The 118,176-nt window shown below is 33.0% G+C and overlaps 12 protein-coding genes across 28 annotated transcripts; 5 read left to right on the top strand and 7 right to left on the bottom strand.

Moving 5' to 3' along the window:
- Positions 1-17,544: 17,544 nt before the first annotated feature.
- On the bottom strand, positions 17,545-27,614 carry LOC106672470 (probable ATP-dependent RNA helicase DHX34). The gene is made up of 19 exons (XM_014403930.2): positions 27,293-27,614; positions 22,863-23,091; positions 22,686-22,804; positions 22,449-22,615; positions 22,136-22,339; positions 21,931-22,060; positions 21,721-21,869; positions 21,447-21,651; positions 20,135-20,349; positions 19,880-20,074; positions 19,613-19,807; positions 19,285-19,521; positions 18,945-19,061; positions 18,704-18,879; positions 18,509-18,619; positions 18,313-18,437; positions 17,997-18,237; positions 17,808-17,935; positions 17,545-17,737 (listed from the first exon to the last, which is right to left on the bottom strand). The coding sequence occupies exons 1-19, from the start codon at positions 27,453-27,455 to the stop codon at positions 17,610-17,612; spliced, it is 3,234 nt and encodes a 1,077-aa protein (XP_014259416.1). The 5' UTR covers positions 27,456-27,614; the 3' UTR covers positions 17,545-17,609.
- A 953-nt stretch (positions 27,615-28,567) lies between these two features.
- On the bottom strand, positions 28,568-50,327 carry LOC106672436 (kinesin-like protein KIF21A). 5 transcript variants are annotated; one of them, XM_014403873.2, is made up of 25 exons: positions 49,874-50,327; positions 44,045-44,267; positions 43,759-43,986; positions 43,464-43,682; positions 43,150-43,408; positions 42,886-43,088; positions 42,635-42,821; positions 41,353-41,637; positions 41,056-41,286; positions 40,557-40,994; positions 40,366-40,489; positions 40,121-40,307; positions 39,894-40,049; positions 39,699-39,832; positions 39,430-39,636; positions 38,467-38,571; positions 36,205-36,355; positions 35,812-35,917; positions 35,343-35,520; positions 35,140-35,280; positions 34,949-35,069; positions 34,720-34,890; positions 34,460-34,659; positions 31,063-31,243; positions 28,568-29,088 (listed from the first exon to the last, which is right to left on the bottom strand). In XM_014403873.2, the coding sequence occupies exons 1-24, from the start codon at positions 49,909-49,911 to the stop codon at positions 31,126-31,128; spliced, it is 4,410 nt and encodes a 1,469-aa protein (XP_014259359.1). In that variant the 5' UTR covers positions 49,912-50,327; the 3' UTR covers positions 28,568-29,088; positions 31,063-31,125. The 5 variants fall into 5 exon arrangements, with proteins under 5 accessions (XP_014259359.1, XP_024084016.1, XP_014259361.1 ...); XM_024228248.1 differs by having other exon boundaries at positions 40,366-40,486; positions 49,874-50,326; XM_014403875.2 differs by lacking the exon at positions 38,467-38,571.
- LOC106672437 (polycystin-2-like) lies at positions 49,249-56,732 on the top strand. 6 transcript variants are annotated; one of them, XM_014403878.2, is made up of 20 exons: positions 49,249-49,377; positions 52,854-53,017; positions 53,102-53,224; positions 53,282-53,356; positions 53,432-53,470; positions 53,577-53,635; positions 53,697-53,807; positions 53,877-54,016; positions 54,090-54,224; positions 54,548-54,669; positions 54,726-54,944; positions 55,007-55,078; positions 55,130-55,286; positions 55,355-55,591; positions 55,651-55,740; positions 55,796-55,951; positions 56,022-56,125; positions 56,192-56,430; positions 56,507-56,552; positions 56,614-56,732. In XM_014403878.2, the coding sequence occupies exons 2-20, from the start codon at positions 52,929-52,931 to the stop codon at positions 56,717-56,719; spliced, it is 2,319 nt and encodes a 772-aa protein (XP_014259364.1). In that variant the 5' UTR covers positions 49,249-49,377; positions 52,854-52,928; the 3' UTR covers positions 56,720-56,732. The 6 variants fall into 6 exon arrangements, with proteins under 6 accessions (XP_014259364.1, XP_024084018.1, XP_014259363.1 ...); XM_024228250.1 differs by lacking the exon at positions 49,249-49,377 and adding an exon at positions 51,030-51,565 and having other exon boundaries at positions 52,857-53,017; XM_014403877.2 differs by lacking the exon at positions 49,249-49,377 and adding an exon at positions 51,030-51,565.
- Positions 56,733-57,609: 877 nt separating this feature from the next.
- On the bottom strand, positions 57,610-65,510 carry LOC106672454 (ubiquitin thioesterase otubain-like). 3 transcript variants are annotated; one of them, XM_014403907.2, is made up of 8 exons: positions 65,284-65,510; positions 65,057-65,207; positions 64,927-64,982; positions 59,739-59,953; positions 59,585-59,669; positions 59,320-59,517; positions 59,033-59,263; positions 57,610-57,972 (listed from the first exon to the last, which is right to left on the bottom strand). In XM_014403907.2, exons 2-7 carry the CDS (start codon positions 65,073-65,075, stop codon positions 59,042-59,044), a joined length of 795 nt encoding a protein of 264 aa, XP_014259393.1. In that variant the 5' UTR covers positions 65,076-65,207; positions 65,284-65,510; the 3' UTR covers positions 57,610-57,972; positions 59,033-59,041. The 3 variants fall into 3 exon arrangements, with proteins under 3 accessions (XP_014259393.1, XP_014259394.1, XP_014259392.1); XM_014403908.2 differs by having other exon boundaries at positions 65,266-65,366; XM_014403906.2 differs by lacking the exons at positions 64,927-64,982; positions 65,057-65,207; positions 65,284-65,510 and adding an exon at positions 60,059-60,274.
- On the top strand, positions 65,476-70,286 carry LOC106672455 (60S ribosomal protein L44). The gene is made up of 4 exons (XM_014403910.1): positions 65,476-65,792; positions 65,956-66,129; positions 68,598-68,714; positions 70,198-70,286. The coding sequence occupies exons 1-4, from the start codon at positions 65,790-65,792 to the stop codon at positions 70,216-70,218; spliced, it is 315 nt and encodes a 104-aa protein (XP_014259396.1). The 5' UTR covers positions 65,476-65,789; the 3' UTR covers positions 70,219-70,286.
- Positions 70,287-70,974: 688 nt separating this feature from the next.
- Positions 70,975-73,898, bottom strand: LOC112126098 (WASH complex subunit 3). 2 transcript variants are annotated; one of them, XM_014403904.2, is made up of 5 exons: positions 73,487-73,898; positions 73,320-73,401; positions 73,082-73,246; positions 72,920-73,018; positions 70,975-71,213 (listed from the first exon to the last, which is right to left on the bottom strand). In XM_014403904.2, coding segments are annotated over exons 1-5 (507 nt in total). In that variant the 5' UTR covers positions 73,489-73,898; the 3' UTR covers positions 70,975-71,054. The 2 variants fall into 2 exon arrangements, with proteins under 2 accessions (XP_014259390.1, XP_024084006.1); XM_024228238.1 differs by having other exon boundaries at positions 73,320-73,653.
- Positions 73,899-74,945: 1,047 nt separating this feature from the next.
- LOC106672451 (tubulin-specific chaperone C-like) lies at positions 74,946-81,316 on the bottom strand. 3 transcript variants are annotated; one of them, XM_014403902.2, is made up of 6 exons: positions 81,199-81,316; positions 80,883-81,042; positions 76,703-76,747; positions 76,548-76,632; positions 76,454-76,494; positions 74,946-76,348 (listed from the first exon to the last, which is right to left on the bottom strand). In XM_014403902.2, the coding sequence occupies exon 6, from the start codon at positions 76,233-76,235 to the stop codon at positions 75,303-75,305; it is 933 nt and encodes a 310-aa protein (XP_014259388.1). In that variant the 5' UTR covers positions 76,236-76,348; positions 76,454-76,494; positions 76,548-76,632; positions 76,703-76,747; positions 80,883-81,042; positions 81,199-81,316; the 3' UTR covers positions 74,946-75,302. The 3 variants fall into 3 exon arrangements, with proteins under 3 accessions (XP_014259388.1, XP_024084004.1, XP_024084005.1); XM_024228237.1 differs by having other exon boundaries at positions 76,236-76,348; positions 81,183-81,310; XM_024228236.1 differs by having other exon boundaries at positions 76,454-76,632; positions 81,183-81,301.
- A 29-nt stretch (positions 81,317-81,345) lies between these two features.
- Positions 81,346-84,295, top strand: LOC106672453 (ATP synthase subunit g, mitochondrial-like). Its single transcript, XM_014403905.1, has 3 exons — positions 81,346-81,672; positions 83,832-83,992; positions 84,055-84,295. The coding sequence occupies exons 1-3, from the start codon at positions 81,621-81,623 to the stop codon at positions 84,157-84,159; spliced, it is 318 nt and encodes a 105-aa protein (XP_014259391.1). The 5' UTR covers positions 81,346-81,620; the 3' UTR covers positions 84,160-84,295.
- A 1,556-nt stretch (positions 84,296-85,851) lies between these two features.
- On the top strand, positions 85,852-86,829 carry LOC106672445 (ATP-dependent Clp protease proteolytic subunit). The gene has a single exon (XM_014403884.2). It carries the CDS (start codon positions 85,955-85,957, stop codon positions 86,711-86,713), a length of 759 nt encoding a protein of 252 aa, XP_014259370.1. The 5' UTR covers positions 85,852-85,954; the 3' UTR covers positions 86,714-86,829.
- Positions 86,830-87,113: 284 nt separating this feature from the next.
- LOC106672444 (mitochondrial import receptor subunit TOM70) lies at positions 87,114-93,923 on the bottom strand. Its single transcript, XM_014403883.2, has 10 exons — positions 93,428-93,923; positions 91,679-91,852; positions 91,372-91,579; positions 91,165-91,309; positions 90,384-90,609; positions 90,189-90,323; positions 89,911-90,135; positions 89,332-89,428; positions 89,134-89,257; positions 87,114-87,320 (listed from the first exon to the last, which is right to left on the bottom strand). Exons 1-10 carry the CDS (start codon positions 93,635-93,637, stop codon positions 87,170-87,172), a joined length of 1,695 nt encoding a protein of 564 aa, XP_014259369.1. The 5' UTR covers positions 93,638-93,923; the 3' UTR covers positions 87,114-87,169.
- A 129-nt stretch (positions 93,924-94,052) lies between these two features.
- Positions 94,053-101,152, top strand: LOC106672443 (TBC1 domain family member 23). 2 transcript variants are annotated; one of them, XM_014403880.1, is made up of 12 exons: positions 94,053-94,136; positions 94,990-95,189; positions 95,262-95,578; positions 95,657-95,781; positions 97,276-97,426; positions 97,487-97,711; positions 97,772-97,985; positions 98,047-98,206; positions 98,279-98,448; positions 99,761-99,896; positions 99,955-100,146; positions 100,215-101,152. In XM_014403880.1, the coding sequence occupies exons 1-12, from the start codon at positions 94,111-94,113 to the stop codon at positions 100,315-100,317; spliced, it is 2,019 nt and encodes a 672-aa protein (XP_014259366.1). In that variant the 5' UTR covers positions 94,053-94,110; the 3' UTR covers positions 100,318-101,152. The 2 variants fall into 2 exon arrangements, with proteins under 2 accessions (XP_014259366.1, XP_014259368.1); XM_014403882.2 differs by lacking the exon at positions 94,053-94,136 and adding an exon at positions 94,348-94,927.
- Positions 101,153-102,521: 1,369 nt separating this feature from the next.
- On the bottom strand, positions 102,522-111,971 carry LOC106672468 (serine palmitoyltransferase 2). Of its 2 annotated transcripts, none has more exons than XM_014403928.2 (11): positions 111,745-111,967; positions 107,088-107,261; positions 106,870-107,024; positions 106,576-106,721; positions 106,297-106,515; positions 106,072-106,235; positions 105,852-106,013; positions 105,666-105,792; positions 105,466-105,601; positions 103,833-103,962; positions 102,522-103,772 (listed from the first exon to the last, which is right to left on the bottom strand). In XM_014403928.2, the coding sequence occupies exons 1-11, from the start codon at positions 111,859-111,861 to the stop codon at positions 103,656-103,658; spliced, it is 1,647 nt and encodes a 548-aa protein (XP_014259414.1). In that variant the 5' UTR covers positions 111,862-111,967; the 3' UTR covers positions 102,522-103,655. The 2 variants fall into 2 exon arrangements, with proteins under 2 accessions (XP_014259414.1, XP_014259415.1); XM_014403929.2 differs by having other exon boundaries at positions 103,701-103,791; positions 111,745-111,971.
- Between the last annotated feature and the right edge of the window lie 6,205 nt (positions 111,972-118,176).

The following is a 118,176-nucleotide window of genomic DNA, read 5'->3' as shown; positions in this document are numbered from 1 at the left end:
TTTGATGGCTTAATAAAAATTAACTATATTAAATTCTCCAGTTGGTTAAATGTTTTGCATCATTACATTTAGAAATATGGAAAATTAGTATTAATATTTTTAATTTTAATTTTGATGTAGATTCCTATATCATCTGCGTACATAAGAGAGAGAGAGAGAGAGAGAGAGAGAGAGAGAGAGAGAAAGAGAGGAGGGGCGAAGTAAAGATATGAGAAAGAAAGATAAGCAGAAAAATGAGAGGGAAGGACGGTGTGTGTGTGTGGGTGAATATAAAGGAGAGAGTGATATGACTTCACTCTTCTCTCCTCCATATTCTCTCTCTCTCTCTCTCTCTCTCTCTCTCTCTCTCTCTCTCTCTCTCTCTCTTCTCTTGTGAAAAGTGGTCAAAATTACTTCTAAGAACAAAAAATAGGTATGAGGTTGAGAGTATTTCTTAATTCATGTTAAACCAAACACAATTTCACGGCGTTACCATTAGGCTAAACCATCATGAACATCAGGTCTTGCAAAACTGTAGAACTGTTCGCTTTGATGTGATTATATTTATACCACCATATTACTATCCCTTTCTCCTTTATATTCACACACACCCTCCTTCCCTCTCTTTTTCTGCTTATCTTTCTTTCTCATCACTCTCCTTCGCCACACCGTCACTTTCCCTCAATTTCACGACGCTACCGTTATGCTGAACCGTCATGAACGGCAGGCAGCTCTAGAAATGTTCGCCGTGATATTATTATAGACAAGAGAAATTCAGCCGAGCCATCTATAAAAGACACCCTATATAATAAAACAAACCTGTCCCCCACCAAAAATCGTAACAGGGGACCCAAATACTCGTTGCCGTCCTTAAGCATAATTCTCAAATCGGGAGCATTCATTCAAGATCTCTATATGGAAAAGCCATGGAATTGCACCGTTCAAATATCTGGAACCTAGCAACCTTTCTCTAAATGCCGGACACATACGCGAGCTTTGGCCCAAAAATAAGTGTCCAGTGTCAACCTCGCATGGCTTATTCTTAATGATCCTTTTTCTACGACGGTTTTCCTACAGCTACCCATCGACATTGATATTGAGACGTGAGAGCTTCTCGGCCGACTCGGTCAAATGTCTTGCAATTGTATTTGTATAAAAAATATTCATTACTCTATATGAGAGCAATTCGAGTTTATTATTGAAGGTTAATTAATCACTTAAGTGAACTTTTTGTTTTAAACTATAAGCCGAATTAATTTTTTTCTCAATATCGATTAAACTTTTTACTTTTATTGCAGGATATGCAAATATTTTTCTATCTTTTTAAAAGAATTCATAATATTAGATTAATCGTTTGTTTTATTCGCAGGATTAGGTATGGTTGATAGCTTATATCGCTTAATGTTATTTATGAATTACAAAGTATCCTTGACACGAGGTAGTTATAATTTTTAAAAAACATTAACGCATAATCCTCATTAATGATAAAAACAGAATTCTAAGAAAAACAGACCAATTATCCCTAGTTTCCTTGTGTTGTGTAGGTTCCCCATTTTCTTCTAAGTCTTCGGCAATTCAGCCTAGCAACTATTTTTCACTAGTCGATTTCACAAATGGGTTCTTGAAAACGGTCGCCTATAATTTATACTGGATGAGTATTTGCGGACAGGCTGGGGCCGGAGGCCGGGCTCTAACGGTGATTAATGCTCTTGAACTCTATTCGGATTAAGACCCAAATGTCAGGACAGACTCGATTTTGAATTTGTTTGGGCCAATTGAAGAAATATAGGGTTTATTTTTATTTCCTATGGCAATTACAATAGGAAAGTGATTGGGAGATTTAATTAATTAGTTATTTCAAAAGACGCAACAAAGTTTACACAACGCATTTACACATCAAAATGTCATTTTCTGTTCGTTGTCTTTTATTAATATTTAAGCTGTTATGCTATTTCTTAATTTAGATAAAATATTAATATTTGTTTTATAATAAAAAATGTTTATTGTCCTATTAGGGGCTACGGACGTGATTTTAATTTTAATCAAACTTTCCCCGAGCTTTTTTGACAACGGCTCTAGGACCTGAGAAAAATTAAGTAATTTTATTATACAGGCCCAATTCTGCCCATATTCGCACAAAAACATACATGTGCAGAACCGAGCATTTCTTGTGACAAACCGCGAGAACCACTCAGTTTTGATGGTTCGGGGTCAGACCTTGAGCTTATCCGTACAACCGTCGGAACTTAGGCTCGGGGGCAATCGGCAACAAGGTTATTTCAGCTCCTTCAGCTTTTCAAAACGCAAGTAGTTTTAACCTAAACACATTCTTAAATACATTCTCCCTCTTACATATATTTCGCTTAAGTAAGGCGATAGAATTATAGATATTTCTCCATCATCACACATATAGCCAAGTATACTTACAAACCTAATCTGATTGCCAATGGGGTATTTGTCAGGGATTGACTCATTGTCTTACTAATCCCCTGATCATTGACACGGATTGTTCAAGGGAACAAAAATAAACATCTAGAGAGTAAGTTGGACATCCGCGTAGAAAAGATTAGCTCTCCGTATTTTTAAGGTTGCACATTATCTTTGCCTCCTTTTAAAAGAGTTCATTTATTTAAAAATGTATACCTAAAATAAAACAATAATTTTAATAAATGTTAAATTTTATTTAATAAATATTAATAGGTAATTGTGTTGTTCCTTCTTCAATTTCATTTGCATGATTAAAAAAATATTTTAATTACTATTTAACCTGGTTTCAAAGGGACCGTTTGTCATATTGGATATTCCCCCATAGACACTCTTGTAGTCTCTAGATATTCACGCATATAAATACTTTCTCATAAAAGAGTTTCAAAATCTATCACCAAATTTAATATGTAACAATTAACAGCAATAAACAAAATATTTATATATACAGAATTACCCCATTTCGTCGAGAAATTGCTCCCTATAAGGAGCCAAGGATAGACATCCTTTAATTATGTGGCACTCATTGATGGCACCAGATAGGTAATGAATAAATGAAATACATATGTTCGATCAACGTATATTCCAGCCCTAACATCCCTTAATTGTTTAAAAGTTCTTAAAATATTAATGTGTACATTTTTGGAAATATACAGTCAACAAATAGAAATGTCTGCACTGATGTTCGAGCATTTTTAAATTTTTAATTTTGATGGATATAAAGAAATATAATGTATAATAAAGTTAGTTTGGAGAAATGAGAGAAAAAGAGAGTTTGTGTGTGAGCGTTTTTGTTACTCAAAAATAAAATGATCACAAACATCATGAAGATTGATAGCTTGGCAATCAGGTTTACTAATTACAATTTAATTACCAGGTTAAATTGAGCTTTTTTAACATCAATCACGGCCTTTTCTTCCTTCTCCATTCATTGTTTCAATTGGTTTTTACCTGAAAATAAAAATGAATATTAGTGCTTCTCATCTTCACTGTGTTTCTTTAAATAATTGTTTAGTTATTTCCTCTGAAAGAAATTGGGGACACGCTCTCTAATGGAGCCAAGACATCGTGTAATTATGTGACACATTGAGCAACCTTTATATGGATGCGGGCTTGGCCCAAGAATAAATGTCCGTGTGTCAACCGAGTTTGGCCAATTCTAAGTCGGATTAGGATGATTTTTCTGTGGTTTAGATTTTCCGGAGGGCCACCTCTGCTTTTCCGGTGCTCTTGACGCGTAAGAGCTTCTAGGGTGACCCATTATACTGACGCTCCCACCTGTTTTTACCATATTTTTAATTGCTCGTTTAATGTCAACGGGTTGGATCGCGATAATTAGGTTTTCCAGCCCAGGTACTTTCAGGCATCAGACATATCCAGACATCTACTACCAATTCTCCAGGCGCTCTAACTCAGTACATCTTTCGAAAAAAGCACGACGAGAAGATCCACCGAGAATTACCCTACTCTTAAGACCCACAACGCCCCCAGGGAATCTGCACAGAAGGTAGGACATATTTCAACATTATTTTATACCAGTCTTTTTTTTACGCAGGATAAGAAAATGTATCCAGACTGTATTAGAGAGATTAGATATATAAAAAGTTTTTAAAAATGCTTCCTTACAGTAGGTTAGATTTTTTTTTAATTCAGTTTGGTTTTAAGCAACCCCTCAAATGCTAATTTTTGTTGCAATAAAAAATAAATTTTTGTCGAGCTCGATAGCTGAGGGGTACCTTTTTCTCAGATGTCCCGGAATTCTACTTAAAAATTCTTGACCCCCCCTGACTTTGATTAAAATTCATCGTTTTTGCAACCATTAAAAAGCATTATTTCTTTTCTTACAGCCTGTGTCAAGCTATGTATAGAACGTATGTTATTATAAGTGAAAAAAATAACGATAAAATCAACAAAAACTTCCCAAATGTTTTACTTTAAATCTCCGGAACGAATACACGGAAGTCAAGTTTATATCATTACGTGTAGTTTATAAGGGCCTAAACCCTTATAAAGTTTCCTGCCGTTTGGTGGAGTTGTTTCAATGTTACATATTATTGTGATTTTTAACAGAGTCGGAAGCATTTTGTAAATCAAAAAATTTGAAAAAAAATTATGACTAAAATTTGTATATTGTTAAAGTGTAAAAGTATAACATCAACATTGTTTCTTGTTCAAAATAATTTATATTTTATATATTGGTCACTATGTCAAATAGTTGTCAGCTAGGGTATCGTTGATATTCTTTAAAACATTTTAACATTAGTGATTTTATTATTATTCCCAATTGTCATCGAGATATTCTTTAACGTGTGAAAGGACCCTTGTTGGGGTAAACAAGGACGTGTATAATACTTCTTGTAAATAATAATTTATCTGTAGTCTGTACATATGGTAATAACATGGTTACAATACTGAGAATATAGCACAGCACTTTACCCGGAGAACACATATTAAAGAGAACCCAGCCAACGCTGGTATTGATGATATAAGGGCTTAAGTTGCGAGGAGGTCTTCTTTAAGGACTGGAATGAACCGGAAACTTAGTGTCGTACTACCGGAAGCGGGACAAAAGGAATGTTGAAGTCGCTTCGAATCCGTGTAGCAAGAAGCTTTGACAATTTGACGAGTTTTGTCCATGCTGGATATTGAAAGACGTGGCGGAACCCCACATTTCCACTCCATATTCCCAAGCGATCGCAGTAATTTCTTGTGTAGAGTTAGTTGACAGTTCAAGCATATTTCCGTTCTAACAGTCTTCAGAGTCGTCCTAGTTTTATGTTATCTCTTACTCACCACTTTAGGTAGTGGTAGGCAACGTATAAATCGGTAGCTACTTATTTTTGATAGTCAAATAGTCGACCTCTTATTGTTCTATTGTACATTATCTAGAGCTCTTGGTCTTTAAAATCCCTTTTACCAAATCTCAAAGTTGTGTTAAGGACTCCCGTGTGAATCCTTCATGACTTGACTTGACTTTACTTTTCCAGGAATACGAATCTCAGCCTCCATAGGATTTCGCACCACCAGAGTTGAGATTATTAATCCATTTAATGTGGATCCAAAAAAAGCGTCCAGCAAGAATCGTACGCTGGTTTCAAACAATATCTCAATTCAAGAAAATAAAGAGAAGGAGTTGAGAAAGAAACGAAATTGGCATGAACTCTTATAATTAAGAAAAAACAAATATAACTTTTTTAAACAAACACGAAAATACAATTAAAGAATACAAATTGATCCTACCTAATGACTCTCACTCGCTCGCAACAAAAAAAAAATTAATCCCGAGTAAAGAAATTTTTTCCGAAAAGAAATCGAGAGAGGTAAAACGAGACAACTACACTATTTTGAGCACACTCCAATTTTCAAGCGAGCCCGCCCCTGCTGAACTGTACCTTTCAAAATTCGAAGCCCAAAGGCTAATGTTATAAGCAGAGATCGGATTTTTATGCAGTAAATATTGCCATAATATACCATAAAATATGCAATTGAAAGCCCTGAAATGTGCAGTGTTAATACGTTAAAATATACAATGATATACAATAAACCATTTTTTTACTATCATACTTTACCATAACTTTAAACAGAAATATAGATAATATATAATAAAAAATTATGTATAAAATAAATATAGATATTAAAACTCTTTAGAACTAAAAATAATTAAAATTCACAAGTATTTGGAGCTTTTTCCTCAACTATGAGGTTATTTGAACTCTCGGGGTGCCGGTGTTTTTGTAAAAAAAAAACCATATTTACACATGTCGAATGCCGGCTGGATTCGAACCAGGGTCCATTACTTAACAGTGATGAGCGCCCTATCAACGCCTAAACCTTGCGGCCACCGACGCCCCCTAGAGTGTATTTAATAAAAATATTTTCTCACTTAATACACATAATATTTTATACTAATTGAGTATAATTAATGTTAAGTAACTAAAGTACTTCTTTAAATTGTCTTCCGTGAAATTGTGCCTACGGTCACTTAAAATTTGTGATTATATTGAATAATGAAATAAGACTAAGAAGAAGTTTTATATTCTTTTGTCGGTATTGCTAGAATCTTCTCTTCCTGTCGTTGCGGCCTCTTTCAGTTTTTTCTTTTTTTTTAATTAAGCCAACTTTTCGTTAACTTATTTTTTTCATGGTTCTTTTTATGCTCGAAAACCAATATTTTTAAATATTTTGCGCGATAAATGCGATTTTACGTAAAAATCCATCAAATTTGCGATATTGTTCAAATATGAACTTTTATGCGATATTCATCAAATATGATCAAAAATATGGTCTATAAATTTTAACCTACAGCTTCCTAGATTCATGATTCGGATAGATATTTGATTTCCTCGGAAGTATGTGGTGGCAAACAAAATATGCATCTGCATAAAAATCCGGTCTCTACTTATAAGATTAATGTTCCACTGTTTCTTCTTCTTCCAGGCAATATTTGCACGGGCTTGTTTCCGCTTCTACGGAGTCTATACATACGTCTTCAGATTCTGCAGTGTCCAGTCAACAGTGCAATTATCGTTCTAGTCCTAATGCGTCTTAGGTTTAGTAGTTTTGTCGCTGGTTCCATAGTATAAGTTGCAGCAGGGTTCAGGGCCGATAGCTCACCAAACTTTCCTTGAACAATTTATAATCCTCGTTGCCCTTCTGTGCTGCGCGTCCTGACACACAAGCAAGGGTTGAGCCTGAGCCTTGATGCAATCTCAAACTTTAAATGCCGTAAGGCTTTAATACCAGCGTTTTGATCTCTGTTTGTCTGTCTTTCTCAACAATAATGCCTAAGACTTATGAATTCTAGCCCTTGGTTTATTTCCATATAAACCAGCTCCTTACCATAGTCGGTCTTCGAGCCATATACCAAATATAAATGATATTAACTCTCCCTTTACCCTAGTCCGCTCTATTATTTTGAAATGAAATATTTTATTAAATTTGAATTTTGAGATCATGACATCAACTGGCATTCCTAGAACCATGGCTCCCTGAAGTTCATCCTGCAGCTTTAATTGCTTCTTTTTTATTCCAGTAAACTATTGGAGCATGTCCGTACATTAGCCTGTGAATTGATTCTAGTATCTCCCTGAATGAAGATATAGTTCAGGAGGACTTCCAGGGGGAGGGGATCGTTCTCATTGTCCCAGTAATACTCAGGCACGTTGGTCTCTGAGCAATAGTGAGGATTCTGGCCCCTGCTGTAATGTCTTTGTCCACCCATACACTACCATGTCTACCAATATAATACAGGATAATAATCAATATAATAATATGAAAGATGGGACCAAGAATGCTTCCTTGACCACCGACCTGTATTGGTTTGATTTTTAATTACTCGCCGTCGCATCTCAATATGAACTGCAGTCAGTTAAATAGAATTCAAGGATACATGGTGGTACATAGAACTCTTTGAATGAAAACTATATTGATACGTAGAACATGGAAATCCTAATAATTTAATAGATGAAATTAACGTATAAAGATAAATTAAAGTATTAATTGTTTAAAATGTTTTGATAATAGTTTTGGCAGTTTCTGGCAAAAAATCCAACATGGCAGAGAATTTTTTTTCTTGGCAGCAGACAGGAATGGCTTCTGAATCAATGACATACAACCTTTTTTATTATCATCAGTTTGACCCCTTTTTTAGTACATTAACACGTTTCCACAAGTCTGTGTCATGGAATGTGGACTGATACTAGATAAAACCTGGATCATCTTTCGAAATTTTTATCCTAGTAGCCTTTGTAATTGGAAAATTTACTTTTAATATTGAGTCACAAGCGTGTTTTAAGTCTGGAAAGTACGAATGTTCCATGTTAACTACGGAGAACAGTTCCCCTGTAACTTTACCTTATGCCAGAACATTTTGTAAATCTGTCGGAGTGGAAACCCTTTTCCTTTTTCAATAATGGCGAAGTCTCGATCACATGATAAAAAGCTAAGCCCGCTTATTAGAAATTTCTGAACAATCTCTTCACCGTGTCCAAGTTGTACCCAAAACGTCATTTAAAAAAAAATAAAGGTGGGGTTTTTATTTTGGCCTGCACAATTATCTGACCACATAACCAGTTTCTTTCTGCCGAAAATGTCATAAGAATTCACTAGACGTAAAATGCAGGATCCAACTTCTGAATCTCCAACTGGCTGATATGCCATGGCACATAGAACCTTTGGAAAAATCATCTATGACGAACGCAACAAACCACTTTTAAAGAGGTTTGGCTCTAAGAACATCATTAAGGTTGTTGGCGATGGCACATAGAACATATTAAGAAAAAAATCTCAGTTTTGAGGAAATGGGCACTTAGAACGTTTGGAATTTCCACTTTCGTATAACGATAGGGACAGAAGCCAAATTGGTGGGAAGAAATAATTTTATATGATTCTAAGATGGGTAGTAAACGTTTTAAAAGTATAATACTAACATTGAATTTTGTAATATTTATAAAATCCTAAATAAAATTCGTAAAGGATGCGTTGTAATCAGACCAACACGATTGTTATTAAAAAAGAAAGGACGAGAAAGAACACAGTTGACTTTAAGTACATATTATTATCTTCAAAAGTCGTAAAAATTTGGATTTCTCGCTCGTATAAACGCAATACGAATAATAAATTGCTTCAATCCTCTCGTTGACAGTTCGCCTGTTTCCCAGATTACTCCGATTTTACCGATATTTTGCGTAACAATGTCTTTTAGGAATGGCTTGGCTCAGATCGCATTTTTAACTTGTAAGACAAAACCATAAGACATTCGGTTTGGAAAGGTTCTTTTAACTATTTACTTTTGTGTGAAATGCTTTTTTCAGTTTTTGTAAATTTCAGATATTAGAACTGACTGATTGTAAACAAAAAAAGTTCGATTTTCTCAGCACAGTTTACAATAATCACGCAAAATTAAATATTTTATTGGTAACAATTGTTTATTGTATTAATGTAAAATGAAAGAAATAAATCGAAAATAGTATCCAAAACAACGATTGTTGTTTACTTTGATCTTCTACCTCGATTCGAAAACGTCTTAATGAAAGTCCAGCCAGAGTTTAATGAAACTGGCTTTTCTTCACTTGAAAAAGTATTTGGTTCGACGTCAATCTTTTCGGCCAGTTTAACCACAGAAGCGGCTAGAGAATATTCTAGGGGTCTGGTTTGACCGCCTGCCAGCTACAATAATAACAAAAATTCAAGAAAAAAAAAGTTTATGGGGCAAAACAGAGCAATTATCTGTTTTAAAGGGTGACAGTTTTCTCTTGCATACAGCCAAGCCTAATTGTGGTACGGTTAAATAACCATTTGATCGTTTATGACATTAAGTCAGTTTATTTTTGTTTTATTTTTTATTTTAAAACATTAAAAATTATGCAAAACTTTAACAACAAACTAATACTTCGCGACAAATTCCAATTAAAAGTTCAAAACTTGTAGAAGGTTGACACATGGTAGGTATATGTTCAAATTGAAGGAAATTTTAATTAAATCAAGATTCCCCTTACGGAGTAAAAAACGGCAATGTCATTAAGCTATAAGATATTGTAATATTATGTTATTTTATATGATGTATAATTCATGAAAAATAAAATATAATTTGAATAAGTAAATAAATAAATAAATATTGATATGTCAGCCAATTTCAGTTACTAAGTAGACTAGATTAAAGTCCAGAACATAATGTTCGATTTGCTTGTTCCCATTTAGCTGACGTGAAGTAAGCCCCAATGAACCTGCAAATCGGATTTGTGGAGATCTCCCATTCGCCTAAAAAAATTTTGGACCACGTACGTATTTCCTGCTTTATCCATTCCATGTGACGTCGATTCTGTACTACTCAATAAGCCAGGATTTATATTCGGATTAAGACACAATTCTGGCTTAAAATGCCACTGTAAGTAATTATTTGTCAGGATACTTTCATGGCGTTTGGCCTGTAATTGTCAACACAAATTTGCTCAAAATGAAAAATTCTATCCAAAGTGTAAAATGGCTCAACTCAAATAAATAAGCTTTGAAATTATTCCCATTTGTTCAAGATGACACCTCAGATTCTTAATTTCCAAATTACCTTTTAAAATCTTTAAAGTCAGTATACTCCCTTTTTTTTAAACGCGAGATAAAATGTCTCAATTTCTATTGCATTTGCATAGGAAAGATATGCATAAATGAAAAATTGGCATTTTGACACGCCCTACTTACATCGCTGTCTTTGTATTTCCGGGCTATGTTCTTATCTAATCAATGTCAATGTTTTTATCTAAATGAAGGAGTTGTAGAAGTAGTTCTGTCCCACCCTAGTTGTATCCCTGACATCTTGACATTTTAATAAGTTCTTTTCCATCCAAAATGATAAAAGATGAGAAGTTCTTTAAAAAGTAGTGGGTTTTCCAGGCAATGCGAATCAATAGAAGAAGTCAACATCGACCTGTTTGTTAATCTGGTATCGCATTAATTGACCGGGTTCTATTGAAGCATTTCACACAAACTTAGGCTTAAATTGAAGAAGTCAGCGTCTCGCCCTACTCATCCCTGGCGTCTGGTTATCTGATTGCGGTTTTATCCGGCCAATGTCAATTTTTTATCCAAAATTGTGCTTTTGAAGTTCTACTGTAAGTTTCTATATTTGAAAATTTGGTGAGAATAAATAGAAGTAGTCAGTCTACAGGTCTACAGGTCTTGCCTCACCCTATAACCCTGGCGTAGTGTTATCTTAGTAAGAACTTTTCACATCCTATCACCCAAATTATGAAAGATAAAAGTTAACAAGAAGTCGGTTTTCCAAGCAAGACAGATTGCTTTTCAATAGAAGGGGCTATTATCTCGCCTCAACCTGCTTATAACCTTGACGTCGTTATCTGGCTAGATTCTTTTCAAGCCTTTATATTAAAACTTGGAATTTCAAATTCCACCTTAAACCATCTTAGAAAACATTGCTTCCATAATACTCAGTCATTAATGTATTTACGAGATTCGTCGGAGATTTACTGGCTATTCTATTTTAAAACGTAAAAATTAGTTATTTTTTGAAAAATCCTATACAACAAGACGTCAGTTTTTCAAAGTTTTACGATCAAAATACCCTACTTTAATCAAGTTAAAACGCTTTGCATAACCTTTGCATTTGAAAAACTATGCTCTTAAATTAAAAGAGATAGCGCCTCGCCTCGACCCGCTTACATCTCTAACTTTGCGTTATCTGACAAGAATCATTTCAGGCCTTTTTACTCAAACTTGAGTTTTTGAATGCAACCTTAAACCATCTTTGAAATCACTGCTCCTAGAAAAATACTGCTCATTAATGAATTTTTAGATTTTGACCGACATCTACTGGCTAGTCTAACCATAAAAGATCCTATTTCAGACCCAGAGTTTTGAAAAAATACTTTAATTACGTGAAAACGCGTCTCACCTTACCCAGCTTATATTTCTGACGACCTGTTATCTGACTATGTTATAAAGGAACATCATCTTTTTTCAGAGATAGTCTTTTTTTATCTTTTGTAATAAAATCAAAAAGACAACGCTCTTGCACGCCTAAAGTATCACACCGGCAAAAAGCGCGTAAAAGAAAGCGATCAGTTTTGCCTCTCTGATGACAATTCGGACTTATTGTATTTTTCATAGTTCCTTAGTGCAGTTCAATGGGTTTTATCCTTATTTTAGGAAGAAAATTCTACAGCTTGTTTATTACCCAACATTACTTTGTACTCTCACTGCCTCTCCCTGCTTATAACCCTGACTTCTCTCAACAGAAGAAATAATTTTCAAGTCATATATAACTGTACCAATATACAATGGGGGATGCGATTTTTCTCAATACAAATGGTAGGAAGTACATTTTGTGAAATTCATGTTTTGTTTTTCGTCCTTTTTAAATTAATTTGATAGATGTCTTTTTGTGCACAAGAACTTATGTAAATTAATACTTAATAATTATATATATATTTCAAAACGCTTATATAACTTAAATATTATTTTAATTGCACGACATATTTCAGCAAAAAAGGTACTCAAGTCATCAGGGTTTTAAAGGAAGAATTAAAATGCCTGTTATTGATTTTGTCAGAATTTATCGGCAATTGAAAAATAAAGGGAGACAATGGAAGTGCGGTATTTGGGCAAATCGGGTCAACCACCCCTTTCCTTTCCACCTCGACATATCTCATCCGGCCTTCCCGGCATGGCTCCATTGTAGAAAAATCAAATTTTCTCCCTGATACTTCGTTAAATCGCTACCTCTTTGTCTCTTTCTCTATCTGAACTAATTGTTTCAGAACTGTTTTGTTTTAACTATATTTTATATCCTGCTATAGAATCAGTCTGGTTTATTCAAAAAGTCTTTGCAAAGGTTTATCAGGCTCATCCTTAATCAGGCGTACAAAGAAGGAAGCGTTTGATTAAGAAAGAGCGAGAATAGAGGATCAGTGATGAAATTCGTTCAAAACATGATTTTCCCTTATGCCAATGTTTTGTTATTTTCTAAATAAATAGTTTTGTCACAATTAACAAATTAAGCCGTCTCCGCGTTTTACGATTTTTGGCCGGAGGATGATTTTGGTCAATGCGGATACATTTCGAGGGGGCGGAGGGCAGATTTTGGCATTGTGACAAAGTCAGCAGCCCCCTCTTAGTTTCAGTAGTTGACCCGGTGATGATAACGTTTACAAAGGGGTTGATCCTTATCCCGACGTCAGAACCCGGCTTTCTAAATAAAAAGATTATCAACCCACGATTTTTCGACAATAAAAATAATAAGTCAGAAAAATATTTTTCCTTCTTACACGCATACAAACGTTTCAATAACAAAAATGAAAGGAAGGCAAAGGTTAGGGGTTGTCACGGAGCTCATCAAGGTATGGAAAAGGTTCCGGGTTCGAACCCGACATAAATACTTTGTTCGTTTGTTATACAAATGTTTGTTTTTTCATAAACACCGACTCCCCGAATGGTCGATATGACCTCTGCGGTTGCGAACCGTCGAAAAAATGTGGATACTTAACTTTAATAGGAACTTTATTCCTGAGAATGTAATAATGACTGGTAAATGTAATGTTTCGAAGAAGCGTCACGCTGGGTTATAAGCAGGACGAGGCATCACAACTCACTGTGCATGTCGCCTGTGGAAACGAGAACCAACTGTAGGAATTTCGCCAAATTGGAGTATTGAGCCTATAAAAGTTAAGAATTGAAATCTTGAAAAAAACTCTTAACTTACACGACGCTTTGATGACCTACTTGTTCTTGATGTTGCCTATACGTAAAGCTTGTAGCCTACAGAGTGTCAAATAACTTAGTTGAACCTTTACTCCTTAGGACTAAACATTTAGTGGTCTAAACCCTGCTGTCTGTAATGCAAAATGCAATACTTCTTTATTAAAATTTTATAGTTACCGTTTTGGTCTGCCCATCCTCCCTGGGCTGGTTGTCAGACGAGTTTCGGCATTTTGCCATCTTTAGTGGTCTCAGAAAAATGTCAGGCTCATTACTCCGCAGGCAATATGAGCAAATCTTACAACTTATTTTTTGGTAAATCTCTCCTTGAACAATTTGGTTTTATGGTTGAGCATCTCCAGCACAATTTTTAAAGTACTATCATACACACCCTTATTCTTATTTGGGTTCATTTGCTGTCTGTAGCGTCAACCTCTATGTGAGCTTTTTGTTCCTTAGAATTGAATGTGCAACTAATGGTCTGACCTAAGCGGTCTACAGCACTAAGTAGTTTAGCAATTCCTTCATGGTAAACCTTTAGATGTGACATTTGTTCCTTAGAATTTAATATGCAGCTAATGGTCTGATCCGTGCTGTCTGCAGCACAAAGTGCCAATCACTTTTAAGCAGATCCTTCTTGGTAAACCTCAAACTGTATTTTGATTATGCAGCTAAGGGTCTAATCCCTGTTATCTGCAGTATAAAGTGGCACACATTTTGAAACCCTCACTTTTTGGTAAGCATTTAATGGAACTCTTTGTTTACGATTGTACATATAATCTGTCCTTTTATCTCTTCAAGTCGAAGTGCTATTTTCAAACCCTTCCTTCTTCTTAAGCTTTTAATTGAGACATAGTTCCTGGGTTATGCAGCTAATGGTGATCTTTGCTGTCTGCAGCACAAAGTGTCAAACAATTTCCAGCACGTCCATCTTGGTAAACCGATAGTTGAGCGATTGGTTATTAGAATAGATTTTACCTCTACTTTCAGTATAACAAGTCAAAAGCACTTTAAAACCTTACTTCAAACAATTGTTCGACAGGTTGAATATGGCTAGTATAGTCACCTCTATCATCTGCAGATCAATTATCAAATCACGTTCGTCACATTATACTTTGTTTACCACCTGTTTTCGTTCATAAAATTTTTCATAAATATTAACTTTTCATCACTTCTTTTCCTCCTAAATCGCTCAAATGTATTAACAGTTTGGAGCAAATTAGTGCAGGCTTCCATACGACGTTTGCCTTGGTAATCCAAACTCGGCCGGATATTCCACACACGTTTGCCAAGAAATAAGGCGACACGCGAAGCCACAATTGTGGCCAATAATCCGCATAGGAATCCTGGATTACACTCTGGAGTAATTAACATACCGACATCTACTTATGCGGTTAAAGATAATTGTTCATTAATGAGGAACCAACTAAACCGACACTCCTTTCTATTGTATTAAACTGTAAATCCAAACATGAATAATTTAAAGGTATATTTTTAAAAAATCTGTCGTGTTCTATGATATCATAAGAAGAATAGAAGCTAGATCAAAATTCTGTTTTTTTGTATTGACGGATTGTTATTCACGTCGTACTGCACTTCTGTGTTTATTTTTGAATAAAAGAAAAATAAATTAAAGTATATATAAAAAAATCTATTTTAATAATTCAAATATTTTGTAAAATTTCATCTTCTGAAATTGTTGATCTAATCAAATCCGAATATTGGGGCAACATTTTGAATTTCTGCTCGAACTCTTCATCTGCAAGCAGATTGATTGTTAGGAATAAATTAATGTGGTCAAATATGACCGCTAAACAATAGATTATAATAGCAGCAATAAACTTTCTTTTATCAGTTTAATTGGATAGTTAAGAAGGCTTTTTTATATTTTAAGTCAATGTATTGTGACGGTCGTATTTCGTTCTTTTATGTCTCAACAGATGTCTAATAGATAGATCGTAAAACCAGCTAAGAAATAAGACAAATAATGTTAAATGCTATGATTGAAGTCTATGTAAAATCTAAATGTACACCTAACCAAACAAATTATTACATTGAGGCATAATATAATAATCAGAACTATGTGACAAATATTCTTTTTTTACAAGGGTATTTCAACTATATGAACCCCCTTTAAAAAAAACCATTTGTAAGTATGCCGGGTTCAAATGAAGAACCGCTGGATTCGAGCACGGGACCTATACCTTACAGTGATGAGCACCGCGTCAACGCCTAAATTGTTGCGGCCACCAGCGCCCCGAAAAAAAAATTTTAAATAAAAACAAAGCAATAATGTATTAAACTAAAAGGGTTCACCGAAATAAATCCAGGAGGGAAACTTTGTAAGAGGATAAAGAGAATCTACTGACACTAATCCGATTTGGTGTAGAAAATGTCTTAGAAATTTTCCAACTTACCTATTTATCTCAGTTATTTATTCTTAGCCTACGTACATTCAAGAGAAAGGTTTTTACGAGGTATTGTTTTATTTTAAGTAATAAGGTTGACAGCATTTCTTAATTCTTGTAAAACCAAACCCAATTTCACGGCGCTATCATTAGACTAAACCATCATGACCGGCAGGTCTTGCAAAACTATAGAACTGTTCGCCTTGATGTAATTGTATTTATACCACTATACTACTTCACACTTCTCTCCATATTCACTCTCTCACTCTCACTCTCACCCTCTCTCTCTCTCTCTCACACACACACACACACACTCACTCACACACACTCACACTCACACACTCTCACACACACACACACACACACTCTCTCTCTCACTCTCTCTCTCTCTCTCTCTCTCTCTCTCTCTCTCTCACACACACACTCACACACCATTCTCTATTGATATACTATACCTCTTTCACTCCTGTTTAGTTCTCTCATTGTTGGATTATTCGCCATTGTAACGTCTTGTAAAACTTTCGAAAACCAGCTCAATTATTTCTGTCAGAAAACAACAATTCAAGGAAAAACTCGAAAATTATATGCGAAAATGACCGAACAAATTGACTTGTCTGGTTTCATTTCTCAATCTATACCTGCTATGTTTCTAGTTGGTTTCAAGTCAGAATCGCCAGGTACTTAAATTCCAATTTTGAGATAATGCCTTTTGATGAAAAAAATTGTTTTCTTTCACAAAATCATTAAAAAATTAATATTCACAAAATTATTAAAAATCAGATTATTGAGTTCTGATTAGTGTTATGAAATGAAAGAGAGCTCCTCCAGTTCCCTTATTAAAATCATCTTTTAACGAGCTCCTTTATCTTACAAAAACTCTAATTAGTTCCTCGGACCTCGTTAATCTTTCTGTGAATAATGTTATATTTTACTCGTTGCAAATTGGCTGTCTTAGTTTTGTTCAGTATGGGGTTTTGTTCCAGGACGTTATTCTTTGGAAAATGGGTGAGAGAAAACTGAAAAAAGACCTGACAACCTTTTAACGACTCTAGTTTTTTGTATTATTCATCCTTTTTGTAATGAATTAATTAAGGTTTTATACTAATGTAATTAATTTAAAAATAGAATACTACCAATAAACGACCACCTGTCACTTTCTTTTAATCATATTTTTTTAATGTATTTTTAACATCAGAGAGCCAGATCAAGGTAGTTAAGTCCAAAGGTTGGGACGTTTGAAATTAAATTAATTAAACTTTGAAATTACTATTAATCTAATTTCAGGATACCTGTAAATAAGTAAACATGGTACAAAAATCCATCTTAATTAAACATTTTTGATTTATCACACTATTTTTGTAACAAAAAAAATTCATTACAACTTAAATCATTCAAGTGTAGAACAAACCAAATATTTGGGATTACAAAGACTGGTTTAAAAAGGTGAAAAGACAAAAAAACACAAAGCAATTCTTAAAAAATATATATATTCATCATAACTGATATAATAAAAATATTCAACATAAATTGATTCTAGTGAGACTTTTTATGCTTTAGAATTTCTACAGGAGTCAGATATAATACAGTGTTGCATTGTTCGCATTCATATCTTATACCATTTGGTTTTTTCGTTTCTTTTGATACCTCCTTTGGCTCATCGTCTGAAATAAATTGCATATTTTTTAGAATATTATGTTTTTATATATGTAAATTAACACAAAAATTAAATACCTGTTTTTTCTGTTTCATGGTACTTATTGCATTTTGCTAAATGCTGCAATCTTTCTATTGCAATCAAAGGTATTTTCAGATCACAGTAGGGGCAATCCCAATCATCAATTTTCAAACTATCACTAATACTACAAAAACAAAAAACTAAATTAATATACTGTAATATTGGAAAAAACATATTTTCGGTACCTATGGTACGTCAAGTACGGAGCAACCTTAGTTCCACCAACTTCTGAGTTTGGTTTCATCTCATACGTTGGATGAAAGGGGTTATCGCCATTGTAAACATTATGGCCAGTTCCAACAAAAATATGCTTTAAGTCTGCTGGAAGGATTCTTTTAACAGCGTATCTGATTTTAACTCTCATTATTTTCAATATATCATTAGTTAAATCATCTCGGAGAGAAGCAACATCAGCTTTATTTTGACCTTTAAAATAAAAAAATATAGTAATTAACCTGTTCAAAACAGTGGCATTAATTAAAAAATTTACAGTTACTTTACCTGCAGCAAAATGCAAGTCGATAAGCTTTCCCCATTTTGTTCGTAACTGAATTATTTTTTTAGTAAACGTTTCAGCCATAGTAGGGTCAGGAAATCGGAATTGGATCCAAGAATCGCATAAAATACTTTAAAAAATTGGAAAACGTTTAAAACGTGTTTAAAACATTTGTATTATCGTTATGAAAATGGCAATTACCATGTGAAATCTCCATTAGTGTGGATATCATTGGCAAATATAAGAACTGACTGCGCAGCTGGCATTCTCATTGTATGAACTAAATATGCTTTATTTGTTTTTAGTAGAGTCCTGAAAAACAATTCTTTTTAATAGTCAACTAAAATCACTATAACTCATTTTTACATAAAACCCCCACAAAAAAATTTTATTTACATATAAAAAAGAACCTGATGATGCTCACTGAGTGGCGATCTTGAATCGTACCCAGGAGAGTTGATGATCTTGGATTCATTAAGTTGTAAAACGTCCGGATTGTTACTGAAGTAACTCATCGGATGGAGGAACAGGTAAGGTTTGTGTTTTGTATGAAAAAGATGATCTCTAACATTCTAGAAAATATTATTACATAACTATAGGTTACTAATTTATAAAAAAAATTAAACTTAAATATTACCTTATGATGATTCAATACATCGATAAGAGCTACTTGTGGATATAACCCACTACATACTATGGTTTTTAAAATGGTTATATCCTTATAACTGCATGCTGTTGATGCTTGTATCAATTCCTTAAAATCAATAAAAAATTATATTAAAAAGAAAATAAAGATAGGATGGTCATCTCTGATCATCTTGTTTTACATATTGTCATTAGTTTGGTCTGTACATGAGTTTCTGCATTTACACTTTGGTGATGTCTGTTCAGTCAGACAAGGGACTGAATATGACAAAATACTGAAAATTGACAGACCGGACCAGGAGGATTTTAAAAAGGTGAAATTTTATAATTACTTTGAGCTGCGGTTGACTGTTTTTTATCCAGAATTCAATATCGTGAACATCCGTGCCATTTTCATTGTCCGCTGAAGACATACTTCCATCGGGCTTAAGAAATTTTTTTTTCTTTTGACTTTCATCAGTGTTGTGTGTTCTTTTCAGTCTTTTGAGGACTCTTAGTTCTCCATGGCGAAGAGCTCTTTCTTCACTTGTCATATACATATTCAAATCATTCGTTAATAATCCACTGTCCTGTGACAAAACATTTTAAAAAGTTATTATTATTATTTATAAAGGATGACATTAAACTATGATTTTTTGTGTTGGTTGATAAAGTACAAACTTGTAGGTGAACTTTAAATTGAGCTCGGATCTTGCACATTTCATAAAACCGCTGTTCCTCCAAACCAAGTGACCTACACCAATTCCTCGAGCTGTTTGATTTATCCCTCGCATTTTTAATCTTAAGCCATTCTTTCAAGCAATTCAAAAGTGTGATTGGATCACCATGGTCCGATTCTAAACATTTCCTAAGACTCTAAAATATAAAATTAACTTAGTAATTGATTTATTTGAATATGCGTGAACAACTTTTACATTTTCATTTTACCTCACATGTTTCATCTCTATAAGCTCTATTAGTAAACGGTGTTTGAACTGAAATAGTTGCTGCTAAAGAAAGTGCAGGATCTGCCTGTTCAAACATGGTCCCACAGATTAACATTTTTCCAACCGGAATGTCAACAGGCAATTTGGCCAATAATTCTCCCATATGTGTTAATTTTTCATTATTCCTCAAAGCCCCCTATAAAATGTACAAGTTTTAATCGAAAGAACAAAAAATCCTTACAATGAGAAAGCCTACATATTCTTTGAGTGTCTGAATTGAGTTTTCAATGCTCTCTTCACTCGGAGGTTCGATAAAAGGGAATTTTCGAGCGTTGGGCAAACCCATTGAAATCATCTGAAGAATTAACGAATCTAATTGTACCCTTTTGATTTCAGGGGTCGTGTACTCTTGCATGGCTTCGTAATCTTCTCGGGTGTAAAGTCGGAAACACACTCCTGGGCCAGTTCTTCCTGTAACACGAATATGTTTATAACAAAAAGTGCTCTGTTCAGTAAAGAATAAAAGCCTCTCCCTCTAGGTATTAAGAGAAGTCTTTCCCTTTTCTAAATTATCTACAATAAATTGAAATAAAACTTCTAATTTTTGGCTAATTTTCTAGAGCCTGTCATCCACTACCATTCAACATTTCTATAAATATATTCACCAAGTCATATTCCAAAACTGATTGATTCCTAGTCTTTCCTTAAAATTATTTTCAATATGTGAATTGTAACTATAAGTGGTGATTGCACAATCTCACATGGTCTGGATCATCTAACCACAAACCAACGTTGCCACAAACCGAACTGGCACTCATCTGTGAGAGAACAGCGAATAGTCGCCCATTTTACTCAATGCCCCTTCAGTAGTAGAGAACCTGATGCAGGATGTCTAGAAATTAGGCTATTTTCACAAAGCCTTCTGATTTAGAAGAGCATTTGGAGTTGTTGACTCCCTATTAAGGAAGCCGTTAAATGACGGTTCCATAGAACAGTAAGAGCAATAAAACGATTGTCTCTAGTCATTGTACATTGTGTTCAACCACTACCTTCTCTTCGATCAAGACTTCTGGTGGCCCTAAGCCTCTGTAGACCATCGAGGATGGTAAAGTGTGGCTATTACCAGTCGCTTGGGCTATTAACAGTCACAACATCTGTCGTTGGCCAAAGCATTTGCCATGCTTTTAAGAAAAAATTAATAATTATTTTTTAGTAAAATTTATTGTTACATCAAAGAAACTATTAAAAGAAAAAAAATTAACTCACTTGACAAGTCTAGAAAGGATGAAATTAAAATGATTTCTTTTATTTTTAGCTAATGTGTTCACAATGTGTTCTCAAAGCTTTAATTATTTATTTTATTTTTTATTTATTTTTTTATTGGATTGTCCCTGAACAAAGATATTTTGATTGATTGATATATTACTTTCTTGGGTGCTTGCTTTCCACAATATACACTGTCAATACTGAAACTACATCTTTGTATGCAGCTACCCCACAGATAACTGATTATATTAATTATGCAACATGGTAACAAATAAAATTTAAAATACTAAAATAAAAATTACCAGCACGTCCTTTTCTTTGTTCGGCACTAGCTTTACTGACCCAGAATTCTTTTAATCTGCTCATTTTGCATGTTGCGTCATAACTCATCTCTTTCATCTTTCCGCTGTCTATGACAAATCTAATTCCGTCGATAGTGACAGATGTCTCGGCTATATTTGTCGATACCACGCATTTTCTGTAGCCTTGTGGCACATAGTTAAAAACCTGAAAAATAACAGAGTAAGAATAAACTTAAAATTAGAGAAAATTTAATTCAATCAACTTTATATATACTTTGTTTTGTTCAGCAAGAGATAGAGAACTATGAAGAGGAAGGGGTATCCAATTTTTTGATTCTTCATTGTATCCATTAATTACAGTTATTAACGATTCAATTTCATTTAAGCCACTGACAAAAATTAAAACATCACCCCTTTCATTTTCTACAATAAAAATAATAATAATAACAATGGGCAAATAATAACTTTGAATTCACTTTCTTACTAGGATATTTTTGGTCAATACCACGAAGTATTCTAAGGTAAGGTTCAGCATTCAATTTTGTCTGCGAAGAATCCTTTTCAGCAGGAACTTCCGAAAAATGTACTTCTATAGGATGAAGTCTACCAGGAACCTTCAATAAAATGGCTTGTTTTTAATGTATTTAAAACAATTTACTAAGGTAATAATCACATCATAAATTATCTACCTGAATCACTTTAGCAATGTCTCCGAAATACTCTGAGAACAACGATATATTGATTGTGGCAGACATTAGAACGACTTTGAGATCTTTCCTTTGATAAATCAAGCATTTCAAAATGCCGAGTAAAAAATCATTGTATAAATTTCTTTCATGAACTTCATCAAGTATGATGACATCGTATTCAGAAAGCAGACCGTCCTGAGCTGCCTAAAATTATAGCATAAAAATCTAATTAATTATAACAAAAACAACAAATAAATAAACAATTGTATTGTTTAAATGTATTATTAAAGCTAACTAGTAAAAAAATAAATACCTGTCTTAAAAGGAAGCCTTCTGTCATAAAAATCAACTTGGTGTCCTTTTTTCTTATACTTTCGAATCTGATTTGATAACCCACTTTATCGCCAAATTTATTCTGTGTCTCAAAAGCTACACGTTTGGCAAGTGCAATGCACGCTATTCTCCGAGGTTGGGTACAAGCTATTAAAAAAAAAATGAAAACTTATGATTAAATATGAACAAATAGGTATAAATAATAAAATAATAATACCTATCCTGTTATATCCTGCATTCATTAAATACTGAGGAACTTGTGTTGATTTCCCGCATCCTGTATCACCAGCAATTATGGTAACTCGGTTTGAAGATACAGTTGAAAGAATTTCATCCCTGTGATAATCCATGGTCGTTAATTATAAACAGAACATGAAAATAATATAAAACTTACTTGTAAGATGTAACAGGCAGATTAGCTTTTGTCTCTTGCAAAGCTGCAAAGTTTTTATCATTTTCATTCTTTTTAAAAAGTAGATAGCTTAGAAGAGCCAGGCGGAAACCTTCCAGCGTGTCCTTACTAAACCCATGGCGGTTTTCTCTTATGCCAGAATTAATTTTATCATTTTGTTCGTCCGTTAATTTAAGATGGCTTTTAATCTTTGAGTACAATTCTCTGTTAGCTAAAACAAGAAGAATCCTAATTTTCTACTTTACATTGACCAAATAATCTTCAGTTGTAACTTAGAAATGTAATAATTAATTTAATTAAATTATTTACAGTATTGTCTAGAGATTAATGTGATAGCCCAGACCGCAAGAATAATCAGATCAGGATGATTGAGTAAGATCATACTTTAGATTAAACTTCTGTGTATACGTCATTCACACATAAAAGACAAAATATAAGTGAAATGAGTGTAGATATTAAGTATTTATATATATTTTAAATTTCCTTAGATTCGTCTGAATCCCAGACCTCTCTGGTGGGACCTGTTTGGTAAGCTTAATTAAACAACATCTCTGAGGGATTCTCGCCTGAGTGAATTTTAACCAGATACACCCTAGCTTCAAATATAAAGAATGATTTCCTCTTGGAGTCTGAGGAGTAATGTACTGGTTATCAATCATTTCAATCTGCCTATGGTGAGCCAAAATGCATCTGTCAGACAAAACCAGCAAGGACAGGCCAAAATGGTCTGAAATGTCAAACATACAAATAAATAATGTTTACAGATTACCGATAAGCTTATCAGTACTGATATCAGTTTCTAAACCCAAACCAACTCACTCTTAAATACATTCTTTCCTATTTACATACCAATCATTTGGGATGTATGAGTACTGGACATTCTACAATCACCCTCTACACATTATGTAACTAGTATAATTGAGGGGTCAGTGGGGTACTTATTATCCTACCATCAGCCCTCTTCACCACATATTCACGCTAATAAATACATTCAGCCTCAATATGCACAAAATGGAACACAAAACAAGATATCTATAAGTACTATATCCAATAAAACAGCCGTTTCCTCCAAAAGTTGAGACAGACATATTACTGTGCTCAAGGAGAATTTCCTTATCGGGCAGCATTCCTACACGCTCTCTATATGGAGCCAAGGAATGACCCTTCAAATACGTGCAACACATCAAGCATCAACTCTCTACATGCTGGACATATACGGGAACTTTGAACAAAAATCTGTGGGTCTTCCTCAAAATATAGATTACAATATTAGCAACAGCAATAAGGTCCAGCAACACACTGTTCTTTCACCTATCATAATTCATAAGAGTTCAACTGTCCTTGACTTCCAGCTTATATATTTTTTGGAGAGGCTTATATATCTTCGTTTTGCAGCTAGTAGATAAGTTACACTGCCTAGAGTATCTGTGATATCACTTTTGGTAATTTGGGAAGTAAACAGGGTGAAGATAGCACACCAGCAACAATAAATCATGAAAAAAGTAGGTAACCCAGCAATTTACAGTACTACAATTAAGTTTATACTGAGAACACAGATGCTGCCTCAGCAGATCCCATGTCAGAAAGTTCTTTGATTTTTTTCTAGGTACCTTCACAAATTAATATTTAATATGTACACTCAGGGGTGTCGGGGGCTACAATGGGTTAGGCATTGACACAGTGTTCAGCTGTAGGGTAAAGGTTCAAATCCAGCGGTTCTGATAAAAAAAAACACTCCAAGGACTTCTGCTATTGTGAACCCTTGTAAAAAAAAGAAAAGTACACTCAATTGTGATCGATGAATACTGATGCCATTTCAACAGATCCCATACCCAAAGAGTTCTTTCATCCCTTCTGGATTTCTTACAAATATTCAATATCTACATCTCAGCAGATCTCATAATGTAAATTTTTGTTACCCTTTCTGCTAATACTTATTATTGGGTTGTCCGGAAAATAATGCAGGATTTTGGTATTAAACAAAAAAAAAGAAACTAGTTACTTTAAAGCAATGTTCTTTAATCAAAATAATTTCCCATACTCTCAATACATTTCTCCCAACGTGTTGGTAACTTATTAATTCCGTCTGAGTAGAATTCAGAATTTTTAGAATTGATAAAGTCAATAAATGCATTTTCCAGTTCCGTTTGATTTTTGAATATTATGTGTTGTAAGTAGTGGTCCAGGTGTCTAAAAAAATGGTAGTCAGTAGGCGAGAGGTCCGGAGAGTAGGGTGGGTGAGGCAAAGTTTCATAGCCAAGCTCCAATAATTTTTGTGACGTTACACGTGACACATGTGGTCGAGCGTTGTCATGCAACAAAATGGGCCCTTTCCGATTGACCAAAGAGGGCTTCATTACTGCCAATTTCTGATGCATGGTATTAATTTGGTTACAGTATGATTCAGCATTGATGGTTTCGCCAGGATTTAAGAAGCTGTAGTGTATTAAACCAAATGAAGCCCACCATACCGTAACCATTACCTTTTTTTGATGAGTTGGGGGCTTTGGAGCTTCTCCTTTGTCGAGCCACTGTCCAGAACGTCTAGTGTTATCGTAGAGAATCCACTTTTCGTCACATGTAACAATTCTGGCCAGAAATGGGTCATTTTTGTTTCGACAAAGAAGTGATGCACAAACATCAAAGCGCTGATTTTTTGGCGATCGTTTAATGAGTGTGGAACCCAATTTTCGAGTTTTTTCACTTTTCCAATCGCCTTGAGGTGGTCAGCGACGGTCGTTTTACTGACTTTGAGTTGCTCTGCAAGTTCTCGAACAGTTGTTTTGGGGTTTTCTTCCACCACTGATCGCAGAACATCATCATTAAGAGAGGAAGGCCTTCCACGACCTTCTTCATATTCAAGGCTGAAATCTCCCTCCCGAAATTTTTTAAACCACCTTTGCACAGTGCACTCATTAACACAACCCTCGCCCCAGACTTGGTTAATGTTTCTAGCCGTTTGGGCTCCGCTTCGGCCGAGTTTAAACTCGTAAAAGAAAATCGTACGAAATTCTCGCTTTGACATTATAAGGATGACTGAATTATTTCCAAGTAGCGGAATGCTACAGAGGTAAACAAACAATATCATTTGGAAGAGGATTAATAAGTGTTGACATTCATACAAATGAGTAATCCTGTAAACGTAAACAGAATATTTTATATAGATTTTTTTTAATGAAAACTTAAAATCCTGCATTATTTTCCGGACAACCCGATAATTACTATATTCATGTGGGATCTCCTGAAAAGTCAGATCTACCTTAATAGATCCTTAGTCGGTCTTCAATCCTTTCTGGGGCATTTAAGAAGAAAAAATAATTTATTCAATTTATTCTGGGACAGGAGTGTCCCATTAGAATAATACATAGGTTAAAAAAGAATTTATTAACATTTTGACACAAAAATAAACCTTGACATGGTGATCAATGTAATAACAATGGCCTTATATAAAACAAAACCCAAAGGAGTTAAAACTAAAATGAGTTACTCTGAAAATTAACTTAGAAAAATAATAATTACCGACTAAATTTAAACTGTGGTTAAAGAGGTAAAGTTGAAAGGGAGAGGAGGTGCAAACAGTAGATGTTTAAAGAAGTAAGGGAAGCGGCATGGCGGATAATTACAAACGGATTCCCAGAATTTTGATTCTCGGACAAGGAAAGACTGTTTAAAGGTGCGTGTTTATGCCAGGGAAGGACTAGGACACAGGGAGATGAATGAGTATTGCAGGATTGGAAAGAGGATTTACTGGATAATGTAATGAGGACAAGGGGTATTAATGGCCTGGTAAAGAAAGGACCCAAAGAAATAAAGACTTCGGGAAGAGGGATAGAGCCAGGATATGTTCGAATACAGCCGTGATACCTTAGACCCTCGGGGGATGCAAACATAAACCTGATGCAACCGTTCATTAATCTTTGTAGGCACTTATTTCGTTCCCTCGAAAGCCCACGTAAGCAACATAGCCATAGTCAAAGGGGAATATGAGGGAGGAGGGCAGAAGTTTTCACGTAGAAAATGGTACGAGGAGCCAGGACTGGCGGGAATGGATGAGGGAGGCAATACAACTGCAGGAAATTTGAGAAATGTGAGGGATAGGTTTTGGACAAGGATAACTACAAGGTTTTATTAATATGAAGATATTAAATGAAAATAAGATATTATTATGAAATATCTACACACTAATTATATCTGCTGAGTTTCTATGCCCTGTATGCTTCCCAAATAACCACAGTAATGCCAGCATTTAGTGAATATACCGGTTGGTGACACATCTGGGACGCAAGTTGGTAACTGTTAAACTACAGTTTTTCAATAAAATATGCTTTTTTTCTAACTCAAAAGCTCAACTGCTTTTAAATTTAATACATGATAATCACCAACAATATAAACATAGCTTAAGATTGTCTTACAATGGTTTCCTTTATTCATGGAACTCGCTTTCCTTTTGATTCCATCGTAGGTCGTAAGGTAAAGCTGAAAATCGTCCAAATCCTCAATGAATTCTTGGAGGGAGAAGAGCGATTTCAGCTCATTTCTCCTCTTCCTGAACAAATTGCTGTAGCTGAATGACATACTGGTGAAAGCAGGGATCACCAGATTTCATGAGCTCCGGAAAATTGCCCTTCCACGTTTAATTGCAGCGTGATTAAAAAGTCGAAAAAGTTTAAAACAACGAATATGACCATTTTGATCAATGAAAACAAAACAGCAATGGAAATTGTAAACACTACAAGGTTATTGTCAAGTGAAGGTATCACAGACGGGTGAGAATGAGTTTGGGTCTTGGTTGCTCTCCCTTCCCTTGTCATCATGACACAACTTTTGTTTCGTGTCAATAGTCAAAAGCACAAATAATTTTTTTTATTTTAAAGCTAAATTGTTAAAAAAAAAATTAAAATTGATTAACACAAAATGGCACAGAACGACAGTCTTGTATGGTGTCAATAGTCAAAAGCACAAATAAACTTATTTATTTTGTTGCTAAATTGTCAAAGTAGTAAAAATAGGTCATTGGAATGAAGCAAATTATACCATAGTTAAATTTTGAAAATCAAAGTAAGTATAAACAGAATAGGTAACAAAAAAAGAGGAATCTTTCTTTATAAATATAGTAAGATTTTTTAATTTTTATGATAAAATTCTTGATGATTTATGATATCTCTTGTGGGGTGATAAAATTGGTTTTTCATTGGTAGTTTTTCATTTCAGAATGTTTTCATCCACCAGACACATTTTAGCTTCTTACTTGTCAGATTTGACTGAAGTCATCTTAATGGCCATTGTATCAAAATTATTTAAAAATCCCTCGATGTAGGAAGAAACCTGGTTATGGAGAAAAAATACTGCCACTAGACACTACAACTATGATGTTATGTATGTAAATATGCCACTTACCTGTGCCAATGGTAGTAATTAAAAATAATAAATCAAAGACAAAAACTGATATTATAAAATGATTTATTACAAAATGTTACATTATTAATAATCAATTGAAATTCCTAAGGGGAGGAATTTGTAAGTATTTATTTATTTATTATTAAGAGACCAGAGTATTAGCCTTTTTAGTATTTACCCAGAAATTTTATTTTATATGATGAATGAATATCATTTTGTAAAAATTAAATAATTTATCATTAAAACTATAATAATTATTTAGGGCATATACAAAGCACACAAGAACAACATAATTTAAAACAAGTCTTTAATGTTAACGTTTAATACTAGGTTTTGTGAGTGAATCTCATACTCCCTTTCTTTCATTTTGTGATATAAATACGTTAATGAATAAATATAAATAAAACATCAATTAAATCAAATAAATCTGATATCCCTCCTCATCTTCACTTCTTATTTTTTCTCTTCAGGAATTATTTGGAATCAAGTCTTTAAAAGTTACCTAAATTTATTAAAGGAATGCTAAATATCACATATTTTTCTCTTTGTATAATATTTGAGTTTTCCGTTACTCGTATTTTTTTTATTACTTGCTTTTTTAATTATAAAAAAGGAAGACATTGACCATAGGCACCCTGTGAGAGAACCACTAGCCCAAAATCATTGTTTCCTTTTTTTGGATACTAACTGCAGGTACAATGTGATTAATAATCTAAATAAAAGACACATGATATTAAAAATATGACATGGAGCATGTCATACAGCCTTCACCATCCTAGGATTCAACTGCCACAGCCGAGTACTATTGTCACTAAAAAAAAATAAATCAGAAATTGAAAACGATTATAACAAATTTAATATTGTTGTCACAGGGAAATTTTAATAACATCCAATATGCTTATTAAAGGTTTTAAGGAAAAAATGAAGAATTTTTAATGGTAAGGAAGCGAATTAGCAAGAAATTTAACAACCACACAAATAGAATTTGATCTTTAAGAATACATGTTAATTCAAAGATACATATTAAGTTATTTGTTAGTATGCTAAATGTTTGATGAAGAAATACAGTTACAGATAATTAAACATCTACGTAAAAACTTCACCTTTTGTTAACTAACCACCTCGTGAGCTATACTATCTCAGTCACCATAGTTGCGTTTACAAATAAAAATTATTTCTCCACTAAAATACAAGAAAAATAAATTGACAATCTTATGGTAACATCTAATGGTTATATGAGCAAACGATTTTTAAAAATTGACATGATTTACATATCTTAAACATTAAATCTTGTCGAAATAACGCACAAAGTGAAAACTTAAAATGTTGATGATGATGATATAAACCATTCACAGGTAAACATCAGTAAATTATAAAAACAGGGAGGGCTGTTGCATGAATTTTTACATTTGACATTTCTGTTTCAACTTTTCATCTCAAGAAAGAATTACAATATCAGATCAAGTTTGTTGTTAGTCTTATTTGTAATACTTCAAACAAATTTCATGTTGAAAAAGCATCTGACACTATAAAAAAAATCTAATACTGAAAGAACACCCAAATGATTCATCATACATTAATGTATTGCTATTTGCAACAACCACCATTACCATTATTTTACTATTCACAAAATATTTTAATAATTAAAATATTAAACAATCTAATATATTAAATAAATAACCAATTGAAGTTTTTAAATTATTATTTGCTGAATGAAAGTAATTTTATGGAACATTCAAAATAGCATTCACTATAACAATTTCGGTAATTATGAAGCTATATTTAAAAGTATTTAATAATTGCTTTTATGATCTTTCTAAAAGCATATTGGTTTACAAGTGAAAGCAAGTAATTTGTTGTTGGAATTCATTCAGCATATTTGTTATTTTTTCTGCATGCAGCTATTTTATGAGGCAGCATTCATAAAATGTTCAAAATTAGTTTGACGGCCATGACCCACGATAACATTGCTTGAAAATTTTTGTTTTGAATCTAATTTTTCTAGTACAGTTATTTTGTATAGAGCTATATTTAAAATATTATATTTATTATAAGACTAAAGAATTTTTTTTTAGAAAAGAAATATATTTAGAATTACTAAAAGAACAAACTCAATATTGATTAAAGCTTGCTAATAAATTTAATTAAATAAAATATAAATTAGCCCTTTGTATAGAAAAAAATCAGTATTCCAATATTAGAAGTACATTAATTGATTTATTATTTTTATGCAAAGTATGGTTGAGTTGAAAAATTAAGCGTCGTGAGCAGGACTCAAGCCCATCACCTGTGGATCAGCACTCCGATGTACTGATCCAGAGGTTGTGGATTCGAGCCCACTCGCAATTCAACTATACTTTGCATAAAAATAATAAATAAATAAATTAAAGTGATTACTTTCGTTAATAGGATCAACTAAAAAAAAGAAGAAGAAAAACTACTTCAAGAAATATTATGACGGCAATCACATCTATTTTCAAACCCTTACTCTCAAATATTAGTGGAATGTTTTTATATGGAAAAAAATCTAACCATTAAATTTTAATATTTTTCTTCAAAATAAAACGAAGCAAAACAATGCGAAAAAAATCATATGAAGGAATGCACTGAAATTAGAATACAGCTCATGCTATAAATGCGAAAAGCTGGTTGTTTCAAACTTTATTATCATATTACAATAAGTTAATGCTTATTTAAATTTGAAAATAAATAAATAAACATTTTAATAGGCCCATTTTGTAAAATTAAAACTGATAATAAATATTTAAAAAAATTATAAATTTACCGCCAAAGCAATAATGAAATAAAAATGACAAGTCAGCAAAATGTAGGCATAAAAGGCATACAATTAAACAGACAATTGAAATATATGCCCCGTTGACATTGTCATGATGTCTGGTGGCTGCTGCTGCTGTTGTTGCTGATCAGCTATGGGACATTCTTTCCACATCTTCACTTCGCCTTTACTGTGGAGAAATTAAAATATATGTAAGAGTTGGTTAACAGACTCTCACTTCTCTTATTGTGTTGAATTTTACGGTGAAAAGAGGACCCAATGAAGAATTAACACATTGATTCACATACTCCCCACCCAAGTTATGTGTTTATATGAAGGACACAACATATAGAAAAAATATGTCGATACAAGTGATTATACAAACACTTAAAACTAGATAATGTCAAAAGCTTTGCTGTACTTCGTTTTAATTTCATACAGTTTATGGAAAAAAACCGCTTGATTGTTCACTCAGATTTTATCCTACCTGAATTAGCCAGTAAAGCTACTTGGATAATAAAAAGTCAACAATCAAACGATGAAAAAACTTATCTGCACATTTTCTATCTAATTTATTAATTCAAACAAAAACAAAAAAAAAAGATTTTCATAACTTTGATTACATCAATAATCAAGACAGTTTTTGCATTACAAATAAAGATTCGAATCACAATGTAAAGCATTAATTTTGCAAACGATCCACCACATTTGGGAGTAGAATTACACATTTAAGCAGTGCTGTGAGTTTTAACAAACTTTGGACAGTTAGTGCAAAAACAAAACAAACAATTCTAGTCATCAACAAATTTGACCAATTATGTTTGACCAATTAGTCATATATGATCAGTATTACTTCACTAAATCGTGGTGAAGCGAGTTTACCTATGCATTTTTAAAATAAAACTTCATCTCTCCTTTAACTACAACTATTTTATTTTAAGAATTATGTAAATATTAAAACAGTGAAATTAGGATATTTCGTTTTGGTGGGTTGGAAAATCAGTTTTTGAATTTACTTTTCTGCCTGACAGAAGAACCTCACAATGAACAACATTAAAAATCCCAACACATAGAAAGCACGATTTTTTGCATGAAATCCCACTTTTGAGGTTGTGGAGGCTTGTTCTCACATTATTTTACACCCCATGTTATTGGATAGGACCCATTTTTCCTCAAACATTTTTCTAGGCGATGTCACGGTGAATCATAAATGGATATGCGAGCAGCCCAATTAGCTTTAGTCAATGTAAGCACTACCCAACCTTTGAGTTTTGAAACAAATCAATTTACAACGGATTTTTGTTGGTTGTTTTTCACAACACTCAAGTCAACTTCAATCGGGGCAGGGGACCTCGGTAACCAAGTGGTAACTCTTGGCTCATAGACTCTGCAGTCATGGGTTCAATTCACATCCTGGCCTATTTTTCAAGCTACCCTTCCCCATTAAATAAATGTAATATTACATACTACAATACTAGTATGCAAAGATATACGGCAATTTAAAAAAACCTCAACTGGGCTCATACTGTCTTTAAAATCTCAAGATCTATTTGATAATAAACCACTTTTGGCACACGTGTTCTGTTAAGGCATCCCATCATCACATCCACTACATATTGAACTTGCACAGCTTTAAATAAAAAAGCAAATTAAGCAAGTAGCAACTCAACGGAGACAAAACCTGGTATATAAAGAAAGACCAGAGAAAGGAATTTTAGCAACGACAGGCAATGATCTTATACTTCTAAAGAGGAGGATCGAGTCAACCAAACTGAAACTAAAGAAAAGTACAATAAGCCAAAAAGCTATAGTGCTCGGGGGACATAAAACCTCCCTCACTAGATTTCCATCGTCATCAGCATTGCAAAAACTGAATGAACTCATTTGACAACCTATATATCGACAATTTTACTAAACCCTCCCCCCCCCCCATTTACCATGTACCATCTGTATACAAATTCCCAAGATTCAGTAGATAGGTTTATTTTATGATTTTGTGTATTTAATCCCCTTTAAAAAATTAAATACAAGAAAACCAATCCCTTATCGTATTATCAAACTGCAATAACAGAATAAATATTTTAACAAACTCCAATTCCCATGCATTCCTTCATATTACAATTGTTTAATCATAATCAAAATTTTGCCAAATAATTAATTCAGGTTTTTAGTTGAGATGAAAAAAAGTTAATGGCACGAGCGGGATTCGCAAAAGGAGGGAAACTCATAAGGTGGGGTTGAGATGGGGAGTTGATGTCCGAGTGGATCGAGGTCACGATAGCTCAGGTGGTAGAGCAGCAGCGTATCTAGCCGAAGGTCGTGGGTTTGAATCCCTCTCGTGCCATTAACTTTTTTTCATCTCAACTAAAAACCTTAATTAATTATCTTATATTAATTGGTCAAGCGGACCACAAAATTAGTGAATTTTGCCAAATTGCGAATTTCGAACATATAATTTAAAAAAAGAATAAGTAAAACTTAATACAAATTGTATGCTATTCAATTAAAGCTTAAAGGTGAAGACAAATTATCAATATGTATCTATTATACTTTTCTAACAACAATATACATTTATATAACTTCTGATACCATCATAATATGGAGACCTGACTAAATTAAATGAGACAATTTTGGTGTGTAAATGGTTTTTGTGCGTGTGCGCATACGTCTGTGCGTCTGTTCACTACACACAAACATTTGTAACAGTTTGTATGTTTGTATGATACATAGTTCAAGTTAAAACTTTTTATTCATACAATTCAGAACTACACAAAATCGAGTAAATTCACTTGTTCTTTTATCCAAAGACTAATTTCAACCTTCTGCTATATAAATTGTTTGCTCTGTACTAAACATTATTACTTGCATATTGTTCATTTTGTGAAAATTAATACAAATTTAGTACACTGGTAATAAACCAAAGAAACGGAAAGCGAATGTTAACCAACCACCAACAAATGTGTAAGAAAAGTAACATGTAGTCTCTCACCAATTACTATACTGACTAGTTTATTAAAAATTAACTTATACTAATAGCAGCCATGTTGTAAGTATGCCATCAAAATATAATCCTAAATGCAGAAAGAAGGAAAAGAAAAGCATGCAACAATTGTTTGATTCATGCTTTAAAACTATTACTTACTGACAAATCAAACTGAATTCGTTTAAACTGTTTGTTTTCTAACAATATAACACTAAATATAAACGAACATTTAATTTTGTCCCACAACGTCAACATAAAAGAAAGTAAATAGGAAGAAGGAAGGAATGAAGCAGTATTAGTGTTAACAATAGAAATATAAATACAATAAAAATAAAAGGTATGAAAATATGAAACATTAATAATAAGTAAATAAAGTGTAAAGTAAGATGAAATATAAATATGTACAATATATTTTATACATACCTAGCAGCAGTAAAGATATGTGTAGAATTTGCTGCAACAGCATTGATCGGTGAGGAATGGGCTTTGATTTCTGCCAATTGGGAACAATTATCAGCCGACCAAAGTTTGACGGTACCATCCCTCGAGCCTGATAGTAATACTGATCCACCAGGAGCAAAGCATAAACCAGTGACCCAGTCTTTGTGAGCACTATTTATTGACTAAAACAAAATACAGTCAACACCACAACTGATGGGTTTTTTAAAAATAAGATAGCTTACAGTGACCAGCTCATGGTTTTCCAACTCCCATTTTTTAATTATGCAATCTCTCGACCCTGAAAAAAGTGTTTGACCTTTCATCACCAAACACTGTATGCCGTCATAGTGTGGTGGTTCAAGGGTTACTCTCGGATTTGATATGCCTCCCGTTTCATACCCGACATCAAACACCTAGCAAATAATAAGAACATCATACACAAATCTAATGAAGTATTATCACAAAACGAACCTTTATATAATGATCTTTGGATCCTGTAATGACAACATCTTCACCTGTTGACGTTGGTGATACAGCAAGGCACATGATGGCAGCTTGATGGCCACCAATTAGCTTACCAATCACAGAATATCTTTTAAAAAAAAAATACAGTTAAAAGATTTTCCAACTTTTTTTTATATTATATTAAAATGCATTTTTACTTTCGTATATCCCAGACTCGCACTCTATCGCCTGATGCAGTATACAAAGCATGGCCTTGTTCATTTAAAGCTATGTCATTTATCGGTGCTTCGTTATTTCCCAGCTGACCACCAGACCAACTTGTTACCATACCCGAAGAACTATAAGGGAAAAAGTCTCTCATTCCTAAAAATCTTTTTGACCAATTTCAAAATATATTTACGTTAATGTTTTGATGCATTTCGGCGTGCGAACATCCCAGATTTTAACATAGCATGAAGAAACAGTGAACAAACAATGTGAGTTGGAATCATACTTGCATGCTACAACATTATTTGGATGACCGCCAAACATATGTACTTCTTTCATCTCTCTCAGGTCCCACATTAAAACAGTCCGATCTGAAAATTTGAACAAAAATTATTGTTTAAACATATTTTTGAAATATACTGTCAACTTTTTCAATAACCACTTCTAACCAACATACATTTTAAAATATAAATATGTTTTGTGTCTAATGAGGAAAAACACATACATAAGTCAATAAAAAACATTTACAAAAAAATCATAAATTATTACAGTGGTTATTGTGAGATCATTTCGTTATTTGATTTACAGTTGATTTCAATTAATTTTACAGTTATTTTTAATTAAGATAATTCTCAATTTCAATTAAAAAAGAAAAAACGTACCTCTTGATGCTGTAAAAAGATTGTCATCAGTTGCATTAAGAGCTAAAACTGCTCTAGAATGGCCTTCGACTGTGTGAGTATTGAAAAGGGGTGTTTTCAGGCCTCTCTAAAACAAACAATTTTTTAAAATTAAATAACTGTAAAATATGTTTTATTGTTTTTTTTATTGAGGGCTTAATAAAGTGGGACATTTTTAGTTACAAAATCTTGCAGTTTTCTATTAATGTGGGGGAAAAATACAAGTGGTACCATGCAACTATATCACAGTTTCTTAGGTTTATATTCTTTATATATCCTTTATTAACTTACGTAAATAAAAATTAAAACTAATTATTTTAAATGGATGGAACCTAACTACCCTGTGTTTTCATTACTCAAAAAAAATTCCAATACCTTATTCAAATTTGCTGTTATCTTTCCAGGATGTCTGTTTGTGGTGTTCGGCGGTTGTGATGTAAGCCTTGAAAACACGTTTGCCTCATGGCTTGTTTGCCTTCTGTAAGCGGGCGGTGAGTTTGGCGGAGATCTGTCTAGGCCTCTCTCCCTATTTTATGTTATACGTTTTGCAACCGAAAAGGGAATGGAAAAAATGACGGATGAAGAGGAATTTCAAGATGGAAATTATTAGGGAAAATGGAGGAAGAGATAAAGTTAAATATTAGTAATATCGAACAAAACAAATTAGTCTAGTACTTATGATTAGGCTAAAAAGCAATCCATTACAGCGCTAATTAATAACAATTTTCATAAATGAATCTAGTTAGAATTGGTTAAAATAATAATAAAAATTATGGTGTTCATAAAGTTCCACAAAAATTTCATTATTTTATAACCTTCAGTTGATTGGCTTAGAAAATTGTTGAAATAAAAATCAAGGCATTCTTAAAATATTTGTAAACAAACAGGAAAATTGTAATTCATATGACTATAGAGGTTAAATGACCAACAATAAAATTAAGCAACAAGAGCTATACAAACAAATGGATAAATTACCATGTAAAATATTTTTAAATATCCTTCACCTCAAAATTATTATTTTTTTTTTGTATGAAATAGTGTTAAGAGGATAAGTGATATTTAATATTTTAACTTAAGTTCAGTAATGAAAAAAGGCCTTTATTTTTTCTTCTTTGGTAAGGTTGGTTGGGCTGGAAAAAAAGAAATCACAAAACATACACAAATGTAAATTATATGTGTTCTTATTACCAGCTATAAAACGTAATTGCTTAACAATGATTACAAATTTCTTTTGTAATTGGATCTTAATCCTACATGTGTGATAATTGTAAATGTTAAATAGTTTTCATATTAGATTTAAAAGGCAATTTGGATGGAGATGTAGTGTGACAAATTGTTAGACTTATATGAAAACTATATGATGAAAATAAAACAAATAAAAATTATTGAAAATCTCTCTCATTTTTTAACTGGAATATCAATTACCTCATTGCCTGAAATCCTCACAACCTGGGGCCACCTTAAGATCAGGTTGTAGATCCCAGTTTTTTTAGGGTATTCAGGCAATTCTGGTTTTGAGTTGATCTTGGTTTGGAAAGCCTTTAGAGCTGTCTGGCTATATGATAGTATCATTATTTTTGTACCCGAGATATTTGTAATTGATTTCATGTATACATGCTTCTATGGTTAGCAATTCTGCTTGAAAGGTTGTTGTGGGAGAGACAAGAGCCATGTGATGCAAAATAGTTAGTGGTACTACCCGTTCCCATACTATTTCATTGATATGTATATATACGACAGAAGAGCACCAGGTTTTTTTTCTTTTATCTTTCCATTGTGGTCCCTTTTTGATTATTGTGTTGAATGGTTTTTCAACGTCTAATATTTACGTGACGTGTCAAAGATAGTTTTAGTCATTTTTTCTCAAATTTTGGTATGGCCAGCATTTGTTCAATGCTTTCTTTACTACATATGAGTAAGGGTGGTGCAGCATGAGAATACATTCCATTATGGTTGTCGGTGTTGTTTTAAAAACATCAGTGATGCTAAAGGCTTGGTATTTTTTGGAAATTTTGTAATAATTCCTTTGCCTTTCTTTCTACCATATATAACTTGCATATATGATAATGATTCTCTTGTAATCTTATAAGGTCATCTTTGTATTTAGACCCCCCCCCCAAGTTCTCAATAATGTCTAGTTAGTGTAGTTAGACATGAGGAATCAAAGAATGGGTCTTTTCTTGTACTGTAGTAACTAATTTCTGAGATGATAAGCTGGAGTCATTAAGTTATCAAGTGGGGGGAATAAGAAATGAAACATGAAAAAACTGTTGTGTGCACTTAATTAAAAAAGGCCTAACGGTTCATATATCATTCATTATGTCCCTTAAATCGAATCATGTTACAAGTAACTTTATGTTAGTGTTGATTGAAGTGCTTGAAAGATGCTTGATGATGAGATTAGTTATGAAAGTGTGCAAAAATTACTTTCATTACCAGAACAGACAATGATAGGGTACTAAAAAGTGAAAGAATTCCATAATTACCAGTGTACATATATTCTATTACAGAGATAATTGAGAAAAGTTGATTTTTTAATGTTTTGTTTTCACATGTAACAAATTTATCCATTTGTATTTAGATGCACAAAGCTAAACATATATATGTACAAATTAACAATTTCAGGCATTGACTTACATGGATGGGTGGTTGGAAGAGATAATGTACGTTTTTCTGTTAACCCTGGGTGACATTGAGAGGCCTTTTCTCATCATTACTGGGGATGCAGGTACTGACTGGACCCTATGAATGAATTTTAAAAAGCTGTACACGGCTCAATAATTTTAACAGGTTTGATTTTTTCCCCCTAATTATTTAATTGGAATTTTAATCAAATCAACTTTTCTCCGCTTGAACAGTTAGAAAGGAAAACACCTCTAGTGTGCTTGAAGACAAACGGTTACTGTGGTTCAACTGACATACAGATTTTCAAGTTTGTTAAAATGATTACCTGTAATGCATGCACTTGAACACTAAAATTAATGTTTATTTATTTCGGCTGGAGATCCAATTGATTATTAGAATCACAAACATACATTAATCATATATTCACTAAGCAGGTATGTGGCAGTCCAATATTGAAGAATTAATTAAGTAAAATTGTTTTAATGACTTATTTTATCCGAGAAATGAGACTGGCACAACCAATGACTGTAATCACCATTCTTATAACTTATGTTATTTTGGATATCACAAGGAACCAGAAGGGCACATTTAAGAAATGAAAATACTAGTTATTTGTATATAAATGAAAAGGAAAAAGGAGAAAAACTACTAGTACCATAGTACTATACAAGTAGCTACAATTAAAATACATAAAAATGCTTTTGGTTTCTTATTTATATTTCATGTACCTACATATAAATCATTTCTTAAACTGTTTATGACTATAAGATTAGAAGATGAAAGAAAGTTGACAAAATGTATGACTCAGTTCATGAGACGACTTTTGGTCAGAAAAAATTATGTAATGATGAAAATTTGTGAACAATTTTTCTGTGCAATATGTGCACAAATTATTAAACAAATAAATTCAATTTTTTTACTAATTCAGTGGGGGATCAATATTTAAACAGAACCATGCAGTGAAAACATACATACTTGATAGTAGTAAGTGACCTTGTTAGAGGTGGTGGAGCCATTGTGACTTGTGGTCGGTGCTCGGGGCTTGTCGCAGCTGAGTGCGACTGGTTGTTAATTCTACCGGTGTTTTCGTTGTCAGGTAGAAACAGAAGGTCCTGAGGGGCCAGTTGTTTCCGCGATCTATATTTAGGATGATTTGGTTTGTACAGGTTGGTTGAACTACCGCTATAACAATGAATATGTTAATTTAAAAGCATTGATGGAAAAAATTAATTTTTAAGTTTTACTTTTCAGATGGAGATATAGAACGTGACGATTTGCTACTATCAGGACTTGTGTGTCCTGATGATCTTCTTACTCTGTCTTTGCTGTTTAACAGGTGGTGAAGCAATTGCTCTTGCATTTCGCTATCTTTTTTCAACTATGTATACAGAAAAATAAATTATAACAATTGCAAAACTGGTAAATAATAATTCAGTTACTTGTTCATTTTCAGCTTGAAGTTCTCTTAATGAGACATCCTTCTGAACAGCAAGGCAACTGTGGTGTAAAGCCATATTGTATAATTTGTCTAATATATAAGCAGCTTCAGATATATCACTCAGTGACTGAACCAAAACCCCACTTTCAAACACAATCTGTGGATTTTCATTTTCAAGTTATTTTTGTTGAATCGACTATTAATCAGCATTGAAATTATAAAAATGACCTTATTTTCTTCGACTTGCAGTATTTCATTTTGTAAATCAGCAATTGAAGCTTGGACATGATCGAGATTCGCTCTGAGTGAATCAACTTCCTCTTTAATATATGATGAATTTTTGAACCTCGGATCGGACAGGAGAGCGGCTTTGTTATTCAGCTCTTCTTGAATTTCAACCCTCGACTCCATTTTTCTTAAAATAAACAATCAAAATAAATGATAAATCTTTTGACAAAAACCTTAAAACTCACTTTTCCATTTCTTTTTCCAAAGCCATAAGAGATTGCCTATTCATCGAACTTTCAGCGATGCTTTTTTCTATAGAAATCCATCGGTTCTTTGCCTGTTTAGGTGAAGCACCTTTTGGTAACCCTGCTAAGACAATTATACAACAAATTAAATACAGTAAATTAGAAAAAACTTTTAAATATTTATCTTTTACCTTTATTTTTCAATCCGAATCTCATTCTTGAATGTGAATTTGCAACTCTTCTCAATGCAGAAACTTCTTCTTGTTTTCTTTTCAGAACTATCGCTTTAGCGCGTTTTTCCGCTTCAAGATTTTTAATAAGATTGGCATCAAGCCTCGTCTGTTTCTTGAGTTGGGCGATTTCCCTCATTCTTCCTGTCTCCGCATCTTTATGCTTAAGAGCTTCTTCTTTCATGCTATTCATCAACTTCACTTTGATCTTTTTCATTTCTGCTATTTCATTTTTAAGAGTACGAACTTGAGATTCGTACTGGCTTTGGTTCCTGAGGAGTTTTGCATGCTCCCGTTTTGCAGACTGTAGCGATTTAACTTCCCGTTGCATGTCGGACAACTTGCGTTCATATTCCTCTTTAACTTTTTTAACTTTCTCAGATGGCTTTTCTTCTTTCGCTACAATAAACAACACATTAAGATTTAATCAAAATTTCTGAATAATTTATGTTTAAATTACCGTAAGTAGAGAGAACAGCATCACGCTCTTGCTGAGTTGCAATTATTTTAGCTTGAAGTTGGTTCAATTTATCTTCATAATGCTGTTTCATGTTGTTCAGCCTAGACTGTGTTTTCTCGAGCTCTTCGATCAATCTCTGTTTAACAGACATTTCTGATGTCAAACTTGCATATTTTGCTGAATATTCACTGCTTTTATTAAATTCCTCATTTTCCGAATCTGATGATGAATCTGAAAAAAAATACATTTAATAAGAAATCAGTGTTGGTTGAAGTAAATTGAATTTTTTAAACATGCCTGAATCAGATTCTGATTGATCTGAAAGGTCCTTCTTTTTCTCATTCAGATATTCCATATCTTTTATAACATCTTTCTTGGCAAGTTCTAAAATATCTTCAAGGGCTTCATCTGCTTGTGAAATGCTCATTCTTGAGTGCAAGAAAAGATTCTTGTTTCTTGAAGCTGCTTTTCTCAACTGGGAACATGTACTTTCAGATTCCACTAATTTTGCTTGTAACGATTCGATTTCACTGAGGTAGCCCTTGATCATTTGACTCATATCATCATTCTTATTATCTCCATCTAAATGACAATGAATGAATGAAAAAATATTTTATTCAATAAACAAATAATCTTTTACAACATAACTAATAATATAAGAAAAGCACATTGCAGCAATGGTTCACAACTGTCTGCCAGAGAACGAAAATAAGGTTTAATAATTATTGATTTATATACGCTCAAATCTGTACATACAATAACACGTGAACAGAGTTGAGCTTATTTTAATTAAATTTTATTATCAAAACCATGTAATAAATTGTCAGTTAAATTCATTCTATCAATAATGGTATATATATTTTCTGCCAAACCAATTAATTATTTTTTTTAATAAAAACTCATGAATTTTTTTTGATCTCATGAATTTAGTTTATAGTAAAAAAAGTATGTTGTAATTAATATAATGGCAATAACACATATAGTTTGAAATAACAATATGAATGCCTGGTGCTTTTGCCTTCATCATTACTCGAAACTGCTCGACAAAAATCTGGACAGCAAGGATTTGGTTGCATTGCATCAGGTGGTGTAGAGTAGAGTAGCGTTGCGTGGCATTGGGCAGATATGCACGGGGGTAATACAATCTTATGGAAAATTGGACATTGGATTTGCTGTAGCTTTACTGTAGTATTTCCATAACGAATACCTTATACAAGGCATTCAAATCTAAAGGACTTACATTATACAGAATAAATTATTATTAATATTACACTGGCTTTTTTTAAATTTATTTATTTTATTTTATTTATTTATTTTTTTTTTTTTTTTTTAAACGAGGGTATTTCAACTGCAAGATTATATGAACACTCGAGGTGTCGGGTGTTTTTGATAAAAAGCCCATTTGTAATTAATGTTGGGTGCGAATCCAGGGCAGATGGATTTGAACCTGGGACCTTTACCTTACAGTGATGAGCGCCATGTGAACGCCTTAACAGTTGTGGCCACCAACGCCCACTATTTTGCTTTATTAAATTACTATACTATTCCATAATTTTAATATTGTTTTTCAACTACTTACCAGCATTAGAAGCCGAGACTTGTTGGTTAGCCATAAGATTCACATTTTTAGCTTTCAATGAATCAATTGTATCTTGCATTGCTTTAACCCTGGTTCTTAAATGATCCACCTCATTTTGCAACATTGTATTTTCATGAAACATATCGTTGACGGATTCAACCCCATCTTCTGTTATCATACGTTTGCCCTTTAAAAAAATAATAATAATAATAATAATTAAACTTTTTTTTTACTGAGAATGTGTGTGGTACCTGTTTATACTCCATAAGTTCCAGCTCTAACTCTTGGATCTGTTTTTTCAGAAGTGAAATAGTTCTTGATGACTTATCTTGATTAATTACAACCTTATTCTGTATGTTTCTGGCTCTGTTTGCATAAATTAATGTATTCAGGGTTTCCATGAAATCTCTGTCGCTAGGGGATATACACGCAATCATCAGAGTTCTTGAATTTCCTAAAGGTGTGAATCTCATTTTACAACACGTTCATAACAATAAGATGTGACAATAAATAACCTCCGAGAGAATCCTGCAGTAGCCTGGTTAATTTGGAATCTCTGTAGGGAACGTGTAAAGCTCGTTTTGAAGGATCTCCCAACGCAGATATTACATTTCCTAATGCTAAAAGCCCACAGTTGATTGAAATCCCTTCCTTAGCTCTATCGCCTGTGGCACCTGTCCGCTTTAATCTTTCCGATCCGGCTAAATCGACAAAATGAAATTTGGCTGTAAGTGTTTCAAACTCCTCCGTTCCTTCCTCAAATCCATTTTCGCTCTGAATAAAAGTTTTAATTAATTAATTTTTCTTAACTTAAAAAATAAAAACTTACTTCCATGTTTACAAGTCGTTGTTGTTTTATGTGAAGGGAAAAGATAGCATGGCTTCTCGAAGACTGCGTATTCATTTGTGTAGCGGCTGTCGTTCTTGAAAGTGCTCCCTGTCTAAGCCACTGAAGCGTATCTTCAGCACTTGTAACCCTTTGACTAGTCACACCGGTTAAATAAATACAATGATTAGTATCTTCATGTATTCGAATCCCTGACTTCCCCTTTTAAAAAAAAATTTAAAAATAATAACAAGATTTAATTCATGGGAATAAATAATTGTACGATAAAACAACATACACGATTTGAAGAATAATCTCTTGAAGTATCAAACAGATCAATAATTTCTTCATTGTACAACTCTAAGAATTGGCATGTTACTTTGAACTGAGTCTGTTTTTCTGCTTCTGTTGCTGCTGAAATACCATCGAACAACTGTTTTATTGCCCTCGGTATAATTCCAATCTGTTCTGATGTCACATCTATGTCAAATCCAGTTCCCATTGTATAAGTTTTTCCACTGCCGGTCTAGAAAATAAACATGTTGTTCCATAATCATTTTTATTCATTGTTACAAGTAGTTTACCTGGCCATATGCAAGAATTGTTGCATTGTAACCTTGCAACGATCCTTCAATGAGCGATTTTGCGCAGACATCATATATAGAAGCCTGGTTTGTTTGTGTGTCAAAGACATAATCGAATGTAAACGATCTGTCAGTTCCAAGTGTTACTTGCGGTTCATTTGGAGTCACATTCGTACAAACTCTACACATATCAATCACCTCCCTCGGTAATTGAGGTCGGATTCTGAAATAAAGATACAATTTTATTAGAAAAAGTAGATCGATCCTTAAAAAAAATATATAATTGTTAAATTCTAAACATTAATATATTATTCTTACAAAACATTGTAAAAAACATAAATTTAAGATTTTATGAGAAAATAAGTAATGTATTGGTAATAAATTTGATGTGTTGTGGGCTGTTACGTTCTACTTAATTATCGTACAGTCAAGGACAGTTAAGAGTGAAGACCAACCCAAGAAAGGGATCAACATCAAAGTATGTGACTCATACACAATAAAAACAATTCCAAGAACTAGGTTGGGGGAAGGATCGTCCTCATCGGAGTGAGATAGACCACACACAATTCACACCCAGACACCAACTTCCAGATCAAAATGTGCAAGAATGCCCAATGCGTCCTAAATGTAACATGTTATATCATGGTTTCATACAGAGCACAGAAGGCATGTCATTTGATTTTAAAAAATTTAGAAACGAGTGCGAGTTTCTGGGTCCCATGTTTAAAATTTATACAAGAATAAACAAGAAAATGAGGAATATAGGCGGTTAGGTGGTTGAAATGAGCTAGTTTTCGACCTCCCAGATGCCTATCTTTGGGTGGCAGGACATAAAAGACTTATTTCCAACACAAGGCTGCCAACACTGGTGTAAATAAAAAATGAAAAGTGTTATTTCAATGAACACTATTGAAAAATTGAATACTAGCTTTTAAATAAAGCTGTTTGTTTGTTTCTGATATTTTTTCATCTGTAGGGCTTCTCGTCATCTTCACTTCTGGGTGTATAGATATGATCTGAAACGACTAAACCACAGATTTATCACCCTATGAGAAAATTTCACAAAAATGTTGGATTTCATTGCTGTAATTCAAATTTATTGATCTGATGTGTATTGCTATATTGAATAAACTGTTTTTAACAGAATATAATCCCTGCTGTGACAATCAAATAAGTCCAAAAAATTATTATTAAGACTGAAATTCACTCAAAAAAAGACCCTGGATTCGCCTAATTTCTGGTTGAATTCACTAGCGATCTACCAGAAAACGAGGATAATACCATGGCAATAATGGCGATTGGAGAGAGAGAGAGAGCAATGCTCCATCAACTTGTTTATTAAACACCATTTTACAAATTTATAAATGGAGGAAAAATGGAGAATAAAGTTGAATAAAGAAAGATCGGTACATGTGGACTTCATCAACCATAAAATTCAATACATATCAAAAAAAAAAAAAGAAAAAAAAAAGAGAGAGAAGAGCTTTCCATCGAATTCTGGAAAATGTACTTCTTAATGGACAGAAACTCTCCTTTGCCCATCGAAAGTAAGTTTTTACTTGATCACCAGGTCCTCAAGCATATGAGGATATATGCCATCCAGCTCTGGCACAGGTCAACAAGATCAACCACCAAATCACACAAAGATTCCAGAATATAATAATGAGAAGCACCCTGGTTCTTCAGAAATAAAGACCTCCACTGTAAAATAGAAATAGATGATGAAACTATATATAAAATTGTTTTGCCCACCATCAAAGGATTTGAAGAAACAACATACAAACATTGAATGTGGTGAAACTGTGTTTTAAGAAAGTTAAAAACTATATTATGTATATAAGTTATGTATACAATGTATAGTGGTGTAATATTGTCTCTCCACCACTAACGATTGAAGGAAAAAATAAAACAAAAACTGAACATATTTTTCATAGAAACTTTTTAAAATGTTAATAGGCCTTCACGTAAATGAAATAGGCAATAAATACAGTATTTATCTACAAATATGTGAGGGATTTATTATTATTTTTTGTGTGCATTTTGTTTCCACACAAAAACTCATATCCTTTGTAAATATTCAATCACAGGATAAAAAATATACTCATACAGACCATGTATCATATGTCATAACCATAGGCCAAAGGTCTAAATGTTTTTTAATTACACATAAATAATCATGAAAATTTCAAAAATTTTCATCTCCTTGATATAAAAATCTTATGGCAATGTCCCCAGACAAATGCAAAAAATGATGTTTTTATAATCATGAAGCAGCCATCTGATTCACTGATTCGACCTTCAGCAGTGTGTTATTGGCAAGATACCTAACTTAGGTATCCTTGCCTGACCAAATGGTGTTTGGCCTACTTTAAAAATACGTTTTTTTAGCCTTTTTTCTATAATAATAACTAATATTTCTTTATAGTTATAGATTGTTGAGAATAAATAAGAAAACACTTTGATTTGATGCCACTTAGATTTATCTATAATATTGAAATATAAATTTATTTGAACTATTGTGTGTTGTGTGATTAAATTATCCTGGAAATGCATATGCTTAACTTTTTCAAATTTACCTGACAGCCTACAGGCATAATTTCATTTACCAAAGTGATACATTTGAAAAAAAGCAGACAATCAATTTATCGTAATAAGTTTTAATTAATATGAAAATAATAAAAGTAGTAAATAAAACCCAACATTAAATATTACAAACTAAATTATCACCTTTTCATGGGCAACAAGTTAGCAACAAGCATAATCGATCCAATGAGTTATCACGCTCGGTTAAGCGGCTTATTTTTGTACTCTTATAAAAGAAAGATTAATAGCTTGCATCAATAAAGTACTCAAAATGAATTGATAAATGACAATGAATTCATCAAACAACAATGATATTTATGATTGTAAATATTGATGCTGGACGCTGATGATGGCATAACGCCAAATTTTAAGTGAATGCAGGTGGTCAGTGATTAACAGCTATTTAAATGCTAATGTTCCAATGTCAACTTTATATGAAACTTTACTCCTTTGAAATTTATGGTCAAGTTTAGAATGTTACAACTGCATCAGTACCAACACTGCTTATATTAAAAAAAAAAATTTTTTGATTGGATCAAATAAGAGGCTGACTTAACTATAATTTGAATCTAAGATCAGGAAAAATGTGAGCAACTGAAATTATTAAAAAACGCCAAGTATCATGACAAAAATAAGGGATAAATGCAATATTAGCAATGAAATAAGGAAGAGTTGGAAAGTATGATCAATGGACAAAAGAAAATAAAAAGTGAACAGTCACAAAAAAGTAATATATAAAAATAAAAGTAATAAATTTATATCAAATCATATAAAAAATAATTAAATTCACTAGTTTTTGTGGTCCGCTTGACCAATTAATATCTTTCAATTAATTAAGGTTTTTAGTTGAGATAAAAAAGTCTGTCACGAGCAGGATTCTAACCCACGATCTTCGGCTAGATACGCCGCTGCTCTACCACTTGAGCTATCGTGACCTCGATCCACTTGGACACTAACTTCCCAACTCAACCCCACCTTTTATCTCAACTTAATTAATTGAAAGATAAAAAATAATGTCGTTTTTTAGAAGAAACTGTAATGAAAAATTTATAATTTTTAGAAAGGTAAGCCTTATAATAAAATACTTTAAAATACTAATATCCTTTGTTATATTTGTATTTTAAAAATACAGATGCTGATTGATGATGGGTATAAATTCCCAAAATGACCAAATAAATGTTTAAATAAGTAATCATAAACCCCCCCCCCCAAAAAAAAGTAATGAATTTACTTTATTAAAAAAAATCACATGGTATCATTTTCAAATTTCCATGTTATTTTTAAAAAACATACAAAAGTAATAAACTTTGCAAGTTGGGGAAATCAACTGCTAAATTAAATATTACAATGATTATGAAAACTGCTTTAATCTTGATTAAGTGTTAAACACTTTAATCATTCTATTATCAAACCAGGGCTAATAATCTTAAAATTATGTATATCATTTTTTTTTCAAATGATTTCTTTTCAAATTCAGCAAAGAAATTAAGTATAAATTAAACAACGTTCAGGAAGCTTTTGAAGAACTAATTAACAAACTTATTAAAAATGTTGACTTGCTTTTACAAATTTTTTTTCAACCATAGAAGTTATCTATACATTTTTTGTCTCTCAGTGTGTGTGTGTGTTTGTGTGTCTATATNTGTCTGTATATATATATATATATGTGTGTGTGTGTGTGTGTGTGTGTGTGTGTGTGTGTGTGTGTGTGTGTTTTTGGACAAATGCAAACTCAAGGGAGAAAACTAAGTCTGAATCAAGTATCATTTAGTAAAATTTTACATAATTTATCCAACCAAAATCTAAAGTAAACATTCTTTGAGAGGATTGAACTGTTTAACGAAATTCATGAACACTTGTTAAAAACATTAACTTTCTATTATCAAGCCCAATATTTCGTTATGTTTGTAGTAACAAACAATTACTAGTATTTCAGTCCAAAATTAACCATTTAAGAAGAATTTAAAGGGTTACAATCAAAGTCATTGTATAGTACCATTGAATACATATGTAAATAAGTAAGATTTCCTCAGCGAATGCTGATTTTTTAGTCTAAATTCTTTGAGAAGATTGAAAAACTTCATGAACACTTGTTAAAAACCTTTAATTTTCTACCAACAAGCCCACGATTTTGTAATGTTTGTTTTCATAATGTTTTTACGAATAAATACACACTTCAGAAAAGAAACTACGTCTAACTTAAATGTATAAAAAGATTTAGAAGTGTAGCCAATCAAAATCATGATCAATTTTGATCTGTATGTGTATGTAGATGAGTTAATATTGTTAAATAACTAGCAAAATTTCAGTCTAAATTATCCATTGAAAAGATTTAGAAGGGTTACTCAATCAAAATCATGATCAATTGTATATGTATATATCTAAGCCTTTTTCTTTTTTTAATTTAATATCTAAGCTAATCTAATTATATCTAAGCTGATTTTTTTTTAATTTAAATGCTAATATTTCAATCTAACTTAGCCATTTAATTATATTTATAAGGGTTACTCAAACAAAATCATGAACAGTTGTATGTGTATATATCTAAGCCTTTTTCTTTTTTTTTGGGGGGGGGAAGAAGTGCTAATTTTTAACACTACATTAACCAATTAAGAAGATTTAGAAGGGTTACTTAAGTATATGGATATATCTAACCTAAGTATTTTTTTTTTAACAAATGCTAATTTTTCAGTCTAAATTAACTATTTAATATTTGGAAGTGTTACTCAAACAAAATCATGATCAGTTGTGTATGTATATATCTAAGTTAAGGTTTTTTTAGTAAATGCTAATTTTTCAGTCTAAATTAACTATTTAATAATTGGAAGGGTTGCTCAGTCAAAATCATGATCAGTTGTATACGTATATATCTAAGTTAAGTATTTTTTGTAACAAATGCTAATTTTTCAATCTAAATTAAACATTTTTGAGAGGGTTTCATAACACTAGTTAAAAAAATGTTTTTTATTAATCCCTTGATCTTGTAAACACAGAAGTACGTATATCTTCAGCTGATCCTAGATACATTATAGAAACGAAGATAGGACAAGAAATATAGTTGTCTTGATTGTGTAAGATTTGTGTTTAAATGATATCAAGTAAATTTTTATAGTATTAACATTGAGATAACGTCTTGAATCAGCTTTCCAGTTACTTATTTAATGTCAAACTTGTAAGACGAAACTTTTTACTACAAATTCAAACAATTTTTTAAAAATAATATATAATTATAAAACATATTAATACCTGAGTGCGACCCTGACGGAGCTTTCATCGTCGGTCATATTGTCGGCATAAAAGTGTAAATTGTATTGTTAAGAAATTGACATAAAAAAGGCAGAGAGATCGTTTCAATCATAACACAATTCATGTGACGGACTGTTTTTGTGTTATTTTTCCGTGTATCATCAGAACTTTTGGAGTTTACGAGACACTAGGCCGGAAGAGGGGCTAAAACGAGAAGTTGAAAAAATCGAGAAAACTCCGAAATTAGCACCTTTCTCGGAAATAGCATAAGGTTTGGCTTTGACAAGCGGACTGTCCGTACTCCGTCATCAAGGGCAAACACATCTCCCTCGGCCTTTCATTCAGACTGAAAGTGAAAAGTGGGAAGATAACTCCTTAGGTGTAATTTCTTTTTTACGTTCCGATTGTCAATAAATCGATCTCTCAACCTTCTCACTCACACAAACGACGATTAATTATTTGTCGCTCTGACCTCAATAGCTTTCAATTATAGTTTTATAGTGGAGTTTCACTTATACCTAAATTTGCATTTGAACTTTCCAACTAGATGAATTTAGCTCCAAGCCACGCTGTTGAATTGGGTCGTACGACAGTTTCGATACATCGATTTTGAATTGTTTTGTTTGCTTTTTTAAATCTGGGGTTTATTTAAATTAATCATACGTTAGTGAGGAATATCCTTATTATATAATGTTTGTCGTTTCATTTTCAACCTTCTGAGACACGATTGTAAGAAAAATAATAAATAAGAATCAAACAGTCGACAAAAAACGTTCTACAACAGTTTGTGTGTAGAACTTCCTTTCCAACAGTGTATCAAACTTTCGTCAAATGCCCAACAATTCACAATTTTACAAAGTTTGTAGCGAGTTAACTGAATCACTGGTTGGAAAGTATAGTTCTACTCACAAAAGATGATTGATTATTTATGGCTCTGACCGTCTAGTTTTCAGTTATAGTCTTCTTGTTCATTTTATCTTATAGCTTATATTTGCATACGAATCTTCCAAGTACACAAATTTAGTACCAAACTTCTGCTGTTGAATTGAAACGTACGATAGTTTTGATATAGCTATTGTGAATTTTTATTTAAATCTGAGCATTATCTAAATTAATGTTACATTAGAATAGAATGTTGTTCTTATGTAATGTTTGTAGTTTCATTTTCTGCCTTAAGATACGATTATAAAAAATAAAAATTATCAATTGATTATCCAACGGCCGACTAAAACAAGGACATTAAAAAAAAAATATCAAACTGTTCACAAGAGTTCTACAGCCAGTAGAATAGCATCACAGCTTCACCATTTTACAAAGTTTCTAGGGAGTTAAATGAATCACTGTCATCGTCCTATCAAAAACGTCTTTGGGTCAAAAGCAAAATTTATTTTTTACGATCAACGTCCTGATAGATCTTAGTCAATTTAGCCCAATTTAAAATATCCGTTAAAAGTATATAGAATTTCCTTATCTTGGCGTAATAAAAATATTTAAATGATTATTTTATAAATAATTTTGCGAGGTTTAACAAGTGAATTTCAACCTGCTGTAATCTGACGAAACATACGTTATTTTCTTCTTTTCTTTTTTTTTTATTGAATTATAACTTTTTTAAATCGTATTTATTAGAGGATTTAAAAAAGCGCAATGTATTTATTAAAATGACGACTTTCCCCCCCAACTTTATTTAGTGTGAGTATTAAAGTAAGCTTTTTAGAAACACTTTTAATTATTGTTCACGTGAAAGACCGTGACATTTTCTTCGCATGGAAGAAGGTTCGCGTTGTTAATTTTCACTTTTCTATGGAGAAAGTTCTTGCCAGTTCATGTAAAAATATTTTTAAAAAAGCACTAAACATTTTCTTAATTATGCACACAATCATTCGATTTATCCTGTTTTACATGGTATAATGAATAAATTTATAATCATGGCGGCGGTCATTGTAAAGTTAAGACAAAATGAATATAAGTGATGATGCAATAATTATGAACTGAAAGATAACGAAAGAAGTTCGTGAAAATTACACCAGTTTTATACATTAAAAGACCAAGAAGTTTAACTGTTTATTAAAATTTTACAATGGAAATTATGAAAAAGTTAGTTTAAAGTTACAAAACTAAATTCATAATACAGACAAATAGCGAGCTGAGAAAGACATTTACACACACTAATTAAAAAACTAAAAACTTGTTATGAAATTTCTACCTATTTTTAGGAATATTCATAATCCAAAAATCCTTTGATTTTTTGCATAGTTCAATTGTTCTTTTTTTTACACCTTTTTGAGGGTGGTTAAAGAAATTTTCAATCTACGACGTTTTGACATTCTGTGCCTGAGTACTGTTTATTTCCTGAGTTTTATAAATGAAACTGCTTTAAGACAAAATTTAAACGTGCCAACATAGCTGTCGGTTTGTTGAATTTTGTTTATTATCTTCTTGGTAATGAGCTTTTATGTTTTTATTATTTTCTTACGAACGAAATTATTATGATTGTATGTTCCCACACTCTCATTTTCATCAATAGTACCCTGTTATAACTTATTAGTTATTATTTAACAGTTATTACCAAAAGAAATTTAAATAAATCCAATTACTTCAAATAATCAAGACAACTGATTAATAGAAATGATGAATGATGGAGGGAGTGCGGTGTTCAATCCTCTTTTAAAAAAGATAGTTCCTGCTCACAGTAAGTTGTTTTCCAACGATCCGGATGGATTTCGAGCCCTTAGCTCATCATCAGGCTGAAGGATTTCTACAACCACGTCTCTTGACATGAATTGCAAAAGTACTCGAAATCTTGTTGAAAGGAACTATCTTTTTTAAAAAAGGATTCAACTGATTAATTGTAGAAATATCAAGGACAAAGGATAGTTGGAAAATCTCAGAATAGAGATTTGAAATAGAATTATCCTAAATGGAGAATAAGCCATATACTATAAGCCAGGACTGTAAGAAGAAGAAAATAATTTTCTAGCAGAAGAGAAAACGTTTTACTTCAAATAGCATACAGACGACACCCTGCAGAAAAAAAAATCGATAAATTTGCAAAATGCAAACAAAGGATGGTGAAGGGAGTAAGTCGAGGCAAAATAAGTCAAAAATGCATTACTTTTTAAAGCAGAAAAAAGCAGAGGCAGTGTAAATATCATTTTTGATATCTATGTATACAAATAATATAATTTTTTTGGGTATGTGTATGTATATATATTTCAATTTTAAAAGGAAAAATGAGGAAATTGAATACATCGAGGATCGTTATGAGCAGTGGAAAAAGTACAAACGTTTGACACCAACTGATTACAAAGTTGTGAAAGTATTTATTGACAGATCGACAAACACTTACAGGTTTTATTATTTTTTGTAAAACCATAAAGAATTTTGTTGTAATTGTAATTTAAATAGGACAGATTCGCAGCAAGGTGATGATCAGAAAACCAAGGATGATGATTTGAAGCCTCTCAAGAAAAAATTATCAAGGTGATAAATGTTCTTTCTTAATGCTAATATCACTATTTTTTATAAACTTTTATTAATTTAAAACTTCATTTTTAGTCAAAATAAAAAAAGGGTAATAGCCAAAAAGACTCCAAGGTATGACCTTACAGATTTAATTGTTAAAATCCATAATTATTCTAATTTTAACTACATTTTACCTACATATATTTATTTATTTATTTTAAAAATTTCTTTATTCTAGATCATTATTTCAGAAAAAAAAGATAACAAAGCCGAAAAAATCAGAAGCTGCAAGACCAAGTTAGTGTAGGAATAGGCTGTAAAATTATTATTTAATTTATATTTATTTAACTTGTTAAAGCCACGTGGGTCTCTGTTGATTTGTATAGAAATATTGATCATGAAAGGCTAGTTAAAGCTGGGATAAGGGGTTTATTTGTTTTCATACCATTCTTAATCATTGTTAATATTGGTAGGTCTTCTTAAGCTTCATGTTATGAACTGTTTTGCAACTTCTAAACATGCCAAATAAATATTTCAGTGACATTCGGAATCATTGACAGTGCATACGATTATTACGCCAGTGTTTTATCAAATGTTTTTACATCCACAAAATTCAATTCGACGCTTGGCATACAGAAAACATTCACAGATATTGTGACTGTTCCGCAAATCTGGGAGGTATCATAACATATGTTAACATATATTAACAACACTGAAAAACATATATGCTTAAAAAGAATTTCAATTACAGTACATAAGAGGCGTTTTTATTAAAATTATTTATGAAAATGATTATAATGAGACGAGATCTTTACAGTTTGTAAGAAATCAACCATTTATCCTTCTTTATAATAATATACTCGTTGGTGTTCCAAGGATAAGACAGGTAACTTTTTAAAAAATTCTTTATTTTTATGCTCGTAAATTTTACATAAATGTTTATGTGTATTTGCCTAATATCAAAAAGATATTAATATAGTTAAAATGTATTGTTATTTCTGTTTTTTTTATTATCTTCAATGATTGGCTTGAGTGCAATTTTGTCAATTGTGTTCTTTTCAACACATGTGACAGGTAAAACTTGCACTTAGAAGACCAGGATGGTCAAGAATGAAACTGCAATCCTACCTCTCAAAGTTTCACAATAGTTTTTTAAAATTGTAAAATTAATGATTGTTAGTATAAAGTAAAAATTGATTTCTATTTCAGGTCAGAGTTGAAAATAATTCATGCACTATTGATAAAACATTTTCTGAAATTTTTGCTTCTTGCTATGGGTATTTAAATTCACAAAATGAAGATAGAAAAACCTTCGGCAATGGAACGGCAAAGTAAATAAAGTTTTTATTTATTTGATTTAGTTATATATATATATAAACTGTTACAGTTGGAATTACCATGTATCGAAGGACAGCCTAATGTATGAAGGACTCGTTTCAAATTACGGCCCTGGCGGATTTTCCATTCTATTCGATAAAGATCAATACATAACTACGCAAATTATAGAAGAATTGGAATACCATAAATGGATACAGTTGGGGACAAGAGCTGTATTTATTGATTTCACAGCCTACACGCCAAACACAAATTTGTTTTGTGTAGTCAAGTAATCAACGAATAATTCAATTTTTATCTAAACGATTTAATTATTCTTTTTTTTTCTTTTAGATTAGTTTTAGAAATGCCACCAACTGGAGGTGTTTTAACTTCTTCCCACTTCTACACGATGAAGTTTATAAGGTGAACATTTAATAATTTTTTTTCCTATAAAATTAATTTATTTTGTTTCAGATATGTTACAACATGGGACTACTTTATACTAGGCTGTGAACTTATATTTATTTGTTTTGTTGTTTATTACATCACAGAGGAAATAGAAAAAATGAAAATTTTCAAATCGGCTTATTTTAATAGCTTTTGGAACTGTTTGGACTTGCTTATTATCATTGTAATGAATTAACATGGATTTAACTCTTTTTTTAAATTTTTATTGAAAGTTTTATTTTTGCATTGAAGGTCTCGATTATCGCTATAATCAAAGGTATTATTAGATATGAAGAAGTGAAAGAAAAAATGGGGGAAAAAGTGGACACTATCAACCAATTCACTCATGCTTCTTTTGATGATTTGGTTAAAATTCAAATGTTCTTTAACACATTGGTGGCTATTATATGTTTCCTGGCATGGCTGAAATTTCTGAAATATTTGTCTCTGATCCATTCAGTTGATCTGGTTTTAACAATTTTTACAAAAGTACTTTTTTTTTTAATTATAACTTTTCGTACAACTATTACTTATTGAATCAATTTCAGGTTTGGAGGGAAATTGCAGCTTTATTATTATGCCTTGTTGTGTTGTTGATTGGTTTTGGAATGTTTGGATATCTTCTATTTGGAACTGAAGTATTTAAATTAGTTAACAAACAATTCCAAGTAAAGTAATAATAATATTGTTCAGGTTAAACAATTTGATACAATTAAACATTCAATTATTTCGCTTGTTGGGATATCCATCGGTGGCATTTACTTTTACAAGGATTGTGAAGATGTGAGGCCAAATCTTGCGCCTTTATATTTCATTTTTTATATCCTAATAGTTTATTTATTATTTCTCGTAAGCCAAATTTTTAAATTTATTGATTCCACATGATTAATATTTTAAAAACAATATTTGCAATAAATAGAATTGTTTCATCGCTCTAATTGTCCATGGATTTTACTTGGCACATGAAGATTTTGAGGAACAGAGAGAACGGGTGTATCTCATCGATATATATAATCATTTAAGGTTTTTATTTCTTGTTTAAATTGTCATAATTTGATTGATTTGTTTAATTAAAATTTGAGTTTGCAGGTTTAATTTGTACAGTTTCTTCAAATATTATAGAGAAGCTGAAAAAATACAAAATAGCATGATTGAAACTAGGAACAAAAAAATTTATTACGCTTTTGTAGATATACTAAGAAGAAACGGAATCCACGGGCTAGAACTAGCGTTGATTCTTACAAAATTTAACCTGACGCCGGGTGGGCCTATTTCGTTTGAAACAATGGATAAAATTTACAAAGACCTCCAAACTAAAAAGCAACTTTGTGAGTTTTTGAATATTCCCATCGGAATATCTCATAATTTTTTATTTTAATAAAAAACAACTGATTTATTTTTAAGATTTGGAGGTTGAGGAGCATGATAAAATCAAACAACAAACTGAAAGGTACAGAAAATAATATCTGTGATTAGAAAACAAGTTTCTCTATTTTATGCATTGATTTCAGAATTAACCAGAAAATTGAATTTTTGGATCATACCCTAATCGACATGATGACGAAAGTCGACATTTTGGTTGATAAACTTCTGTATCAAGAGATGAAGAATAAATAGTTTATTTATGAGACTTTTTATTTTTTTAATCAACTTAAATCTTAAATATTTGACTGAATATACCCAATATATGTATTATACATATTGAATCAGCAGAGTAATAATGTATAAACAATTTTTGATACTACACTACTGTGCTTGTGCTTAGCACATGTCTGTAACATTGACTTGCCACAATGTATATTTTGACTTTAATTTGAATTTTAAGAGTAAACCGTTAAAGTAAATGTGTCTTGGTTAATAATTTGACCATTCGTACTTGTACAATAAATTAAGGCCAGCATTTTAGGTTTTAACGAAATTTTAAAAGCTCTAGTTAGGACATATAATAATAAAAGGCTAGATAGAGAATGGCTAATGTATCTAGAGCTCTGTCAATAGGTGGCCCTCAGAAGATCTGACTTGTAGACCATCAGGTAGGTTATTTTCACCCGAACAAAAATAGGTGAGGTTGACACACAGACACTTATTTTAGGGCCAAAGCCTGCATCCAGCATTTAATAATTACAGTTGTTGTTATTCCTTGACTCTATATAGAGAGCATGTAGGCATGTAACCCAATATGAGACTTGTACTTGAGCACAGTGGTATCTGTTCCAATTTTTGGAGCAAAGAGGGCAGTTTTACCGATATGCCACTTTATAGATCTCATCTTGTGTGTTTAACTGAATTTATTTTTTAATGGGAATTTGTAGTTTGAGAGGGCCAATGATGGAATATTAAATACCCCATCGTCCCTCAATTAGATTAGTATAGGTATGTGTAGAAGGTGACAGAGGAATATCACCACCTGACATAGCACAATATCCACCTAACTTCGGTGAGCCAGGAGAGAATCATAGTTGAAAGTTGTCAAATAACTTTAAGATACAGAAAGAAGACGAAGGTGATATAAAAGAGCAACTGTAAAGTTTTATTATTATAATTATAAAAAACTACACATCATCTCATATCACAAAAGAATTAGTATGTAAAATTGAATTCAGTGATTATAATTTCATATTAGCTAAATACAAGATTTAAAAAATCAAAATAACAAAAAAAAAATAGTGCCAAGAAAAGATAACTTATGAAATATTACAAGTAAAAACAAGAATATAGTACAATTTCCTAATATTTAACGAGAATTTGTTTGCTACCGATTAAAAATAAAGTTGGAAATATTAAGTAGCATCTAAGTTCTTAGATCTGTAGAATCATCGTCGGCATTCAGCAAAACGTAAGTTCGTCAGAAGACTGATTCACAACAGCAGCTGAAATAAAACCAAGAAATTATTTATTTTTTAAATAGAGTAATGAGAGCAACATTCTATGCGGAGTGCAGTAAGTTATACATAGATAACAAGATAAAAGAAAAGTGGAAAAACTAAGAAACATTGAGAGAAGCTACCCAATGATAGCATTACTAAATTAGAAATCATCACTTAATCATTCACACTCTCTGCGGGTAGGTTTTGGAGCCACTTTCTTTTTAGACGTCAAGGAGGATTATTGGGAAGAAAGTTGTACATGAGGATTAGAGGTTGGTGTGGAATTTTTTGTAGCTGAATTTTGCAGCTTCAATTAAAAAGGGGACATTTAGATTATTTGGATGGTGGAATTGGAAGCATAGAATGAGGCATTAATAATGGATCTGAAGATTAAGCAAGGTCTGGATTCTATTGATATTGGAAGGTTAGGTAAATGTGGAATAGTTCTATGCGGTATGTCCAAATTGGTTTCAGTATTGAGTTTTATATGAGTGTTTTATTGTCTAGGGAGAGTTTAGACCTGTTGTCTAGTAGTTTTTTAAGTTTTTGGTATCGTGGTTCAGTTTGAGTCTTTTAAGTCAATCCTTTTTAAAAAAGATGGTTCCTACTCACATTAAGAGACTTATCATTTATAATTTCTATCTTTTAAGTCATGTATGAGGACACCAGGTGAGTCATTTGTCTAGATACAGCCCTAGGTAGCAGATGACGTTTTCGGTGGGAAGGGGTGAGGATATAATAGATTGGAGGTAAACAGGTGACGGATATCTTGGCACTATGTTGTGTTAAGTTTGATTCGCCATTTTTTAAACCATTGCTCAATGGAATATAGATTATCTAGAGAGTTTGGTTAGCTAAGACAGGGTTCAATTAGAGGATAAGGGGTATTGGTGGCTGCAACGGTTTAGACGTGATATGGTGCTCATCACTGTAAGGTCTCTAAGTTAATTTTAATATAATTAATTCAAGTCAATACTAATATTTCACATTACTGGATAGAACTTAATAAAACATAAAACACTTTAATGTAAACCCTTGTTTTTGGCCATAGCCCAATCTTCACCTGATTTTATCACGTTTGAGGTAACTGTGCCAAAGGGTAGAGGATGTCATAATGGCCAGGTCTGTAAAGCAAGTGGACAATTGGGTCTTCACAACCTTCTGGAAAATCGTGTGCAATAACTTCAGACACACCACCACGGTCCATGTAGCGCACCCTTACTCCGACATTGAGCGCAGAGCTCAGTGCAATTATATGGATGTGATCGCTCTCTTTGTACATCGGTTCGACTTCCTTAAAGAAACAAAAACGAAACTAAGTCATAAAAATTTTACAATTCACTGTCGTACCTGACGGCAGAAATCGACAACAGTTCGATTCCCTTCAATGAAATTTTGATAAAAATCGGTTTTCTCTTGAAGGTGAGCAGATGCAATAAGGCGTAAATACACAACGACATAATCAGAGTAGCCTTGATCATTAAACATTTTATACAGCTCATTAGCACTTTCTTGACCTTTTCCAACTTTGTTAACCACTTCCATAAACTAAAAAAAATGACATTAGAAACTGAATATGATCAAGCTGCTCTCATTATATATTAATTATACTGACAACATCATGAAAATCTTCTAATGTAAACTTAGGAAAACTAAGAGCTATTAGCTTTTCTTTACTCCGTTTTGCCAGTTCTCTGAAACTAAAGTAATCATTAATAAATTTAAAAGTATTAAATTTTTCAGAAAAAAATATAAGAAAACAGAATTACCTTTCATACTCCTCTTTCTTGTCCAAAAGTTGCTCGAGATAAGCAAATGCAAATGCCCTGAAGAAACAGTTGCCATCCGGCCTGGTCCTTCTGAAAGAATCGTACTTTCCACAAAGGTTTTTAACTTTATTTTGATAGATCTCGTCATTTTTGTATTCGTGGATCAAACATCCTAGATTTTCTTTTGAACCGACCAAAGGTATTTTGTCTGAAATCTAACACGTATAATTTATTAATGAAATGGGAAAAAAAGTCAAATACTTTTTTTTAAATCTGTTTGCCTATATGACCATATCACAACTTGATATTAAAATACCTACAGCTGAATGCATATAGCGAAACATCCTCTTAAAACCGATTAAAAAACTATAAGAGACCGATTTTATGAAAAAATTGTATAATTGCGCCATATTACTGTTTACTTGTTAATGAATTTTTTCATACTTATTGCAAGTCTACCTGACCATTCGTGCTTTTAGACCTCCCCTTTGAATTAGCACGCTACAATAATACCTTGGAGGTCAATCATACTTCCCGAACAAGATGAAATTAAGATAACAAATATGATAACATTTGTAAATAATGGTTGATACTCTTTGGTGTAAACATTTGTAAAAACGAATCCTTTTTTTCTTTACAAACCAAGTATAAAATGAACAAAATGGTAAAAGCACTGCAGGATCAAAATAATGATTTAAATTGACTGAATACATATTTAGTGGCAAATGCTGGAGTAATAAAAAAATTCTAAAACCTACTTTACAATTTGAATTTTAAATTTCTTATTACACAAAAATCTGAAATAAAAACATTTGCAAAAAATAAATAAGTAAGTAAATAAATAAGAAACAAAAAGACAGGTTGTAGGTTTTTGATCCAAAACCATAGAATGAATCTTGTTTAGCATTTCTTATTATTTAGGAGCTTGTTAGAAAGTGTTCACAGTACACTAATTACTTATGATGTATTCATTGCATTTTTAAAATTTACTATTGCCAAAACATAGCTTTGTAAGTAGCGAGAGTTGATAATACGTTCTAAACAAGTGACTAAATAACAAGATCATATGACTGTCCAAATATAGGAAAAGGAGAAATTTAGTTTATTTAAAATTCACTAATTTCGTGGTCCGCTTGACCAATTAATACTTTACAATTAATTAAGGTTTTTTTTGTTGAGATGAAAAAAAGTTAATGGCACGAGAGGGATTCGAACCCACGACCTTCGGCTAGATACGCTGCTGCTCTACCACCTGAGCTATCGTGACCTCGTTCCACTCGGACATCAACTCCCCATCTCAACCCCACCTTATGAGTTTTCCCTCCTTTTGCCATTTTTCAAATGTCGTGTAATCGGTTTGGATTCTCGATGACAATTGAAATGGTGACGGAGAGCTTTAGTGAAGTGTACTTCATTTTAATTCATTAAATTCACTAATTTCGCTAGATACCCGCTGCTCTACCACCTGAGCTATCGTGACCTCGATCCACTCGGACACTAACTTCCCATCTCAACCCCACCTTTTATCTCAACTAAAAACAAAGCCATTAACTTTTTTTTATCTCAACAAAAAAACCTTAATTTATTTAAAATAAGGAAGAAGACATTTTGCAAATAAATTGCTTCAAAGGAGACATAAAGCAAAACTAATCAACAAATTAACATAATATAAACTGATAGATATAATTTAAATAATAAACAAACAAAAAAAGTCTGACGTTGGAAGTTAAGAAATGGAATATGTAACAGATTAAAACTCAATAATAATAAAATTAACTAGTAAAAATAAAATCTAATTTATGAAATGCTTTGGTTGGTAAGGTGATGAGCCTGTAAATTGATTCTGGGATTGAATCTGGATGTTTTTATGTATTCATAAAGGGCTTGGTTGACAAAATAACACACAAACCAACAAAATACTGGCTAATAGATCATGATCATACCAAAAACGAAGAGAAGGAACTAGTCCAACCACTACCTCTTTCCCTTCCACCAAAAGTTTTTTATCTTTCAGAAATCCAGCACATCATTGAAAGCCTTCCCAAAAAGAAAGCTCCATGACATGACCTTATCACCTCCAAAATCCTTCAACCCTTCCCCAAAAAAAAAGCAATCCTGTTTCTAATGTCCTAATAACTAGTCACTTTCCTTCATAATGGAAGTTTATGTAGTAAAAATGATCCCAAAGCTCAATAAACCTAACCATTTACCTCAATCCTATTGCCCGATTAGCCTTCTACCTATACTAGGAAAAATCCTCTAGACGCTGCGTCTGAAAAGAATCCTTCTTCTCATCTTTGAAGGACAAAACAGTCCATCTCACTAGTTTGGCTTCCGTAAACACCACTCCACAATTGAGCAATGCCATCGTTTTGTGTACGCTATCTCTTCCTCTCTTTAGCTGAAACAGTACTGCTCGGGTGTTATCTTTGATGTGGCTCAAGTGTTTGATACAGTCTGGCATCAGGGTTTGCTGTGGAAGCTCATAAGCATCCTTCCCTCCACCTACTTCCTCATATCCCAATCATTCTTAACAGACCACTTCTTTCAGGTCAGCCAGGGAACATCTTGCTCTGATCTATCCTGTGGTTACGGTCACTATTCTGGCATTGATCTTGCTGAAGAACGCTCTGGTATTATGCCAACATGTGAAAGGAAACAAAAATGCTACAAAAACCTTGGTATCAAGGAGACACTATTCCAGTAGGGAATGGACAAGGTTATTGGACTACCACACCAATCCAAACGGATTAATAACTTTAATTAATGATGCAAGTGTTAAAATTACCCACCTACTTTATGGCACTAAATTAGGTAAGACTATGAACATAAGGATCATATCCAAATCTGTGATAGGGAATTAGCCATACGAGGCATGTGGCCGGAATCCCACATGGTAATACCCTCGGTCTGATCGTTTCATTCAACATATACTTCTGACCCTTTTTAAAAAGATGGTTAAGTTTCTTAATGTGAGTAGGAACCACCTTTTTAAAAAGGATTGAACTCCACACTCACCCCACTATTTATAATTTCTATACTTCTGACTTCCCTACTCATCCTGACACTCCATTCACATTTTTGCGGATGATTCTGCTATCCTATCCTTCAATAAAGATCCCATCCTCTCACATCGCTCCTTACAGGCTCACCTAATCAAACTGGAACCTTGACTAAAAAAGTTGCATATAAAAATAAATGTAGATAAAAGCCAACATATAACTATCCGACATGGAATAATGCTACCACTATACATATCACATATCCCTTCCTACAGTTCACCACGTCTGCAACCTTGAGCTGTAAATCGACAAAAGACTAACTTGAAATCCCCATACACCGCTGAAAAAGCAGGAACTGACTAGATGCTACAAAACACTCTCCCAACTCCTAGACGGTCAAAACTGATGTTTCACAACAAACGACTGATATAATTAAACAAGACACAATAATTAAACCCATTAATTAAACCTGAGACAATAATTAAACCCATTTGGCCATAAGGCATTGAACTTTGGGGTTCAACCAAACATTCTAATCATCATTGCATCCAGATTTCCCAATTCAAAATCCTCGGAAAAATAGTAAACGCTCCATTCTACAAATCTAACCAAATAATCCACAAAGAACTTAAATACCTTTAGTGAAAAATGTCATAAAATCCCAATACATAAAATTCTACAACTCCCTTTTATTACACCCCAATCCTTTAGTTTTAAACCTGACATCCTGAACTATCCCCAATAATTCCCCAAGGAGTTTGAAGTGGCAGTGACCTCATGACCTGTTGGACAGCGAGTCATAACATGTAGACCATAGTAGAAGTGTCACCACTGGGCGTTTCTTCAAACCCAAGTACCACTTAGTTTCAGATTTTTCCTTAATTTTTTTCAATTTGTGTCAACAATTTTACTTATAGTATATAAATAAATAAAATAATAAAATAAAAATAAATTTAAAAAAATTGGTTTCAATTTTGTTTTAACACAGCTGTTAGTTAATTCTTGTTAGAAAATGACTTTTCTTTGCTCTTTTTCTAAGAGCTGCTTTTCTATTTATCGTCTTCAAAAGCTTTTATTTTGCGGGGGAGCCAAAAATTATTGTCCCTCTGTTCCAATGTGGATGACTCTGGAGGAAATTTGATTTGCTCTAATAGTTGCCAGTGAGCACATAGGCTCTAGCATCTCAAGGCACAGTGTATTTTGTGTTAGCCCACTTTATGAGACTTTTATAAAATAAACAGCTATTAAAAATCCTAAAAGTTAAGAAAAGCACAGTAATGCTCGCTTTGCTGCTATGTGGCATTCTTGATGAAAATTGATTAGAAATAAGAATGTTATTTTTTATATGCATTCATTGAAAAGACTCAACATGTCAATTTATGGGTTCCCCCTCCACAAATATCATACAAACATTGAAAATGATGAAATACCAAAACGCATCTGAACCAACAAAAATCAGCGAGGATAAGCAGATGAGAATGATAGGTAATTATCAAACAATAGGTTTATCATCCTGCACCACAGGAGGAAATTAACAATATTTAAGATGATAACTTTAAAATAGATCGAAATCTTGGCAGTAACAAATGAATTTGTTTTTTCATCAAGAACATACCGAGATCCAGATTATTTGTGAGTAAAAAAGTGGTCGATATGTTTAACATTTTAAATGATATTAAAGGCAAAACTGAAGTACTTTGGCCACGTGAGAAGACAGGATATCCTGGAATAGGAATTGATGCTAAGGAATGTAGAAGGCAAAGGAAGAGGAGCCGACCAAGGGCAAGATGATTCTGAAGGTAACGGACTCAATCATGGGAAAACTGGGGATGAAGACGGCCGACAGGAAGTGAAAGAACTTAATGAATAAACAATAATACAGTAATACGAGTCATTCTTGCTGAAAATTAATTAAAATTAAGAATGTTTTTATATACTGAAAAGGCTCATGTCAATATTTCCAAACTGCCAACTTGGTGGTTCTCACGGCTCACCTTGAGAAATATGATTCCAACAATTATCACAAATTATTAATTAAGGGGGTGAAGTTTTAGTGTTGATTTTGTAGTCTAGTGAGAAAATTTATACCGAGGAAAGTGTACTTGGGCAGGAAAACTTTGGATTAATGCTATCAATGACCTAGATCTCCTAGGTAGGAAGTTCAATATGGGTAAAGAACAAATTACCTCCTTCTCAATTTCTCTGTGCTGCTGGATGATAAGTTCATCTTGAGAGACACCGACTGAAAATGAATACAATATCAATTTTTTTATAGCAAAACTCGAGTTTATTTTGTATAAAAAGAACAAGGCATACCTTTCCTGTCCTCTTCCATAACTTTTTCTTATTCAAATTTAAAACTTGGTATTATTTTCAAAGCATTGAATTTATACAGATCCGTCAGCTTGACATTATTTCAACGTTGTTGACTCCCAGTGATAGGCCGCCGTTTTATTTCCACCCGAACCTGTTACATCAAAAGGGTGAATTTTTGACCAGAGCCAAAATCTTGCGTTTCTAATTACCAATGCTATGTTATTTACCTTTCAGCACAAAATAAAAATCTTCTCGAAATTGTCGAAACCAGTCTCGATCTACAAGACGAGAGACTCGATTATCAAAACTTTGGTTTCATTGTTGACTGTTGACTTTATATTCCCAGGCTGATTGATGAGGTTTTCCCTTTTTGATTTTTTTGAAATAATAGAAGGCGAATATAAGGAAAAACAAATCTCTTCGGATTTTAACAATATAAAGTATGCTATCGAATTTTGAACTGTGGTATCACAAGATAACGTCGCCCATTACATTTAAAATCGTTATTTCTGTTTATATATTTTTTTCATACAAGAAATTTACACAGTTTTTAAACTAAAAAACTGAAAAATTCATATAAAAAAATAATAATAGGAGATAAGTATTTTCGTTCGATATTAACAAGGTTATATTCGATCTGTAGATCTGAAAACATTATACAGAAGGCTGTAGAAGCCTACAGTTGATCTCTCAGGCTGAACCTTCTTCCAACGTTGTTAAGCACAGGCCAGCGATGGTAAGTGAGATGATGATTTAATCTTAAAACATCTTATGCATTTAAATGCCGAACGGGATTTAAACTAGTAATCCCTCAAAAAACATTGAATCCTAATGGAAACCATTTAAAAAAGCGACTTATTTTTGAGCTGAAAGCACATGGTTTGTTATGATCTTTCCAGGTTAACGTTCCAAAACAGAGGCGTACTTTCTGCAAGAAGTGCAAAGTGCACAAGCTTCATAAGGTGACCCAGTACAAGAAGTCGAAGGAAAGGCACGCCTCCCAGGGTAGGAGGAGATACGACCGTAAACAACAGGGATACGGTGGTCAGACAAAGCCGATTTTCAGAAAAAAGGTGATTTTCATTTGTCAGTACGTTGTATTTTAACATCACAGATTATCCTAATTTTTCTTTGTAATCGTAGTTCAACAGAGGCTATTATAAAAAAAGGATCAGCTGATAGTTTTTTTTGACTAATTAACTCCAGTTAGATCCGTTTTTGGTTCGCTCATTCAACCATTTATTATCTTAAACCCTTGTATACTGAACCGTCATTGGGCCCCTCTTCACTCGCAGATTTGATGAACTACACAAATGTTTCGGCATTTGTGAGGAGTTGTTGCCTACTCTCAGACCAAGCCCAGAATCAACTTGTATAATTTAACCAGCTGCGGTCTGATTTTTATTTGTCCCTTTATAGAAAAGATAGTTTTTGTCTTGAAAAGTCTTCTTGGCGTGAAGCTATGAACCATGATTCGAAGCATTCTATCACATGCCAAAATGGCAATACATATACCAAATTGGTTGGAAACAACCAATGTACAAAAACACATGTCATTTCCTTGTCTGCCAAATGCCGCTGGTTTTGGCAGTATAGACGACTTGTTAATTCAAACTTCTTGATTATTCGAATGGTTCATCTGCTCACTGTGAGAAAACAAATTTGAGCCATTATCCCTCTTGATAATTCAAGCTTTTCCTTATTTCAGTTAATTATTCTTTCTATGTAAGTTCTTGGTTGAGATGCAAAAGTTATATGTCGATTCGAACCCACGACCTTTGGCTCAATACGCCATTGCTCTAACCACTTGATCTATCGTGACTTCAATCCTTTCGGACAGCAACTCCCCATCCCAACCAACAACGTTTTGAATTTTCCCTCTTTTTGCCACTTTGGTCAATTAGACCACTAAACATAAATGGATTAACTTTTTCCTTATGTTGTTCCTTTAAATTTCCATGTACTGATGGCCAAAGTTTTTGAAGTTTCTCTAGTTTGTTATGTTTGCTAGTCAGAGTTTACTTTTGTCAATTTTATCTCACTTGTTAGCACAGGTCAGTGGAAAATCATTTAGATTTTAACTTGACACCATATATATATAACTTATTTTAGGAGGCTAGACCACATTGAAATGAAACTGCTTCTATTTCCACTTTTTTCATTATTTTTACATTGTTTTATAGATGTACAGATTAAGTCAGAATTTTAATAATACTTATTAACTCTTAATAATTAGATTTTTTCTTGATAATTCATATTATTTTTATGGTAAAATGCTGTTCTTGATGATTATTTATGTCTGCAATAGAAATTATTTCCTCTTTCTGAGTTGATGTTAACTTCTTTCATGTGAAGATGAATTGTTATCCCCCATTGAACATTAATTGCTGATCTAGCTATGTCAACATGTTTTTTTCTTGATGCCTCCAGTAACAACAGATCAACCGTGTAAACAGTTTTCAGATATGAAGTTAATGATCTATCAATTGAAGATTGTTGTTATTTCCCAATGAACATTAATTACTCTTTTAACAGTGCCGGTACAACTCTTCAAGTTATTGGTAACATGTTTTCTGTTGATAATCATGACTGCCACAGCGCAGATCAAACATTTGAACCGTTTTCTGCTTTCTGACATGAAATAAGCAACTCTCACACAAAGCAATAAAAACCTCAAGATATGCAATAAAAATATCAAAAAGTGTAATTACAGTAAAACTCATTTATCATAATAAAAAAAATTTTACTTAATGAAATTAATTGTCTTAAACATGTTTATTTTATAATCAATCGATTATACTGTTTTTTAATCACAATATGTTCTGTACCGTAGTGGGTTCCTGTGTTGAACACCAATGTTGTGTAGTGAGTATAAAGGGAATAAAAGACGAAATTTATAACAAGTAAAATAGGTGTATTGTACATAATGTATATGCTGTAAATTTATAAAATATTAATTCCATATAAAATAATAAAATATGGAATGATCAATGTTCGACAGACTTGTTGTTTGGTTGTAGGTAGAGTCGAAAGTGAGTGTGATTTGCTAGGGTAGCCACAGTACAAATATACAATTAAATTTAAATCTGCACAATTTCAAATATGAAATAACTTAGTATTCAATCAACTTTAAATTGTAAAAAATCAATGGCAATGGAGTATAACAAAGTAATTTTTCATTGTAATTCACCAATTTCATAATTGTAGTTACGTTATACATCCTGTCATCCTGAAGTGTTTCAAAAAAGAAAAGCCCCTTTTATTGAAAGACAATTTTCCTATTGGTCTTTGGTTCAGGGTAGCCCTGTAGCTACCACCTTTGAACGCTAGGGGTTTTTTTTTCTCATGGTTGAATAACCTATTGCCCATAACATCCTAGCTGTTGTGGCAGTTCAATCTTATGTACTTATTACTATCTATGAATAACAAAGAAACATAGAAAAGGTTCAATGTTACATGTATATTTTTACTGATTGATTATGTGTTATTCAATTTTGTTGGCAAATTAAAGAACGGAGCTAACCCTGTTGTCTCTTTTCAGGCTAAAACCACTAAGAAAATTGTGCTGAGAATGGAATGCACAGAATGCAAATACCGCAAGCAAGTTCCGCTCAAGAGGTGTAAGCATTTTGAATTGGGTGGTGACAAAAAGAGGAAGGTAAAAATCTTCAAAATTACAATGTATTATTAGATAATTTGACGGTGGTGCATATAGAATAAACAAAATATTCAGTATTTATAAGAGAAAAGGATTGCTACATAAGTCTTTGTACATAAAGCAACTTTATGCAACAATCAACCTAAACACCGTTTAAATTTTGGTGTTCCAAAGAATAAATTGTGATTTAGTGACAATATACTACAAAAAATAAATAAACTACCTCGTACTAATTTTGCATCTCATACACTGCGTGAGAACCAGTTTTGTGAATTTTCCCCAAATCAAATGGGGAAAATGTGTTCTTGCTTTAATCCTGGTTTAATTTGTTTCTGAAAACAATTATAATTGATCAGAGAGTTTTAAACAAACCCTGTTCTAAGCTTACAAATCACATCCATTCCATATTTAAGGATAATTTAGTTTCCCTATTTTAATTCAATAAATCAATTAATAAAATATGCTCCGTATAAAAAGTACATATGGAAAGTATGTCCTAGAAAAAATGCCCTGAAACTCTTGGATATGTAGAATTTTTTAAATTAATTCTATGTATACAATTGGATAATATACAATTCATAATATGCACAACTTGGTCAATCCCTTGCTTAAAAATAGCTTGTGATTATAAAAATTGTGCTATATCAATAGACCAGTCTTGGATATTACTTGATTTTTGTACAAAGAAAGTACCCCATTTCTGGACCGACACTACAATTTGCACTACAATAGATTTATTAAAATGCAATCTTCACATCAGAGTAATACATTGAATCTTCCCAACAATGGACACTCTTGGAGAATGAAATATTGTCTGCTTTTGGTATAAGAGTGAAAAAGAGATTATCGGCACATCGAGGAGCCTTTCCTATGACCAGAGGGTTTTCAAATTCACCGAACATATTTATGCATCCATTACGATGGTCTCAGCACAATTAAAGGGATTTGATTCAAAGTTTTTCCAATTAGTTTTAGAGTCAGAATATAAGTAAAAAATTATTTAGAAATCGTGAGATGCGGTCTGGTGTGATGTAGGTTTCAGAAAAACATTTTCTTTATTGTGCCAACGTTTTGATCTTTATTGAGACAGACACAGTTGAAAAAGCTGTCCTCAACCATTATTTGAAGTGTGTGCTTTATAGGAATCAGAATTTGACCATTCAAGGGGGTGTCTGTTAAAGGAAGTCACTGCATTAAAAAATAATAATAAAATATCTTTGGAGTTAATTAGAAAATGTGTTAACAAATGATGATAATCAATTGTTTTTTCATATTTTGTCTTGTGTTCTAATTATAGGAATCAGAATTTGACCATTCAAGGGGGGTGTCTGTTAAAGGAAGTTTCACTGCATTAAAAAATAATAATAAAATATCTTTGGAGTTAATTAGAAAATGTGTTAACAAATGATGATAATCAATTGTTTTTTTTGTTTTTTCATATTTTGTCTTGTGTTCTAATTTCTTCTGTTTGTTTCTGTTGCAGGGCCAAATGATTCAGTTTTAGGAAATTATCTTTACAATTTATGTGTATATAAATTTGGCTGAATACAACTCTTTTAACAATTTTTAAAAGTTTTCAATTATTTTCATATACCCCTTTTTCTTATAATTTTATAAGCTAATTTGTGCTTCAAACCAAAACCTAGTGTCTGAATTTTATCAGAAAAAAATTATTATAGATTGGTTGTTTCCAAATAGTATGCGGAATAAAAAACTGCTTGGGAAAAGTAATCTTTTCAACAGAGGGCGTGCAGCATAGTTCATTGGGAGATACAAAGAAACACCCAATGATCATTTTGCATTATGGCCATATAATATAATTGCACACAAACAAATATGCCTAGAGTTAATGAACTCAAATGGAATGCTTGCTATCCGTCACCCACAAAATTGATAACCCAGCATGACAACTATCCCCTTTTCTAGTATAAGACCGCTACCTCTTTGAGGGATTTTCCGGGTTACAGAGTTAAGAGAGATCTTTTTTTTTTTTTTTTTTTTTTTTTTACAATTATTTGGTTTTTGTCATTCTTTGACTCCATCTAATTCAGTTTAAAATAGATAAAATATTTTCTATCTTATAAAATTTAGATTTAGCAGTTGTCAGTACTGTATGAATTAAATGTGAGAAGTATTGATTATTGAACTTGTCATATAATGTTTAATGATGTTCAACGTTTTATTTTTTTGGTTTTGGGAAATGAAAAACAAAACAGTTAATGAAAAATAAATATAATTTGTTAAATGGTATGAAGATAAATTAACACTATAAAATTGCATGTATTCAATATGTACAGCATAATTATTTTTGTATCACATGTCAAATAATAGAAGTCTTTGCTATAAATACAGATCTGGATCTATGTTCTCCTGCCTCATTTTTTGCTTGACGTGTTCCAATGGAACTCCGACCCTTACCATCTTAATATATTTTGCTATTGCCGGATCCAATTCGCTTTTTGTCTCTGATTGGGAGGATTCCTTATTCTCTTCGTTTTCCTGTAAAGTTGAACAATTAGATTAAGATATGACAGTTCCTGATTATCCTCTAATGTTGACAAATGGGTCAGTGGTGTGGTGGGCCAAGAAATTGCAGGATAAGGCGATCACGCTATTAAGTGGCACTCAAAGACAAGCAGTGCCTCTGGAACCATAAGAACAATGCCAAATACGGTCATGGAGGAGTTAATCTATCACTCCATATTTTAATCCAAGGAGCTGGAGCAGATACAGGCTCATAAGTGAACAACCATCTGCAAGGAAAGGTCATGTCAACAAACAATGAAAATTGAGGGAGGAGATAACGGCAGATGACATATTAGGCATGCCAATCGATGCTACAACTCCAAAATATAACTTTACTAAAAAGTACAAGGCTCTGATGCCAGAATGGAAAGAGTGGGTGAAAAGTACACCTCTAAAGGCAAATTCCTATGGTGTACTGACGGCTCCAAACCGATAAGAGCTCGGGATCTTGGAACTGACGTTAAACTTTAGGCAAATATGCTTCAATTTTCAGCCTGAAATCAGCAATTGAACACTGGGCCAGAGAAATAAAAAGGCCACATTCCAGAAAAATAGCTATTTTCTCTGACAGTCAGGCGGCACTTAAGGCCTTAGCAAATACAATGTCCAATTTTACACAAAACTGTATTACCCCTGTGCACATCTGCCTGTCGCCACACAGCCTACTCTATGCTACAATATGCAACCAAGTTCCCCCACTGTCCAAATTTTCGTCAAAGACAAAAAACCAGACACTCATATTTTTTGTAGTTTATATAAGACTATATGTATTTATTTTCCATTATATTTATTACAACATGCTTATTTTAAAGTGAACCAAATTAAACGAAATAAAAAATCGAGTTTTTATAAAAATTATTTAATTACGAAGTTTTGGCAGAAAATTTACCAAAACATCGGAATGCCATTTATTGGAAGAATGAATTTAACTAACAATTTATTAGATAGTTTTGCTCGTGATTTAGCTAAAAAAAAATTTGCTCATAATAATGCAATAATGACAAAAGAGGTACTGCAATTGTGATGTGTGTGACTGTTCGTGGCGTGAGCTTGACATCAAACTGATGTGCATTCCCTACCAAAATGAGGCGTTGGGTCAGGGCATGTGGGATGAAGAAGTAATCAAAAAAAGGACATGTTGGCTAAAAAAGGAGCCACTATGAACCCTACCTAGCACCTTGCCACAAAAAAGGATCCATTTAAAAAACCTGGTAGAGTAATAGAGATTTATAGAAGGACCATCCCCAAAGCTTACAAAGGAATAAATGAAAGCTGACCGTAACAGAACCAGGATTCTTAACAAGGCACATGCACCAGATAGAAGTACTGACGAAAGAAACAGTACAGACACTGCCAAGAAGGAGGAGACTGCAGAACAATATGTTTGTGTGAGGGTTCATGTAGACGTAAATTCTTGCAAATTGGAGAGGAAAAGCCGCTCGTACACAAGGCTAAGGAGGTTGATTAATAACCTGAATCTGGCCAGTGAGTTATAAAAAATGGAGGAGCACAGCCACAAGCCTTGTGGCTGCCTTATTTACCACTACCCCCACCTATTTTATCTTATTGACAAAGCAAATACTGACGTACAACTGAAATTGTCTAAATGAAAGTCAAAGATATCAAAAAATCTAAGGCTCTAAGCTGACACAATTTTTTATTTAAATTAATGCGCTCACTGATTTTTTGTCCTCAGGAATGTCTGTGTTAAGCTTCTGTGGTGACGGTAAAGTCACATTCACATCTTTCTTGTCCTCTAGCTCGGGTATTGAATTGATCTAAAATGAGAAGTAAAAACTGTTAGCTTTGTACAGGAAATCTTCTTCCTCTGTTGAAATTACTTTAGTCTCCAAAAGGCGAAGTTCCGCTTCGATTTTGCATATTTTCTGGTCGAAGAGGAACAACTTGTTTGCGCAAGACTCGGAGAAGGCATTGATGAACTCTACGGTGGAAAGGATGTAATGGTTGAAAAATGTAACCAGCCGTTTCTGGTGAATAGGCGGTGCCTTAAAACGAACAAAAAACATTAATTGTTTTGCTAAATTAAAAAAGACTCAAACATTCATGCATGTTGCATACTTCTGACAAATCCGGCTTATTACTGCCAAGAGAGTTGAGCTTTTCTTCCAGGCCGGAACTCACTTTTAGATTAGACATTTTCCTATAAAATCGTATTACTTAAAGGCTACCCGAAAGTAAATAAAATAAAACTAAAAATAATAAAAGAAGATGGGTATAATAATCACATAAGGAGGAATAACTTCTGTTTGTTTTGTTTGAACTGCAACAAGGAGGTTTTTGCTAATCAATCAACCTTATGAGCGAATGAAGTAAAACGTCATTTCTGGGGAATTCTCGTCTTAAATAGAATAAAACTTTATTCTTGTCATTGAAGTTGAGTAGTTATATATTAAAAACGATCTGAGTTAAGGCCACTTAAAAGAAAAATAATAATCACAAAAATTGAATGAATCATCTATTTCACAAAGCCACTAACAGTTAATTGAAATACTAATTCCTAAACAATTTAGCATAAAGGTAGGCTTTTATTTACCTATTTTTCACATTTATTTATCATGAAAAAAAGCTCACACTGCTAATTGAGAACAAAAGGTGAATTCAGCCATCAGACAATTGAATTTATTACGTTTATTTATGTTAAAGGTACAAATAGGGCCTCCTTACCTGTACATATTTTAAAAATAAATTTAATAAACAGTAAAATAATAATAATAATCCATATGTATATGTTTAGCAGTAATTATTATTTCAATTAACTTATTTAATACTTTTTTTTAATCTAAGATCTTTGTTGAGATGAAAAAGTTTTTGTCACCAACAGGATTCGAACCCACGACCTTTGCTTCAATACACCCCTGCTCTAACCAATTGAGGTATCATGAAAAAGAAGTGAAATTGCATTTATTGACCCTTATCATAAGATAATTATTGACTAAGTCCTTTAACTGAAATGCCAATTGTGGGAACGAATTTTCTGTTTGTTAAAAATAGTAAAAGAAACAAGGTTTGATTTAGTTAAGCTCACTTTCAACTAGTAGTTTTTTCTATTTTCAAACGAGAGTATTTCAACTACAAGGTTGGTTGAGGCTTGCTGGGTTAGACTCCAGTAGCCTTGAATTCGAATCAGACCTTTACAGTGATGAGTGACAGGTCTACACCTTAACCATTATAACCGACACCCTCAAATTAGTTCTTTATAAGAAATTAGTAGCAGTGGGTAAAAGTACATAATATTTTTGGGAGATCGTGAGATGCGGTCTGGTGTGACGTATGTTTAGAAAAACATTTTTTTTTTCGTGCCAATGTTTTGATCTTTATTCATATGATCTTCAGGGCCTGTTATACTAATACATGTAAGATGTGAAAAAATGAATTTATTCAATGATAATAATTCATTTTTTAACATCTTACATGTATTTGTATAATATAAGCAATGCTTATAAATCCCAGGCCCTGAAGATGATCTCAATAAAAATCAAAATGTTGGCACAATAAAGAAAATTTTTTCTAAACCTGTCATACCAGACCACATCTCACTATCTCCAAATAATCATTAATTAACAATCACTAAATACCATACATTTGTACATAATATTACTACCTTAATTTTAATTCATTGGTTCTTTTGATTACAAGATGATGCAGCTGAATCCCATGCAGGAAACACTCATAATTAAGAATATATAAGTATTTAATGGTTATATTGGTGTAAACATACATTGATCACAATTTTATAACAATGATTACAATGAATGCCTTGTTCTGCCTTGTTATATAAAATGTACTATAAAAGTTTTTCAAGTTAAAAAATGTAGTATAAAAACTAAAGAAAAGTATTGAATGAAAAGAAAAAAATGAGGATACATTTTTTATTTGTTGAAAAAATATATTGGGCCTGACTATTTCTATAAAACTAATATGACACATTTGTTTTTATTAACTATTTTAAATTATAAAGCAAGTGTTATTGAAAAATGAATACAGAGAAAAACAATGGGTGTTAGTATAGTAAAGAATTTTCTCTCTCAAAAGGTAAGGAGTTTATATCAACTGGATGCGTTCATTTTCTGGTAGTATGCACCAATTAGGAGAATGTTGATTATTAACAAGCCAATTGAAATCGTCCACATTATCCCAATTATTTATTTCACGTTTTAAACCAGTCTGTTTGTAATGTAAATCGATATTTTCATACGAATAGTTGTAAGGGGCGAATCTGAGACGACTTGAATCTTCTATTATGGCTTTAGTCGTGACGTGTATGTAGAAATCTGAAGATATTGTGTTATGAACCCTTAACTGCTGGCAAGCGAAAGCTAAAACAGAATCTTTGCAATCTTCGATTAGAACGGAAGTTACAACAGGACCGCAAAGAATTCTACATGCGCGAATATTAACTAAATGAATGGTGTTTGGTGCTCCATTAATAACTACATCACATTTTTCTAATCTTGCAAGACCGACATCCTTGTTATCTACTTCTACATGAGTTAACACTAATTTTTTACCAATATGGTCAGAAAAACCACACTGAACAGATAAGATGAGTTCAGGAGTCTCGTTGGTCTGCACTTCTTCAAGTTTCTTTACACCTTTTTTTATGTCTTTTCTACTGCTGAAACCAAATTTCTTTTTTGGCAACAACTTATGCTCTAATTCAGTAGATTTGTCTTGGAGAGTTTGCAAGATTCCTTTGCAAATTTTAATATCATATGGGATGAGAAACATAGACGATGTTGCCAGATACCTATTTAGAACGTTAAGATCTTTTGATATCTGGTTGAAGACTTCAGCAAGTTTATTCCTGTCTTTTATTAATTCAAGCGATTCGATCAAACTTTCTATTTTAATCTGCTGAGATTTAAACGTATCTCTAAATACTTCAGCCTGGCTTGGGCCCTCATCTTTCTTTTTCTGGAGGTCGTCTTGCCGCTGCTCGTTCCTCTTCAAAATGCTCTCTGGAACCTGAATCATTATTTCTTTTCTGATTTTGAAATATCTTCGTTTATTATGGAAGTCTCTCCAGCTGCTACCTTCATAACATGTATAAGATGTTTCCTTTTCACATCATCACGAACATTTTTCTCCTAGAAGAAAAAATAAATAAACCACACCGATTATTAAAGTAACACTTTGAATTTTTCAATTTGAATATCAGAAATAAACATGTGTTAACTGGCAGTGTGACTTACAACTTCATGCGATGGTACAAATGCAAAACTCATTCCTAACCCTGTTAAAAGAAACATATAAATGACCGACCTAACTACATTTGACATGGTTTACAATTTTCCAGCATTTGACCAGGTCGTCATATCATATTCCCTGACTTTACTCTCTGAAGATATCTGTTCACCAAATTTGTAGTACGCTGGAAAATTCAAATGCAAATAAAACGTTAAAAAAATAAAACTGTCTGATATATTGTTTATATTACATACCTTCCAAAATTAACGGTTGGTTCTGGTACAAGTAAAACCGTAAATCTGTAAAACAAAAATATCAAATCTTTTAATATGCTGTTAGAAAAAGGTATAGCTTGTATTAAATGAAACGTCTTTCTTTAAAAAAATAATAGTCTACCATTTCACTCGGCAAATGGATTGAGATTGAATACGGTTTGCAAATCAATTGACCTGTTTTTTGTTCATAACAATGATCATGATATAAAAGCTATGGAGACATTGATATGTGTAAGTCTGATAATATTGCTTCTAGCTTCTGGCATCCCTGAAGGGGAAAGTGTTGTGGAACAGGTCAAAAAGCTTGACACTTTTACAACACGAACACGTTGACAAAAGCACTCCTTAGTACTTTTGTCGACTTTGTTTCTTTCATTTCAATTGGCTCCACATCATTCTAGCCTAATCGAGTACTTTTAGTTATTGCCACTGTCGCAGGGAAAGGTTCAAGTTACGAGATTTCACCTATGCGCCTCCCTCTTTTGAAAAGTTCTTCATATTTTTCAGCTGGATTTTGCTCCAAATGATCGATAAATCACTTTTTTGTTTAACATGGATATTATTAATAAAAATAGGCATATAAATTCCGTAAGAATTATTTTAAAAAGTAGGAAAATTATTTTTAATTAAAATAAATTTTTCCGAATTTCCAAGAGTTTACATATTTTTAAGCTTGAATTAGTTTTAAATGCAAATGAGCCACTAATTGTCTTGAACATATATTATTCTTTTTACTCATTAAAATACAGCATTTTTATTCTGTTTTGACGAGATTACAGTATATTTTAGGTTTATTATATTAGTAATATCCCCCCAAACGTAATTTACTTGTTTTTTATCTACTTGCTTTCTTGAAAATTTTTTACATACATAAATTTTACACAAAAAAAGTTTAGATAATAATACAAGTGATGCATTTGTTGAAAGCAAATGAACTGCAGTTCAAATAGAACGGAACCAACACAATTTTAGATACATTTTTGCCTCGGTAAAAAGAAAATATAACAACAAATAAAGTAACAAATTGTAAACATTTTAGCTAGACAATCACGTTTTATGATTAAAAAGTTATTGTTGACTATGTGTCGTCATCAGTATCACATAAAGGATGTCTTTGATCAGGCGCAAGTTGTTTTTTTAAGACGAATCGATAAAAGATCGAGGGGAAATAGCCACTGTATGTGTAAAGAAGTTCAAAATAAACAAATTAAAGGGGGAAAAATGATCAGCACAGAAAAAGACAAATGACAACTCAGTCACCACAGTGATAAGCATTAAGTAATAAACAATAACAAACTATCTGATAGCTGGTTGTACCAATTTTTTTATGAGTTAAACATTTGAACACCAACCCTGCATATAAGAAATCTGGTATTTTGAAATGACACGCAAGCGTAGAATATAAATGAATCTTGACAAAAATACGTTACGTTCTTTTACTCAATATTTTTCTACCCACTGTCATCAATTCAAAAAATTTGTGATTGTCTTGTCTCCTAGTTATGACATATGTTCAAGCTTGTTATTTTTCAATTATAGACAATAGCCCAATAACAAAAAATTTTATATCACAGAGTATCCCTTGCTGGTGATACAACTTAAGTGTAATGGAATTCTGGATGCAAACTGACAGTGGCTTTACTGGAAAACCTCAAAGATTATACTCATTTTGAAACCTGACAAATCTCCATCCGACCCTCTTTTAGTAAGCTATTTGAGCATGTTATGCTCACCCAAATTTTCTGCCTACCTAATAAAAACAGTTGATCAGGGCAGTTTGGGTTCAAGTCAGGGATATGTGGCTGCCTAACTAGCCATGATAGTAGATGATTTAACACTAACCCTCAATGTAAGAAAACATTTTATCATGATTTTGGTTGATAAACAAAAAGGCCCTAGTCAGTAGGATGATGGAATACAACTTCCCTCTTCTTTTTAAAAAAAATAAAAATAACCCTTTTTCTTATCCAGATTATTCAGTTTCTTTTCATCATCCCTATTCCAACCAAGACACATTGTTGCTGTGTTATATTTGAACCAAATCCTTTCCATAAGAATGTAAATATGGTGTTTTATGCTGATTACATCGCTCCCTACCCACTTGGAGGAGAGAAAATATCAAACAGGTTTCTGCAATTAATTTCTTTAACAGTTGGAAAATTGAAATTATGAAATAAGGTAATAGTTTTAAGCATGCAGTGGTCAAAGTTGGTCAAATATTTTGAGATGATAATGGGCCAAGAGAGTAAACTCAATTTTACTCTCTATGTTAAGGATAGAGTGAATAAGGTCAATACGACTATTCATTCACACAAGTTTTCCTCTGCGCATTTGCCAGTCCAGTCTGATACCAGCCAGTAAATGTTTTCATACAAGGAGGAGGTTAGGTTGATGCTCTAGTATGCGTGCCAGGATTAATGTTGTCAAGCTGCGGGTTGTACAGAATAAGTTTCTTAGGCTTGTGACAGACTTGCTCTGATATACACATGTAATGGAACTGCACAAATCAGAGATGTAATTATTACAGTTTTTAAGCTATGCGAGACTAGTACCGGCACAATCTGCTGCCAAATAGTTATCTAAAGTTTGGATGGTACGGACGGGTATGCGCTATCATCCAAACTATAGGTGAGTAAAGAATGCCCTCCTATAATTTGGCCATGATAGCTGGGGTTTTTGGTCTAATATTTTCTCCCAAAAGAAAAGGAGGTAAATGTCAGTAGAAAAAAACCACTAAATTATTGCATTCAATGTGTATCTGTATAAATGAAATTTCTATTCGATCGAAACGGCACGATAAAGAAAATATTTTTCTAAAACCTACATCACACCAGACCGAATCTCACGATCTCCAAATAATCATCATTTCATAATAATCATACTAATGGTCATTAAACATCAAACATTACTAACACAGAAGGTTTAAATGTTAGGGCGTGAAATGACCTTAGCTGTTAAAACGCCCTTAAAAATTAATTAGGATAAAAATAATAATAATAACAGCATTACTTCTGTTGGACTAACTTAACAGTCTTGGAATTCCTCGATCTGAACCAAAAATTGGAATGCTTCTCGTCTGAATTACAAAAATTGGAAAGAGGTTTTCTCTGCACGGAAATGGATCGAATGCATATACTTCTATTTAATGGTATTTATTTTTCAATAATGATTCCTAACTAGTATAAATGTATTAATGAAAGAAAAACATAGCTTTATTTCTGTAAGCCCAACTTTCCAGTCTTGGGGTTCCTTATTTGAACCAAAAATTGGAACGCTACTCTTCTGAATTACAAAAATCGGAACGAGGTTTTCTCTACGTGGAAATGGATCAAAAGTATATAATTCTATTTACTGCTATTTATTTTTCAATAATAAACAATTCCTAACTAGTATAGATGTAGTAATGAAAGAACATCATAACGTTGTTTCTGTCAGTTAGGAATGGATTGGCCTAACAACGATCTATGAGCTCCTCGCTCTGTACCAAGCTGAATTAATTTGCACTGCTTCTCTTCTGAATCACAAAAATTGGATCGAGGCGGAAAAAGATCAAAATGATATGATGGTGGGGCAACAGTACTCTGCGACTGAGTTTGTAGCCACTACACAATAACAGCAGCTGCAGCAATGAAAGTTTCACTGTTGTCCATCACGATTTGTAGTAAGTTGAGGACTCGCATGGTACTTGGTGAATTATATTATTTGGTGAATGCCAAGACGAGCATCTCGAGACTTGGCAAATACTGCATGTTTGGAGCCACCTTAATACTTCTTTTGATTTTTTTGCGTCATTTTTTCTATTCAAATTGTGCCTTTCCTCCATTTTCTTACACTATAGAGGTCATCTCACAAACTTAAAAACGTGAAAAAATTTAATGTTAGCAGATTTCAGGTATATAGAAAGATCTGTGTTCCGATTTGAATGTTGAAAGTGTATAACCTTGAGAGTTAAAATTAAAATACTTTGTACATACAAAGCGGCATCGAATTAGAGTTAGATCTCATCCTGGACAAACAAAATCCACAAACTGAAAGTCTAAAGAACAGCCGGAAAACCCGAAAGGAACAAAATTCTCACAGATGGTATTCGACTATTGCCCAATCATAACAGACACATGTCAATTTAAAAAGAAATAAATAATTAACATTGACTGATTACCCTGGTTGTGATTTATCTGCCTCCAGCCAAGGTAGGTGCCGACAAAGCAAGCGAGCTCAGCAGCCAAAATGATTTTTCCACCTTTGACAAAATACTTCAGTGGACCGGATTTAATATCTTTCCAAGACATCATTTGTCATTTTCCAGTCTTGATATTACTCTGTGTAGATACAGAAAAAAAATAAAGTAAAGAATGAAACAACTACAATTGTAAGTATCAATTTTAAAGGGTTGTTAATATTTATAATTGATTCACCTTAAAACTGAAAGGATTTTTAAATTAACATTTTTTAAATATACCTGACTTTTAACTTACTCAATTAATTCTGGCCTTCTAAAATCAGGACGATAGATAGCAACCTAGCAATAATATACTAGATTAAATCTATCACAACTTCCCAAATTCTCGGTAAGTCGGTAGTCGCTAGTACTACAAAAGTACAAACTACCCTAACCCTATCCCTAGCATGGATGACTAGAACTAAGACAAGTACACGTAGATTTATACCGAGCTGTTAATTAATAACTGTTAATAAAATGAGAAAAATGTTTAAAATTAAGGGCGATTGTTGAAGTAGAATGATTCGAAGTGGAAAAAACCTATTTAGCATAAGGGCTGATGTTTGAAAGGCATTGGGTTTTTATCAAGAGTTTAACCTTCTGAAAGTTCCATTTTTAATTTCCCCTGAGGTTCACATTCCGTAATCTGAAAATATCTAAAAAAGAAAACTATACGAAATGGCTGGATCGGTTGGAGAATTGGCCCGTCTTGGAAAGAATTTGGCAAAAGGTGATTTGAATTTATTCCACTTAGGAGTTTGAATAATAATTGTTTTTCAGCTGTTCTAGTTTCTAAACTTTTGATCGCCTATTTTTTCTCTCTAAATTTTGTAGAGAAATTTTAGCTAATATTCACCACCATAGCTGATAAATTTTTTGCAGGAAGTTTTTATTCAGGTTCATCCATGATTGATTATTCTTCTATGATCAGCCTTACTCCTTGTTAACTTGCATATCAATATAATTTTAATTAATAGAACGGATAAGCTTAAAGAGTCAACCGTGTACATCATCTGACCCTGATCCTATGGTTGCTTTGGAAGGTCTGCCAAGACATTGGAAAATGAAGATAAATGAAATCAAGTCCATGTCCATCCACATTCCTTAGTAAATCTCACAATTTACTGCTATTAGCTCAAAGATCGTGCTGAATTACAAAACTCCAGGACACACAACAGCTGCCCTTGCAAGGAAAAGGGCTGATAGTCCTACACCCTTTTGTGGTACAAGGGTTCATACTATCAATAAGGTCTTAGACAAAAAGACTGGATGATAATAAACAAACAGTGGAATTCACTCATCAGACAGACAATCCAAGAACCTCTTAGCTTGTTTCAGAAGGAAAGACAACAGGATGTAAAAAAAAAAGCAGGAAAAGACAGGACACTGCGGACTGGACAGCTATTTGAGGAAGATTGGTTAATTTGACATGGTGCATGCAGTTTTTGCTAGGAATCAGAGTAGTCACCAACACACCTTCTAACAAACTGTGGTGTTACACTTGCTCTAAGGAAGTAGCGCTTTGGGATGTACAACGTAACTGTAGACAAAATTCAGCCATTAAGACCGGGTCTACTCAGATTCCTTGATGAACTAGGACACCGATAAGCAATAGGTACAGAACATACAGTAGCTCTCAAAGGGCACATTATTTTCACACCCCGAATACTACATCTACAATGCACTTTATTCATGCACTTTATTATATTTTTAGTACTACCATCCACAAAGACCTTAAAATCCCATTTATCCCCTTTGAGGGTCCTAACCTCCCCAAAGTTTTCGCCTGACGTTCCTGTCATTTGCTGCTGCCTTCCAATGAGCTCTCAATAATATTCGCATTGTTGCATACGCCATCAAGCCACCTAAACTTAGACCTTCCAACCTTTCTGTTCGTGTTCAGTTGTCCATCCATTATCTTTGCCGTCACTTCCCCCATTTCCATTCTCATAAGACCAGCCAAGATTAATCTTGATAGCTTTATTACATTTACGATGTTCACTTCTTTGTACAGATCATACACCTTATTTATTCTACTTTGCTATTCATCCCTTCTGTTTGTAGCACCGAAATTTCCTCGAAGAATTTTCCTTTCGGAGATAAGAGGTTCTTTTTGTCTGTCTTAGAGATTTGTCTAAGTTTGAGGAGCATATGTCAGTACTGGACAGATTAGGGTTTTATATAGGCTCATTTTTGTGTTTCTGGAGAGTAAGTGTTTTTTCTTATTTTGAAAGGCCACAATTGATCCTATTAGCAGCTATGCTTTTCCTTTTATTAAAGGAGTTACTTTGGGAGTTGAGATAGATAAATTTGTTGACTCTCTGAAAGAAATTAAAGCACACATGCAGTCCATCTCTCAATGAGCCATTACCACTTCCTACATACATATGTTTCGTCTTTTTCTCCTTAATGGTAAGACCCATGGTTAAGGCTGCTTCCTGCAAAATAAGGAAGGCACCCTTTTTTGTGCATAGATAGTGAGTATGGTTCCTGAGATCTGGATGAAGACCTCTTGATTTCTAGGGCTAATTTAAACAGGAGGCAGGCTAAAGAGTCACCTTGCCCTGAAATCAGGAAATGCATCAGCCTAATAATATGTGTGCAACCATTATTTTCTTTTCAGCAAGCTATGGGTGGTATATTCATTTCCTTACTTAATTTGAAATGTGTTCATTTCCAATCATTTTGGTATGCCTATTTGGTCTGTGAGAAATGTTTTTGTTTTTCACCATACTCAGTGTGCTGGAGAGATAAGCAGACCAAAATGATTGTAAACTGTTAAACTGTGTGGATCCCAAGAGGAAATCTCAGAATTTAGTGCTTAATTAAAAGTTTTATGTAATGTAATTTACTTTCCTTTTTTGAAAAATAGTTTTATTTCATTTTAAGTCCTCGTGGAGAAAGCGAAGCCAAATTTGGTCACATTCGCTAAATATGCCAAAGTCGAACTGGCACCGCCAACCCCAGGGGAAATGATGACAGCTACTCGTGGTTTTAAGAACTTGATGAGCAGTGCCAAGAGTGGAAAGTGGAAGCAATTAACAGTCAAAGTAATAACTTACATAATTTATAATAAATAAATGTTTTTTAAAATTTAATTAATGTGTTTTAGGAAGCGTGGTTAAACACGTTAATTGCGACTGAAGTCTGCCTTTGGTTTTTCGTCGGTGAATGCATAGGCAAAATGAACTTGGTGGGATATAAAGTCAATGTTTAATTTTCTAGTGTAACAATGTAACAAATAATACATCTTGAACTTTCCATTTTCCTCTATAGACAGTTAATTGTTAGCCCTTTGCAATAAAAAAAACATGTCATTTATTTAAAATACAAAAGGAAATGAATTGTTTCTATGATTGTGTTTTTTTGGAGCCTTTTAACTCCCAAAGATCCATTGCCTCTTACCAAAGAAGAATTAGAATTAATTTAAATTTAATTAAAAATTAAAATCGATTAATTAAATTAAAATTATTTGAATTTAAATTTAATTAGAATTTTAATTTTTCAATGTCTTTTTTTAATGTTTATACCCATAATAACTTTTGTAAATATTAAGGGTGGTAGGCAAGGACTTTACTGAGGTTGAAAGAAACCAGGTATTCCATGTTTACTTTGATGCACATCTTCAGCATTACAGCCGTAGAATTTCAAGATATGACAACCATCAACCAATACATATCATGTCAAAGTTATACATAAAACTATGTGGTTTTTAGGCGTCCTTTCAACCGTGCAGTCACTTATGCTTCTTTGGCCTCTCCTTTCTTCTATGGGGCAACTTGCCCCAACTTAATCGTTCACTTCCTTCCTTTGTCCACACTGTTGTTTCATTGGCACATAGTTTTATTTTACAATTAATTAAGGTTTTTAGTTAAGATGAAAAAAAGTTATGACACGAGAGGGATTCAAACCCACGACCTTCGGCTAGATACGCCGCTGCTCTATCACCTGAGCTATCGTGACCTCGATCCACTCGGACATCAACTTCCCATCTCAACCCCACCTTATGAGTTTTCCCTCCTTTTGTCATTTTTCGTCGAGAATCCAAACCGATTACACGACATTTGAAAAACGGACTCCTTAGCAGGTCACTTCAGTAATTAGAAAAAATTCTGTGCATTTTGATGCATTCAGTAATAGGAAATATTTTTAGTAACAAGGGAGAAAAAACATGCTATTAATTGAAATTGAGCCAATTCCCATCTTTATAATTTGCACTTTTCTTTGTTACATCCTTTTAAATTTCCACATATTGTTTACTTCCTTGCACCCTAAGGTTTCTTCGAATTTATTCTAGTTTGTTTTGTTGTGCAGTCAGTGTATTGTCAATGTGCTCTTAGGAAAATCAGGTAAACAAAGGACTCCAGGACACTGAAACGAAAACCACTTCAAGATTTTTTTTTAATAATGCCTTACTGTTTTATATATTATATGGTATATAATATATATTATATATACGATATATAATTATATTATATGATATATAATATGTTATATAATTTAATAACTTGGAAAAATGCATTCAACTCTTAACAATTTTTTTTCTTCCCTCTTGATAATTCGAATTATTTGTGTGGTCCCATGAGTTCCAAATTATAAAGAGTCGACTGCAGTTGTAAGACATTATATCGGAAATAAATTTAGCCCATTAATATTTTAATTAAAAAAGTGTACTTCTATTTCACTGTTCGAAGACTTTTTACTGTTTTCTTGGCCACTAATTTTTGTTGAAATGTATTATTTTTATACAATCACACCAAAAGAATTATATACTGACTTTATACAATTTTTATGATATTATATCATTTACGTTATTTAGAAAATCTAACAAGAATTAATTTATAAAAATTTAAAAGGACAATTTATGAATTTCTGATCACAAAATGTACTGATAATAAAGAGGAAGGTTATTTTACTGTTTACTTATGATTACAAAGCAGTGTTGACAGCCCCATATGTTTTTTTATGTGTAGTTCGTAGTGTAAAACAATTCGTCGTCGTAAATTGCAAATATGTTCAATCGAGTTTTTAATCTTTTGAGAGGAAATTCAGCTTTAGCGTTAGGAGGTCTTCGAAAGAATGAGTGGATGCACACGACTTTTTCGGCAAAGCGACCGTTGATACCGATAGTGGTTGAAAATACAGGTAGAGGAGAGCGATCCTACGATATTTATTCCAGGCTGTTAAAAGAGAGGATCATCTGTGTCATGGGTCCAATCAACGACGATGTCGCATCCGTAGTCGTCGCCCAGCTCTTGTTCCTGCAGTCAGAGAATTCAAAAAAGCCTATACACATGTACATCAATAGCCCCGGTGGAGTAGTGCCAGCAGGTTTGGCCATATACGACACAATGCAGTATATCTCATCGCCAGTGGCGACTTGGTGTATTGGCCAGGCTTGCAGCATGGGCAGTTTGCTCTTGACGGCGGGTTCAAAAGGCAAACGCTACTCTCTCCCCAATGCGCGGATCATGATACACCAACCGTCAGGAGGTGCTTCGGGCCAAGCAACAGACATCCTGATACAGGCCGAAGAGATAATCAAGTTGAAAAAGCAGATCAACATGTTGTACGCCAAGCACACTGGCCAACCGGCCAAAGTCATCGCAGAAATGGTGGAAAGAGATCATTTCATGTCGCCAACTGCTGCAAAGGAATTCGGACTCATAGATCATGTACAGGGTGGAGAAGTAAACGAGTTCTCATCTATACCTCTAACGGCTCCTTCGCCTTCGGCAAATCCAAATGCGGTATCCCCGATTAAATTGTGATTGATAAAATTCAATAAAATTATTAGGTACTAGAAATATGACTTAATTGAAACCCCCTTTACAATATGTTTAAAATTGAACTGTAAATAAAAAATTCCATTGTTATCTTTTTTAAACATTTATTTTTAAAATCCTCTCCAATACTTGTCTATCGCTTAAGTTTACCATATTTATATGAATATTTTGATCTACATCATTATCTCTGTAAAGTACAATTCAATTAATTATTGATTTCACACGATCTATTTATTTGGAATTAATAATAGTATAAAATGAGAGAAAAAAATTCAAGCTAACTTATAATCAAATTTATGGTAACCATTTGTAAAGTTTTATTTGGTAAGCCATTAAAACAAAAATGTCATTTGGAAAAATAAAAAATAACATTGGTACAAAGAGCGATAAAAGAAAAATTAGTGTTTATTTTTATGTAAGAAAACTACTATGTACAAGACACTACATCATAAGGAATGAACCAATTTTGTTTGAGACGGAGTGCTGGGTTTGGGCTGCTATTTTTAAAGAAAGTATGTGGGCAGCTTCTTTCATGGTCTTGGTCAATGGAAGAGCTTTATCAAACAAAGATATCGCTGTCAGTATATTCCCCCTAAAAAAAAAAAAAAAAAAGATAATATAACAATTGGAAAATAGTATTACAATATGAAGTGATATGAGTATAAACATTTGAGATGGTTTTATTTACTATCTAATATGTATGTGAGCAACTGTAGTAGCCAAGTGGTTGGTGTGTTAAAGCCTATATACTCAATGGCCCATCGTTGAGTAGTGTGTGGACGGACATAGACTAGCCATCTTTCCGTCCACTACAGTGGGGCATTGTGAAGAGGAGGCATTAGACTATAGGCTCGCTCATAGACTCCATGGCCGTGGGTTTGATTCCCACAGTTGTCCCTTAAATTTTCTTTCACCTCTCCTCCTTCCCCAAGATATAAGTGTGTGTGCATCTGAAGATATTTGGCTTATAAAAGAAGCCTAGCATTTTTCAATAATTCAACTTTATCCAACTTGTGTTTTGAAGAAATTTTTATTTATTCATTATTGTTAACACACTGAAATTTGTTAAGGATCTTGGTCAATTTCATTCAAGATTTACAAGACGTTTTGCTAATTTCAAATGGAGGAAAAATAGTGCATTTTTGTAATTTAATGTTTTTTTATCACCTATATTATAAAGCAAAAACTACAGGTCTAACTGCTAGGAAAATTTATGGTAATGATGCTTTAGGAGAAAGCACAGCCTGTAAGTGGTTTCCTCAGTTCAGAAGCAGAAATTTTGATTTGGTACAAATAGCGCTCACTAAACAACACAAGACAAAGCACTTGATATACATTGCCCATAAAATAAATAAATAAACAATTTTAACTGAATATCTATATATTAAGTATATGGTTACAATAAAACATACTGACTTATTTAAGACCCGATAATTTGTGTAATTTAGTGCCTCTTCTTTTTTAATTTTTTTTTTTTCTATTATTTTTCTGTGTCATTGTTGTGCTAATCTGTTGATTGTTTTGGACTGTTTTGGCATTTCAATATATCATCAACTTTGGCCACTGTGCATACTTTATATATATATATATTTTTTTTATTTATTTATTTGATTTTTTATTTAGTATCGGTTTGTACGTTGTTGCAATGAGTAATTTTGATATAAGGCTAATATCCTTTTGATTATAATTATTTAATTTATTATCAGCTTATTATTTCCATTTTTTTATGCAAAGACAGTTGATAAGAATAAATACTGCTCGTGGCTCGTGATTTTTTTTCTCAACCATCTTAGCATTAAAAAATTGTAAATACTTATACTTTAGAGAAGTGGTTTTTTTAATAATATTTTTATTAAGAGTTCCTAATACTAAGTCCCTAATAAAAAAGATTATTTTCTACTTTGTGAACTTTTATTCTTTATTTTTAAAGTTTTTCTCTGATATTTGAATACAGTCAAACTTCCAATAAGCAAACACTTGGCATTGGGATTTGGTCTGCTTATTTGGGAAACTTTGAATGTAAATATAAAAATAATATCATATTACAATATCTTTGGACTGATCGGCCACCCAAAATAAGCAAGTAGCTGTTTAAAAGGACTAAGCCATTTTTTTAAAAATATAAATATATATCTGTACGAGCAAATGCAGCGGCCAAACTTCAGATTTAAATATATTGAAAACTTTCCATGGAAAATAAAATAGAAAAGCATTTTTTTAAACTTCTGATGGATCACGTATTTGGTCATAGGAAACAAAAATTAAGATCTTCCTAGCAAGACGTGTATTGTTATTTTATTTCCCATGACCACATATCTGATCCATTAGTAATAGAACTTCGCAGGTCAATCCTTCTTATTTACAAAATAATTCTAGTATAAGATTTTCCAATAAGTTTTGTTTACCTTTGTACTTCTACAGATGCTAAAGTCTCGTATGCAAATCCACACTTGGGATCAATTTCGATTGCCTTCTGCATTTCTTTTACTGCACCTTCCACATCTCCTTTCCACTGGAGGTAAAGAAGACCTTAAAGCGAAAAAAAAATATAAAATTTAATTATATTATAAAAATAAAAAAGAAGAAGAAATGCGTCACAGTACCTCTATGAACGAGAATGCTAGAATTTGTAGGATCTGAACTGATTGCTGTGTTCATAAGTACTTCCGAAGCTTCAAACTCTTGAAGTTCATTGTAAATCTGAATAAGAATTAATTTATTTTATTTGACTTAAAACATGCATAGATGTACAAATAATTTTTTGCTCCCATTGTCACTGCAGATGATCAAATGGTTAGGTTGTTTGTGTCCAAGCATGTAATAGTAGTAAAATTTTGTAGATATTCTGTCACTGATTTTGTTTGTCAGATAAGTTTCAATAATTCACAAAGTTTAATAGTCTATGAAAGATAGTGTAATGTCAAAACGACCAAAATACAGGTTCATCAGCATACAGAACACAACACAATAAATCTCATATTATTATGATTATGCCATTATAACCCTAGACTCAATCTGCTGATCTGACAGACGTATTTGGGCATTTCACCACAAATAATTTTTCAGTACATTTTGTCCTGTATATCACTGTATGCCAAATTACAAGGGAACACATGATTAATTGAAGGCTAAGAGGGCAAAATATCTGGAGAAAAGTTCGCTCAGATTTGATGTTCCCTTACCTGGGCTAAAAGTAAATGTCCTTCTACTAAATCAGGATGATCATGTACTATCTGCTTCAGTGCTAGTTTAGCAGCGTTTGCCTTTTTCTTATCCTGCTTTTCAATGTTGATTTTAAATTCTGTGAAGTACTTTTGAATTTGGATTAGCGTGAAATCTGGGCTTAAACTGTGAGCCTTTTCAAATTCTAAAATCGCCTCTTCAGTTTTTTCACTAAGCAGGAGCATCTAAAAGAACAATTCATTAGTTTTTTTTTGTTTTTTATTTCATCTCTTCTTACTTGCGCTTTCAGATGATAAATGTCCGAATTGTTTGGAAGCAACTTTTCTGCGCGATCAAAATCTTCAAAAGCTTCATCTATGTCTACTGACTGCATGTGGAGACTCGCTCTTTTCAAAAGAGCACTGACTACTAACTAAAAGTGCAGATACATTAGAGTATTATACATTAAAATAAGAAGAAAAAATCTTGTTACAGTAACATCTGCATCCGGAGAGTCAATAACATTATCCAGATCAGCCTTCGCGCGAACTGATTCGTTTATCAGCACATTCATCATACCTCTAAGTAAAAGTGCTTCATAATATTTTCTTGAAGGAGGGGCTGAAGTTTCTCTGACTAAGTTTATCTCTTCAGTACATCCTTTCAACACATCTTCATAATTGCCCAACTTCAATGCCTTCTTGGCTAAACAGATGCCACTGTAGAATATTACAAATAATATTATTTATTATTGAAATAACCCTTGAAAATTAACTCAAGAGCTTAAGTTACAGGTTTCTCTATGTACCACTCAAGTGGATTTAAGCATAGAAATTATTTGATTTTAAACTTTTGGTATCAGAAATTGGCATTGTAACCAATTATAATACTAGATGACTACCACTAAAAATAGTGTCTAAGTGTGGTTTCATAACCAAAGCCGAGCTGAGATCACCGGTATAATAATAATATTTCCACAGAAGCTTTCGAATAAGACATGGGTGAGCTGAGCAAAATGGTGGTGTACTTGCTGCAACTTCAAGCAGAATTGGCCACGCATGTTTTTAGACAGATTTAAGTTTAGTAACTTCAAGTCTAAATCAAAATAAACTAAATAAACACAAGCTTTTTTCTTTCTACTTTGATGTATTTTCATTTGTTTCCTATAGAATATATTGGCAAAACAATTTTAGATAATCATTTGCTTATCTCAGCTTGGCTCGTTCTAAGCCAGCTTTGGTATGAAAGGCCTAAGGTCTAATGAGATTACTTACTTCAAATTATTTTCAGTGTCATCAACTTCACTTAAAAAGTCTTTTAAAGGGTCATTGGCAAATGAGGCAAGGTAGTGGTTTATGAACTCTTTAGAAGGCATGACAGTTGGCTTGTTTTTAACATACTTTTTAGCCTCTTCTTGTCCTGATTATAAAAAAAGTATAAGTTTTTCAAAAATGAAAATTATTACTAAAATGTATTTGCACCATATTTCTTTAAAATTCTGTCAGCAGTTGAAATATCGTCTTCGTTTGAAAACCTTTGGAGATAACAGCATGAAGTGATGTCCTCGAGCGCCTGCCAAAGCTGTCCTTTCTTCTCGCATGCTTTGTACCGGCGGTTCAAAGCTTTCAAGTATGTTGGCTTAAGCTTGATAGCTTCTGTACAGTTCTTAATGACTTCATCAAGGTTACTCTATACAAAAAAAAAAAATCAAAAACATAAAAAACTAATTCTAATTGTACAACAGTATGGTGTACATGCATAAAATTGTACACTTTTGGGAAAATATACCAAAGCATCATATGCAGCAGCCCTGTTCTGGTAAAGAGCTGACAAATTGTCCTTTTCTGTAACGGGGCAAAGATCGATTGCCTCACTATAGCATTTGACAGCCTCTTTGTACTTTCCCTCTTTGTAAAACTTATTTCCATGCTCCTTAAGATGTAATGCTTGGTCCAAAGGTCCCTGTTCGAACATGATTTATTTATTACATAAGTAAACTAAGGAATTTATAAAAAAGACAGCAAACCAAAAAGTGTCTTCAAACCAAACCAACAAGAGAAATTGAAACGATCAAACAATGGACAGGAAATACTGTTTATACTTTGTTGCTGTTAATCTGTTATGTCTGGCGGATATTAAAATTTAATGTACTAATTAACAGTATTTTATATTATTTAATACTTAAAGGCATTTGTCAAATGGAAAATATGTACAATTACACCTACTCACAAATAATGACTACTATCAAGGAAAGGATAAAAAAAAAAACCTTAGCATTGTTAGCATGGTAAATACGAGTAGGAACTTGACCTTTTACTTAAATAGATGGGTGGCCTGGAGTTATTGTGAAAAAGAATCGGCCCCTTACGGTTTGGTTTATCAACGCTGGACAAATACGTTGCAGTTTCCTATGCATTTTGCCTAATTTCTCTGCTGTGACAGTTTTACCATAATTCAGGAAATTATAGTGAACAAATCCACCAAATCTTTTTTGAGTGGAGATTTGTTTTCAGGAAGTGTTTTGGCGCTTCAACCTTTGCCCATTCACAGATTTTTACACCTCTTGTTATCGTACAGAATCCATTTCTCATCGCACGTGATGATTCGATCGAGAAATGGATGATTTTGGTGGCACGGCAGAAGAGATGTGCAAATTTCAAAGGGTCGCTTGAAAGGCTTCGGGTAGTTCGTACGGTACCAATTGTCGAGCTTCTTTACTTTACAAATTTGCCCCAGTGGCGAACAAAGGTTGAGTGGTCAACAGCTCTTCTGCAATTTCCTGTGCTGTCTTAAGTGAATTTTCTTAATGTTTTGAGTTGGTTGTCATCCACAACAAAAGGCCAACCGAGGCATTCCCTGCCTTCGAGTCAAACTCTCCAAATCGTTTTTGCCATTTTTCATGTAATCAGGATTCAATTCCTAGCCACTTATGAAGTGGCCACGGGGAGCTGTTAATGAAGTGTTACATCTTTTACTTATTAAATGTTAATACATTTATGTTTAGTGGTCTAATTGACCAAATTACTTATTTAAATTTTTTTTCTTTTCTTTACTTGATCGGAATTAGCGTCTGAGTGGATCGAAGCCACAATAGCTCAAGTGGTTAGAGCTGCGGCGTTTTGAGCCAAAAGTCGTGGGTGCGAATCCCGCTCATGACACATACTTTTTCATCTTGACCAAGACCTTACATAAAAAGAATAAACCCAATAATACTTCTTAAAAGGATTAAGTCAACTGCCTGAACTGTGGAACTAGGAAGGTACAATAAGCCAGAAGCTGCAGTGCCTGAGGTGCACAAACTCCACTTCCTGGTATCCATCATTATCATCATCATCAGGTATCCTACTATCTGAGTTGTTTCATGTCTAAGTTTTAATTGGATAAATTACATTGAAAGAGCGATTTGCTTGCGTAACTTCATAGATTTGCGGTTATTTTATGCGAAGACATGTCCAGTTTGAAAGGCCTCGTTTTAAAATTGTTGTTAAAACTGTAGACTCTTGGTTAATGGAATGAAAATTGTAAAAATAAACTTACATTTGCAGTGGTAACTGTAGAGTGGTTGTTTTTGGGCAGTTCTTGCTTCAATGCGTCCCCGGACTGAGGGGCGACTTCTTCCTTTTTCTTCGTCTTACCACTTTTAGAGCTGTAGTAATAATATGCGCAGCCGATCGTCGGGAATCCGATCAACAAGGCGATCAGCCATTTCGACCAGCTTTGCTGAGCCAGTGAATATTCGCCGCTCATTGCACCGAACGACTGGTTACCCGGCTTCTCTGGGCTCGTGGAGTGACAAGATTTCTCGCCTTTCTTCGTACAGAAGGTTATCTCGCTGATTGTAGGTTGCAGAATCCACCTCTACAAGCATTTTCCGTCTGCCTCGATCCGTCTCATCGAGCTGATTTAGTGATTCTTTATCATATTTTCAACGTGTAATTTGTCACAAATATTTTTTTTCTCCATGTCTCAATATAATTTGTATTTTTCCCATTGAGACGTATGTTAAGGTTTACATTATGACGTGACGACCGTGACAGCTGATAAGACCTTACCAGTTGGAACTCAGAATCCCTCTACTTTCTAGAGCATTGCTTTTCCTTTCAACAATATTTTTTATAATTATTAACAAACTCTTATAGGAAAGATATATATTTTAAGTCGTTTTAAATAAAGAAAGTGATAATAAAAATCATTCGATTTTTCTAAAGAGGACATGGAAAATGGAAGACAACAACGATAACTCTTGGTAAGTTTATCTGAACGATTTCTTCTATATACATTTTCCTAATTATATAAAAAAACATCCTTTACAATTATTAAAACTGCTTTATATAAACACATTTTAAAACCATCTACTTATAAAATAACAGCTTAAAAAAATTATTGTTTTAAACAAAAATAAACTCAAACAAGTATAGTTCGACATGAACAAGTAAAAAACCCATATTACAAAATTGTGGATAAAAATATGATTTTGTGGATCTTGAAGTGTTTTTTTATCAGTTGTAAAAGCTGATAAATTGATAAGAATCAAGAATCTCACGTTTTATTAGCAAGGTGTCCCAACAAGTTTGTTTACTTTAAGATGGTCAATTAATAAACAACAAAATGGAAGTTTGTTTTATGTTCGGTTGTATATTTGAAACGATGATATTTCACCGAGTATAATAAACAAAACTTGTTATGATTAGTAATGAAAATATGTCTGAGAATCAGTTCAGTACTGTCTTAAGCTGTCTTAAGAATACAGATCTTTTTTGTGTTTTTATATATTCATGAACGAGGAAACAAGGCCAAAATGATCATTACTGAAACAGTTTTCATCACAATAATATTATAATTTTGGTTTTGATTAGCCAATTTAAAAAAATACAAATTTTTTATCTAACGAAGAAACTCTTTTGTTTATAATAACTAGAAGTTATTTTTTCTTGGCATTGAAAAGTACACAATTTATTGGTCAGTTCCTTTTGGAAAAAACGTCATTAATAATCCTCTAGGTTTGTTGTGTCTGTTTTTTAATTAGCAGTGAAGAATGTACGTTTTATCAATCTTATAAAAATGTTTTTATTTTATTATTTTATAAATATTCTTTCTAGGATTACAGAATTAGAAACAGCATTAAAGGACAATCCTAACATCGATAATGGAGAAGAAAGTGAGGATTTCATATCTGAAACTCTCAGGCCTGAAATATGGAAATCTTACCTTGACATTTCGACGAAATCTATCTTCTTTGATGAAATATTTGACTTGCCGGAACAGTCCATTCTTCGACAGGACTGCCAAAATTTTGTAGGTACGTGTAACACAGTTTTTTTATATTTAAACAAAAACCAATACTTGGTGTCTTAAAGTTGTTGATTTTTAGCAAAGTTAGGCAATGTCGAAGAGGAAAAAGTATCAGTTCTGTCAGACCTTGAATCGATTCTTACCTACCATAGGAAATCTATTAATAAGCCTTATGAAACTGGAAACGGATGGATTGAACTCCTTTTGCCTCTCATCGCCCTGAAATTGCCAAGATCAGATACTTATCTTCTGTTCGAAGCAGTAGTCACTAAGTACGTTCCAAGAGGGCCATCAATCCACCACCTCTTCAATTTAATTCTGCTCTATCACGATCCTAGCCTTTATTCTTTCTTGGACACTAAAAGGATAACACCTGAACAATATGCTACAACTTGGGTAATTAACCCTATACAATTAGTCTTTCACTTTTTTTTCCTAATTCAATTAGATTTATTTATTTTTTGTTCAAATTAGTTTCAGACCTTATTCGCAGGAAGTTGTAGCCTTCCAGCAGTAACTCTAATGTGGGATCTGTACTTTCAACAAGGAGATCCATTTTTTATCCTTTTTCTCGGCCTTGTCATGATAATAAATGCCAGGTAATTTTATTATTTATATTTTAAACATCAGCTTTAACACTTTATACATACTTGAGATTTTATGGTGAAATGTCACGAGTTCTTCAAGGTGAGTTTGCACCACAATCTCTGATCGACCTGATATGCCAGTGAAGGCCCATTGCCATTTCAATATTTTAAACTAATAGTGATTTCTCTGTGTTTTTATGAGGTGTTGAACCTGAAATTTGATAGTTACCAAGCATTTTTGTTTCTCTATCCTTGCTGGGTTGGTCTGTCAGACGCATTTCAGCATTTTGCCATTTTCTGTGTCTCATGATGACCCAGCAAGGATAGGCAGACCAAAATAAATGTTAATGTCGAAAATATGCTGACAAGACCAGTGTAAATTGTTAGAAAAATTTTTGTTATTTTTTGCAAGCGTGCTCACAACAACAAAACGACAAATATAATTTTTCTACTAATCTGTTTTTTCTTCATTATTGTTGTCCTTCTTTTTCTTTTTATAATTTTTTTTTTGTCTTTTTGTTTAAAATTAATTAATTATATTATAATTAATAAATTTTGTTTATTTTATTTAAAAAACACCAACAACAAAGCTTTAAAAACGTCCATTGAGTTCGAACCCAAGACAATCTTACAAACACACTACACGTCAAACTTTACCTTACACAGGGATGTGTCGCTATGTCAATGCTATACCAGTCTTTTTTTTAGTGTTTGAATTTCAAAAAGTGTTTATGTTAAATAAGGATCTAATTTTACATTTTTATTTGTTATTTTATTGAATTGTTGGTAGTTAAAGCATTGACATGGCACTCATCACTGTAAGCACTGAATTCAAACTTAACATACTTACAAATGATTTTTCTCAAAAACACCAGTGGCACCTTGGGGGTTGATGTTATTTCTGCTGTTGTGAACCCCCAGGGTTTTACGAAAGTGTCTGAATTGACTTCTTGTGATTTTGAGGACAAATAATATTTGCATGCCTGTGTAGTAGTGAAGTTGGATATGAAGTCGGGAGCTTGGGCAATGGTTGTTCAAAGGATTTTGGACTAGTGTCACTAAATTCTTTGGAGGTTGGAACTCTTAGGAACCCAGTTTTGATTTTGTATGTCCAGATTTGTTGTAGTAATGATGTTGTTTTGTACTGAGTGTTTTGAACTGTTGTTAAGCTTGAGTAATTTATATCACCTGTCCAGATCTATGTTGACTTCTATATAGTTGAGTGTGAGAGTTCCTAGTCTTTTGTGGATGTAAAGTCCCATGTCAGATAGGTGATGGTGGCCGCAACGTTTAAAGGCGTTTTCCAGCAAGATGACTCATTACTGTAAGGTAAAGGTCCAGTGGCCCTGAATTCGGACTAAACATACTTACAAATGGGCTTCTTAAAAAAGTTTAGTACAAAATAGCAGAAATTAGTTGCTGGCTTCTTTCAGTCTTTCTTTCTTTGTGTTTTTATTATTACTATTTTTTAGTATTTAATTTTCAAAATGTGTTTCTTTTAAACAGGGATTCAATTTTACTTTTAAAAGACAAAACCAAAGATGTGATCGTCAATACATTATCAGCCTTGCCTTCATCCCTTCAAGAAAGTGATGTTCAAGATTTTTGCTCTCTGGCACAAAATTTCTCCTGTAGGACGCCTGGTTCTTTCCGACAGGTTAGTTAATAAAGCATTTTTGACCATAGAAATATTATTTATTTTTGGAATTTTTTTAAGGATTTAGAAAGAGTGTTGTTTGATGACGAGGATTGCCCAGCAGCTACAAAAGCCATCACTCAAGCACTCTGCTTGCCTGTGAATGTGTCTGAGCTGGTTGATAATATATTCATGCCACAGGAACTCAGTGTTGACAATGTCCGTTTTTTTCTTGTCGATTGCAGATCGGCAGAACAGTATAATGCCGGGCATCTTCCGACTGCATTCCATCTAGATTGCAATTTGGTAGATCTTAATAAGTTTTTTCTATTTTGCATATTTATTTAATGAGAATAAACTGTTTAGATGCTACAAGCAGGAGATGTATATAAAATGGCAGTACAAGGTTTATTGTCCGCTCAGAAGCAAGCACTAGACGCAGGTTCAACTGCAGGCGGTGAACATCTTTGTTTTATGGGGTGCGGTTATTTAGAACAAGATCAATATACACACATGGTAGTTGCATCTTTCTTGAGAGATTCTGCTCAGTATGTATCCATTCTCAATGGTGGATACCATGGTAAATTATTTAAAAAATAATAATAATAAAGATTAGATGTGTAACACTGATTATTTGACAGCGTTACACCAGTACTTTGGAGATTCTATCGATCAGATGTTAGCCGATCATAATGGAGAAGCTTGCATTGTCTGTCTTCAGAACTCTCCAAAAAAAGAAAACCAGGTTTCTAATTCGCAAGGCATCCAATCACCATCGAGGGATTTGTTTGAGAAAATAGGGTAATTAAAGGATTTGACATTCAATCATTTTGTACAAAAATTTTTATACGAAATTTGCAAATCGATTTTTAGAGCTGTCGTCAAATCGAAGAGTGTTGAAGTCAAAGATAAATTATTGGAGTATATTGTCAACCCTGGAGCTAGCGATGTAGAAAGGCATGTGAAATCGACTGACAAAAAGGGGAGGAGGTATCGGAATGTAGCTCCAGTTTTCAGCATAGATGACGAACAAGAGCCTCAAGGTTTTTATATATCCATTATATTTAGTGGTCTGATTGACCAAATGACTTCTTTCAGTTAATCTTTTTATGTAAGATCTTGGTTGAAATGAAAAAGTCGGCAGCCGAAGGTCGTTGGTTCAAATCCTGCTCGTGACACTAAATTTTTCATTTCAACCAAAACCTTATATAACAATTTTTTTATATATTTTTATTCAAATAAATTTAAGGCCGAAGCCCAAACTAAAAGGGTAAAAAAACACAGATTTTAACATTTTTAAACTTTATCTAATTTCTTTCCTCAACTGGCTAGCATTGTTATTATTGTTATTGTTGTGTATTTGAATGTTTCACTACATTGAGTCATTTAGTAAACATAATGCTCCCCCTTTTACTCGTTTTTTCTTTGCCTTTTTTAAGTCATGAAATTCTGATAAATGTGAGACATTTTAACTCGTTGATTGCAACCTATGGTTGGCCAATTTATCACGTAAAATAGGTCTCTGATACTTAGCAGGTGAAGTGCAGGGAGTTTTTTTTTTAAATATAAAATATATATTATAAAGGCATACAACCATGATGGGTCAAAACTGCCTTGACGATGAATTAATCGTAGGGAGAAGAAGACAGAGAGCGATAGGCCAGGAGGGCAGGGACATCAAGAGCGGGCGCACCCCCACAGCGAACCGGACACCACAAGACCAGGCAAGAACCAGACACCCAGACCAGCTCCTCCCACACAAGACCTTAGTGGTCAAGAGACAGTGGCAGACTTCTCAGAGGGCTGCGCATGGTGTGCCAGCATCCGCAGCCCTCCTAAGTTCCGGGGTTCAAACTCAACTCAGAGGCCAGCCCTACCCACCCCTGACACCGGCCCCCCAGGAGCCGCGCCCGCACCCAAGGCCGTCCCGCCCTCCTACTCATTGTTATTCACAATTTATCGGTCAACCCAGATTCAGTTAGGAACTCAAAAAGCTTTTTAATGTTAGCTTGGGAATCTTTCAAAATTTCGGTCACATTGTTTCCAAGCTTATGTTTGACCCGAAGGTCTTCGTAGTTTCTACATGTTGACAGAATATGCTTGATGGTGATTATTTCACAAGTTGTGCATCTTGGGGGAGGTTCTCTGGACAGGGAGAGTTTAAGAAATATGAATGGGAAAACAGATTGACTGAATACTCCACTCAGAAAGACATTTGGCATGACACACATGTTCCACACAGTCAATAATAAAAGCCCCTTAAACACAAAGCAACATAAGCTATCATTTACATCACTTGCTTATTATGCGCATAATTTGTATATATTGAATAATAAATAAAATATTTTACTGTAGATTTAGAATGGGATGTGCAGGAAGAAGATGAATATGAATTTAAATTAGTTTCTCTATCATCTTGGAGAGAAAGAAATGATATAATAGCGATATTTGAATGTTATGAAACGAAATCGAATCAAGAGACTTACAAAAGGTATTATATATATTGTATCCATTTATGAAAATTATGACAGTAAAATTTTTCGTTGCAGTGAACTTCTTATAAGCAAGACACACATATATGTTCTGAGGCATACAAATAAAAAGAATACAGCAAAATTAGTCGTGCGAAAGCCTTTAACGTCCATAGTGAAAATAACTAGTAAAAAGCGTTGCGAGGGACTTATTACTTTTAAGTATGGATCTTCTAAAGATGGAAACTTGGTCATACAGGATATGGACAGGTAATGGGAGAGTTTTATTTGTTTATTTATTTATTTTTTATAACACGTGTGATTTTCGCTTTTTACAGTTTTTACATCCCACAGTCTAAACAGGCAACAACAATAATCATGAACCAGATATGCGAGAGGTTTAAGGAACTGAAAGAGAAAGGTGATTCGGAAGATTCATAACAAACGTTAGCAACCATCAATTAACCAAAAACTACCATATTTTTAATAATTAATAAGTACTTAAGTAAAAGATACACTGGAGAGGTATTATTTGTAAATGTAATTTGATTGTGTACATAATTTTAAACAGTGTATAATAAAGAGCTAGTTTATTTTGTGCCAATTCTGTATAAAAAAGATTTTTCCCCCTTACTTGAAATAAAAGCTATACCACTTAAATATTTTGTTCTCGTTTGGTTAATTTTAAAATTACGCAGTATTTAAGTTTGTTAATTTTTAAACAATCTAAATGATTTATTCAATGTGTTTATTAATGTTTTGTCTGTACAAAATTCATTCCATCTTGTAAAGTGAACAGATTTTTCTAACAAATATTGTTTTCTTTATCACCTTGTAATTGTAATTGTAAAGATAATAAATTGTTCATTATCTTTTAATATAGATTTTTTTGTAGTATAATAAAGGGAACCTTATTAAGCACCTGTTGTCATATTTTATCTGCAGTGTTTTCCAATTAATGTTTAAATATAAAATTATTGAGTAATTGAGGATTCGTACGTATAAAATGTGGCATAAACTTCTCTGAATGATTAAGACTTATTTTGTGAGAGTGGAAAAAAATTAGTAGCCCTTTCAAGGAACTGTAATTATTACAAAGATACATGTATTAGTTTTTTTTTTTTTCTGATATTGTTTTATATTTTCCTGAAGAAAATTGTGTGATAAATAAAAATATAATTTGTAAAATAATAAAGGTTGTTCCTACAGTCTGTACTAATGTAGAGATTAGTGTTTCATTTCTGTACATAGAAAATTAAAAGCTTATACATACGTATTGTTTTGATATATTTTCTTGTTCCTCCTACTATTTTATCAAAATTCTTTAAGCATTAGTAGAAATTAGGTAGACAGTAGGGGCTTAACGTCCAACTACCTACTGGGTGTCATAGACGAGGGGTTAAACCACATTTTTCATATCATTATTAATTAAAAAGCCATGGGTTCTGCCGGGATTCTAACGCAGAACCACTAGCATGGCAAATATAAGCTGGACATCCTAACCACTAGCAACCGCGGTCCCCCATTAACAATATTCATATAAATACTTTGGTTTGTATATTGTTAAACAAGAAAGTCTATATTTCAACAAGAACCCTTACAACACATAGATGCCGTTTCTGATTATTTCATATTGAAAGCTGGTCTTAATATGAGTTAAAGTAGATAAGTTAGAAAGTAAATAATAAAGATGCTTTTCCATAATGTATCATCATCTTTTGCAATGAAAAAAGTACAATCAGGGTCAGAATTTTCTACTTCATCTTAAGTAGGAGATTGTTCTGATTTGTTGACGTGATCATCATGATCTGTATATCATTTATTTCTTCTGCTACATTGTCACTAACATCTGCAAAATCTATAAAATCGACCTATTCATGCAAAAATTATTGGAGAACTCCCAAGATTTTTTCAGATTTGTTATACAACTTTTCAGACCTACAACAAATTAAAAGATCAAATAAAACTAAACTTATAGTTATAACCAAGGAAAAATTAAAATATAATCACCTAACACACAATATTAAAGATGATTATACTCATAGGAGGCACGAGCAGTTTGCAGTTCTGAAGAGTTTTCTCTTTAACGACTATGTAACGACAGAAATAAAGACAAATAAAGCAAAGCACTTGTCACTCCCAATCCTTGAAAAAAGTAAAAAACCAATACTAACCACTTTTGGCACAATCGGAACAAAAGTTCAAAAATACAAATACAATAAAAACGAAATAGTGGTATACAGTACCTCTACACGCCCGCTGCAAGATTACTTATTTTTTGTAAAGATTTCAATTCTATCCTAATACTTTTTACTTTATATTAAATGATTTAGGCCTACTTATTTAACCCCTTATTTTTATAATTTGGTCGTTTTTATTCTGGTAGGCCTAGCCTCAATGTGTTTGCTTTGGCATTTTGACTTTAGTGTAAGTCTGTCGATGCCAAAATGCTGAAATACGTCTGGCAAACCAGGATGATCAATAACGACCAAATTACATGTTCATCACCCTGCAGATCAGACAGAGAAATCTCACTTCTCTCTAAGCCTGACACTTTTCAAGGTCTATATATAAGAAACCTTTGACCTGGGTTCACCTAAGTGTTTTGTACTTACTAAGAAAGATGTTCAAAATAATAAATACAATTTGTTGTGGAATATATAGTTTTTATTAAATACGTAATAAAGCATAAATACAATGAGTTCAGGATTTTAATTCTTAGGGCAATTTGATGTTTAGTCTAAAATATAGCAACTTTTGATATAAGCACTATAATTGATAATAAACTAACAGTATTGTTTTTAATTGTAAATGCATTATTAAATGGGAAACGGTACAGGAGAAAAAATAGCCTCCAAATGTAGTATCACAGCCCTTTCCTCGTGAATCTATGTTTTATATTAATTTATTTATTTATTTAATTTTTTTCCTTCATATTATGAATAAGCATATTTTGAGCAGTTTTAATTTGCTTTTGCACATTTGTAGTGGCAATTGCCTAGCAACTGCTAATTAATTAGAAAGCATTATCTATCTGCTTATATATGTAAATAAAAAATTAATCTCTTTAGTATATCATCAAAATTTTCTTAAAAGAGAAAACAAAAATTAAATAAAAATCACCAGGTGATATAAAAAATGTAAAAAAGCCATAATTTGACTAATACTACTTGAAGGTATGCAATTAACCAATAATTCATGTAAATAATTTCATCTGGTCATTTCTACGTTAAGAGTGGCAGAAATGTCATACACTACTGTCATTCAAAGCAGTGTAAAATCTAAAATTCTCCACTTATCTGTATTTAACACGAGAGATTTATAAAAATAACCTCTTGGCAAATCATTCTTATTAAACTAAAATAAATATTTTTTCAATAATTTTAACATATTTGTAACTTTATAAACATTGTGTACATCTTATATACAAATTAATATCAATACTGTACATTTATGAAATTAATTTTTGAATCTTGTAGTAAACACAAATAAAAGTTCTTAAACGTCTGCCTGTACTGGTTTAAATTTAACGGTTGATTTATAAAAAATAACATTTTGCAACAGCTTAAAAGATTACATAGGAAAACAAAATTAGGTGTAAGTGGACCATTCTGTAAAAGGACAAGCATTTTGTTCAGGCACTTGGGTATTTGGGAGATTGAGCAATCCTTGCAGCTCAGTTTCATTCTAGCTTGTTAAATGTGCAAAATCACTGAATGACACAGGGATCCGATAATCTGATGCTTTCAAATTTTTATTGCCAGTTACAGTGTAAAATATCAATCGGTTGCTTCTAAATCTTCATCATCGTCATATAATATTGGCTGACTATCCCTTGGCTTCTGTGAATATTTGAGGCCCAGCTCATCTGCTATTTCACCAATGGTGTCTAGTGCCTGCTCAAGAAATAATATCCTAATAAAAGTTTCTTCGAGTCATTTTTAACATTTACTCACATAGTCTAACTGTTCCTTAGTATGGGCAGCGGATAAACAAAATCGTATCCTACCCTCCATCAAGGGCGTAGCAGGAAACCCAACTCCCACTGTTGCTATTTTTCTTGATGATAAAGTTCTCACAACAGCACTGTAACAAATACAATACAATTAGAATATATTTTTGATTTTCAGCCCATTTTAGACAATGCGGGGGAGGGAGAGGCCACTCTTAATATTTATCCTCCTTTATTAGATAAATTCTAAACTATAATTAAAAACTTCATGTACAGTAGCCAGAACAGTTAGAGTTGACGCAGATAATCAGTACATCCCGGGTTTTCAGCGACACATAATTTGAACCCGACTTTCAATTTTTTTTTTAACACTAGAACCTGGGGGTTGGATATGATCTTTTAGCTGAACAACCCGCAACCAATTTGAGACAAGAAAACTCCCAGTTCCTTCGTCAAGCTTTCAAGTAATAATTGAGATGAGAAATTATTAAATAAATAAATTTGGAATTATTTCTTTCAATTAATTATTATTTTAAGTCTTGGCTGAGATGAAAAAGTTAGTGTCACGAGTGGGATTTGAACTCACAACATTCGGCCTGAAATTATTGTTATTGTTGTTGAAATTATTATTCAAATAATACATTTGTAAATTATTATTAATTCACAATGTTAACAAATAAAGCTAAAAGTTGCAGATCTTATTCTACAACCTATTTGTAAAGTAATTTCTTTTACACAGAAAAGTTTATGTCAAACTTGTTGGATGTGTGTACAAGTCAAATCACTCTAAACATTGTATTTAAAATTATTTTCAAATAAACTTTCAAGGAAAATGCTGAAATTAGAATCCACAACCAAATGTATTGATGGCAAATGCAGAAATCAAATGTCTTAAGACTCGGTCACCATGATTCCCATTCACGGATAATTGTTTTCTAGTGCTAGTGTGGAATACCCTCTGTAATAGATTAAGGATTTGCTGTCAGGAGTTGTACCATTTGTTTAATATTTTTATGACAACCCAAAGCCTCACACTAGGCACTGCATTTCCCAATGTTTGAAAAGGGCTTTCAATCAAACAGCAATAATATAGAGAACTCAACCTAAACTGCCAAAATGTTCTTGGACTGGAAAAACACATTTGGTTCAGGCACACTTTAATTATTGTACAGATTTTTGTATTCTGAAGAGGAAACAGGGCTGTTTTGAAATATATACAATTTACAAAAAGACACCTGGTTGTAACTGTTCTTCACAAAAACATAGCCTACAAGATCTTTACAAAGAAGCAATCTTTGGAATAGAACAATTAAAAATGATATCAAAAATATTCTACTAGCGTAAACAAAACAACCAATGATGCCACACAGTTGAGCGCAATTTATTATAACTTTGCTGGAAAAGTGTCAAAATGAGGACTATATCTGAATGTTATGTTTAAAAAATAAATAAATAAAAAAACTCCTTGCTGAGTTGAGCTAAATTATTTCTGTGGAGGATAAAAACATGTTTGAATTTATATTGAAAATTTTCGCAGATTTATAAAGCCTTTCCAAATTCCTAATGTTGTCTTAAAATTAATCTGCTATAGGAAAAATGAAAAATGGCCACTTTTGCTCCAGTGTGTAGTTACTTACCCAATCTTTGAAAATAAATAAACTAAAAGGGGGATTACTGGAGAATTGTCATTCCCATATATAATCACTCCCATTTGGTGTAATTTCCTTCTGAAATATCTTGTATTCTTTGCAAGCCTCCTGATCCTATTGATGCCTGCAAGTCAAATAAGAATATTTATAATGTTTGTTATATAAACACTGGATATTGAATAACAAACCTTCATTAGTCCCATCTTTTCCCATTATAACACTCATTGAAGTTATTATCTGCTGAGCGACTGGTGGTGCCATCGATGATGCGTAACACGCAGCATGACTGTTCACTCTTATAAAATTGATCAACTCCTAAAAATTTCAAAATGTTAAAACTTAAATTAATGAAAAAGCAAGAATGGTTATTTTACCTTGCTACCGGCTATGTATCCACCGGCGCTGCCGAATGATTTTGTAAATGTGCCCATAAGTATATCGACGTCATGGGGATCACATCCATAATAGTCAACTACTCCTCTGCCTCTTGGCCCTATGGCACCAATACTATGAGCTTCATCAAGATATAAATATGCCTATGGAGGAAAAGACTCATTATGACGATTTAGTTTTGACAATTAATTATTTATTAACCTTGTACTTTTTCTTCAGTGCGATCACATCAGGTAAGTGTACTATTGATCCTTCCATGCTATAAACTCCTTCAACGACTATTAAAATTTTTTTCCAAGGCTCTTTAGTTTTAGGTTGTCCTTTGACAACTCCTTCTAACAAGTGCTTTTCTAAGCTTTTCATATCTAAAAGAATTAAATTTATGTCAACTGTATATTTCTTTATAATAAAAAATTGATAACATACTATTGTGCTTAAACACTTTGATGGTAGCCCCTGATAGTCTTAGGCCTAAAATAAGCGAGGCATGATTCTTTTCATCGCTCAACACTAAGCAGCCTGGGCTTAACAGAGTTGGGATGTTTAGTGCATTTGTAGCAAAACCCATTCCAAAGACAATAGCATCTTCAACACCCAGAAACTCAGCCATGAGCTTTTCCAGATGAATCTGGAGCTGTGTTGTGCCTAAAAACATTCCGTTTATGTAATAATTAATGGTACAGTTTTATTTAGTTTATGAATTACCTAGCTCATGGCAAGGTGAGCAGGTCGCCCAACCATATTTCTTCAGTGATTGAATGGATTCCTCGGCACATTTACCATTATTTTCAGCAAATCCAAGGTAATTGTAAGAGCCAAGATTCAAACATCTTCTATTCTCCCCTGTAAACCTGTTATCAAGGTATTTTAACTGAAGGTAAATATTTATTACATTATGAATATTTTATTTTAACCATCCCATTAAGAAAGTTCATATATACAGATTCGTAACAATAATAGGAAATAATATTCAAAGTTCATTTAAATAATTTAACTCACTCGAATGTCCACCCATAATCATGAGTGACTCTCTCTTTGACAACCACTTCAGCACCAGGGACACTGCATATCGGTTTATTCCAACAATCCCTCACCCGTCTGTACACATAACGAAGGTAAAACCTTTCAAATCTGTCATAAAGTGGGACGTAACCCTGGAATAAAATGACAATAAAGTAAAAGGCATTACATTAAGAAATTTTCCTTGATTATCTTACATCTCTGTTCATCTCTGTTGCTACTTTAGGCGAGAAAAAGAGCTGATTTACATAACCCAAGAACATAAGGATGTAGAAGCCAAGATAAGTCATGACAGCAGTGTAAAGAGGCACTTGCTCAAAGGACTCCTTGGAGAGACTCTGAGCTCTGAAAAGCTCACCATTTCCCCTTACCTGGAGATTAATTAAATCACTAAATACTTTTCACTATTCAAGAATTATAATTATTTTTTTTAAACTACTAAAGTTTTAGTTGATAAAATCTACTGCTGTAGGTAATGGTAGTAAACCAAACGAAAACTAAGTTTTAAAAAGTAAAGCGATAGCCCAGAAGGAATGTCAAAGGATTTCTATTCTACTATTTTTAGACTGAAGACAAATCATGGCCTATGGGGTAGCTACAAGAAGAGAATCGGTTTGGCATCGTCTCCGAACTGTCCCACTTGCAATTGCCCTTCAAATCCTTCCCACATAATTTTTGAATGTCCAGAATATGAAAATGAAAGAGACAAACTGCTAAAAAATCTGAGCAGTCCCAAACATTTCAAAATAGAATCTGTCCTAATAACAAGCAACCCATCAGCTTTCAACACAATCTATGGATTTCTAAAGTCCATAAACGTTTCTTTTTGATTATCTTCAAGCATGAAAATTTAGAAGATGAGAAGATGATGGAGCTGAATGAGTGGTGTGGGCGCGTGGCGGGGACCTGGCCCTGGTCGGCCGATCACGTTCGACAGTAAAATGAAAATAGAAGAAAGCTTCATGGGTAATATGCCAGCGTAAACAACAACAAAAAAAAAGTAAAGCTAGTTCTTTGAATAAGTTTTTATTATTTTAATGTCTTTGTTGTTTTATTTTAGCCTTCAATTTTAGACTCAAGCCATGTCTACCGATTGAATATGAAAGAACAATGGAAAAAAACCCTGAAGAAAAATATGCAAAACTGCCTGAAAAGTGTACCCTGCTTTTTACAGAATTCTATTATGAAAAGCCTGTTTCTTATCAGACAGAGAAAGTGATTGTTTATAGAAGCAAATGTTACTCATGACTCAACCGCATTTGTTGTTGCATTCCAAGATTTGTATTTTTTATCTATTTTATAAATGACAGCTTAAAGTTAAAATAGGTTTACACATTTTATGTCAATGTTCTCAAGGGGGGGGGGGTCACTAAATACCCAAAAATAAAACAAAGAACATTGCAACATGAGTTCCAATTATGATCAACTTACGAACTAAAAGTACAATTTAATAAGTTCATATTTCAAGAATTTTGGTGTTGTTTATTTATTTATTGTTTTTTACTCAATGCTTTGATGTTCTGGAACAGGAAAATATTAAAGTGAAACAATATAATGCAATATCTAGACACTAATTGTCTGGTGGCTTTACATATAAGAAAAACAATCTAAAATCAAATGCCGTTGAATACAAAGGCTGACTTGTCTTTCAGGGAATGTTGACGACGCCAAATGATGAAGGACGTCTAAAATGTCCTTCAACTTGATTATTTCATAACAGGGGAAACAAATAATGCTTTTTATAAATTGCAATATCGAATGAAAAATCCTTGGTGGTCATCACAAAATTCAATTAATCCTCAATATTTGAAATATGGATGATCAACATTCCTTTCTATATAGATAAAACCTAGCATTCCTAGCAGAAATACATCCTGGAAAGACAATAACTTGTGAAATCAGAAAGCGCTCAAGTTATGATTTATAAATAAAACAATGATAAATGCGAAAAACTTCCTGGCCAAGAATAAACAAGTCATTATGAATGGTAAGGAATGGAGTGAAAAATTAGTAAAAAAAAAAGCAAGAGATGTATATAACTTGTGCTACCCGAGCCTAAATTCCTACATACAAAAGTAAATCTACTTTTAATTGACTATATCAAATTGGGAGAATACACCCAAATCAAAATTAGCCAGAGCCATTATATAGTAGTGATCAAACTTCACTTAAATTAATTTTTTCACATAGAAATAATATTTTTGCCTTTGACTAAGCATTTGCATCTGAAGAAACATACACACATGGTATGCTTTATTAAATAATTTATGAACAAAACCAAAATTGAAAAATTGAACTTTTTTTATGACTTTATGTTTTTGCATATTAGCCAAGAGTATGCATGAACAGAATATTTTCTGGAGGAATGAGAGGGGTCTATTAGCCAAGAGTATAACATAATTAACCACTCATCCACTACGGTCCTCAAAACTAAATTTTTTTAAACCTTTTAAGCATTAAAAAACTGAAATATGAGTGAAAGTTTGGACATAAAGGCCAAAATATTAATTTATAATTTAAATTTAAAAAATAAGTAAATAATCATATTTTATTGTTTTATTGTTTATTTTTGACATAGGGTATAGGTCGAAAATAAAAATATAAAAAATTAGATAAAGTGATAAACAAGGCAGAACATTGATAAAGTTAATAGAATATAAAAAAAAGGATGAAGAACATGAATGATAAAGAACTGGCTTACACACTTTACTCACTCTAGTAGAAACAAGACCTATCTGCTGACTTTGTTAAGAGAAAGAAAGGGCAAATTATATTGGGTTCATGGATAAAGGCAAAAATGACAATAATGACTAACTGGATATGTTTGTAAAAAGGATATTAAAGTTGGTAGGTCCAGAGCCAGGCCAAATTATATCAGAAGATAAAGACCTTAAGGTCACCAAATGATCTGTGACCATTCACCTAAACTGGAAAACAAAGAACAAACAAAAAGTAATCTTGTTGGTATTGGAGTTTGGTTGTTTCTAATTATCATAATTATTCACTTTGGCATTTTGTCATTTTCAGTGGTGTGTTTGTGGAACATGGTAGAAAATATAAAAACATAAAGCCGAAATGCATCTGACAGTTCATTAGAAAGGATAGGTGAATCAGTAAACTACGACTGCGTTCGTCGCGATAGAAACCACCATATACTATTGCTAATATACATTTCTAAGAATGAACTTATCTTTTTTGTTATTCATCATTTTAATCAGTTATCAATTTATTAGTATATATAAATTTTTATGCAAAGAGATTGAGACCAACTCTGGTGACAACAGATGTCATGGGTTCGAGTTCCACTCGTGGCATTAATTTTCCATCTTAACCTCTTTGTACAAAAATTAATATATTATACTAATAAAATGAACATATCTAAAAATTATTTGGGTGTGAGAAATAAATATTATCCCCAATCAACTTTTAGAATAACAATATAGGGCATAAAAAACCAAATTGGATCCTAAGATGTAGGCCCAAAGATAGATCTGGATAAAAACAGTCATCAAACATGAAATAAAATATTATTAGTTCTTTGCCTTCATCCAATAGAACAAATAACAAGATATATACGAAAACAAAATTCGTCTGAAAGTTTGTATGCTTAACAAAACACAAAAATGAGAAAGATTGATTACGGTATATGTTCCATCGTACTTCACATAAACTCCTAACAAAAACAAAAAACTAAATTATCTTGGGAAACAAGATGTTTCATAAGTTCATAGGCTTAGTGTCTTTAAGCATGGATTTAAAGCATAATCAGATATAGCAGATGATGGGGTTTGGTCTGTGAGTTGGTGAACTCATGTTGAACCGGCACACGGGCACTACTGAGTCTGTGAAGACAGACCCAGTAGTGCCCTTGTGCCGGTTCAATATGATAATCAGATATACATACTACCATCCCCAACTACAACAAAGGCCTTAGAATCACCTATTAAAAAAACAAAAAAACTCGATCGGTCAATACTTTCACCTAGTTGGCCAAAAAAGTGTATTTGTTGGTAAAGATGAGCCTGAAAGTTTGTAGGTTCAGCCCAATCAATAAGCATCGTCAGACTATATCAACAGAAAACCAAGACCTTTGTGAAGTCACACTGCATCAAAAGACTCCAAAACTAAATAATGTGTATGTTCTGCCACCCTTTATCTAAACTAACTCAATGATAACTCATTACTGTGGTAGTGGTTGTTTGTCCAAAAGTCAATGAGCGAGCATAAGCTAAAATGATCTACTTCTCTACTCTCACTTGTTGAAATGGTTAAACAGAGCTAGTACAGAAAACAAAATGACCTGGTCTTTTTGTTCATTTCTTACGACAATTTCTTATCATAATTGAACGCTCATTTCTTAAGATAATTAAAACAATTTCAATTATAGACAGATTTGGATGCATACTCCAGGATCATTTTACATGTATTCTGATCCTAGTCATTTAGGTAAAAGACTGACAGAGTATAGGTAAAACATTAATTAATTTTGTTTTACTGAGTAGTACCATCTACTGAAAACGTAGAAGGAATTTAGAAGTGAGATCAACGACTTCTAACAGACCTACGATTGACCCCCTTATTTTAAATAAATAAATTCTAAGCAAAATAATACACAGGCTATTGGAATACCGTTTATGTTAAACTTTTTTATAAATTTAAAAATAATGTGTTTCAGTTTTACATTCTGAATTACAAGACAAGCACGCTGTTGCTGTTTTTTGTCGTTTTCAATTGGGCTCAATCAACGTTGAATTCCTGACGAAAGTCATTAGTGAAAAGTATGAAGTAAGGTCGCTATCAATGGAAGTCAATCATGGGAAGTTGATGTCATCCGATTGAATTTTGAAAACCTACTTGATTCGTTAATCCATTTGCTCGAAGACCGTTTTTCTTAGTTTCGCCTTTTTTTACATCCTTGGCCCCGTTCCTGTTCCTAGCCCCGGCCACATCCTCCAGGAAGTCTTCTCTCATTTTCCACCTTTCGACGACTACGAACCGGAGAATGTGAGAAAACAAGAGTTCAGAGGATCGCCGGGTAGACTCCCCGTGGATCCTCCCTGTTTTGAAGTCAGATCGGTGATCTCAATGAAGATATCTGACCAAATTGCGTCACCAACCTCTCAATGGATAACCGTCAGATGTTCTCCAATGACCAGTGATCTGCAATGATCAGGGAAGTGTCCTTTTTTTCTTTTCTCTAAGAAACCATTACCACCCTTCCAAGGACAACATTCCTAACGAAAGGACAAACTTTCCTGCAATCCCCTTATATTTAAACACTTTACCCTCCAACTCACCCATTTAAAAAAAATTTAACAATCAATTTAGAATTTTAAAATACAAAACGTTCAATGGTCTTGTGCACTAATACATTTGAGTCCATGTAATTAAAAGACCTCAGACCTACTTGTGTCACTGATCTGTAAATGGATAACAGTCATTAGTTCTCTGATGATCAAGAAAGTGTCCTTGTTTTAGCACTCTTCCAAGGACACCCTTCTACTATCTAGCGAAAAGCCAAACTTTTCTCGCAACCCCCTTATGTTTAAACACTTTACCCTCAAAACTCACTCATTTAAAAAAAATAACAATCAATTTAGAATTTTAAAATACAGACTGTTCGAAGGTCTTATACACTAATACATTTGAGTCCATGTGATTAATAGACCTCAGATCTACTTGTTTCACGGACCAGTAAATGGATAACAGTCATTGGTTCTCTGATGATCAGTGATGATCAGGAAAGTGTCCTTGTTTTACCACTCTCCCAAAGACAGCCTTCTTTCTACTGTCTAGTGAAAGGCCAAACTTTTCCCGCAATCCCCTTATATTTAAACACTTTACCTATAAAACTCAATACTATTTTTTTTTATCAACAAACAATTTAGAATTTTAAAATACAGAAGTTCAGTAGTCTTGTACACTAGTATAGTTGAGTTCATATAATTGAAAGACATCAGATCTACTTGTGTCACGGACCTGTAAATGGATAACAGTCATTAGATCTCTGATGATCAGGAAAGTGTCCTTGTATACCATTCCAAGGACACCCTTCTACTATCTAGCCTTTTCCCGCGATCCCCTCATACTTAACACTTTTCCCACAAAACTGAATGCACTATTTTTTTTTTTAAATTAACGAACAATTTAGAATTTTAAAATACAGAAAGTTCGATGGGCGCTAATATATTTCAAGAATAAGTCCTGGCAATTGAGAGAGCGCAGATATATTTCTGCCACGGACCTATTGATGAATAACAGCCAGTTCTTCCTGACGACCAGTGATCAGTGATGATCAGGAAAAGGTCATTTCTCTTTAGGAAGCCATTACCGTCCTTCCAATCGCACCCTTTCTATTATCAAGCGAAAGGTCAACCTTTCTCTGGCATCTCATATATTTAAATATTTTCGCCATAAAATTCACAAACAACTATAAATAATAATAAATAATAAATTGCTAATTTTACGATTTATGTAAAAGTTTTACATAATTGATTAAAATTTTGAAATCAACTATCGTCGGTCGAGTGTTCATGGGTACCTACACAAATTCTATCTATAAATTCTATTATACATTCAACATCATAAAGTCATACTTTCAATGGCAAAGACAAGAAAGTACAAAATTGGTGAATCGTATATTAATTACGTTCTTTTTTTAAATTACTGAAAGTTCCACGGGCTTGCCACATCTTAGACTATGCCCATGCCTTGGCATGTAGAGATGTATTCAATTCAATCTCACCAGAAAATACCAAAAATTAAAAAATATCTACCATGCCAGGTAGCAAATAACCATCAGGGCATTGTACTCGAATTTCACAACTCTTGGTGGTACTGAATTGCAAGATCTTATTTAAATAATGTAGTTTAGTAATACTAAATCTAGACTGGTGGGGGAAACTGTAGATCTTATCAATAGGTTCTCTTCTAGGTAACCCTGATTTGGATACTAGCACTTAAAGGACACCATGGTAATGAAAAGGCGGATGGCCTGGCCCAAAGAAGATTCTAATACTGCGTTTGTCGGGCCACAACCGGTATTACCTCACTCTAAGCACAACGAAAGAGAATATTAATAACCGGGGCATGAAACAATTCATCCCCCGGACACAGGCAATCGAAAGAGTTTGTTATGGCGATCAAACCAGCAGAATCGAAATGGCTATTCTTTATCTCAAGGAAGGGAATTAGGAGGCTGATAGGTATTCTGACGGGCCACTGCCCACTGAGAAGACACCTCTCCGTAATGGGTATTCTACCAGATCCCTTTTGCCGCTTATGCGAAAGAAAAGAAGAAACGGCAAGGCACTACCTCACAGAGTGTGATAGGTATGCTATGTCTAGATTTGAAATCTTTGAAGGAGAGGACATCACCAAATCACTCCTCGAGATTAAATGGTCCACAATGTTGAACAGGTGAAAAGGTCCAAGAGATTTATGCAGGACACGTGAGCCGGCCAAGTCCCGAACCTTTTAGGGATGGGGTACGAGTCTACCCAGGCATTTAACCCCTCGGGTCTTGGTCACTCCTGCATATATATATAAAATCTTCTCATCATCTGCAATGCTGATAGACCAAAACAGAGTTAATAGGCAGACCAAAATGTTCGAAAAAAGCTAAACTGCAGGTTCATCATTCCTCAGACCCCAAGAGGAAAATCTCGCCTTTACTGTCCTGGAAATGTAAATATTTTAATGAGCATATTGATCCTGGAAGATTTGAAAACAAGTAAATGCCAGAATTTTTAGGAGGAAACAAAGAATTTTAAACTGGATGAACAAAGATTTCGGGAATTGAGCCAAAAAACAGAGGGAAAGCCAAAACACAAAAACAATCCAGCCCTAACGGTAATCTGCGCTATGAACAAAAAAAAGGATTAAATAATAATAATTTAAGAGCAAATCAAGTTGTTTATATTCGAATGCGTTTGTTTCGTGATAAAGGAAAAATAGAGAAAAAATTTTTTTTTCTTAAATAATTCATAACTTTTAAAACTAACGCCCTATTTTCACGAAACGAAGCTGTTTCTCTGAGAAAATAATATACTTTTAGAAATATACGTTTTCTTTTAAAAATAGGTTGTTTAATTTAAAATTTCAAAAATTGTGCCTTGCAATAAATAATTTATAGTACTACCAATGGGTAGTTATTCACTCTAAAATGTATTCTTTTTGCAAGGGATTCCGGTTCGAGTATGTACAGTAAACTACAGATTAAAATAAAGTTTTGATTAACGCTTATTAAAATATCCATATGCAATGTTTTTAGAAGAAATAATGTTTGAAATATGCAAAAAATATACAGTTTTCTTTAAAAAAAAAAAGGGGTTTAAGAAAAAGTGGGATAGGCATATAATTTGTCCATTATGAACTGCGGTTACTACACTAGTACAAATTCAGAGCACATATGAGAAGGTTCCTGTCTTGCGAGTCCTTCATGATTTTTTAAAACACTCTTTTATTTGGAGAAGAAAAAGAATAAGAAGTGGACATTATTTTGTCTTCTCTTCAAATTTTAGATTTCCACGTTGTTTATCGAATGCGAATAGCATCTCTAGATTTGTTTCAGTAGGCTAGTGGGCAGGGGGATGGAATCCCTCTTCGCTTTCTACATGTCCTGTCATCCATTTTCTAGTTAGAAACACTCCATGTGAGATTTGGGTCATCAGCCTCCTTGGCATCGCTGCAAGATGACAAGTTGATACAAATTCAACTGGGATGCAATCCTAAGCGATGGTGGTTGAAAAATGGTGATTAGTCTAAAGAATTTTCTTTTTTCTTTGAATGAACCATTGTAGTACGTGGGTGATGGGATACACGTACGATGACTCAATAATATTTACCGTTTTCCCGCTATAAGAGTCTATAAATATCATTCCAGGAGTGGAATACGCTTTTTTTATTACATTACTATGTCTAAGGTTATTAGACATAGTCTCTCTTCAGACCAGTCATGACTGCCTCCTTGAATAGGTCAGTTTTTCGTTCCTTTTATTCCAGCATGTCCTTTGGTTCATATATTGTAGGGACTCAATTTTCATTTATCTCTGCCATAAGTGATCTAATTGTAAAGGTGATTTTTGAGCTTTTGGCATTTGGAGCTTTGGGAATCCGAGATTATTGTGGATTTTCATTGTTGAGGAACAAGTTAGGAGCAATTGAATTTACTGATAGTTTCGAAGTACCTTGCGTTCGTATTCCATTGGGCTTTTTAGCGGTTCGAATTTAATTGCTGCGTAAGCTCAAATTTAGTCGATTCTGACCTAGGAACTGTTAATTAGACAACGCAAAACTATTCTGTATAAGAATGCTAATGTTCATTGTTATTGTGATGTGATCGATTGTTATTTTTTCGTTTCGGTGCCATGGGATATTGAATTTACAAAATTGTTAGAATGGGAATTTGCAGAAGAGTGGAGATGTTTTGATGAAGGCTTTATACTTTCTTTTACCTTGGACAATGTCAAGGTCTCTGTATGGCTGAGTTAACACATAAAGGAGCATTTTAGAAATAAGGCGTAGTCCTCTATTTTACTGCAACTTTATTAGTTTCATTTTGGTGTTGTTGGCTCGACTAGACATGTTGATCTGTTCTTGCTAATTAATTAATTTACTTACTGGAAGTTAGGTTTCTGAATAACCTTAGCAATTATAGTTTCATGGCGTGTTACACGGGATATATTCCTCAAAAGTTCAGTTTTAATATAAAATTATCTGTGTAAAGATAAACTATTTATCAATATATATTGAAGGACAATCAGGGATTAGGCCAATTAGAAAGAAAAAACTGTTCCTTCGTTAAACTTTCGAACAATATAATATTTCTTTAATTAAGACTTTGAACCTTTAATTAATAGTTTAAAAGATTTACTCATTCACATTTTTGAAATCTGTAGTTTCAAGTATAATAAAATAAACATAAAGTACAGATAAAGCTCGATGAAGGAACCGAGTGAATGCTTTTGATACAATTATAATTTTAGAAGGTTAATCACTAATTATGTAAATAGGAAATTGTTTTGCTAATTCCACATTTTTTCAGACAGAACTACAAAAATATCAAAATTCACTTGGCTCAACGTAAGAGTTGAGGAAAGACGCCAATCCTTCCATTTTTCAAATTTGTCTGTAAGACTGTAAAACATTTCGTCTGAGAAACCCTACACTACAAATCAGGTTGAAAAAGACAATATGAATTTGGAACATTGTACTTCTATTTGATTGAATGAAAATATTATTATTATTATGTAATAATAAATTAATCTATATACATAAAACAGTTTGGCGACTAACTGTCAGACAACGCACAGACCCAACCCCTGGATCCAAAGGGGTGAAATTTCGACAGTGCATTCCTATAATGGCTTGGACAGCCGTTAAGAAAGGATTTTTGAAATTCCATCCCTATCTTTTATATACATAAAACAGTTCCGTGACTGAACAGATAACGCACAGACCAAACCGTTGAATCTAAAGGGCTGAAATTTCGACAGTGCATTTCTACAATGGCATAGATAGCCGCTAACAAAAGATTTTTGTATTATTTTGAAATTCCATTCCTAAGATCATATGGGCAATAGACGGAATTTAATTGTGCTATATTAAAAGCGATAGCCATTAGAAAGGTACTTTAAAACAAAGCCCCCCGCGGACGAAATCGCGTGTAAAACCTAGTTTGTGCATATGTAGTTTACAAGTCGAGGAACTGAAAGTCCTTTTGTCTGAAAAACCCTATACCCCAGTAAACGTCTTTTAAAGAAGAATAATTTTCAAGGCTAATCACTAATGTAGAATATTGTTTACCTTGCCACGCATTTTCTCAAATGGCGTGACGTCAGGGTTATAAGCAGGTTCTATTTTTTCAAATTTATCATACGTTATGTTCAAATTGTAAGACCTTTTGTCTGAGAAACCCTACACCCGGTACACCCCAGCAAGCTCCTACTCTAGGGTGAAAAGACAATATAATTTAAATATAATTATAAAATATATATTAGGGTGAATATTCTATACATTCATATTATACATTCTTTTGGTTTGGAACCTATTTAAAATTGTGTATAATAAACAGCTGGATTGTCTGCGAAGTGAGTTTATACGTACATGCTACGGTACGTAGTTAACTGTTTGCAAGCTCGAAAAAAGGAACTGAGCGGTATTTTAATAATTTGTCTCATTCCTGATACTCTTTTAACGTCAAAACATAAAATCATATTTGTAAAGACTCATCTGTGTATATTTTATTGTGTGGAAATATGGGTGTAGGCAAATAAATCGAAACAA

The sequence above is a fragment of the Cimex lectularius genome, unplaced genomic scaffold, assembly GCF_000648675.2.
Source record: "Cimex lectularius strain Harlan isolate CLEC.00 unplaced genomic scaffold, Clec_2.1 scaffold167, whole genome shotgun sequence".
Lineage (NCBI taxonomy): Eukaryota > Metazoa > Arthropoda > Insecta > Hemiptera > Cimicidae > Cimex > Cimex lectularius.
This window is presented reverse-complemented; position numbering and strand designations above follow the sequence as displayed.

What these genes read in the sequence shown, in the direction of transcription:
- LOC106672470 (XM_014403930.2), bottom strand. Translation starts at nt 27,455, where the DNA reads ATGTCATTCAGCTACAGCAATTTGTTCAGGAAGAGGAGAAATGAGCTG. An exon ending in CATGAATAAAGGAAACCATT is followed by an intron (nt 23,092 to 27,292) that starts GTAAGACAATCT and finishes TTCTTGTTTTAG; the next exon opens with CTAACAGAGAATTGTACTCA. An exon ending in TTCAGACACTCAAAGAATAT is followed by an intron (nt 20,075 to 20,134) that starts GTAGGCTTTCTC and finishes TACATTTTATAG; the next exon opens with GGGGCTTTGAGGAATAATGA.
- LOC106672444 (XM_014403883.2), bottom strand. Translation starts at nt 93,637, where the DNA reads ATGAGCGGCGAATATTCACTGGCTCAGCAAAGCTGGTCGAAATGGCTG. An exon ending in CTACAGTTACCACTGCAAAT is followed by an intron (nt 91,853 to 93,427) that starts GTAAGTTTATTT and finishes ATGTTCGAACAG; the next exon opens with GGACCTTTGGACCAAGCATT. An exon ending in CTCCGGATGCAGATGTTACT is followed by an intron (nt 90,324 to 90,383) that starts GTAACAAGATTT and finishes CTGCACTTTTAG; the next exon opens with TTAGTAGTCAGTGCTCTTTT.
- LOC106672453 (XM_014403905.1), top strand. Translation starts at nt 81,621, where the DNA reads ATGGCTGGATCGGTTGGAGAATTGGCCCGTCTTGGAAAGAATTTGGCA. An exon ending in TGGAAAGAATTTGGCAAAAG is followed by an intron (nt 81,673 to 83,831) that starts GTGATTTGAATT and finishes TTTCATTTTAAG; the next exon opens with TCCTCGTGGAGAAAGCGAAG. An exon ending in GGAAGCAATTAACAGTCAAA is followed by an intron (nt 83,993 to 84,054) that starts GTAATAACTTAC and finishes AATGTGTTTTAG; the next exon opens with GAAGCGTGGTTAAACACGTT.
- LOC106672437 (XM_014403878.2), top strand. Translation starts at nt 52,929, where the DNA reads ATGCAAACAAAGGATGGTGAAGGGAGTAAGTCGAGGCAAAATAAGTCA. An exon ending in AGATCGACAAACACTTACAG is followed by an intron (nt 53,225 to 53,281) that starts GTTTTATTATTT and finishes TAATTTAAATAG; the next exon opens with GACAGATTCGCAGCAAGGTG. An exon ending in CCAAACTAAAAAGCAACTTT is followed by an intron (nt 56,431 to 56,506) that starts GTGAGTTTTTGA and finishes TTTATTTTTAAG; the next exon opens with ATTTGGAGGTTGAGGAGCAT.
- LOC106672445 (XM_014403884.2), top strand. Translation starts at nt 85,955, where the DNA reads ATGTTCAATCGAGTTTTTAATCTTTTGAGAGGAAATTCAGCTTTAGCG.
- LOC106672455 (XM_014403910.1), top strand. An exon ending in AGCCGATTTTCAGAAAAAAG is followed by an intron (nt 66,130 to 68,597) that starts GTGATTTTCATT and finishes GTCTCTTTTCAG; the next exon opens with GCTAAAACCACTAAGAAAAT. An exon ending in GTGGTGACAAAAAGAGGAAG is followed by an intron (nt 68,715 to 70,197) that starts GTAAAAATCTTC and finishes TTTCTGTTGCAG; the next exon opens with GGCCAAATGATTCAGTTTTA.
- LOC106672436 (XM_014403873.2), bottom strand. Translation starts at nt 49,911, where the DNA reads ATGACCGACGATGAAAGCTCCGTCAGGGTCGCACTCAG. An exon ending in AACTTATGGAGTATAAACAG is followed by an intron (nt 42,822 to 42,885) that starts GTACCACACACA and finishes ATTTTTTTAAAG; the next exon opens with GGCAAACGTATGATAACAGA. An exon ending in CGAGTCTGGGATATACGAAA is followed by an intron (nt 35,070 to 35,139) that starts GTAAAAATGCAT and finishes TTTTTTTAAAAG; the next exon opens with ATATTCTGTGATTGGTAAGC.
- LOC106672451 (XM_014403902.2), bottom strand. Translation starts at nt 76,235, where the DNA reads ATGATTCAGGTTCCAGAGAGCATTTTGAAGAGGAACGAGCAGCGGCAA.
- LOC106672468 (XM_014403928.2), bottom strand. Translation starts at nt 111,861, where the DNA reads ATGAGAGAAGACTTCCTGGAGGATGTGGCCGGGGCTAGGAACAGGAAC. An exon ending in CAAATGGATTAACGAATCAA is followed by an intron (nt 107,262 to 111,744) that starts GTAGGTTTTCAA and finishes ATTAATCTCCAG; the next exon opens with GTAAGGGGAAATGGTGAGCT. An exon ending in GATTATGGGTGGACATTCGA is followed by an intron (nt 106,722 to 106,869) that starts GTGAGTTAAATT and finishes CCTTGATAACAG; the next exon opens with GTTTACAGGGGAGAATAGAA.
- LOC106672454 (XM_014403906.2), bottom strand. Translation starts at nt 60,148, where the DNA reads ATGGCGCAATTATACAATTTTTTCATAAAATCGGTCTCTTATAGTTTT. An exon ending in AAGAAAGAGGAGTATGAAAG is followed by an intron (nt 59,670 to 59,738) that starts GTAATTCTGTTT and finishes TGATTACTTTAG; the next exon opens with TTTCAGAGAACTGGCAAAAC. An exon ending in TTGTCGATTTCTGCCGTCAG is followed by an intron (nt 59,264 to 59,319) that starts GTACGACAGTGA and finishes TGTTTCTTTAAG; the next exon opens with GAAGTCGAACCGATGTACAA.
- LOC106672443 (XM_014403880.1), top strand. Translation starts at nt 94,111, where the DNA reads ATGGAAGACAACAACGATAACTCTTG. An exon ending in AACAATATGCTACAACTTGG is followed by an intron (nt 95,579 to 95,656) that starts GTAATTAACCCT and finishes TGTTCAAATTAG; the next exon opens with TTTCAGACCTTATTCGCAGG. An exon ending in GATTTGTTTGAGAAAATAGG is followed by an intron (nt 98,207 to 98,278) that starts GTAATTAAAGGA and finishes ATCGATTTTTAG; the next exon opens with AGCTGTCGTCAAATCGAAGA.
- LOC112126098 (XM_014403904.2), bottom strand. An exon ending in ATAAGCCGGATTTGTCAGAA is followed by an intron (nt 73,247 to 73,319) that starts GTATGCAACATG and finishes GTTCGTTTTAAG; the next exon opens with GCACCGCCTATTCACCAGAA. An exon ending in TTCGCCTTTTGGAGACTAAA is followed by an intron (nt 73,019 to 73,081) that starts GTAATTTCAACA and finishes TTCTCATTTTAG; the next exon opens with ATCAATTCAATACCCGAGCT.